General features: G+C 51.3%; 1 protein-coding gene across 1 annotated transcript; it reads left to right on the top strand.

Moving 5' to 3' along the window:
* The first annotated feature begins 51,655 nt into the window (after positions 1-51,655).
* Positions 51,656-143,202, top strand: PSMA6 (proteasome 20S subunit alpha 6). The gene is made up of 7 exons (XM_078659365.1): positions 51,656-51,810; positions 86,607-86,701; positions 112,100-112,181; positions 114,577-114,732; positions 116,606-116,784; positions 139,017-139,111; positions 143,052-143,202. The coding sequence occupies exons 1-7, from the start codon at positions 51,735-51,737 to the stop codon at positions 143,107-143,109; spliced, it is 741 nt and encodes a 246-aa protein (XP_078515491.1). The 5' UTR covers positions 51,656-51,734; the 3' UTR covers positions 143,110-143,202.
* The last annotated feature ends 977 nt before the right edge of the window (positions 143,203-144,179 follow it).

The following is a 144,179-nucleotide window of genomic DNA, read 5'->3' as shown; positions in this document are numbered from 1 at the left end:
GTGAGCTCAATAGTTTCTAGGAAGTTCCACAGCATTTTTACCATCATGTTTCCTACGTTTCCATGTTTTCGTTCCTTACAACCTACTGTCCCTGCTGCTTTTTTTACTTGCATTTTTATTTCCCGCTTTGCATTTTTTCCTCCCTTCTTTCGCATTATCACTGTCGCTCACTCATTCTCGTTTTTAGGTCTCGCCTATTCTATCCCGTTAGCGATTGAATAGGCAAGATTATAGTAAGCGGTTCAAAAAATCTACCAAGTTGCGGATCGCTTACAGTTCATGTGAGGCAGGCGCGTGCACATCATCGCCAGCCACATCCCACACCATGCCTCGGCATCAGATTTCAAAGGAAGCCGCTCTCACACCACCATTTGTCTGAGCCTCGGCATCAGACTTCAAAGGAATCCGCTCCCAAGCCGCTCCCCCGCCCCCCATCAGACTTCAAAGGAATGCGCTCCCGCTCCCCCGCCCCAACCCCCGCCACAGCAATGCCGAGAGCTTGTTTTTTTTGCATCCATTTCGCGGGGAAGCCGTGTTTTGTTCGGTGTTCTCTGCACCTTTCTCATTTTTTTTCTGGACGAAAGTGTAAGCCTACCGTTCTTGTTTACAGTAGCCTTGTTCTATATATATACCACGGGCCGCCACACACGCACTTTTTATGTAGACGGGCGCCATGTTTTATTTCACTATGTTGAGTTGTGTATGCTTATTTTGTTATATGTGGCTCAATGACATGTAGCATTTTGGCGGCCGCACTTTTTACTTATAGCGCGGCTTGCCAAACCATTTCTTTATTGAAAATCAAATTTTCGAAAGCAGCAGTATGCCAGCTTGTTTCCTTTTGCCACGGCTAATTTTCTTTGCTTCCTGCTGCTTGTGTTCAGAGCTCTGCTCCAAACGCTACCCGTTGGTTCATGTTGCCTTTGCTCGGGCCCCCACCATGGTCTGAAACAGCTGTGGCAATAAACAGAGGATGGGCTTCTTTCTTTGTGTAAGGGAAACACGCATAGCAACCAGAGCAAAAGTGCCGGTCTCGAGCCCCATCCCTTCTTACCTTTCATTGCTCAAACCAAGAAGGGGCGCAATGTTAGTCTTCCACATCAGAATCAATAGTAATCATGTTCCTAGCCCGCCCCTTTATGTTCTGTGTGAACTTTGATCCCAGACCACTTGCTTTATGTCACAGTCCATAGCGCACTAACAAGATCGACTCTCTTCAACAGGGTGGAACTAAATCAAGTTGGATGGGTAAACTAATTTATTTATTTATGAAATGTGCATTGTATGTATTTGTTTTACAAGGCGTCTTTCTACATTTCCGTGTCACGTCGAAATATTACTTTTTACTGTTTTTTTAACTGTTTATTTTATGATATTTTTGGCATATTTACTAAGCGTTTGTAGATGTAGCTGTGGTACTGTAGGGGCTCTGTATGCGGAGGAGCTCGGCTTTAAAAGGCAGCGCTCCTGTGTCTACTGTATTTGCTCTTTAACCCAGGTTTCCAGGCGCTGAAGAATTTTTGAGAACAGTCTGGCTCACAGTTGGTTCCCTTTCCTTCAGCTTTTGAAACTCTGTGAGAAGAGATTATTTTAGCTTTCCGTACATTAGGTAGTTTCAGTTGATAAGCTTCTCGGGCCAACCAACCAGCTGACCAGGATGCTGTTTTGTACCTTATTTGCAGCCCGGGAAGAGCCTCAGAAGACCAGACCGCAATTACTGCTGACTTAAGCTTGCTTGTATCAATAAGGAAGCATATATTGTCATCCCCACATCCTGACTCTTCCTGAGAGAAGCAAGTGAAGGCTTACGTGTCTGACAGTGCACTTCTCTCTCCTTCACCACACACATACAACCCCACACACATACAACCCCACACACACACAACCCCCACACACAACCACACACACACAACCACACTCAACCACACACACAACCCCACACACACCCAAACCCCTCACACACACACACAAGCCACCACACACAACCCCACACACAACCCCACACACACAACCCCACACACACAACCCCACACACACTGCCCCCTCACACACTGCCCCCTCACACACTGCTCACTCACACACTGCCCACTCACACACTGCCCCTCACACAACCCCACAAACACAAAACCTCACACACACACAACCCCCCCACACAACCCCACACAGACACACACACAACCCCCCCACACACAACCCCACACACACACTAACCCACTCACACACACAACCCCACTCACACACTGCCCACTCACACACTGCCCACTCACACACTTCCTCCTCACACACTGCCCCCTCAAACCCCCCACACACACAACCTGCCCACACACAAACACACAACCCCGCACACACTACCCCGCACACAAACCGCACACACAACCCCATACACACACAACCACACACACAACCACACACACGCACATCCACACACACACCAGGATAGCAAAACATAGCATAGCAAAACAAAACATAGCATAGCATAACAACACATAGCATAGCATAACAAAACATAGTATAGCATAACAAAACACAAACAACATAGCATAGCACAACAAAACATAGCACAGCACAACAAAACATAGCATAACATAACACAACAAAACATAGCATAGCACCACAAAACATAGCATAGCATAACAAAGCAAAGCATAACAAAACATAGCATAACAAAGCATAGCATAGTGTAACAAAACATAGCATAGCAAAACAAAGCATAGCATAGCATAACCAAACACAACAAAACATAGCATAGCATAACAAAACAAAGCTTAGCATAGAATAGCATAATAAAACATAGCATAACAAAGCATAGCATAGCATAACAAAACATAGCATAGCACTACAAAGCATAGCATAACAAAACACAGAATAGCATAGCATAACAAATCAAAGCATAGGATAGCATAACAAAACATAGCATAGCATAACAAAACATAGCATAGCATCACAAAACATAGCATAGCATAACAAAGCAAAGCATAACAAAACATAGCATAGCATAACAAAACACAGCATAGCATAGCATAACAAATCAAAGCATAGGATAGCAAAACATAGCCTAGCATAACAAACCAAAACATAGGATAGCAAAACAAAACATAGCATAGCATACAGCGTCACTCAGCACCACCACAACATCACTCCGGGGCACCACAACTTCACTATGCGCTACCACAGCATCACTGAATGCCACAGCATCACTCGTTCGCCACCACATCACTCAGCAGCACCACAGCATCAATCTGTGCAACCATTCAACAACACCCGGTTCAAATACGTTCTCTCAATGTTTGAAGCTTTATTACAAATGTCACAAAAAGATGTTAATATTTCACTTCTGTTCTTGGATTTTCGTCAGAATAAAATACACTGAACATCATCTTCACAAAAGTTATTTACAAAAGTTTAAGCTATTGCCATTATAAATTACAATAACTTTTATTTAAGTATTAATTATTTAAAAAAATTAAAAGCCATTGTAATTTGTAATATCAATACATCTAAGTCACTTAAATACAACACATATTGCATTACAAATGCTATAGGTGTCACATTTGCGAAAGTTAAAACTATTGGCATTTTTATTAATTTCGCTATTTTGAAAACCAACACATACATAAAAAATGTGTCATTTACAATACCAATAGCTCAAACTTTCCTAATGCGAGACCTATTGCATTGCAAATGCCTGTTATTTTCTTTGAGCTTTCCATCGTTCCTCTTTCTCCCTGTAGCCATGTTTGGTTCCTTTGCGCGCCTTGGTCCCCTCTTCACAACTGTGTCTGTTCTCTCTTTTGTGTTCTGTATTCGCTTCTGTCTTGTGACCTCAGACTCGCAGCTCAATGCTAAGAAGGACATTACAAATCCAAGTGAATCTGTTCAGTTAACAGCCCCGCTGCCGATGAGAGAGGGGGTGCTTCCCTACTGCTCGATGGTGTACCTCCCTTGCCAGGGACCCGTCAATTGTGAGCTCAAATATTTCTTTGGAGTCTTGAGGTCTGTGCTGCAGACTGGCCCCATGGGTCAAGCAGTGTCCTGACCAGTCCGGCCTTAGGGTCTGCTCGCCGCCCACCAGGGAGTATCATGGACAGCATGAGGTGCGGTGTCATGTATGCTATATGACATTGTTGTTTACATTTTCCATCCAGAGGTGTTTAGTCCTTTTTAAGGTCATAATCGTGTTGGCCTCTCAATGTTGATTGGCATTTGATTTAATTACGGGCCTCTAGTGTTAGTCACAATAGACCCTTGGGACTATAATTATATTGATTCTCGACTGTGACCTTTGGATATTTAACAATATTAATATTTTTATAATATAGTATGAAAAAGGCTTTATTTCGATAAAAGTTATCTTAAAAGCATGAACATAAAATCAGCACATTGGGGTAACAACTCATTTCATCAATATTAGCACCCTAGTTACAGCTTTGTGTAGTTATTCTTAAAAAGATATACGTTTTCACAGCAAAATTGATCACATTAGAAAAGAATAAAATCTATTTGTTTGAGCTATTTACACAGATAAGTAAAATCTTGAATTAAATAATTTCTCTCAGCCTTTTGCATCTGATGGACCAAGCCCATCTCAAAAACGTTGCCAATCCGCAAACATACAACAATCGAGTATCGGATTTTAAAATGCGCAGCGCTACAGAGAGACCGCTCTTGGCAATATACCAATCCTAAATTTAAAATACAACGCTCTATCCGAGGATTTTTAGATCATACCAAGATAAGGCTCACCAACTGTTATATCCTTGATCCTCAAGAAATCGTTAGTTATTCTTCCTAATTTGGGATCAGAATTACGTTTATTGGATACCCAGCTCTAGTAAAGTTTCTTTAATACTGCTTTCGGTGGAGCTGATTTGATTTCCCATGCCTCGCAGAGGCCCAAATCACATAAGAGGGATTTAACATCTTTGAGCCACTTGATTTTATGCCATCCCAACATGGACATCACTTCCGACAGACCTTCAGTATACTTTGCTAACTCCGGCGCTCGCCATAACCGAGCCCATAATAAGAGTGGTCGAAGTTTAGCCAGGTCATTTATCGAGTGACAACCCAAATCCAATAGCAGGGGGACCATAGAGGTGCTCTGTGGGAGTGCCATTAAATCTTTTAAAAATCTATTTTCAGATTTAGACAGTTGTTCCATATTACCTGAACCCCAGAGTTCGGCTCCATATAGGGCCGAACTTACACCTCTAGCCTTGTACATTTCAATTGCTGGGCCAATGGGTCTAGTTGAGGAAGAGCGCTGCTCCTTAAGAATAGCCCCCACTACCCTTTTGTGGCCTAGGAGCATTTCCTGTATGTGGGGGTTCCACTTCATTGAGTCCGAAAGGCTCATTCCCAGATAGTCAAACACCATAATAATTTCTAGCAATACAGAGTTCAACACTGGGGGTCTACCACGTTTTTTTGGCGGGTTCAACATCAAATACTTGGTCTTATCTGTATTTATCACAAGCCCTCTCAGGGCCCCGGCCAGCAGGTGGCACTGTAAGAGCAGCACTCGTATACACCCCACCCTTCCCCTGGGAATGTTACCACAGCAGCACTTTATACGCTTGCCAGCAGGTGGCACTGTAAGAGCAGCACTTGTATACACCCCACCCTTCCCCGGGGAATGTTACCAAAGCAGCACTTTATACGCTCGCCAGCAGGTGGCACTGTAAGAGCAGCACTTGTTGCATCCACCCCACCCTTCCCCGGGGAATGTTACCAAAGCAGCACTTTATACGCTCGCCAGCAGGTGGCACTGTAGGAGCAGCACTTGTTGCATCCACCCCACCCTTCCCCGGGGAATGTTACCAAAGCAGCACTTTCTACCCTCACCAGCAGGTAGCACTGTAAGAGCAGCACTTGTCGCCTCCACCCCACCCTTCCCTGGGGAATGTTACCAAAGCAGCACTTTATACGCTCGCCAGCAGGTGGCACTGTAAGAGCAGCACTTGTCGCATCCATCCCACCCTTCCCCTGGGAATGTTACCAAACAGCACTTTCTACCCTCGCCAGCAGGTGGCACTCTAAGAGCAGCACTTGTCGCATCCATCCCACCCTTCCCCGGGGAATGTTACCAAAGCAGCACTTTCTACCCTCGCCATCAGTTGGCACTCTAAGAGCAGCACTTGTCGCATCCATCCCACCCTTCCCCGGGGAATGTTACCAAAGCAGCACTTTCTACCCTCGCCAGCAGTTGGCACTCTAAGAGCAGCACTTGTCTGCTCCACCCCACCCTTCCCTGGGGAGTGTTACCGAAGCCACACTTTCTACGCTCGCCAGCAGGTGGCACTGTAAGAGCAGCACTTGTCTCCTCCACCCCACTCTTCCCCCGGGGAATGTTACCAAAGCAGCACGTTCTACCCTCGCCAGCAGTTGTCTCTCTAATAGCAGCATTTGGCTCCCAATCTCTGGAGGCTTTCTTGCTCCACCACAGGTATGAGCTCTATTTATTTATTTACGCTGCGTTGTTTAATACTGAGCTACTCAAAGTGATGGGTGGAATGTTTGACTGAATCTCAGCCTCTGGTAATCACTCTGGGCCGCATTCCAGTCCATCGTTCTTTGGCTCTCCATGCCACCTCAAGACAGGAACCAGCCATATGCAAATCAATCTTTGCCATGCCCCAGTGGGAAGAGTCCTGCCCGAACTGCCTGGACGGGGCCTCCCTGGACCTGAACACAGCAAGCCAGGACCGGTTCCTCCCTGATTGGGGCTGTAGCAGGGGGTAGTTTGAGTCCTGTGGCTCCACTGGACCGACCACCGCTGCACCCACTTCACCGTCCGGAAACCCACCACACACCAACACACCCAACAGATGCCTCGCCGCAGCTGGAGCAAGGTCACCGAGGACCAGCTTACCACACCCTCGCCCAGAGCCCACCCACAGACCTGACCGACGCCTCAGCCCACAGCCTCAGACAGTGGATCGACGACTGCGCCAACACCCTCGCCCCGTTCAAGAAACCCCCCCCCAACACCCACACCAGCAAGAGAGCCAGCTGGTTCACCAAAGACCTCCAGGCCTCCAAGCGAACCAGCCGAAAACTAAAAAAGAACTGAACTCGTGAACAAACACCGGAAAGCTACACAGCTCACAAGAACGCCACCCGCAGACACCACCGCCTCATCAGACCCGCCACTAAGAACACACCTCCATGATGCTGGAATCCAAGAGAAGCCCTTGGACTGGACCTCCTCCTTCCTCTCCGGCAGAACTCAGAGCGTCCACCTCCCCCCCTTCCGCTCCAAAGCCACCGAGATCATCTGCGGCGTCCCCCAAGGCTCATCCCTCAGCCCACGCTGTTCAACATCTACATGGCACAGCTCGCCCACGTCGCCCGTCAGCACGACCTCAACATCTTCTCCTACGCCGATGACAACAAGCTGATCCTCTCCCTCACCAACGACCCCCACACCGCCAAAACCAACCTCCACAAAGAATTGCAGACCATCGCCGACTGGATGAGAAACAGCCGACTGAAGCTGGACTCGGACAAGACGGGTCCTCATCCTCGGACCCACCCCCTCGGCCTGGGATGACTCCTGGTGGCCGACCACACTAGGAGCACACCCTACACCCACCGACCATGCATGCAACCTAGGGGTCATCCTCGACTCCACCCTCTCCATGACCCTCCGCATGCTCCGCAGGATCTTCAAGTGGATCCCCACCGAAACGAGAAGGACGGTCACCCAGGCCCTCGTCAGCAGTAGACTGGACAACAGCAACGCACTCTTCTCAGGAGCCCCGGCCAAACTCCTGAAACGGCTCCAACGCATCCAGAATGCCTCGGCCCGCCTGATCCTCAACATCCCTCGGCGCAGCCACATCACACACCACCTAAGAGACCTGCACTGGCTCCCCGTCAACGAGAGGATCACCTTCAAGCTCCTCATTCACGCACACAAGGCACTCCACAACACCAGACCAGCGTACCTCAACAGCCGACTCAGCCTCTACATCCCCACCCGCCAGCTCTGCTCCGGAGACCACACCCTCACTATCGTCCCCCGCATGCGAAGAGTGATCATTCTCCCACCTCGCCGCCAAGACATGGAACACCCTCCCCATCCGCCTGCGGCAGACCGAAGACCTCCTAACCTTCAGGAGATTTCTCAAGACCTGGCTCTTCGAACAGTAGCACCACCCCCCTTCTCCCCCCCCCCCCACCCAGCGCCTTGAGACCCTCACGGGTATGTAGTGCGCTTTATAAATACTGTGATTGATTGATTGATTGTGAGGATGAGACCCATATCTGGTCATACTTGTCGCTCATGGGGCATCGGATTGAGGTGGACACAAAAGGGACGGGGTTTATATAGCGCCAACTATTCTTAGGCATGTTGGAGAGCGCTGCGCAACAAGTTGGGCAAATATAAATGATAAATAAATACAGTTAGTGAAGCAAAACAAAAAAAATAAGTTTGGATGGTATAAACCCGCAGGGGTCATTAAACAGAGCTCTGTCTCACACTTGGTTCCTCAGGGGGCAGGAGGAGGCACTTTTTAAAGCTGTGTTCTAAACACAACTCTTGATTAAACAAACTCTAAGAAGGGAACATATGTACAAAGGATGAAGACCGGACTCGTGCAAGGATTTATAGCGTTCAGGGCAGAATGGCATGTGGACTTTGGAGCGCTCCGTGCACTTTCTTTCTCCAGCATTGGCAAAGCCAGTGGGGCTGGCTTTTATGTGATAAAGCGCCGGGACACCTCCTAGTGAGGTAGCTGTTCGCGCTCTATAAAATGCCGTATTATTATTATTATTATTATAAACAACATTTGTGTGAGCAGCCGTGTGCACATCTATGACTGCCTGAGTTCACATGCTATGGCACATAAAAAACAGACTTGGTGGCTTTGCCAATGCTTGTTGTTTTATTTATTTGTAAATTCAATTAAAGACGTGCTATTTTCCTTTTCATTTGCTTTGGGCGCGGAGTTAGAAGGTGATTTATTTTCTGTCTCTGTTTAAGGCCTTAAAGTGTTTGTCACATTGCAGCTTCCTTCAGTTTGTGAATTTGAACATGTTGTGATGTCACATTGCATGTGTCTGCAGTTTGTGAATTGTGCCTGCAGTTTGTGAATTTGAACATGTTGTGATGTCACATGGTATGTATCTGCAGTTTGTGAATTTGAACATGTGATGTCTTATTGCATGTTCCTGCAGTTTGTGAATTTGAACACATTGTGATGTCACATTGCATGTGCCTGCAGTTTGTGAATTTGAACACATTGTGATGTCACATTGTATGTGGCTGCAGTTTGTGAATTTGAACATGTTGTGATGTCACATTGCATGTGCCTGCAGTTTGTGAATTTGAACATGTTGTGATGTCATATTGTATGTGCCTGCAGTTTGTGAATTTGAACATGTTGTGATGTCACATTGCATGTGCCTGCAGTTTGTGAATTTGAACATGTGATGTCTTATTGTATGTGCCTGCAGTTTGTGAATTTGAACACATTGTGATGTCACATTGTATGTGGCTGCAGTTTGTGAATTTGAACATGTTGTGATGTCACATTGCATGTGCCTGCAGTTTTTGAATTTGAACATGTTGTGATGTCTTATTGTATGTGCAGTTTGTGAATTTGAACATGTTGTGATGTCACATTGTATGTGCCTGCAGTTTGTGAATTTGAACATGTTGTGATGTCACATTGCATGTGCCTGCAGTTTGTGAATTTGAACGTGTTGTGATGTCACATTGCATGTGCTTGCAGTTTGTGAATTTGAAGATGTTGTGATGTCTTATTGTATGTGCCTGCAGTTTGTGAATTTGAACACATTGTGATGTCACATTGTATGTGGCTGCAGTTTGTGAATTTGAACATGTTGTGATGTCACATTGCATGTGCCTGCAGTTTTTGAATTTGAACATGTTGTGATGTCTTATTGTATGTGCAGTTTGTGAATTTGAACATGTTGTGATGTCACATTGTATGTGCCTGCAGTTTGTGAATTTGAACATGTTGTGATGTCACATTGCATGTGCCTGCAGTTTGTGAATTTGAACGTGTTGTGATGTCACATTGCATGTGCTTGCAGTTTGTGAATTTGAAGATGTTGTGATGTCACATTGTATGTGCCTGCAGTTTGTGAATTTGATCATGTTGTGATGTCACATTGTATGTGCCTGCAGTTTGTGAATTTGAACGTGTTGTGATGTCACATTGCATGTGCTTGCAGTTTGTGAATTTGAAGATGTTGTGATGTCACATTGTATGTCCCTGCAGTTTGTGAATTTGAACATGTTGTGATGTCACATTGTATGTGCCTGCAGTTTGTGAATTTGAACATGTTGTGATGTCTTATTGTATGTGCCTGCAGTTTGTGAATTTGAACATGTTGTGATGTCACATTGTATGTGTCTGTAGTTTGTGAATTGGAACATGTTGTGATGTCACATTACATCAGTCTGCAGTTTGAGAATTTGAATATGTTGTGAAGTCACATTGCATCATCTGCGGTTTGAGAATTTGAATATGTTGTGATGTCACATTGTATCGTCTGCGGTTTGAGAATTTGAACATGTTGTGATGTCACATTGCATCAGTCTGCAGTTTGAGAATTTGAATATGTTGTGTTGTCACATTGTATCATCTGCAGTTTGTGAATTTGAACATGTTGTGATGTCACATTGCATGTCCTTGCAGTTTGTGAATTTGAACATGTTGTATTGTCACATTGTATGTATCTGCAGTTTGTGAATTTGAACATGTTGTGATGTCACATTGTATGTCCTTGCAGTTTGTGAATTTGAACATGTTTTGTTGTCACATTGTATGTATCTGCAGTTTGTGAATTTGAACATGTTGTGATGTCACATTGTATGTCCTTGCAGTTTGTGAATTTGAACATGTTGTGTTGTCACATTGTATGTATCTGCAGTTTGAGAATTTGAACATGTTGTGATGTCACATTGTATGTCCTTGCAGTTTGTGAATTTGAACATGTTGTGTTGTCACACTGTATGTATCTGCAGTTTGTGAATTTGAACATGTTGTGATGTCACATTGTATGTCCCTGCAGTTTGTGAATTTGAACATGTTGTGATGTCACATTGTATGTGTCTGTAGTTTGTGAATGTGAACATGTTGTGATGTGACATTGTATGTGCCTGCAGTTTGTGAATTTGAACATGTTGTGATGTCACATTGTATGTATCTGCAGTTTGAGAATTTGAACATGTTGTGATGTCACAGTGTATGTCCTTGCAGTTTGTGAATTTGAACATGTTGTTAGGTCACATTGTATGTGTCTGTAGTTTGTGAATTTGAACATGTTGTATGTCACATTGTATGTCCTTGCAGTTTGAGAATTTGAATATGTTGTGTTGTCACATTGTATCATCTGCAGTTTGTGAATTTGAACATGTTGTGATGCCACATTGCATCAGTCTGCAGTTGGAGAATTTGAATATGTTGTGTTGTCACATTGTATCATCTGCAGTTTGTGAATTTGAACATGTTGTGATGTCACATTGTATGTATCTGCAGTTTGAGAATTTAAACATGTTGTGATGTCACATTGTATGTATCTGCAGTTTGTGAATTTGAACATGTTGTGATGTCACATTGTATGTCCTTCAGTTTGAGAATTTGAATATGTTGTGTTGTCACATTGTATCATCTGCAGTTTGTGAATTTGAACATGTTGTGATGTCACATTGTATGTCCTTGCAGTTTGTGAATTTGAACATGTTGTGTTGTCACATTGTATGTATCTGCAGTTTGTGAATTTGAACATGTTGTGATGTCACATTGTATGTCCTTGCAGTTTGTGAATTTGAACATGTTGTGTTGTCACATTGTATGTATCTGCAGTTTGTGAATTTGAACATGTTGTGATGTCACATTGTATGTCCTTGCAGTTTGTGAATTTGAACATGTTGTGATGTCACATTGTATGTCCCTGCAGTTTGTGAATTTGAACATGTTGTGATGTCACATTGTATGTGTCTGTAGTTTGTGAATGTGAACATGTTGTGATGTCACATTGCATCAGTCTGCAGTTTGAGAATTTGAATATGTTGTGATGTCACATTGTATTATCTGCAGTTTGAGAATTTGAATATGTTGTGATGTCACATTGTAGGTGCCTGCAGTTTGAGAAGCTGTGTATGTTGTGATTTATTCTTGCCTCCTTCATATCGAACAATAGCGCGCATCGCACAAACAAATCAAAGGCTTCTATTAAACACTAGTAAAATGTCTTCCTCAGTGAATGTTTTTCATACTTTAAAATGTTAAAGCTAGCATGTGTCAGCCCTGCTTATGCCTTTTTGTCTCCTAGTGCCACATGTTTGTAAGGCAGAAAAATTATTCACAACTGTGCAGCTTGCCAAGGTCAGATGTAGTGGCTTTGCCAATGCTTGTTGTATCGCCTGTGCTCAGTGATTGACAGGTATCAGAAAGGCGATGCGCTTCCTGCCCCTGCATGACCTGTCCCCTGAGAGCTATGCGCCCTCGGGTCCCCTGACCCCAGCGTGGCGTGTACACTGAGGCCATGTGTCCACAGCCCCCCGACCACACATGACCGGCCCCCACAGGCCAGATACGCAGACTCAACCCCCCCACCCCCGCCCCCACATGTGTGCTTACAGCCCCCGGATACCAGTATGCTCTCCCACAACCAAGTCCACGTGCTCACAGCCCCCCTAACTCCCCGCATGTCCTGTTTCACAAGGGCCCCTTGGTCCCCTCCTCCAAGGCTCCCCCTCATGACGTCCCACACAGACCCCATGCACTGTGCCCCCCTGCCCACCCCGTGACTCGGCCCCAGCCCACCTGACACTTCACGCCCCCACACATGCTTCTGCTCTGAGTGGCCTGACCCGCCCCACAGCTCTATTCTCAGAAGCCGTGGATGTGGGACCCACCACAAGGAAAGCCCCCACCACAGGCTTCCGCCAGGGAGCACTGCTGCAAGCCCTGCAGGGGGCGGGGGGCACAGGAGCAGAAACAAGTCATCCTGTGCACTCGAACCCACAACCACAAGGCCCCAAGGGCGCCCCCACACCCAGCAGCCTCCCACCGAAGCAGAGCAGGCTGGGCACTGGAGCCGTGTGTGGGGGTAGTGGTGCAGAGTGGTGTGTGCAGGAGTCCTGCACTAGGCTGGTGTGTTGGGGTATCATTCCCCAGGGAAGGGTGGGGTGGAGGCGACAAGTGCTGCTATTAGACTGCCACCTGCTGGCGAGTGTATAAAGTGCTGCTTTAGTAACATTCCCCAGGGAAGGGTGGGGTGGAGACGACAAGTGCTGCTATTAGAGTGCCACCTGCTGGCGAGTGTATAAAGTGCTGCTTTAGTAACATTCCCCGGGGAAGGGTAGGTTGGAGGCGACAAGTGCTGATTAGGCTGTTATATAAGAGCACTGGTGCAGAGCGGTCTGTGCAGGAACCTTGCACAAGATACTGTGTTGGGGTAACATTCCCCGGGGAAGGGTGGGGTGGAGGCGACAAGTGCTGCTATTAGAGTGCCACCTGCTGGTGAGGGCAGAAAGTGCTGCTTTGGTAACATTTCCCGGGGTAGGGTGGGGTGGAAAAGACAAGTGCTGCTCAGGGTGGTATCTGAGATCAATGGTGCAAAGCGGTCTGTGCAGGAGCCTTGCACAGGCTGGTGTGTGGGGGCAGCGGAGCAGAGCGGTCTGTGCAGGAGCCTTGCACAGGCTGGTGTGTGGGGGCAGTGGTGCAGAGCGGTGTGTTCAGGAGCCTTGCACAGGCTGGTGTGTGGGAGCAGTGGTGCAGAGCGGTCTGTGCAGGAGCCTTGCACAGGCTGGTGTGTGGGGGCAGCGGTGCAGAGCGGTCTGTGCAGGAGCCTTGCACAGGCTGGTGTGTGGTGGCAGTGGCGCAGAGTGGTCTGTGCAGGAGCCTTGTATAGGCTGGTGTGTGGGGGCAGTGGTGCAGAGCACTCTGTGCAGGAGCCTAGCACAGGCTGGTGTGTGGTGGCAGTGGTGCAGAGCGGTCTGTGCAGGAGCCTAGCACAGGCTGGTGTGTGGGGGCAGTGGTGCAGAGCGGTCTGTGCAGGAGCCTTGCACAGGCTGGTGTGTGGGGGCAGTGGTGCAGAGCGGTGTGTTCAGGAGCCTTGCACAGACTGGTGTGTGGGAGCAGCGGAGCAGAGTGGTGTGTGCAGGAGCCTTGCACAGGCTGGTGTGTGGGGGCAGCAGTGCAGAGCGGTCTGTGCAGGAGCCTTGCACAGGCTGGTGTGTGGGGGACGCGGAGCAGAGTGGTCTGTGCAGGAGCCTTGCACAGGCTGGTGTGTGGGGGCAGTGGTGCAGAGCCCCCTGTGCAGGAGCCTAGCACAGGCTGGTGTGTGGTGGCAGTGGTGCAGAGCGGTCTGTGCAGGAGCCTTGCACAGGCTGGTGTGTGGGGGCAGCGGTGCAGAGTGGTGTGTGCAGGAGCCTTGCACAGACTGGTGTGTGGGGGCAGTGATGCAGAGCAGTCAGTACAGGAGCCTTGCAAAGGCTGGTGTTTGGTGGCAGTGGTGCAGAGCGGTCTGTGCAGGAGCCTTGCACAGGCTGGTGTGTGGGGGCAGTGGTGCAGAGCGGTCTGTGCAGGACCCTAGCACAGGCTGGTGTGTGGGGGCAGTGGTGCAGAGTGGTCTGTGCAGGAGCCTTGCACAGACTGGTGTGTGGGGGCAGTGGTGCAGAGCGGTCTGTGCAGGAGCCTTGCACAGGCTGGTGTGTGGGGGCAGCGGAGCAAAGCGGTCTGTGCAGGAGCCTTGCACAGGCTGGTGTGTGGGCGCAGTGATGCAGAGCAGTCAGTGCAGGAGCCTTGCACAGGCTGGTGTGTGGTGGCAGTGGTGCAGAGCGGTCTGTGCAGGAGCATTGCAGTGCAGTGGTGAGTGCAGGCACATTGCTGCGTGCAGTTGTGTACAGGAGTATTGCAGCTGTGTTAGTTTGCAGGTTGCAGCAAAGGGACCAGTGCATGCAGTGGAGCACAGGGCATGCCTTTGTGCAGAGTGTCTCTTATGCAGCATCTCTTTATTGGCTCGAAGGCAGAAGTGCTGCATTGATCCGTGTATAAGGGGTCAGCTGTGTGTACCCGCAGCCGGGGACCCCTGCAGTGTATCAAACGGGGTTCAACCTGCCCAGTCCTGCCTGTTGGGTGGAGGTGTGGTAGCAAGCCTCAGCCAGGCCTACTAGTGCAAGGGGTTGTTTGGCATAATTGCTGCAATAAAGAATTTAACAATTTGGACTAAAGAGGATTCTATCTTATATTTGAATGAGTGTACCTTCCATTATCTGAAGAAATCTGTTGACCTTTTTTGTGCCTTGTGGCGACAGGCACGGGAAGTGTGCTGCACCAGACTTATACTCATTGTATTTAGGTTATGGTTGTGCTGAACCTTGGTCAGGTCGTCTTTTCCGTAATTTTTACAAGGGGTTCACCCTTCTCTGCTTAGAGTCCTTAGACCAATAACAAGAAGTTGGCACAGAGACTGGAATAGAAAAGACAGAGTTTATTAAACCTCATGAGGTGGAACTACATTCACACAACACCCTTCGGTAAAGTATGAGGTAGCACACTGACTAGAAGGAGCTTGGTCCTTTTATACCCACACAGGGGCTCAAACGAAGGCGGTACAAGGCACAGAGTGTTGGTTTCAAATACATATAAGGTCATACAGAGAGTGTGCTAGCAACAAGTGGGAAGGGCTGTCAGTTAGCTAATTCTGGCTGACACATCTTGACAGTTACAAGTTGGGGACAGCTGTAAGCTGAACTGGGCATGTGCAAAGCAGAAGAGAATAAATATATCTTGTCTCTAGGCAGATTTCAAGAGCAGTTAACAGGAAGATAGGACAGAGCACATAGGAAACAAAATGGCCGACAGAAATACAAAATGGATTCCGTAAAACGGCCAAGATAGTCTCTAAATGCAGATGTCTTCTGCTAATGCTTAACCTAATCATTGCTAAATTACCACAGACGACCCTTTCAGCATTTGCTGAAGACATTCGTCTATCTGAGGTAATCAAAATCTGCATCCTGTACATTGATGTTCATCATGTCAGTAACTTCATAATTTACCATTTGTTGTTCTTTTGCAACATTTCTTTTGGCAGGTGTACAAGCAGTGATGCACATGGAGCAAATCATGGGACCACATTGTATAGAAGTACAGCATGTAAATAGTATCACCAGTAGTATACATAGAATAGTCAGTAGTTTCCAGCCCCATGTAGCAAAAAGTGTCCATATCCAGTTTGAAAATGTCCATGTACCAATCTCTGGGTGAATGTCTGCAGCAATCTTATGCAGCTTAGAGATTGCGTCATAAACTGAAGGTGAGTGGTCAGCTATAAAGACGCAGCAACTACTACCGATGCACCACCTCAAACAGCCAAAATTACATCGAGCACCATCCGATTCTGGAGTGCTACAATTCTCGCAATTTGCAGTTCTTCTGTAATGTTCCCAAGTTCCATAGCTGTATGATTGGTGACAGCTTCCACTACACGAGTCAATCGTCTAATTTTTCTGCTATTCAATGCAGCACCCACAAAGAAGAACAAACCCAAATTGAAATCGACATATTGTTGTAGAGCGGTGTCTGTCTGATCAATGTCATCAGTACTTGCTGTCCGTTTATATCTATTCTTAGAAATATCATTGCACAATTTCAAGTCAAGATGATATGATGCAGGTGCCAAAAACACAGGGGGCAATACAAATGATATGTAGCATACCCCTGACCACCCAACAGGTAATTGGTAATATCCTTTATTACCACATACGAAATATGTATTGTGCAATGAGGTGAAACTGCTGTTATCCATAACATATTCAGTACAGTAATACATTCACTTCGTCCTACGGGGATTCTCCCAACGCTATCAATACATAAATCTGCTTTTGCTCTTGTTAGAGATATCACAAAAAGTCAATTATTTTTAATCGTTCTCACATTTGTAAAGACATATGGTGTCGAAATATTGTCCGGAGGATAACCATTTTCATCCTGGTAATATTCTTTATTCAATTGGAAAATTATTCCACCTACTGAAGGCTTTCCATAAGCAAACAAAAGGGCATACCAAGCTTGACAAGAACCATTGTGGGAAAACGGTAGAGGAATAAAAGGCGTTCCTCCTTTCTTCTGGTGTGCAGGTATCATCCCACACACCCAACAATTAGTAGTATTTGTAGCGTTATGGGTATGATGCAACATCTGAATGAATGTGTTATTCAAATAAGACTGTCGATGTTTCTGCTCATGATAAGGAAGAGTGTAGTAGTAGTGCTCCAGTGGAGCTGGAGTAGTTGCAACAAAAAGCTGTCGAGCAGGAACTGCTTTCTCAATTAACCAAGTGGTTATTGCCAAAACCACCAAGGCAACAACAAGCCCTACAGCACAAATAATTCTCTTGTTATTCATTTCTATGGCAACGATGATCGATCTTTCAAAGAATCTTATTAAAAAAACAATCGTTAGAGCTCTTCTCCCTTGGGTAGCCGCTGATTTCTTCACCACGGACCAAGACTGGTGTCACTACACTAATGCAGGGCTGATCCCCCCTCCCCTTGCCTCATTGGCTCTCCGTTTCACGTTTCACAAACCCAGGGCGGAAGCTCAACCAGTCTTGTTCAAAACTGCAGATTCTTTCCTCGGTCCCAAATTGTATCGCGTAGTTCCAGGAATCGTGTGGTCCGGGAAGACTCCCGTAGACTCGTCAGATGAGATGGCTTAGCCTTTCTCCGTCTCCAGAAGTTCTCGATGGTCGGTCAGTGCAGCAGGTTCCACCAAGGCGGGCGATACACGCTTACAGTGCATGGTATGCAGCCAGTTCTTTTTGTTCGTCACTCGAACGGCTGTCCTTGTAGCCAACAGCATCTGCTGCGGACCTCGCCACCTCGGCTCCAAGCTGTTCGATCTGTCAAAGACTTTTACCTTCACGTGATCACTGGGACGGAGATCATGGGCCTCACCTGTAGATCTATCAGGAAGACCTTCTCGAACCTGTTGATGAATAGAGGTCAAACTGTCGGTTAACTGTGCCAAATAATCATTTAACAGAACACAAGGTACATAGTGTATGGGGCGTGGTTTAGGAACTCCCCAAATGTTCATCGGTCTTCCAAATACCACCTCATACGGTGTAAGACCTGATCGTGAGTGTGGCACTGATCTTATGGATAACAATGCCAAAGGCAGGGCATCTGGCCACTTTAGGGACGTGGAAGCCACTATTTTTGCCAGCTTAAATTTTAAGGTAGCATTATACCTTTCCACGAACCCTGCTGAGCACGCAGTACTGGACAATCAGAAATCCAATGTCCATATTGCTTTCAATACGCACACTGATCAGCAGACAAATTTGCACGAGGATAGGGAGGAAAGGATGAACCATAAGATCCACGCTTACCTCTATTATTACCTCTAACAGGCGGACCATAAGCTTGAACCATCATAACTTTAGTTTTCAATTCTTTGGATTTCTTATCCTCCTTACTTTTTGCTTCTAATTCTTGTCGTTCATGACACTGAGCCATAGTCAAGAGAGAAAGCGGAGAAGAGGTAGTCCGTGAACTTTCACTAGCCTTTAGGTGACTTGCTATTTCTGGCCGAAGGTTTGTGACATATTTATCGACAAACAGATGCGTACCCGTGTCATCTGTCATCTGTCAATGACTGGCCACTAAAATCGTGCAATGCTTCTTCAAAGCGCGTGAAGAAATCTGAAACTGATTCATCTACCTTTTGCTTGCAAGACGCTAACATAGTCCAATCTATCTTTTTGGGAGGTATAATCGTCTTTAATTTAACCAAGATAGCTGCTGGAAGATCTAAATTTTGCTGACATGGTTTCTGTGCGGGTTCTCTATCTTAATCTAATTGTTCTATATCTGTCCACAATGCCCCAAATACTGCACGATCATCAACTTTACGCACAGTTCTCCACATATCAGGCGGTAATATTAATCCAAAAAACAAATCATATCAGACAAAGTCATAGTACAAGAGCTAATGGCACCCTCAATTTCTTCATAAAAAGCTGTCGGATTCTTTTGCGGTTCAATCCAAAAAATTCCCTGTACCCAGGACTCAAGTTAGCAATTATCTAACGGGCATGAGAACATTCTCCACTAGAATTTTCTATTGTAAAATTCGGGATATACCTCTACTGAACTCTATGTTTAGGTATATATTGTCTCTAATGCCCCACTGTTCCAACCAAACACTTTGTTTGTGAATACTAAAAAGGGGGGTTTTGGGGGGTCACTATACATTCAACTCGGCGCAACCTATGATGTCAGCCCTAGATAAGGCCATACATACACCCACACATACACAATTGAAACAGAAAAAATGTGTGGCGGAGAGGAAGGCACCTCACGGACGAACACCCTCGGGGAAATTTGGTCAGATGTTTACCAAATACTCAGCCCCTTTCTCATCATAGGTGACCATTCCTTTTCCAGAATTTGTGAAAAAATGAAGAGAAAGTTTAAAGAAAAGGTGCAAGACAAGGATCTTAGAGCATATCTCCTATACGTGACAAAACAATACAGAGTGCAAGTAAAAGCAACAGGCAGACCTACTAAACTACTTTATTACTGAATGAGGTATGCACTGCTGAGTTAAAAAGGCTGGTAGCTTATTGTCGCATACCACTACCTGCAACCGACATGTTTCACTGCCCAATATAGATTACGGCAGATTCATCAGGGTTAACACTCTGTTGCTGCACCCACTTCAGACATCTTTAACACAGGAAGCCTAGATCAGCTATGCTCACTCGTACCAGCCGATCAGATAATTATCCGCCTTACTGTCGATTGTAGTATCAACCGTACAGCCTTTTGTCAAGGGACCATAAATCATTCCAGGAACCGGCTCAGGATCAGGATCAGGCAATGCATTTTTAAGAGCCATAACATCTGCTCTATTCCAAGGAGTGTAAACCCAATTATTGGATTAGGCCTCATTGTAGGTACTTGAGTGTCAGAAGTTGTATTGATGCTGAAAGCATCCTAAAAACTGATACCTCATGAATAATTGTCTTTTGTGTGAGCAGGTTTTTATTTAATGTACTTTGACAAGACAGAAAGCTGGGTTAAAGCTTTAGAACCAAATAATCTACTTGCCTTACATCCGAATATTAAGCTGAAGAGAATACGCACTAGCACTTTTCAACAGGGTTAAATCCCCATGATACTCTCTCATCTCCTTCTGTGTTCTTTTTTTTATATAATGTAGAGATTTTAAAAATGTAATTATGGCTAGCTTTTAAAAGTCTTTTTAATGTGTATTTAAGAATTTTGATAGGTTTTATGGCGTATAGTAACCGATCTTAAAATTGAATAGCAATATCTGCCACTTTCCTTTTTGGTACCACAACTTCTGGATTAATTGTAAACTGAAAAATGAACATTTGTAAATTGTAAATGGATTGTTGTTTTTAAAAGTGTCTTTATGGTTGTAATTGACCGAAATAAAGATTAAATGAATTATAAATAAAATACCCTTTTGCGTCAATAGAAGTCTTATCATCACTTGTGGCTGTTCCTTTAGGAGGAACATATAAAGGTGAGGCTTCCCGCATAGGTTTCACATTTACAACATTCTTATCTGTTTCGAGCATCAGAGCTCGTGCCATGTTGATTCGGGACGTTTGTGAAGTTGCGTCTGCTGTCTTTTTCGGGAAACAACCTTTACAACGCAACTTTTACAACGCACTACCATTACAACGAAACTTTTACAACGCAAAAACTTTTACAACGCATACCATTACAACGCATGTTTTTACAACGCAAGTACCTTTACAACGCATACCATTACAACGTAAGTATTGGTAAGTATATAATTATATTTAAAATTTTATATGTTTGGGTTTTTTTAAGGGGTATTTTTAGTTTTTAGTTTTTAGGTAAAGGGGTATTTTTAGGGTTCAGGGTCAGTTTTCAGTTTTTGGGTAAAGGGGTATTTTTAGGGTTCAGGGTCAGTTTTCAGTTTTTGGGTAAAGGGGTATTTTTAGGGTTCAGGGTCAGTTTTCAGTTTTTGGGGTACAGGGGTATTTTTAGGGTTCAGGGACAGTTTTGGGTTTTTGGGGTACAGGGGTATTTTTAGGGTTCAGGGTCATTTTGGGGTTTTTGGAGTACAGGGTAAAATAAAATTAAATTATTTAATAAAATTAAATTTGGGGTACAGGGGTACAGGGTAAAAATAAAATGAAATTAACTTAAATTAAATTAAATTATATTAATTTCAATTAATTTAAAATAAAAAAAATAATATATACTTACCAATACTTACGTTGTAATGGTATGCGTTGTAAAGGTACTTGCGTTGTAAAAACATGCGTTGTAATGGTATGCGTTGTAAAAGTTTTTGCGTTGTAAAAAATTTGTTGTAATGGTATGCGTTGTAAAAGTATGCGTTGTAACGTCATACATCCGTCTTTTTCTCCTCTCGCAAATGAACCGCTTCATCACATAGGTTAAACAAGCGTCTGATCGTGTCAGTCACCTGGGAGAAGACAAAAGTACCTTCACGTAATTGTTTACAATCAGCTGCTATATCACTTGGCTCTAGTTTTTCCGAATGTTTCCGAAATCAGTCAAGAACTTCTGCAGCAAATGTCTCGGTAAAATATTTTTTGTTCCTTTTCTGACCAATTCTGAATACTATCTAGAATTTCAGAAGCAGTATTAGTACTACAATCGGCTTTACGTGCCGCAGATCTAACCTGAGAGGAACGTTTGGTACTTAACATTGAGCGAGTTTCTCGAATTTTATCCTGCTCTGTAGGAGAGTCCTCATCTGACTCATTAGGAGCAGAGGGAAAAGTATACGGAGGTGGACATTGTTCTATTAAGAGAGAATCATCTTGGGGTTTATTAAGAATCGATTAAAGAGGCCTACGAATAGCGTATTGGCCATTTACCTGTAACTGACGCTCCCTATCTTCTCTTTCCTTACTTTCTCTAATCTCCTTATTTTTCATTTCTAATACTTTTATATGCAAACTTTTACGCTGTTCTTTTTCAATCATGGCCTGTTCAAGTTTCATTCGCTCACGCACTTCCTTTTCCCACATTCGTACACACTCAAACATATCTTGCCTAGCTTTTCGTCTAAACAGTTGTTGCTCCACATACTGAATCTTTCGCAAATCAAGAAGTGTGGAGAAGTGTGGCTCAGGGGTTAGAGGCAGCAGACCCGGAAGCTGAGATCGGCCCTGGACCAGGGTTCAATTCCCCGCCTCGGCGGGTCTTGGGCTAAAAATTCCACGGACTTGATAATTCTCACCCCGGTGCCTCCTCGACTCACGGGTTCACACTCTGCGACTCTGGGCAATAACTTGCTTAATCTCCACAACGGCCCCTCGCTGCGGGATGCCTGACTTTCACCTTGTGGATACCCTGATATCTCACAGGGGAATACCAGGACGGGTTCCCTAAGCAAGCGCTGGGAAACCCACTGCGGGTAGCTGTGCGCTATATAAGCTCAACTACATTTACATTTACATCAAATGACCCATGCATAGGCCAACGCAACTCAGGATCCTTACGGGTGTATTTTTTCCACAATGTGCTGTACATTATGGACGAAATACCATACTTAATATACATGTCCCTATTAGGCGTCCCCTCCGGGGGGGGGCGGTTGTGCTTCATCGATTCTCAACCTGGTACCACTACAAAAGCAACACATCTTTCGAAGTGCGCTGAAAACAGGCATGCCAAAAATATTGCAAAATATGCAAAATTATTATCAAAAGTAGCGCTTAAGGAACTTTTACATACTTTGCACCGTTAAATTAATCTCAAATGTAGAGAAAATTCTCATTACCTGCCTATATGTGTTGCAGCACATATATATATACATACATAGAACAAGAATCCTTATTAGGCCAATTCCATAAATAAATGCCACAGTAAGTGTTACTAAACTACCTTACCAGTCAAAGGCGTCAAACCCTACCGCAGGTGCCGCAAAACAGCTCTTACCAATCAAATGGTGTCCAGGTTCCTACTGCCAAGTTCTCAAATCGACCAAATGGTCACTGCACGGCGAATCAACAGAAGCGATTTCAGTCGAGGACAGGCGCCACCTGGATGGTCAGATCAGAAAGAAAGGGAAAACGCCATAGATGCCAAGACTTGGGTCTCCTCCGGCAGTGATCATGTCCAAAGCGAGTTTACAATCCTTCGTCTCGACCAGTCCTTCCGGCATCTGAGTCGCCGATGAGCCCCACGTTCGATGCGCCAATTTGTGGTAGCAAGCCTCAGCCAGGCCTACTAGTGGAAGGGATTCGCCCTTTACTGCTTAGAGTCCTTAGACCAATAGTAAGAAGTTGGCACAGAAACTGGAATAGAAAAGACAGAGGTCATTAAACCTCATGAGATGGAACTACATTCACACAGCACCCTTTGGTAAAGTATGAGGTAGCACACTGACTAGAAAGAGCTCGGTCCTTTTTTTTTTACCCACACAGGGGCTCAAACGAAGGCGGTACAAGGCACAGAGTGTTGGTTTCAAATACATATAAGGTCATAAAGAGAGTGTGCTAGCAACAAGTGGGAAGGGCTGTCAGTTAGCTAATTCTGGCTGACACATCTTGACAGTTACAAGTTGGGGACAGCTGTAAGCTGAACTGGGCATGTGCAAAGCAGAAGAGAATAAATATATCTGGTCTCTAGGCAGATTTCAAGAGCAGTTAACAGGAAGGTAGGACAGAGCACATGGCAAACAAAATGGCCGACAGAAATACAAAATGGATTCCGTAAAACGGGCAAGATAGTCTCTAAATGCAGATGTCTTCTGCTAATGCTTAACCTAATCATTGCTAAATTACCACAGAGGAATTGAAACCGTCTTGCGTCAGTTCTATGAAAGACGCCACAACGACTCGTGCAGGACGCTACCAGCTGACCTAATGCATGCTATGGGCCATGCGATAGACACACGTGTTCTTCTCCAGGTCATGGGGCACACAGACACGGCTCCATGCCATGGGACACATCTGCACTTCTCCATGCCATGGTCCACACATGTTCTTCTCCATGGCATGGGCCACACATGTTCTTCTCCATGACATGCGCCACAGATGCACTCCTCCATGCCATGGGGTTCACATTTTCTTCTCCATGCCATGGGCCACGCATGCATTTCTCCATGCCATGGGCCACATCTGCACTTCTCCATGCCATGGGCCACACATGTTCTTCTCCATGCCATGGATCACAAATGCACTTCTCCATGCCATGGGTAACACATGCACTTCTCCATGCCATGGGTCATGCATTCACTTCTCCATGCCATGGGCCACATGATCTTCTCCATGCCATGGCCCATACATGTTCTTGTTGCCATGGGCCACATCTACACTTCTCCATGCCATGGTCCACACATGTTCTTCTCCATGCCATAGGCCACATTTGCACTTCTCCATGCCATGGGCCACACATGTTCTTCTCCATGGCATGGGCCACACATGCTCCTCTCCAGGCCATGGATCACACATGCACTTCTCCATGCCATGGGCCACACATGGCACTTCTCCATGCCATGGGGCACACATGTTCTCCTCCAGGCCATGGGCCACATGTGCACTTCTCAATGCCATGGGTCATAAGTGCACTTCTCCATGGCATGGGTCACACATGCACTTCTCCATGCCATGGGGCACACATGCACTTCTCCATGCCTAGGGGCACAGATGTTCTTCTCGGTGCCATGGGCCACATCTGCACTCCTCCATGCTATGGATCACACATGCACTTCCCCATGCCATGGGCCCCACATGCACTTCTCCATGCCATGGGCCACATCTGTTCTATAACTCCATATATTCCAGACAAAATGGAGAGTGAAATCGAGGGATCTGAGGAGCTAGCCCCTAATTTATCTTGAGTTCTTAAAGCTTACCCGCTATTAAATCTGGCTATTGTGGGCTATTGTGGGCGGGGAGTGGCTTGGACGGCAGGAGGAATGGCCGCCTAAACCGAGTGCTCCGCGGAAAGGGAGAGCGAGCTCTGTGTTACCACTGCTCCCAGCGGCGCGATTCGGCCCAGATCCAAGGTACCTGCACCGGGACCCTCGCTGCTGGTCTTCGGGCGGCCGCGCGACCCTTGCTCCGGGCTTTGCCCAAAATGGCGGCGCCCGGTTGCGACTGCAGCGCCTGACCCCCGCGAGCGCTGATGGTGCTCCTGAAGACATCGGACGACCTCTGCCGGCGGTAAAGGCTACACAGCCTCTGAAAATTCTCCTTAAGCGATCAAATGCCGTTGGAGGGTGGTAGGTGATCGGCTGTGCAGGACTCACCCGGCTCCACGCGCCTGACCCTAAAATGGCGGCGGCGACGACAGCGATCTCCACGAAGACTACACGCACCGACTCACGGTGAGCTTCTGGGCCCATCACTAACCCATCCACTGCCATCCACTGCCATCCAGTGCCTTATTCTCCTTCCAAGTGAAGGTATGTGCAGCCCTACCTGCCTCGCCACTTCTGACTGTGAATGCCTATGGCTGTGTCATTAAGCCCACGTGGTGATTCTTAACCGGCCTCAATGCCTCATGGTTGCATTAACACCCTAAGAGGAGATTCTCACCCATGTTCTAAATGAGCAGCGCACCTCATCTACTATGCAATGATCGGTCTCTGCGCCTACATGTTCCTCAGTGTGCTCCCTGCTCTTCCGTAAGCCTGTAACCAGTGTCATACATCCATTGGAGCCTGGTCCTATCCACTCAGGTGTTCCCAGGCGCTTAAGTAGTCCTGCAGCCGACTTTCTTTTCGCGTGGGTGCCTAGTCTCGACAGCCAGCAGTGTCCTCCTACAGTAGCTAAGGTCTGGCTAGTTCCCAGCAATCGCGAACATTTTCCAGACGCATTAGCAGTTCCGCGGCCGACTCCTTGCGCAAAGGTGCCCAGCCTCGTCATCCAGCGGTGCCCTCCTACAGAGTTTAGGGTCGAGCAGGCTCCCAACGAATGCGAACATATACCAGGCAACAATGGCGAATAGAGAGGACAGGAATAATCCTAAAAAGGCGAAACCAGACTCACTTTTGGACTCACCCATCAAAAGTAAAGCCGACATGGCAGCCAATATGGAAATGATTCTCAGGAAGTTGGCAGATCTACATGAACTTTCTAAATCCACCAAATCCAATACCGACTCTATGCAACTTGAGCTCACTGCGATCAGAGCTGATATAAATGTAATTAACACGGGCCTGGGCGCGGCTGAACAACGAATAAGCGACGTGGAGGACATCTCAAAACAATCAGTCTCCAAAATCAAATGTCTAGAAAAGACCACGGAAGAGTTGAAACGCCACAATGCGGAGTTGGAAGACAGGAACAGAAGAGGTAACATCAAGATCTTTGGCGTTCCGGAGAATTCCGAAAAAGATGCGGATTCCTGCGTGGCATTCCTCGAATCATGGATTCCCATGATCACCAAATTGGTCTTCCCACATGGCCTTGAATTGGATAGGGCGCACAGGATCCCCACCTTCGCTACCAAGAGCTCCAATGGCCCCAGACCACTGATCTGCAAACCGCTCAGATTTCAGCACGTAGAGATGATCCTCCAATTCGCAAGAAGAAACCACTCCATCTCATGGGAAGGCCATAGAATCATCTTCACACAAGACTATTCAAGAGATACGGTAGCAATCCGCAAAGGTTTCCTGGAGCTCAGAGACAGGCTAAGATCCAAAAGCATTCCTTTTTCCTTTGCTGGTCCAGCGAAATTCAGGGTTGTAATCAACGGCCACCCGAGATACTTCACAGACCCCAAAATCCTTGCTGATCTTCTGGAAGACCGTCGCGAACAAGAAATGGACCTAGCGTTAGGCCTCTCGAACAAGAGGAAGACATGATTTCACTCGCAATCTGGCTCACTCTCAAGTGTTAATGTCATGCTAGCCTCAATTCTACTTTTCTTATCCTAATTCCATGATTGAGGCCCTGCGCTTCAATGTTCGCCCTCCTACGTAATATGCCCAGTTGTTCTTAGTTGTTTGCCATTGTTTCCTTTGCTAGATACTTCCTTGCGGCTGCAGGTACACACATCTGTACTGCGAGTAGGCCTTGAGCCCCAATATATTGATGTACTTTCGTATTCTAGTTACGCATGATGTATGCTCCACCTATAGTCTATGTTTCTTTCCTTAAAATTTACCTATCTGCGGTGGGTGTGGCTGCAGCTTTAATGCAAATAGGTCTGTGCCCGGATAGAGCGTTGTAATTTTGTTGTAATATTGTTGATCTTTATTGCTCTGTATTGCTCTTTATTGCTCGCCGACACAGACAGTTATATGTGCTATAGTTATATCCATTTCGCCCTATTGCGTAATGCCTTTGCTCTCTAATCACCGCCCATGCTCACTGTTATATTTCATGGGTCTCTCCGTTCTCCGTTACGGCAGTTTGTACTAGTTAAAATATGTAATCTTACCGAGATTAATACTACCATTGCATTATCTTAATCTAGGGAAGCTACTAGCTACCATCTATGTATCCCTAACTTCCGCCTTGCACGGGACTGCCGTCGCACTCCCGATGTACGTATTTGGGGGGGGGGGGGGGGACAGGGGGAGGGGGTTGGGGGAGGGGGGGGGGCAGGGGGGGGAGAAAATGGAGCTGAAAGAGTCCAAAGAGCCTTAATCTTTTTAGTCTTTTTTTATGTTCTGTGCTGTTTTGTTCTTATGTTTACCTATTCCACATATGTCAAATGTATTTCGTTGCAGTCCACTATACCTTCACACAATGGCCCTCACGTTGTCCGCGCTGTGCAGCTTGGGGAGCTACCCATTGCCTACCTTAGATCACAATGCACTCTCTCAGCGATGCTCCTCAACCCCAATGGCTAGGACAAATTCACTAGCCAATGATCTCACGATAGTCTCTCTTAATGTTAAGGGCCTCAACCATCCGGTAAAAAGGAGGAAAGTTCTTGAGTATATTACCAAATCCAAGGGGGACATTATTTTACTGCAAGAAACCAAACTGTCCGAGGATGATCTACGCTTCCTGAACGTCCATTGGGCGTCACACATCCTGTCTTCACCAGCATCTCACAAAAAAGGAGGGGTTATCACCCTCTTAGCGAAAAAAGCGAACCTTACTCTAGTCTCACACTCCCACGACGAAGTAGGCAGACTTTCCATTACTAATCTTCTTAGGGAAGACGACCCCATTCATGTACTAAACATCTACGGCCCAAACACAGATGACCCGGAATTCTGGGACTCTGTCTCCCGCTCATTAGAACCTATCCCTACGGATGACCTGTTGATAGTGGGAGGTGACTTTAATCTACCCCTTGACCCAATCCTCGATAGGCAATCCAAGTGTGCCTTCCACCCCTCCCGCTCGCATGACGCCCTCCTTCGCCTCTGTGACAGATACCACCTGAAAGACTCATGGCGCCTACAAAACCCAGACGGTAGGGATTATACATTTTACTCTGCACCACACAATTCCTATTCACGTATCGACTTCATTTTGGTCTCAAGCCCCTTCACACATCTTATAGAGGAGACAGAGATAGCCCCCAAATTAGTCTCTGATCACGCCTGTATCCGCACCAAACTGGCTGGTTCCAGATCGATTCTCCCACCTAAGAGATGGCGCTTTAATGATGAGACACTTTCAGACCCCACTAACAAATTAATAATATCGAACGCCATTGAGGAATATCTTTCCATAAATGACACCCCCGACACTACGCCTAATACCCTGTGGGATGCTCTGAAAGCCACAATTCGCGGGGTCATCATCACCATTAGGGCAAGGATAAACAAGGCGCTTAATAAAGAACTAGAGTCTCTGGAAAACCAGATTGGCACACTGGAAGCCCAACACAAATCCAACCCGCTTGATTCTACAGTTTTAGATAAGTTAACCAAGAAAAAATACGAATACAACACCATCACCAGCAAACGGGCGGGGGTATGGATTAATCGCTTCAAGGCCCTAAAACTATGCGAGGGCAACAGAGCAGGGAAACTGTTGGCCTCCTACCTCAAACATAAACAGAAACTGACTTCCATATCGTCCATTAAAGATTCCAGCAACGTCACACACACTAAACAGTCTAACATCCTTGATACTTTCAAAACATTCTACGAAGATCTTTACAAAAATGACAAAATATTAGACGAATCAGCCTGCGCGGACTACCTCACTTCACTCCACCTTCCAAAACTTTCTGAATCTGACAGATCTCATCTGGGCACCCCAATCTCTGGTTCAGAAATCAAAGCAGCAATTAACACCCTGAAGAATAATAAGGTCCCCGGTCCAGACGGCTTCACTGCACCCTTCTATAAGGCCTTTGCAGACCAAATTAGCCCCCCACTCCTTAAGCTTTATAACTCTACTGCAACCAATGGCGGTGTTTCCCCTTCAATGAGTTAGGCCACGATTATAGTACTACCCAAAGAAGGGAAGGACCCCCTACTCACTAAAAATTACCGTCCCATATCCTTGATAAATCTTGATTGCAAGATATATACTAAAATCTTAGCGACCAGACTAAATTCCATCCTCCACAAATTAATTAGCCCCTCGCAGGTTGGCTTCCTAAAAAACCAGATGTCCAACGACAACACGAGACTATTATGTCATATTCTAGAAAAGGCAAAGTCCTCTCCCGTGCCAATGGTAGCGATAACCTTGGACGCGGAAAAGGCCTTTGACAAGGTCTCGTGGTCCTTTCTACGTCAGTGTATGTACTCTTTCAACCTTGGTGACCCCTTTACCAGGATGGTGATGGCCCTCTACTCTGCCCCTTCTGCCAGGATAGCTATAAACGGCACCGTCTCGGACCCTTTCCGCCTATACCAAGGAACCAGACAGGGTTGCCCTCTCTCACCAGCTCTCTTTCTACTAGCCCTTGAGCCCCTCCTTACATATATCAAAAATAACGGGGACATTGCAGGTATTTCTTTTGGGGACACGCGAGTCAAACTAGCAGCATATGCAGACGATATCTTGATCGCGACGGAAAACCCGACTATCTCCATTTCTGCTCTAATGACCTCAATAGACAAATTCTCCTCCCTTTCCGGCTACAAATTAAATAGAGATAAATCCGAAGTAAAACCACTTAATGTCCACACTTCGAGAGAAGTGCTGGGTGATTCCGGCCTAATCTGGCAAACAGGAGTGATTAAATATTTGGGGATTGAGTTCACAGATGAGATATTGAGCACCCTTAAACATAACGGAAACAAAACCCTGGACAAAATCAAAAGTTTGTTGGACGGATGGTCACCCCGTTTTATCACCTGGTGGGGCCGTATTGAAACCATAAAAATGATGATATCCCCCCTGGTTAACTACCTCGTCACGATGCTCCCACTAATCCTCTCCAAAGAATTCCATACCAAATTGGATAAAAACATCTCGGCATTTCTTTGGCAGGGCAAAAAAGCCAGAATCAGTTTAAAAAAACTTCGATTGGATAAAAAGCTAGGAGGAGTCAACCTGGCGGATTACAAAATTTACCAAATCGCCTTTTAGCAAAACAGGGGTCACACTGGATATCCTCCCAGCCTGATTATAGCCCAGTATGGCTCTCTGTGGAAAAGTCAATACTGAAGGGTCTCAACCCCTGCGCCCTACTCACCGTCAAACCCCGTCCCAACCTAGGTCCGGGCCCTATCTTCAAGAACTCTAAAATGGCTCTTTTAAAAGTCAGTAACTACCTGCCACAACAATTCCGACACTCGTATTGGGAGTCATTATGGCACAATACCGCCATTACATACAAAGGGAAACCTCTAAATTACCCCTCCTGGATAGACAGTGGTATCATATTCCCTCACCAACTCATCGAAAACGCGCTCCCACTAACCTTTAAAGACATTCAGGATAAGTTCCGACTCCATAATGTTGAATTCTATAACTTCTTACACATTAAAGTAGCACTAGCGAAGGCTAACCTGAGGGCTGACACTCCCTCCCTCCCAGGCTTAATCACCTCCCTTAACAAATTGGGGCACCAAGTCTCTAGACTGTATAAATTAATGCGACCACAATCGTCCTCCCTAAATGCACCCCTCCAACGCTACTGGGTTTCATTCTCCTCCACACCTAACTCAGAAGCAATCTGGGCCAGTACTTGGGTGTCCACCACTCGCCACAAAATATGCCCTACACTATCACAGACCAAGTTCTGGCTCCTACATAAGGCCTTCTGGACACCTAGGAGGTTGTTTCTGCATAAAATCAAGTCCGACGACACGTGTTGGAATTGTACAGGTGAGGGAGGAGATCTGGAACACCTAATCTTCAAATGCCCCTGTGTTACCTCCTATTGGGACAGAATCTTTGGTTTTATAAATAAAGTCCTCCATATCACCCTACCAAGAGAATTTTCAACGCTTGTTCTAGGTTTTGCCAAAGCCGTCACACTCAATGATGATGACAAAGCCCTACTGGACCTGTTGCTGACGGCTGCGGTTAAAATCATACTAAATAACTGGAAAAGCACTAACAAAGCTTCTTTTCCCCACTGGTTGAACTGGGTCTCTCACTTGAGAGGTGCTGACAATATATCCTTAACCTCTACCCCATGGAAACCGCCACTCAGGAAAATCTGGTCCTCACTAGACGATCACTTTGACGCATACAAACCTCCTTGAAGCTTGGTTACTTGGCACTCAGAGCGTTTCATACCGTAGGGTTCACTGCCTATGCCTCTGTACGACTGTCACTCTAAGCTTTGTACATTCATCGTCACAGTTTGATAATTCCATCTTCCCTATGTACTATAGGTTTTACTCATGATGCTTCTGCTCTTGTGTGGTGGTGCCAATTTCTTTCCAGGTCATGTTATACAAGCCATCGTGTAACCTTGGACGCAACTCTCCTCTATCTGCCTGCTGGACACTATATGTGGATCCTTGTTTGTTTTACTGGACTCGATTTGTTTTGCTAGTACCAAATTTTTATATTCATAATCTTATGATTTTTCTTTTACTGTACTGTAATTAATCTTATTGAAATTGACTATTTCTTGTACTGATGTATCTCTTTGTAGCTCCTAATAAAAATCATTGAACACAAAAAAAAAAATCTGGCTATTGTGGAAAGTCTCCTTAACAACCTAAAATCGGGCTCCCCTCTGGATGCTGCACCTCCGGCGGTTCTTAAACAGGTATCGGGGACGGTATGCCCGGCGATAATGCAGGTCATTAACGCGTCTCTGGCCTCAGGAGTAGTGCCCCCCAACTGGAAAAAGGCAAAGGTCAGGGCCCTGCTAAAAAAAACTAGTTTGGACCCTGAAGACCTGGCGAACTATAGGCCTATTTCATTGCTACCGGGTCTCAGCAAAATAGCTGAAAAACACGTGAATCAGGCCCTCTCTTCTTTTGTTGAGTCTACAGGTTCATTACATTCTGCCCAGACTGGGTTTAGATCCAAGCAAGGAACAGAGACGGCTTTGGTGGCGGTGGTGGAGGCAGTCAGAGGCATTGTGGATGCGGGAGGCTGCGCTGCGGTGGTCCTGCTGGACCTCAGCGCAGCCTTCGACACTGTGAACCACTCTCTCCTGCTGCACCGGCTACGTCTTGCAGGGGTTTCTGGATTGGCCCTTAAATGGCTCCATTCCTTTCTATCGGATAGATGCTTCTCCGTTTCTGAGGAAGAGGTGTCATCGAGCCAACTGCAATTGAATCACGGCATTCCCCAGGGATTATCACTCAGCCCCACCTTGTTCAACATTTACATGAGACCTTTGGCTAAGGTGGTGCTCCCCTGGGGAATTCAACTTGTCACCTACGCCGATGACACGCAGCTGGTTGTTTCTTTGGCGAGGGACGATGCTTTAGATGAGGGGATCAACAATCTGACCCCGTGTCTCACCAAAGTCCTGGAATGGATGACTTCCTCTTTTTTAAAGCTAAATGGGGCCAAAACGGACATTATGCTTTTGGGCTACACAGCCCCAATCAACTTGGACCCATGGTGGCCGCATTGTCTGGGACCCCCTCCGGTGCCTAAGACCCAACTAAAAAGCTTGGGGGTCTGGCTGGACTCCTCCTTAGGATTCCAATACCAGGCCAAGAAGGTGGCCGCGACCTGCTATGGATTGATGCGAGTGCTTAAAAAAGTCCTAGATCTTCTTCCATTTGAGGCCAGACGCGAACTGGTCCAGTCGTTGATTCTTTCGTGATTGGACTATGCTAATGCCATCTATATGGGGGCCCCAGCAGGTACCATAAAAACTCTGCAATCTGTGCAGAACTGTGCAGCTCGCCTGCTCATGAAAGTCCCTAAACGATGCTCGGTTAGGGCCTCAATTCGGTTGCTTCACTGGCTACCAATTCAGGAAAGGATTGTGTTCAAGACCTTGTGTTTAGCGCACAAGTCCATCCATAATGCTGGCACTTCTATTCTTGATCCCCTGTTTCGCCGCCATCAATCGGTGAGATCTCTTAGATCTAACCAGCAAAATCTGCTGGTAGTACCCAGGGTGAAGCTGGCCCGGATGGGCGGACGCCTGCTTTCTGTCCAAGCTGCCAAAGGATGGAATAAACTCCCAGACAACATCAGGCATGAATTGAACCACCTGGCTTTCAGGAAGCGATTAAAGACATTCTTGTTTCAATAATGTCCTCCTTAACGTCCTCCGGTCTTACAGCGCTGGGATGCTCTAGGGTAGCCATGCGCTCTACAAGAAAGTATTCATTCATTCATTCATTCTCCATGCCATGGGCCACATGTGTACTTCTCCATGCCATGGGGCACACATGTTCTTCTCCACTCCATAGGCCACATGTGCACTTCTCCGGGCCATGGGTCACACGTGTTCTCCACGCCATGAGCTACATCTGCACTTCTCCATGCCATGAGTCACACATGCACTTTTCCATGCCATGGGGCACACATGTTCTTCTCCAGGCCATGGGCCACATCTGCACTTCCCCATGCCATGGGGCACATGTGTTATTCTCCACGCCATGGGCCACATCTGCACTCCTCCATGCCATGGGTCACACGTGTTCTTCATGCCATGGGTCACACATGCACTTCTTCATGCCATGGGCCACACATGCACTTCGCCATGCCATGGGCCATGCATTCACTTCTCCATGCTATGGGCCACATGATCTTCTCCATGCCATGGCCCATACATGTTCTTGTTGCCATGGGCTACATCTGCATGCCATGCCATGGGTCACACGTGTTCCTCTCCAGGCCATGGATCACACATGCACTTCTCCATGCCATGGGCCACACGTGGCACTTCTCCATGCCATGGGGCACACATGTTCTCCTCCATGCCATGGGTCATATGTGCACTTCTCCATGGCAAGGGTCACACATGCACTTCTCCATGCCTAGGGGCACAGATGTTCTTCTCGGTGCCATGGGCCACATCTGCACTCCTCCATGCTATGGGTCACACATGTTCTTCTCCATGCCATGGGCCACACATGCACTTCTCCATGCCATGGGCCACATCTGTTCTTCTCCATGCCATGGGCCACATGTGTACTTCTCCATGCCATGGGGCACAAATGTTCTTCTTCCTGCCATAGGCCATATGTGCACTCCTCCGGGCCATGGGTCACACGTGTTCTTCTCCACGCCATGAGCTACATCTGCACTTCTCCATGCCATGAGTCACACATGCACTTTTCCATGCCATGGGGCACACATGTTCTTCTCCAGGCCATGGGCCACATCTGCACTTCTCCATGCCATGGGCCACATCTGCACTTCCCCATGCCATGGGTCACACATGTTCTTCTCCACGCCATGGGGCACAGATGTTTTTCTTGGTGCCATGGGTCACACATGCACTTCTCCATACCATGGGTCACACATGTTCTTCTCCATGCTATGGATCACACATGCACTTCTTCATGCCATGGGCCATGCATGCACTTCTTCATGCCATGGGCCATGCATGCACTTCTTCATGCCATGGGTCACACATGCACTTCGCCATGCCATGGGCCACATCTGTACTTCTCCATGCCATGGGTCATGTGTTCTTTTCCATGCCATGGGTCACACGTGTTCTTCTCCACGCCATGAGCTACATCTTCACTTCTCCATGCCATGGGTCACACATGCACTTCTCCATGCCATGGGTCCCACATGCACATTTCCATGCCATGGGTCACACATGCACATCTCCATGCCATGGGCCACATCTGCACTTCTCCATGCCATGGGCCACATCTGGACTTCTCCATGCCATGGGGCATACATGTTCTTCTCCCCGCCATCGGCCACATCTGCACTTCTCCATGCCATGGGTCACACGTGTTCTTCTCCATGCCATGGGTTACACATGCACTTCTCCATGCCATGGGGCACACGTGTTCTTCTCCTCGCCATGGGCCATCTGCACTTCTCCATGCCATGGATCACACATGCACTTCTCCATGCCATGGGTCACACGTGTTCTTCTCCATGCCATGGGTCAACCAGGGCAAAATGTTGAAGTCTCTCAATAAAAAACATACATACTACAAGTGTTAGTACAGGGAACTTATGTTCCGACATATGAGAAAGACAACCTGAACCAGGACTGCGTGGTAAGGGTCATCGGTAGTGGCTTCATGCGCACAGTGATTGTCCAGGAGCCCTCACAGGCCTATCTAGGAAGTGTCGCTCAGCAATGCGGATTGCAAGACTCACCAACTAGTCAGACCCAAAGGACAGATGTTCCTTCACAAACTGAGACCGCAGGACAGATGTGTCTTCACAAACTCAAGACCGCAGGAAAGATGTGTCCTCACAAACTCAAGGCAGCAGGACAGATGTGTCTTCACAAACTCTCGGCCGCAGGACAGATGTGTCTTCACAAACTCAAGTCCGCAGGACAGATGTGTTTTCACAAACTCAAGGCTCCAGGACAGATGTCTTCACAAACTCACGCCGCAGGACAGATGTGTCTTCACAAACTCAAGACCGCAGGACAGATGTGTCTTCACAAACTCAAGGCCGCAGGACAGATGTGTCTTCACCAACTCAAGGCCGCAGGACAGATGTGTCTTTACAAACTCAAGGCCGCAGGATGGATGTGTCTTCACAAACTCAAGGCCGCAGGACAGATGTGTCTTCACAAACTCTAGGCCGCGGGACAGATGTGTCTTCACAAACTCAAGACCGCAGGACAGATGTGTCTTCACAAACTCAAAGCCGCAGGACAGATGTGTCTTCACCAACTCAAGGCCGCAGGACAGATGTGTCTTCACAAAGTGAAGGCCGCAGGACAGATGTGTCGTCACAAACTCAAGACCGCAGGACAGATGTGTCTTCATAAACTCAAGGCCGCAGGACAGATGTGTCTTTACAAACTCAAGGCCGCAGGACGGATGTATCTTCACAAACTCAAGGCCGCAGGACAGATGTGTCTTCACAAACTCAAGGCCGCAGGACAGATGTGTCTTCACAAACTCAAGGCCGCGGGACAGATGTGTCTTCACAAACTCAAGGCCGCAGGACAGATGTGTCTTCACAAACTCAAGGCCGCAGGACAGATGTGTCTTCACAAACTCAAGGCCGCAGGACAGATGTATCTTCACAAACTCAAGGCCGCGGGACAGATGTGTCTTCACAAACTCAAGGCCGCGGGACAGATGTGTCTTCACAAACTCAAGGCCGCAGGACAGGTGTGTCTTTACAAACTCAAGGCCGCAGGATGGATGTGTCTTCACAAACTCAAGGCCGCAGGACAGATGTGCCTTCACAAACTCTAGGCCGCGGGACAGATGTGTCTTCACAAACTCAAGACCGCAGGACAGATGTGTCTTCACAAACTCAAAGCCGCAGGACAGATGTGTCTTCACCAACTCAAGGCCGCAGGACAGATGTGTCTTCACAAAGTGACGGCCGCAGGACAGATGTGTCGTCACAAACTCAAGACCGCAGGACAGATGTGTCTTCATAAACTCAAGGCCACAGGACAGATGTGTCTTTACAAACTCAAGGCCGCAGGACGGATGTGTCTTCACAAACTCAAGGCCGCAGGACAGATGTGTCTTCACAAACTCAAGGCCGCAGGACAGATGTGTCTTCACAAACTCAAGGCCGCAGGACAGATGTGTCTTTACAAACTCAAGGCTCCAGGACAGATGTGTCTTCACAAACTCAAGGCCGCAGGACAGATGTGTCTTCACAAACTCAAAGCCGCGGGACAGATGTGTCTTCACAAACTCAAAGCCGCGGGACAGATGTGTCTTCACAAACTCAAAGCCGCAGGACAGATGTGTCTTCACAAACTCAAGGCCGCAGGACAGATGTGTCTTTACAAACTCACGGCCGCAGGACGGATGTGTCTTTACAAACTCAAGGCTCCAGGACAGATGTGTCTTCACAAACTCAAGGCCGCAGGACAGATGTGTCTTCACAAACTCAAGGCCGCGGGACAGATGTATCTTCACAAACTCAAGGCCGCAGGACGGATGTGTCTTCACAAACTCAAGGCCGCAGGACAGATGTGTCTTCACAAACTCAAGGCCGCAGGACAGATGTGTCTTCACAAACTCAAGGCCGCAGGACAGAAGTGTCTTCACAAACTCAAGGCCGCAGGACAGATGTGTCTTCACAAACTCAAGGTTGCAGGACAGATGTGTCTTCACAAACTCAAGGCCGCGGGACAGATGTGTCTTCACAAACTCAAGGCCGCAGGACAGATGTGTCTTCACAAACTCAAGGCTGCAGGATAGATGTGTTTTCACAAACTCAAGGCCACGGGACAGATGTGTCTTCACAAACTCAAGGCCGCAGGACAGATGTGTCTTCACAAACTCAAGGCCGCGGGACAGATGCTGGGCTCTGACTGTTCCTCAGAGTTCAGTAAGGCCGGATTTCTATACTGACTCCAACCACAATCCCCTTGATGTTTGGTGAAGGATACGCTCTTCTGAAAATGAATGTATACTTTCCTTTCACCAGCCCAGGGGGCATGATCCTGCATTGATTGCTTCCTGCTCCGTGGGCCCTCACTCGAGCGGACAACCTTGTGGGAATATTAACCACCACTCGGGTGATTGCTAGAACTCTTACTGGGTCAGGCTCCACCTCTTGAGGGATTCTGACTCTTCCAAGTCTAGCCAATCAGAAGATCAAGACCTCTCGAGTGCACCCTTGCAAGGCTATGAAGACAACATCCATTCAGTCTCAAATCCTATGATGAGTGAGCGGGAGAAACCACCTACCGAATGCCGTTGAAAGGCCCAAGCTTCCTGTTTGGAAGCCAAGATTGACAAGGCCGCTCACTCCCAGAGGAATTATTCCCAATGGTTAAATCCCTAACTGCATCAAAGTCTGGCCGTAACTGCCCAGAACTCACGGTCGCACCTTGCAATGATCTGGCAAAGTTTTTTTTTTTTAATTCTCCGACATCTGCTGTTCTGTTCAAAGTACAGAGTGCAGCGAACCCCATCCCAGAGATGGACATTGGGCGCACCCAGAGAATGCCTTACAAACACCCCAAGCTTACTAGGGAACTCCCAACACTTTTGAGTAAAGTGAGATCTGGCTCCCCTCTAGCCTCCTCCCCCACACTCCTTCCAGGAGCAGAATGTATTTTTCCAGCTCTCCTGGGTCTTCTTAACATTTCACTAACTACTGGCATTGTCCCCCCTGCGTGGAAACATGCAGTGGCAAAACCATTTAAAAAACAATCTGGACCCTCGTCCAGGGAACTAGAGGCCTAAATCCCTGCTTCTGGCAGTGGGTCACATATTAGAAAAGTAAGTAAGCCAAAATCCTTCCCTATTCATGGAGGAAGATTTCCGTCCTCACCCTACACAGACAGGGTTCTGCCCACAACACACCACTAAGACCCACTCTTGGCGGTCACGGAAGAGCTTAAGATGCCCCTGGACCGGGGACGGTTTGCAGCAGCACGTCTGCCCATCTCCCCTTCACGAGTGGGCATATGTGCCAGTGGCTGAAGCATGGGGGGCAACATTGGGCTTCTTTCCTTCGGGTCTACAGGGCAATCTTTCCTTGAAAAAATACTCCTGCCCTGCTCTTTTTCAAGTCCTATGAGTGGTTTCTAAGGTTAAACACTGGGTGTTCCTCATGAAAAAGAAATGTCCTCTAAACTCCAAATCAGTAAGATTAAAAGCTGTACTGTTTAGTTTCAACAGTGACACCACTTCATGCCAACCTTTAATTGCGAAAATACGGATCTCTGCTCTGTGCGGCCCCAGTAATCTCCCGCTTGGAGTCCTGTGATGAACTGGACTCTCTGGTGTGATCCTTTCTATGCACCCAGGGATAAAATGACTGAGCCAAGTGATCTGTGGCTTTAAAAGCTGAGATCTTTTCTCTCGGGCAGAAAACCCTTGAACCCATTGCCAATCGAGGACCTAATGTTTTTTAAGATCTCGTGCATTTGAGGAGGCACCTCATTGATTTTGAGTATTAGCTGTTTTGATTTTTATAAAATGTATAATATTGTTGTACTTTTATGGAATTCTTACTGAATAAAGTTTACAATGAAGCTGATGATGGTAGGGCTCCATCTCATCCAAAGAAAACCTTCCTTTTTTGTCAACTCGAGGGGTGCTTTCGGTTATTATGTGGTCCGTCTTTTAAGCAGAATTCGCAGGGAGGTGGAACTTCCCTGTCCAGTCCACCAATGTTTGCAATGCGCCTCCTTGTGAGTTACCAGACATTTCTTCCTTTTTCACGTTTAAACAGCAGCTGACCGTGTTCTAAGCTGACCGTGTTCTAGTCACGTGTGTTATGGACTGCACCCTGTGTGAACCAGGACCTTGGAGCTTTGTTGAGGGTTTCATACTCTGTGGCATATAAAGCAGGATAGAAATACCATCAGTGGAGCTAGTGACTGTAGAAGGAAAGATATACAGGAGACTTATTTATTTATTTTTTATTTGTTTACATTTGTAATGCGCACAGCTACCCAACAAAGGGTTTCCCGGCGCGGCAGATCCCAATAGCAATGCGGTTACAGAAAACTAGATGTTAAAGAGCCATGTTTTTAGGGCTTTTCTGAATTTGATGTAATTTGACTCAGACCGCAGTGTATGTGGCATTGAGTTCCAGAGAGAAGGTCCTAGGAATGAGAAGGACTTGCCACCCATGCGTGACAGCCTGGTCCTTGGAATTTCAAAATGATTTGCCGTGGAAGACCGAAGAGATCTGGAAGGACGATAGGGGCGCACCAGGTTTTGCAAATATTTAGGAGCGGTGTTGGTGGAAATCCTGTGCATAAAACATAGAGATTTGAATTTAACTCGGTTTTCAATTTTTAGCCAGTGTAACTTCCTGATGTATTTAGTGGTTGGAGTAGAGATGGGAATTTTACAGAGTAGTCTGGCTGCTGCATTTTGCACTGATTGCAACCTGCGGACAGTAGCTTTGTTCGCCCCCAGGTACAAAACGTTGCCATAATCTAGCCTAGATGTTATTAGGGCATTGACAACTGTTTTCTTGGTGTTTTCAGGCAGCATCCAACAGATCTTTTTTAGCCATTTTAATATGGCAAAGCAGGTGGCTGAAGTCTTTACCGCTTGCTGATGTAAACTGAGTGAGTCGTCAATAGTGACGCCCAGGTTGCGAGCGTGAGTAACCGGGGTAGGGGGGGTGCCCATTTCAGTTGGCCAATGTTGGGGTCCCCAAAGTTCTTTATTTTTGCCCAACACGATTAACTCGGTTTTTTCGCCGTTAAGTTTTAGAAAGTTTTTTTGCATCCAGTCGGCGATTTTACAGAGTCCGAGTTGTAGGGTGGAGGAATTGTCAGAATCTGCAGCTGATAAAGAAAAAAGCAGCTGGGAATCATCAGCGTAAGAAAACATTAAAAGCCCTGTTTCCTCCACTATTTTGGCCAGGGGGCTCATATACACGTTGAAAAGCAACGGGCTAAGGATAGAGCCCTGTGGAACTCCGTGTTTGAATGTCATGGTATCGGAGCAGGCAGTTTGTGAGAAGACCTGGAACGTGCGGTTTTCCAATAATGATCTAATCCAGTTGAGAGCTGCCCCACGGATGCCCAGGGAGTGGAGTGTTTGGGCGAGGACCGCATGCGACACGGTGTCGAATGCCGCGCTGAGGTCGAGCAGCACAAGTGCTACTGTTTCGCCCTTGTCCACCATGCGGCGGATATTTTCGGTTACCCCCAGCAAGGTAGTTTCTGTGGAAAAGCCTGCACGAAATCCCGACTGGTGGGTTGGTAATAGGTCATGAGTGGTGATGAAATCAGTGAGGCAACGATGTACATGTTTCTCCAATATTTTTGCAAAGGTGGGCAGCAAGGATATTGGGCGGAAGTTAGCTGGCAAATTGGGGTCTGCACCAGCTTTCTTCAGGAGCGGATGAATCATTGCGTGCTTCCATTCACTGGGTACAAATTGTTCCAGTAACGAGACTTAGACCTCATGCAACTGTCTGGAGAACATTGACAATGACAAGAAATGTTGGTTGTACAGAATCATGATCCCTGGGGAGGTATTTAAATTTCTCATGTACAGATGAAAAGAATGAGAGTGTGGGTGCTCTGCGTGGAAGTGTCAAAGATTTGCAGAGCTTGGTTACATGGATGGAGATGATCCTGCAAGGTTGATGAATTTGTCAGCCCTTTACCGGTTCTCCTCTTGTGCACTCGTGCCGCCTTCAGCTTTACCCGTGCATCCACTGAATAGGCTCAGTTCCCTTTGACCATGCAGGTTTACCAAGCTGTGGCTGAGCTTCCTTGGAATACTCTTGCGTTGACGGTTGACCCTTTCTATGTGGTTCCTTTGACTGTACCTCCTTTTCCCATGCTCCATTTGATCATATATGTTCTGAGCGTGTTCTGGTTTACTGTGCTCTCTCAAACTACGCTTCACCAGCCTTCGTTTGATGTAGATTGGCTTCCAGCGCCTACCAGTGTAACACGCCTATCCCTTCGTTGCAGCTCCTGGATGTGGTATCTTCTCTAGCCCAGCAGAATGCGAGGATCCTGGTGCTCGGGAGAAAGCACATGCTTAGCCCTTCGCGCAACTGGGACCGCCGCCACATGGCCATGGTGCAGCAGCGGGCCGCGTGCTTCTTCACTGACAACTTGTGAGTACTGGCTGCGTCTTCCTACAGTCCATGGCGCAAGGCCACCAACTCTGTGAGATATTTGCTTACCACCAAGAGAAGCTCCTTCATGCTACTTGTGTGTGGGGCAGAGTTTGTCTCCAGACACTGCATTCCATAAACTCACTTTGCTCATTCTCTTCTTTCACACACAAAAAGTAAAACGAGCAAACCTTTCTGCATCGCAATCATTTGTAGAGATAAACATGATAATGTTATTAGAGTTCAAAAAGACCTCAGGTTGTCCAGATTTGAGCAGAACTTTACAGTCCATGTTTCTACGTTCAGTAGTTATGTCATGACATTAGTAAAGCGTATAGCGGCCCCAGCGATGGGTCATCCCAGCGCCAGTCCAGTGCATGAAACGGACTGCAGCAAGCGACTTAGGACAGGAAGGAGAGCAAGGGGCTATAACTAGAGGAGAACCAGGTCTACAGGGTTTAACTGAACTAAAAATGATTCTGAATGCTCCTGGTGGAAAGGGGAGAGAGTCCCAGAGTCTTTGCACGAAAAAAAGCAGCCTGCCGCCCTTACTCCCTTAACACGTATTGTATTGTATTGTAATTGCATTTATATAGCACTTACTACCCCGGACGAGGCGTCGATGCGCTTTTTCAGCGAGTAGCATGCTACTCCAGGACCCATAAAGGATTAGTATAGTGAAACATGCAAGTACATTTTAAGTGGTGGATAGGTTAGTCAATTATTTGGATTCGGATTCGGAAAGATAGCAGAATCTTGAAGCACACTACTCTGGAAACCCATAAAGGATTAGTGGTGAATTAGTATGGTGAAATATGAAAGTAATCTCAGTGGTGGATATTAGTCAGTTATTTGGAGTGAGAAGGATAGCGGAGGGATAAAAGGGGAAGAAAGGTTTGCATTCACCTGTTACCCTCAACGGATGTTGAAGCGCTTTTCTGGCGAGTAGGACGCTACTCTGGAACCCATAAAGGGTAATGGGTTAATGGGCAGATTAAGATCCATCGAGCTCAGAGGACGTGAGGGTCGATCAGAGATATCCGGTTCAACAAGATAGGAGCCCCCTGGGAAGGCAGACTCTTATGGGCAGAACACAAGGTCTCAAAGTGCACACGGCAGTCCACAGGGAGCCAATGCAATTTGTAAATGAAGGGAAAACAGTAGCCTGGCCACGGCGTTTTGTGCCAGCTGGAGTCTTCTATTTAGAGACTTATTGGCTCCCAAGTACAGAATGTTGCAGTAATCCAACAGAGATAAGATAACGGCCCCAATAATGGTTTATCAAAAACCAGGATCAAAAAGTCCAAGCCTGGGTTTAAGCCCTCTCAAGAGCCTGAGCAAGTGCCTGCTACTGATGTGGTCTGCACTTTGAAAGTTAGAGTGCTGTCCACCCATACGCCTAGATTTGTAATAGAGGTCTTGAGCAGTGGGAGGGGGCGGGGCGTAGGAGGGAGGCCACCAATGGTTGCCCCAAGAGCCTGTATCTATTCCCAGTAGGAGAATTTCTGTTTTGCTATTGTGCAAATACAACCAATTGGCATTCATCCACTCTGCGACAGCAAGGGTTCCATTTCAGAATGTTCCCGGTCTACCAGATCTCCTATCATTCCCCCAGTCTACCTGATCTCCTATCATTCCCCCTGTAGGACTGATCTCCTAAAATCCCACATCTGCCAGATCTCCTATATATCCCCCTGTCTGTCAAATCTCCTGTTTATTCCCTTTTCTTCCCTGTGAGCTCCTGTTTGTTGCTTGCCCTTCTCTTATCTTACATTGGTTTTATTTTAATTTTATTTATTTATAAAGTTTTGTAAAGCGCGAACATGACCAAAAGTTTGGTGTCCGAGCGCTGTACAACCTAATAAATAGCTTCAAATATATCAGGAGCAAAATATAGAATATACAGAATAAAAAGATAATACAAAGAGACATGGTGAAAACACCAGCAAAGAAATCAAATTGGCATGGATAGTCGCCTCAGATAGGAAGGAGATTATTCAGCAGTCTCACTTTTACTTTGTTTTTTTAAAAGAACGAATGAAGGAATGGTCCTCATCTCTGGGGAAAGAAAGTTCCAAATTCTTGTGGCAATTCCAGAGAAAGATCTCTTATAGGTTTTCTCTTTTTGTGAAAGTTTGGGGGTTTCAGCAGTAGGGAGCATGTACTACGAGAAGCTCTATTCCTTCCGGATAGCACCAGTTTCGGGGCCAAGTAGCGAGGAGTGTTGTGGTGGATGGCTTTGTGTGTCATGCATGCTATTTGTAGGTGGATCCTAGATTCATAAGGTAGCCAGCTCAGAGAGTGGAGGGCTGGAGTGATGGTCACATCACCCCCACATTGTGCCTGTGATGAGCCGTGCTGCCGCGTGGAGGGTAGCCCTCAGCTGTGCTAGTTTTATTTTCGGTAGGGCAACAAGGGTAGCATTCCCATAGTCAATTTTGGAGCTCACGAGGGCCTGAACCGTCATCTTGAGATCTGCATTGTGCAGGAAAGGCTTTAGTTTTCTTAAGACGTGGGGGTGGAAATTGGCCCCTCTGGTTGTGGAGTTGAAGTGGTTCAGCAGGGAGAGGTTGTTGTCTAGTGATATTCCTAGGAGTTTTGCTGAATCTCAACAATACGTGGGGTACAGTTAGAGTAGGTGAGTAGTGGGAGTCAGTCTTTGATGTTAGAGGTGGGGTTGGGAGGCGAGATTAATAGGAGTTCGGTTTTGAGGGAGTTAAGTTTGAGGTGGTTAAGTGTTAACTGTTGGACTTGGCCCTTCTGGCAGGTTCACCCCTAAACTGTTTTTGCTTATGAATGTGACTTGGTGGTAGTGATTTTTGGTTTCTGCGCACCTTACCAGTGTGTCCCAGGGTAAAGTGCGTGCGTGTGGTGAGGTTGGCCTGCCCTCCCATAGGAATGCATGGGGAATGTATGTGTCCCTGGTAGTTCCTGAGGCGTGGGGAGTGCAGGGTTGAGTTTGGTATGTGCGGACTCGTGTGAGTGAATGCTGCGCGATGATGTGTGCGGCATGATTGTGTCTAGTGTGGAAGTGCCACTTCTAGAAGTGGGCATATTTGTGTAAATTATGTGAATTGGCTGTCTGGCTTCTGATTGGCTGGAGCTGGCTGGTGTGCCAGGCTCCAGGAGTCAGGATGGGTCTGCCCTGGTGGTGAATGGGAGATCTGCATGTGTGATGTGAGGGAGGGGTGCACCTGGGACCTGAATAGGGCTGGGCTTTCCCCACACAATGCTGGCTCCGCCCCCTGTGGTGCGACTGATGACCCTAGCCTGACTGATGAATGGAAAGGGTGGCTGAGCACCACAAAGTGCTCCAAAACCAGTTGCATCTGGTTCTCTCCCCACCCTGCCCCTAAAGACAAAGGGATTTACTGTATAAAAAGGGGCTGTGTCCCCTTGTATTGGGTTCTCTGTTTCTGACCTGAGTGGGGCCTGCTGCTGCTGGGCACCAGGAGGATACTGCCACTGGGGACTGCCTACCTGCCTGGAGGGCCCTGTGAGATGGATCCTGGGCCCAGCCTTGCCCCCCCTACCTTCCTAAAGAACTTTGCTGGATCTTGGCTGGGACTCTGCCTCTAAAAAGCGCCAGGGAAGCGCTATTTCCTGAGTGCTGGGAGCACTACTACTCATCCGCAGCCCAGCGCTGCAATCCCTAATTCGAGGGATTCCCCGGCGTGGGGATCCCCCTTTCTTTTGCCATTCCAGAGCAGGTGCCCACCCTGCATTCGACCCGCGATTTTGCTGAATTTATTATCCCCCGTGTGCAGGTGCCCACCCTGCGTCTTTGTGCACTTTTGATACTTAAGAACAGGTGCCCACCCTGTTTTATTTATTTATTTGACGGGACCCCACCCCGTATTGAGGAGAAAAATCACTGCTGCCGGCCCGGGGATTCTCTGTGAGGCGATGTTCCCGCCTCCACACCCCAGGGCCGCGCTGCCATTGGCCTGCCGCAGCCGCGACCCGGAAGTGCTCTTGGCTGAACCGGAAGTCGACGGGAGCCCACCCCGTGCTCCCGTGGAGGGAGAAGAGCCGGCGAGACCAGGAGGACTGAGCCCGGCCGCCCGAGTGGTGCTGCTGCCCGGGAGGCTCCGTCGAGGAGGTGAGCCCTGGAGTGCAGCTGTGGGAAGCAGAGAAAAGCCCCGCCCAGCCAAACCCCGATGAGAGCACCAGCAAGGACTGCAGACAGCCGGTGAGTGCCGCTGAGTCCGGGAGGGAAGCTCCCTGTGTACTGGGGTGCCTGTGGGAGGCACCGGGGTATTTCAAGCCCACGAGTGCTCCGGAGGCATTGGTTCCTTTTTCAGAGTTCCCCGAGCGGGACTCCAACGACGGGGGCAGTTCTGCAGAGCCCACGAGAGGCTCAGGGCCAATTCGGTGATCTCGAGTCCCCCGAGAGAGACTTCAACGTCTGGGCAGCATTATTGTTTAGAGCCCACGAGGCTCAGGGGGCATTTTGTAATTTGGAGCCCCGAGGCTCCCAGGGGCCATTGTCTTCTTGAGTCCCCAGAGAGGGACTCCAACGAGCTTGGGGGCATTTTGGAGGGTAGAGCGGCCCCGGTTGGCAGCGGGCCGCTCCCCCCAGTAGGTGGCATTTGTTCTTAGACCCTGCAAGGCTCCCACATCGTTTTTGGCCCCAACTCTTCTCTAGAGCCCAGAGGAGATCCCCAGCTGCCCAGCACTTAGTGGGCAGCTGCCCAGTTTAGGCCCCCTGACATTTTGGGACACAGGGCGTTTCAGCCCCAGAGAGGCCAGTTGGCCTGGGGACAGTCACAGGTTGTGGCCTATGTGATTTCAGCGCAATTGTTCTTTGCTGCACCTCTGAATGTGTTTTTATGCGTCATGTGCTTTTCCCTACACCGATGAATGTATGTTTATGCATCATGTTTTTTTCCCTACACCTCTGAATGTTGTGATGCTTAATGTGTAATGTTCTTATGCCTATACCCCTAAACGTATAGTGATACTTGGGTGATTGTTCTTCCTAGTACAGGTGTAGCTAGTGAGGTCCTGGTTCCCTGCGTGACATTCACCTAAGGTGGTTAGGGTTGCGTAGGTGGTACTTACCTCTCACCAGTGGTTACTGGTGGTGTGCTCTATTTTCTATCTTGTGTTACAGTTATTATTGTTCTATGTCCTAAGTGCTAATTCCTACAAGTATTCTAGTACTAAAAGTGCTTATTCCTGGCAGTGGTCCATGTGGCCCTGTCCTGTACATATATCCCCTGTAAATTCTGCCCGTGCCTGTTGGCGCATTGTAAAGTGTGTGTTTTTATCTAATGTGTTTGGTATAATACAAAGGCTATTTTTATACATAACCTTGTGTGGAGTTTCCTTTGTGGTGGGCCTTGGGTGTTGTTGGTGAGTGCGCGCGCAAACACTTAACTTACCTAGCCTCCGGGATAGGCCTTACTGCTCGTGCCACGTTGCCTAGAGGGTGAGCAGGGGTTATCTTTGGCGTGTAACTCCCTTGCCCTGACTAGAGTGGTGGTTTCTGCCTGGCTTTGACGCAAGCCTCAGCCAACTGGAAATCCCATTTCTAACATTGGTAGGCAGCGGAAGGGATCCGGATTTGTGTTTGCGCTGTACCGCAGCGGCAACTGGCCGCACCACAAAACTCTGCATTTTTAGATAAATCACATTTTGGGGATTATTGTTTCCAAATTGTTCTAAAAGTCATTTCTTGGGAAATGTGTTTCTTGTGTACTGTGAGTTAGGTGTCACTAGCTCTGGGTGGTTTCTATCCCCTAAGTGCAGTTTGAATTTTCTGGATTCACCAGAGGGTGGGATCCAGGGGTAGCAGCTAATAGTGTCCAGTACCTTTGTTCCCCGCCCTGCTCCCAGAGTTTGCTCAGGTCTCGACGGCCCGGAGTACCGACGGTCAGAGCGGTGCTCCACCTACCTGAGCGGCAGCCAGGTGAGGCGTAGTACTTTCCTCCTACCAAAAAGGAGGATTGTTGTACACCTAGAACGTTTAGGTGATATCATTTTGTTTTTTACCCTTTATCACTGGCAGTAGTAATCTATGGTCCTGACGAAAGCAGCGGACACCTTTATGGGTCCTAAGACTGCAGAAACATGTTGTCCAATGTATATAGTAGCTATTTGTTGAAACTACTATGTACCTGCACTGGTTTTTTAGGTCTCGCCTGTCGATGCGCATGCGCATCGAGCTTGCGAGACTATGGGGGCTTATCCACTCTTTATCCAACTTGCAAGGAATCGTGGCGATTCCTTGCAGTGCCCGTGACTTTTAAGCTCAATGCGCATGTGCATTGAGCTTAAAAGCGCGTGCACAGCCGCCCGCATTCCTCCGACACCTTTGAAGTGAAGCTTAGCTTCACTTCAAAGGCCCGGCTTCTTCACACCCACATGCCGCTCTGCCCCGCTCCGCCCCCTCCCCTGAGTCATCCTGCCTGCCCAGACTTCTCCTCCCCCCTACTTACATCCCGCTTTCACTTGTTAACTTTACCGCTGTCCGGGTGGTTCCATGTTATTTCTTTAACTACCTGCTCGTGACTGCCCGTCCTCGTGCTGGCACTGTGCTTTCCTCTGTGAACTTTAGGACTTCTCCATATAACTGTGGCATTCCAGAAATTCGTCATTGGAACGCAACGTGCAACGCATTGACCCGACGTTGCTCTTTGATTGCGCACCTAGAAACCTTGACGCGCAAACCAGCTTCATTCTCCTTGGCTGACACACCCAGCAGCCTTTACAGACGGACAACAGCGTGTACAACAGCTTTGTGCCAATACTAACGTGCACACCAGCTTTGTGTCCATTTTATGTACACAGCAGCTCCATGCTCTATCGCTCACGCGCACAGCGACGCTGTGTGCACTTTAATGCTCATTCGCTGGCACGCACAGCACATTTGTGCAAGTATTTGCATGTCTACCCTGCAATCCTTTCGCTGATACGCACAGCTTGATTTTAAAATTGTGTGTATAAGTTACAGTTCACTCGCTGATGCACACAGCAACTCCGCGGCGCTGACGCGCACAGTTGGATTTTAAATTGCGTGCCTACTTTACAGTTTACTCACTGATGCGCACAGCAGCTCCATGCTTTCTTGCAGACTCGCACAGCAGTGCCCAGTGCAGACTTTTACGTTCTTTCGCTGACACGCAGAGCACTTTTGTACAAGTATTTGGTCGTCTACCCTGCAATCTTTTCGCTGATACGCACATCTTGATTTTAAAACTGCGTGTCTAGTTTACAGTTCACTCGCTGATGCGCACAGCAACTCTGCTGACGCGTTTAGCTGGATTTTAAATTGCGTGCCTACAGTACAATCGCACAACACTTTAGTACAAGTATTGCGTGTCTACTCTGCAATCTTTTCGCTGATGCGCACAGCAACTCTGAGTGCAGTCTCTTTCAATCGCTGACACACACAGCACGTTCCCATCTAATTGTGTGTATACAGTACAACATATTATATCCTATGTCTTCATTAACAATATAGTGTATCTGTACTGAATATATATCCAGCATTTCAGACTGCATTTCAGAGCTTTTAGAAATGTTTATGGCTTTTTTTTTTTGAAATTCTTTAGCATTGGCTACAGGAAACAAAAATGCTAAAGATTTACAAAAAAAAACCATAAACAATTCTAAAAGCACTAACTCTAATGCTGCGAGACCTATTGCATTTCCAATGCTTGTATATGTTGGAAGTTTGAGAGGTACTTAATAAATTCATTTTTTCCTCCCAGCTCTCCAATTTTAGCTCCCTTCACAATTTTTCACTCTCATACACTAACGCACTGCCTTTTCAGTTATCAAGTACACGCTCAATACACTACCTTTTCTTTGGGGCTTCCACCTCCGCATGGTCGTAGATGACTGTGGGATTTACTTTTCCTTTGGTGAGGAGTCCCATATGATGACAAGGGCGGTACCGGACAATAACTGATGGGTATTTTTCACACTTTGAAAGTATCCTGTTGTGTTTGGACTTAATTATATTCCCAGACGGTTAGAAACTTTTAGGAGGTCTTGGTCGGATAGAGTTTAACTATAAGAGTGGTTAGACCCACAGTTACCCTGTTTGTGCTTATAAACAGCCTGATGGCCAAATTTCTAGGGGGATGGGAGGGGGGGCAGGTTTAGGCAGCATCAGGCAGACCCTGATTAACTTGCGGCAGCCGCACTATTACAATGCAGATGGGGTGTACCTATCGGACACTGGAACAGATGTGGAATATGCTAGCCGCATTGAATGCAAGGGGCTGTTGGTAGTTCTCAAGAATGGGGCCGCAGGTATGGCATGGGGGGGGATCACTGGCAGCGATAGCTCCCAGCGAGGCATGGCGGAACTTACAAAGCGATCCAAGAGGAATACAAAGACAGGATGCAAAGTGGGCATTGACCGCAGACAGGGCAGTCAGGACCCAGGGGGCACTGGCAAGCTCCCCAAGGCCCTTTGTTCAGGTGAACCGGAAGTAAACAATTAATTACACAACTGAGGGCAGAGCCTTTGGCATGAAGGAAGTTGGGTACCGGTTACCGGGTCACCTTTGCAGTGATGGGTGGGGGAACAGTCAACCAGGTTTGGCGGGCGGGAAGTACATCGGCTTGCCCAGGTAAGAAACAGGGTACACACCGGAAGTGAAGAGGCACCTGGTTGGGGTGGGAACAAACGCTTACCCGGAAGGAAATGTGTGGACACTGGACGTGAAAGGTCACCCGGCCGGCTGGTTACCCGGGAGTGTGTGGACACCTGAAGTGAAAGGGTCATCCGGTTGGGTTGGAAACATTAGCTTACCCAAGGAGTGTGTGGCAAATGGAAGTAAAAGTTTACCCGGAGTGAAGGGGAAGGGTTGCGTCACCAGGGCAAAGAGAGATGCACTGATTGTAAGGCACAGTGCAGAGCTTATGGTGTAACTTGTTAGTTGGAAATGTCTAATAAACTGCGGCCTCAATTCTTCCATAAAACACTAATTTGTTGTGGTCCGAATTTATTGGGATTCAGGTGGGGCGACCATGCGGGGTGCCTCTGCTGAGCAGTTGGGATACTCGACCCCCATGCTGCAGGAGCTCTTGGGCTTTCTTGGGCCTCTCTTGGACATCAGTATTTAAGTTGTGTTGACTCAGGAGGATTCAGCAGTTTCTCCCTTCCTGATCCAAGATGGCCGCAGACTCGTGACATCACGGGCATCCTTCCGCTGTGCCTTTGCACCACAGCTCGCGCCTCCATTGTAAACAGAGCCGCGCGCTGAGGGATGGCCGCCATCTTGGAGAGCCGGCCGGTGCAGACGGCGAGCCTTGCAGTCGGCGGCCGCCGCCATCTTGAATTCTTCTTTATTGTGATCAGTCCATGTGGGCGATAGAATAGAACGGTATTTTAAATGTTACTAATAAAATCCTACTTTAGTTGGCACGGTACTTAGTCCGATGGACACCTCCATCGTGGTGCAATTATTCTATGTTACACTGCAATCACATGTTCGGCCTTGCCTCGCGTGTATCGCCCTCTACCAGCCCAGCTCCTCTGGTCTTATGTCCGGATTCCCCCCATCACCCCCCAGGTCGCGACGCCCCCCTCGGGCTGCGTGCAGTGGTCAGGCGCCCTCAACGACCCTCCAAGATGGCGGCGGCGCCGGCGCTGGTCCGTCTCTTGTGTCGATGGCTCCCCTCAGCCCCGGAAGTGCCTTGTTGTGCTTCCGGCTGTCTTCTTCAGCAGTCCCTGTTCCTGTAATCGCTGCATCATGTCCCGCGGCTCCAGCGCCGGCTTTGACCGGCACATCACCATCTTCAGCCCGGAGGGCCGGCTCTACCAAGTGGGTGAGTGCGGGGGACACCGAGGGGCGAGAGAGGGTGAGCAGAGAGGGGCTCCTGGGGGAGTGGGGGCTTGTGTTGTGTCTGCCAAGTGAGAGAGCCTGGGAGATGCCACGGGGTGAGCAGAGAGGGACCCCATGGGAGGGGCTGAGCAGAGAGGGGCCCTGGGAGTGAGGAGAGGTGTCCCTGGGCTGTGGGTGAGGAGAGGGTCCCCTGGGGAGGGAGGGGGTGAGCAGTGAGGGTCCCCTGTAGAGGGAGGGGGTGAGCAGAGAGGGGCCCCTGGAGAGCGAGGGGGTGAGCAGTGAGGGGCCCCTGAGCTGTGGGTGAGGAGAGGGGCCACTGGGCTGTGGGTGAGGAGAGGGGCCCCTGGGGAGGGAGGAGGTGAGCAGTGAGGGGCCCCTGGGCTGTGGGTGAGGAGAGGGACCCCTGGGCTGTAGGTGAGGAGAGGGGCCCCTGGGGAGGGAGGGGGTGAGCAGAGAGGGGCCCTGGGCTGTGTCTGAGGAGAGGGTCCCCTGGGCTGTAGGTGAGGAGAGGGGCCCCTGGGGAGGGAGGGGGTGAGCAGAGAGGGGCCCCTGGGTTGTGGGCGAGGAGAGGGGCCCCTGGGGAGGGAGGGGGTGAGCAGAGAGAGGCCCCTGGGCTGTGGGCGAGGAGAGGGGCCCCTGGGGAGGGATGGGGTGAGCAGAGAGGGCCCCCGGGCTGTGTCTGAGGAGAGGGGCCCCTGGGGAGGGTGGGGGTGAGCAAAGAGGGGCTGTGGGTGAGGAGAGGGTCCCCTGGGCTGTGGGTGAGGAGAGGGTCCCCTGGGCTGTGGGTGAGGAGAGGGTCCCCTGGGCTGTAGGTGAGGAGAGGGTCCCCTGGGCTGTAGGTGAGGAGAGGGACCCCTGGGCTGTAGGTGAGGAAAGGGGCCCCTGGGGAGGGAGGGGGTGAACAGAGAGGGGACCCCTGGCTGTGGGTGAGGAGAGGGTCCCCTGGGCTGTAGGTGACGAGAGGGGCCCCTGGGGAGGGAGAGGGTGAGCAGAGAGAGGCCCCTGGGCTGTGGGTGAGGAGAGGGGCCCCTGGGCTGGGGGTGCTTGTGTTGTGTCTGAGCTCTATCGGAACCGTCAGCCAACGTCAACTAACCTAGTCTTCTTTATCCATGTTGTCTCCTCTCTCTCTGGACACTCAAGAAGTGTGGGTGACCAAACCATGTCACTCTCGTCTTTCCTTTTATTGCTCTCTCCCCCTCCGCTGCACTGCATATTTACTTCCCATGCTGTATTTTTTTCCTGTGGTTTGCCTACTATGTAATGTATTATTCTTCTGCTGTTTACTATGTGTATGTAAGGCGCTCTGATACTTACGGGTCAAGCTAGCGCTATATAAAACTTTAAATAAACACCAAGAGGGAGAGTCCGGGGGGCCATGGGGCCCCTCACATGTGTCTGAGCCTCCCAAGTGTATCCTCCCCAGGACCTGAGCTGTGAAACAAGGATGGGGTGGTAGGAATGATAGACCCCCCCCCTGGACAGACAGGGGGTCTGTACCAAGAGGGAGAGCCCAGGGGGACCATGGGCGCCAGAGGGGGTGTAGGAGGTGAGCATGGGGCCCCTCGCCTGTGTCTGAGCCTCGCCAGGGCATCCTCTCCAGGACCTGAGCTGTGAAACAAGGGAGTGCTTGTGTAAGGAGTGATAGACCCCCTAGGCAGACAGGGGGCGGAGAGCCCGTGAGAGCAGGGGTTAAGCAGCCAGAGTCCCTGGAGAGGGCAGGACATCGGTGGCCCAGCAAGTCTGCCTATTGCTGCCTTGAACCTCCAGGGCTAGCCCTTTCTAAAAGGTGGGCCTTAATTTTTTAAAAAATTTTTTTGTAAGTTTTATATAGCGCTAGCTTAACCCGTAGATATCGGAGCTCTTTACAAACACACAGTAAACAGCAGAAGGACATTACATTACATCGTAGGCCGGCAGTGAAGAAGCAAACCAAAAAAAAAAAAATACAGCATGGGGAATAAATATGCTATGCAGCGGAGGGGGAGAGAGCAATAAAAAGAAACGGGTGAGAATGACATAGTCCGGTCACCCACTATCCTTGAATGTCCAGGGAGAGAGGAGACAACTCGGATATTGTAGTCTAGGTAAGTTGACGTTGGTCCTGATAGGAGTGGGGGGGAGTGAGGAGACCAGGGTGACCCAGAGCGGCTACACTGAGGCCATAGATCAGTCTGGTGGGCCTGAGCCCTTGTCACACCATCAGCATTGAAAGTCTCTTTCCAATGAGCAAGTCTTTAAGAATAGAGTAATCGGCTGTTGGGGTTCAGATGAGGGGAATGGATGATTATGGAGTACTTGGGGGATAAGTGCAGACCACTCTAGTTAAACCCTCAAACCAGTAGGCACCATCAGCATTGAAAGTCTCTTTCCAAAGAGCAAGTCTTTAACCCCTTCCACGCTCATGACGAGCTGGGCTCGTCATGAAGTAGCCTGCTGCTACACTGACGAGCCCAGCTCGTCATGATCTATGGCATTTACGATTTCTCAGCACAGCAGGGGAATATGCTGAGCATCCATGGGGTTAAGAATAGAGTAATCGGCTGTTGGGGTTCAGATGAGGGGAATGGATGATTATGGAGTACTTGGGGGATAGGTTCAGACCACTCTAGTTAAACCCCCCCACCCCCCCTTCATTCTCACCAACACCTTAATCTGAGAAGCTCCTCGCACTTCATGTTGACGGTTTCCTTTTAGGTCCTTTTATTCGTCTGAGTTTTATCGTACCCATAGCAATGGGGACCAATGTGTTGCTTATGCGGTCTGTCATTCAGTCAGGTAGTTGTACCAAAGGCATTTTTTATATTCAGTTTTGAGGATCCACCCCCAGGGGGCGTGGGATTATGAGTGACAGGGGAGTCACTTTGCAGGACCATGACAGAGGCATACCACTATATTCAGTCTTGCTGCAACATTCTCGCCCAAGTGAATGATCCAGAAGGGAAATAAAGAATGAGTGATGTGAATAACTTGCCAGTGATCGGAGGTAGCAAAGAATCTTCCTTCCCTCGGGTGGGAAATCTGGTTTACGCAGCCCTAATTTGAAGGTGGAGGTCCAAGTTGGGTTCGCCACAATGTCAGTCGGAGGAGAGAACCTGAAATCAATCAATCAATCATTGACACTTATAGAGCGCGCTACCTACCGGTAGGGTCTCAAGGCGCTGGGGGGGGGGGGGGGGGGGTGCCGCTACTGCTCGAACAGCCAGGTCTTCAGCTTCTTCCTGAAGGAGAGGTGGTCTTGGGTCAGGCGCAGGTCGGTCGGGAGGGAGTTCCAGGTCTTGGCGGCCAGGTAGGAGAAGGACCTTCCTCCTGTAGTCGCTCTTCGGATGCGGGGGACGGCGGCGAGGGCGTGGTTGGCTGATCGGAGGTGGCGTTTGGGAGCGTAGAAGTTGACTCGGCTGTTGAGGTAGCTCGGGCCTTGGTCGTGTAGGGCTTTGTGTGCGTGGGTGAGGAGGCGGAAGGTGATTCTTTTGTTGACGGGGAGCCAGTGAAGGTCTCTCAGATGTCCGGAGATGTGGCTGGTTCGTGGGATGTCGAGGATGAGTCTGGCTGAGGCGTTCTGGATCCGCTGGAGTCTCTTCTGGAGCTTGGCGGTGGTCCCGGCGTAGAGGGCGTTGCCGTAGTCCAGTCGGCTGGTAACGAGGGCCTGGGTGACGGTCTTCCTGGTCTCGGTGGGGATCCACCAGAAGATCTTCCGTAGGATGTTGAAGCACGCCGAGGAGACGTTGTTGACTTGCCTGGTCATGGAGAGCGAGGAGTCCAGGATGAAGCCCAGGTTGCGTGCATGGTCTGTCGGTTTGGGTGCGGTGCCCAGGGCGGGGGGCCACCAGGAGTCGTCCCAGGCGGAGGGTGAGGAGCCCAGGATGAGGACCTCCGTCTTGTCTGAGTTCAGTTTCAGGCGGCTGGTCGTCATCCACTCGGCTACCTCTTTCATCCCTTCGTGCAGGTTGGCTCTGGCAGCGGCGGGGTCGTTCGTCAGGGAGAGGATCAGCTGGGTATCGTCGGCGTAGGAGATTATGCTGAGGTTGTGTTTGCGTACGATGGCCGCGAGGGGGCTCATGTAGACGTTGAAGAGGGTGGGGCTCAGAGATGATCCTTGAGGGACGCCGCAGAAGACTTCGGAGGCCTCTGACTTGTACGGTGGTAGGCGGACTCTCTGTGTTCTTCCGTCGAGGAAGGAGATGATCCATTCCAGTGCCTTCCCCTGGATTCCGGCGTTGTTGAGACGCTGCACTAGGGTGCGGTGGCAGACCGTGTCGAAAGCCGCGGAGAGGTCTAGGAGGATGAGGGCCGCTGTTTCTCCATTGTCCATCAGGGTTCGGATGTCATCGGTGGCGGCGATGAGGGCGGTCTCGGTGCTGTGATTGGCTCGGAAGCCGGACTGTGAGGGGTCGAGGGATCCGTTCGTCTCGAGGAAGGCGGCCATCTGCTTGTTGACGGTCTTCTCGATGACTTTGGCTGGAAACGGGAGGAGCGAGATGGGGCGGTAATTCTTGAGGTCTGTGGGGTCCGCTGTTGGTTTCTTGAGTAGAGCGCTGAGTTCGGCGTGCTTCCAGCTCTCCGGGAAGATGGTGGTGTCGAAGGATGTGTTGATGATGTCTCGCAGGTGGGGTGCGATGACAGCGTCGGCCTTGTTGAAGACGTGGTGAGGGCAGGGGTCGGTCGGTGATCCGGAGTGGATGGAGTTCATCGTGCGGATGGTGTCTTCGGCGCTGATCGGGGTCCAGGCGTGGAGGGTGGTGGTGGGGGGTGGTTGTTCGGTCCTGGTGTGCGTTGGTTGGTTGTTGAAGCTGTTGTGTATGTCCGCGATCTTGTTGTGGAAGTATGAAGCGAGGGAGTTGCAGAGGTCTTGCGATGGGGTGATGTCGTTGTTTCCTGCGCTGGGGTTGGAAAGCTCTTTCACGATGTTGAAGAGTTCCTTGCAGTTGTGTGCGTTGTTGTCCAACCGGTCCTTGAACGCTGTTTTCTTGGCGGCGCGGATCAGCTGGTGGTGTTTCCGGGTGGCAAGTTTGAGGGAGTTCCTGTTGTCTGGTGTCGGTTCCCTTCTCCAGACTTTCTCGAGGGCTCGGCAGTTCTTCTTGGAGCTCTTGAGTTCGTCGGTGAACCATGGGGCCTTCTTGCTGCCGGGTCTGCTAGGCGGGGTCCTCAGTGGGGCGAGTTCGTCCGCGCAGTTGCTGATCCACTTCGTGAGGGGTACATCTATAAAGCAAACGTATAGAGTTGCTATTTGTATGCTCTACGCCAGTGTTTCCCAAACTGGGGTACGCAGACCCCCAGGGGTCCGTGACACATTCCCAGGGGGTCCGTAGGAACCAGTTTTAAAAGCAAAGAAACGTTTCTTGTATAATTACCAGCTTTCAAGCAACAATAAAAGTGTCAAGATAATGCCAGTGATTGATGTACCTGCTGGAGAGGGATGAGTTTTGTTCAGTTGTAGCTTTGACTTAACTAATGTAGCACAGAGGGTTAATGTGCCTACTGCAAAGAACGTGTAACATGCATTTTAAAATACAGTATTTTATGTGCATAGGTTTGTGGTTACTGCTTTTGTCACCGAGATTCTTTTGTTACTGTGCACTTCATAAGTGACAATCGTAATCTAGCAGAGGGACCTGTAAACTGACATCAAAGAGCTGCTTGCAAACTGCATGGTACCAGTTAGTAACTTATGTTTAGGTCTCGTCCTTTTCCATTGCGAAGCAATGGTAAAGGGGGAGAATTCATGTGCTCCATCGGATAGTCAAACCACCACTTTTGTCCGTGGCGTTTTCTTCGAGTGCACGTACAGGCACGCGCATTTGGCCCATACACTTTCATGGCCATCTGTTCCTGTTCCTAATGGCCCTCCCCCAGCACAGAGCGCGCATCGCGGCCGCACAGCACATCAAAGGGCTTCGCCCAGCGTGTGCTGTGCGGCTTCTCCTCCCCTAATTATGTGGCCGGCCGTACTTGTGTTTCCTGGCCGCTTCCCGGCCGCTCTTGTATTTAATTAGCAGCTTCTTTTGTAAAGCGTCTACACTCCCACCCGTTCATCTCCCTCCTTCCCCTGTGGCCGGCCGGTGGCTGCTGGACACTGCGCTTCATGTTTGTTAGGGTATACTTTACAGATTACTTTACTTTACAGATGCCTCGCACACCACATCACCACATCAAATGCTTCTTCTCCCCCTCACTCACTCCTCATCCCCATATGCTCGCTCCTTCCCTCCCACTCTTTGAAATTGCTTTGCCGCCCCATGCCGTGCCTCTCACGCGCACAACACGCCATGCCTGCTTTCACTTTCTCCTCCCCCCCCCCCCCCCCCCGCTCTCCACAGCAATGCTAAGAGCTTGTTTTCATTGGGGCTCTTTTCTTAAAGTGCGAACAAAGAGACATTGTCGTGACAGTCCATACCGGTAGCTGCAGTGCGGCAAAAAGCATGTTTGTTTTCCTTTTAATATGAATGTTTTTATTGTTTGGGTCACTCGGTTCTCCCTCGTTCCCACTCCTAAAATCCCATGGCGAAATCTGTTGTCTGATCAACATTTGTATTTCTACAGTACTCGGTGACTAGTTGGACTCACACGTTTTGCGTGTAGAGAAGTCTGTTGTAAGTAATCTATGCATCAACTTTTAACACGTGTTCACAGAAGTTGCACTGTTTGTCAAGTGACTTAACAGCACTGCTGCCTTCTACACCAATATTTTTCATTCGTGAGATGGTAGCTTTGCTTCATTTGTTGAACATACTAGTGAATAACTTCATTGTGCGATTGCCTCTTCATTGATTCACTTAGGTCAAGGCCGTGCTGTTTATGGGCACACAGGCGCACTGTCCTTTCCAGCATAACATCACGTTTGAAAACATTTCCTCTTAGCAGACGGAATGCTGCATCTGTTAAACCGTAGGAGTACCGCCTATTACTTTTTACGTCACTGATGGTTACCAGAAGACCCATAGGAGGTGAACATGTCTCTTCCTGTAGGCACTGTTTAGTGTTCCTTAATAATTACTTGATATTTCCTGTTTTATTGATGAACATTCACAAATATTTCTATCCGAGAAGGCTGCAAAAAAATGCGAGAGGACTGCATCATTTGAGTTGACACCACTTTGGGTGGTGAAGATATTTGTAGATTGTGGATGGAGATGCATACAGCGAATGATATAACAAGCATTGGAAATGCAATAGGTCTCGCAATTACGCGAGTCTGAACTATTAGCATTGTAAATGATAATGCCCTTTATTTTTGCGTTCTGGTTTTTAGAACATAAATAAAAGGCTTTGTCATTTACAAGGCCTATAGCTTAAATTTGCGTTAAAACGAGACCTATTGCATTGCAAATGCTTGTTTTTCCCAGTCATTCATTATCCTGATGCTGCTAAAAAGATTTATTTGGGTGGAAATACATTTTTAAAGCCAAAGTCAGTGCTAGCCACTGTTATGTTCTGAATCCTGAGTTTGTGCGTTTCCATACCAAGCACTATTTAAAAATGCCTACCAGTATGAATGACATATGAATACTACACCTTGTAGTCCCCTGTACCTTATGTAACATTTTCTATACACTGATTTACATGTATGATTCATTGTCTCTATATGTGTGATGTTAAGTGCTCTGACATCCTACAATGGTATGAGAGATGCTATAAAACAAATGAAATACATGTGACAGAAGAGCTATTCCTTCAAAATAAAATACTACGGGCCAGATGTACGACCCGTTTTTATATGCGCAAACGGGTTCGCGAATCCGTTTGAGCATGCAAAAATCTATTGGGCCATGTACATAGCCTATTTAGAGTCGCAATTTTTTTGCGACTCGCTAAATAGGTTTTGCAACTTGCTATTTGTAAGGGGCATTCCCTTCGAAATAGTGAGTCTCAAAACCATGTACAATTTTTTTGCGACTGCAATTGCGGTCGCAAAACACTCTCATTCGACCCCCTTCCCCATTGCAAATGCAAGCAAAATTATGTTTTAAGAGCAGGCAGTGGTCCCAGGGACCACTGCCTGCAAAAAATGAAACTAAAACGTTTCATTTTCTATTTTTTTTAAATGCATGGAAAACGGGCTGCATTTTTAAAAAGAAAACTGCTTTATTTAAAAGCAGTCCCAGACATGGTGGTCTGCTGAGCCTAGCAGGACATCATCCCTGAGAGGGCTGGCATTCCCAATGGGCTGGCAAATTGCGAGAGGCTCATTAATATTAATGAGCCTTGCCATTTGCGACCCCATTAGGAATCCCAAATAGTGTTAAACACACTGTTGTACATTTCATTAAGCGACTCGTAATGTGTCGCCAATTGCGAGGCGCTAAATGAAATGGTCGTACATTTGCCCCCAAAATCCTTAGTACTTTGAGTATTTGGTTTGTGTGCACACGTGTTTTTTTCAAATTACTGTTTTAATATTTGAAATTTAACTCATACAAATTGCTTGGGGGTCCCCGGCTTTCAGTGGTGAGTCAAAAGTTTGGGAACCACTGCTCTACGCAGTCGCAGTTCAGATATCTCTTACAAGGCCAAGATGCAAGTGCAGTAGGTTGCACTTTAGGGGTCCTAAACTGTAAACCAACATTTTTCCTGCTCTTGCAAAGCACCATGTCTTTTGAGCCACAAGTTATAGAACCGTTAAGTCCTTTATTGGATTACAGGGCTGTCATTGTCCCCTGGATTTACGAGGGCTACCTCCAGAATCTTATGCTCCCGAGTCTAATTTGCTTCAAATGCTGTATTATCACAGCGAGGTATTTAAACTGTCAGTTACCTTTCATAGTTCTCAAATCTGTTCTAGAGTAGTTTTTCGAGTTGGAGAAAGGTTGTTTATGTGAAAATGTGGTAGAATTATCAATTTTACTTTTCACGGAAGCGCTAACTTCCAAAAACATACAAATGAAAAAAGTGTGTGCCCGGAATTTGTTTGTACTATCTAAAAAGTAATGTATGGATCAAACATAGCACAAAAGAGCCAATAAGTCAATCGCATCAAGGAAACGAAATCCACAAAAATGAGGATGTTCAGTTTATTTGGAATGACAAATCAAAAAGACTGAGCATCACACTGTAATCGACAATAGGTGCTCCAGGTGACTGCGCAGTAGAAGTGAAAATCAGCGAGTCATAAAAAATAGAGGACAGAAATATCGATTGAATTCCTGAATTAATCCATCACAAACCCAATGAAATGAGCATTTGGGTTTGGAAGCCCTTCAATTAAAAATATGGGTAGGCCCTTGAATTGTCAACGCTTCAACCCCCTATTACAGAGGCCTTCAAACTTTTTTACTCTGAGCCCCACCTCCCAAAATGTTTTGAAGTCGGGGGCCCCCTGCCAAACCTTTATGGAAAGACGGGAGACCAAGATAAGAGCAGAGTGGGTGGTGTGTATAAGATCATTTCATGGGCAGTTTTTCAGTATTTCATAAGCCACGCTAAATCTGAGACTTGTAAATGAGAAAAGACATAAATAGACAAAACTCACTACTCCCGTTATTTGGTATTTGTGAAATCCACCCATTCCTGGGCCCCAATGCAACTGCACTAATGATAGCTGCAGCCCTGAGTAGCAGGGTACCCCCTCTGCCTCTTGCACCCTTTCCCCACCAAAGCTGGACATCACTCTAGTTTTAGAACAGACTCTGTCCCTTTCAGAAAAAATGAGCTCCCATGCGTTTCTCGTCTCTTTGCAGCAAGGATGCCTTCAGCCCTAATGCTATTCAGCATGCCTCCATTCTCATGTAAGACTGTCTTACGGGGGTCCCGTGACACTCCCGAGCAGGTCACTACTTTACCCGCCTCACTAATAAGAGCCAATGCCTTCTGAAGCCGGAAGTCCCCTCTGCCACTTGTTAACCCACCAGCCTCCTTTCTGCTATCTCTCGGAGGCTTCAGTTAAGGTGTCTCCTCTGCTTCAATATTCTCCTTTCTGGTGCCATTGGTTCAATGCCAGCCACACTGGCACAAAAAGGAGCATGCAGCCCTAATATAAGAAAGGAATCATTGGAAAACAGCCATAATAGGCTTTACTTGGTACCTCACACCCATGGGACCCAGTGACACAGCACCTGCAGTAGCAATGAAACCTACTCCTCTGCCCAAACTACTGGGCCATTACTGTTCGGACTGAGGCCTAAAGCAGGCTGCCTGCTCCGTTCTGTCAAAAAACAGGAAATTCCCACATTTTGCCCCTTTGTTGCTTGGGACATGTTCCCTGTGCAGCAAGGGGGACTTGTAATAACCAGGAAAATGGCTCCCCTCTCACCCGCTTTTTTGCTAGTGGCATCCTTAATTGGAGTGTAATTACTCTTCACACCATTGCCAATGCATCTGCTACATTGCTGGCTGTTACGGCACTAAAAATAAAAAAATAAATTAATTTGCATTTCTCAAAACCTTCTTCAGAGCATCTCATTCAGAAAGTGGGACAGCTGTCTCGGTCCGTTTGTGAATGAAAAAATTAGACCCCACATAGCGCCATCTTTTCAGGGTCTTCTCTTTGACCCTATCCATGGATTTTGCTCTGTTCTGCTTTTTTCTGAGCCATTTTTCAGTGGCCCGAGAGGTCAGGATAAGTGATCTGAATATGATCCTTTTGACCTCCTTCCTCCCAACTCCTCTACTCACCTGAGAGGACATCTGCATGTAAACAGAGGTTGAAATTGGCTAGTTGTGTGGGGACCAAGGTGTTCTTAATTTTGCATAACAGTTCCCATATATTGTGCTAAAAACAAAAATCCCTGAATTGTTAATGGGGACCTGGAGTGCTTGGAGGGAGCTGGCGGTGGGAGGTCAGGGGAGAGGGCTCTAAAATGTTTTAATTTAAGTTTCAAGATGAAAATTATTTATAACTTTTTTTGAAAGATAATGTAAGGTTGCTGAGTTTTGAAACGTGCCCTTTAATGAACTTATAAAAATGTATACACTAGGTTAGATATAATGAATATGTGGAAAGTACTTGTTTTCATCATGCACCAAATTATTGTGTGGCAGCCTATCTTTTACTATTATAATTTTAAAATCATGACTAATATTTTCAATGCTTTCTGTTACTTGTTGGGACCTCAGACCACTATAAATACATGCCGGTATTCTGCTCTGCGCCAAGTTGAATTCAGTTCTGTGACTCTGGTCTAACAAAGACATCTGCAGTGACTGTATTAACCAATTAATGTTTTATAACTGGAAGAGTGCATTTCCCAACAATTTAATTTGCATTGCTTTTTTTTGAAAGGTGTCATTTAAGGTGTGTGCAGTATTTTATATGCATTTGCTGTTAACACCTTAGGAGCTTGTAAATATACCTCCCCAGTGCTGCGCTGTTCATTATCCAGTGCTGAATTGGACGTCCAACGGTCGCACGCAGCACTGGGGAGGTAGTGCCCGTGACGACCGTTGGCCGACGGCAGCACTTAAAGGGTTAATGTGAAAAGGTATCAAAATGTTGTTGTTTATTGCCGTGTTTTTTACTTTGCAACCACAGTACTCCGGAACACAGTTGCTGGCATGACCAAGTTAATGTTGATACAAATGTTAGAAAAATCACAGTAAGAGTAATTTCTTCCTGTTATTAACACATACTTTAAATAGAAAATAAAGACTTTAAAATGTTCTACTGGCGCCCTAATGACCTCTGGATGATAACTAAAGTACACAATGACAGAAAAGCCATGTTAAGAATAAATACAGATGCCTGGGCCTTTGCAGAATCTTAACACTTGAACAGATGGCAGGTATTTTTCACTGTGAAAGGTGGCACTCGTAAACTCATTACCTTCATGTAAATGAAGACAGCTTGGAAACAGAAAAACAAAGAAAGTTGCGCTTTCAGGTCATCATTATTTACAAGTACTTCGTGAAACATTTGCTCCCCCCTGGGAATGCCTCCACGGACCCCAGGGGTGCGCGTCCCGCAGTTTGACGAACTCTGCTCTGTTAAGACAAATTATCCGGGGTCTTCATCAGGGCAAAGAACTAGTAGAGACCTACAGGGTGAAATACACGGATAGTCAGAACTCGTACGACAATTTTTGCGTGTTATGCATGTACCCCATGTATCCTTGGTCTGCCAGTTGGATGCTTGGACACATTGGCTAGACTTTCAGTGTATTTCTCTGTTTGATAGTCGTTTTTAGGTCTCGGCATAGCGTACACTGCGCAGCAGTGTTGCGCAGCTGAGATTTAATGTTTTTCCTAGAGTGGGGCTTCAACCCGCCCCTCTTCTCCATTGGCTGGCTTCCTAAATGGAGGCCAGCCATTGGAGGAGATAGGGTGTCACTCCGTTCAAGCCCCGTCTTTTTGGCATAGAGGGGTGTGTTTTTGCTGTTCTTTCTCTCCCTGGCGTCATCTGGAGAGAGCAGCCCCTCATCATGCTGCCTGCACGCCCAAGTCAGCTCTCTGATTGGTGTTCCTTATTAACCAATCAGAGGGCAGACTTGGGTGTGCAGGCAGCGTGATTAGACACATCGCCTCCTCTCCCCCCTCCCCCCCCCCCCCCCAATTCATTCCCTCGATCTTCTCCCCTGAAATTGTGCATTTGTGGGCAAGGGATACACTGCGCGGTGTTGGGGAGTTGCGAGAAAATTGTCCACTTTAACCTTCCCTGAGGGGGCAAAGTATTATGCATGTGAAGGGTTAATGGAAGGGTTTTGTAGCGCTACACATAGATTGAGTGGGCGTGCAGTCCGAGGCGCTGTGCCATTCACTCAGTAGTCGTGGTCCGCGTCCCAGCCCCCTCGCCCCTCACTGTGTGACTTATCGCCGACTGCTGTGTGCTCTGTTAAACATGCACTCACAATGTGCAGCACTAGGCCTACCCTGCTCCCCTCTGCCTCTGTCTGCCCCCTTCGGCACCCCCCAGTGCCTTGGTAACCATGACCAGAAGACAGACAGGTGCTGCGGTTCCCAGGCGGCCCGTGCGCTCCATTTTGACTCATCCAGCCTCCAGCGACCTGTTTTATTTTCTTCAGCGGCGCGTTTTTCTCCCCACGTCGTGTTTTGTTGTCTATAAAGCCACTGACTGCCCGTGGGAGGCAGGGGAAGACCAGGGCCTGAATGTCACGGCCGGTTACACTTCCAGGAAATGTAACCACAATAATTCGGCTGTCCCGCCCCCTCCCCGCCAGAGACACACAGAGAGCCCGAGCACTAGAGGGAGGATCCCGCCTTCTTCCTGCCACTGACAGCCCGCTATGCCAATGTGTGCACCCACCCTCCGCCTCTATCCACGGCGTGCACACCCACTGCACCAATGTATACACAACTTAAAGCTGCCACTGTTGGTACACCCTCAGCCTGTCCTGGCCCTCAGATACACTGCACACCCCCACCCGCCGCTTGACAGCACATTCACCCACCCTCAACCCACCAGTGTGCCAGTGAAGCCACCCACTTTCAGCCGGCCAGTTACCGCCACAAGCTTAGTGTACTCATCCGCCCTGTCTGCGAGTGGACCCCCCCCCCACCCAGAGCCTGCTAGTGCCCGACCCTCGACCTGCCAGTGCACCCACCCACCATGGCTTGTCAGTGCACACCCTCGCACTCCACCTCTCATTGCAGTCATCCGCCCTCTGTCTGTCTGTTTATACTTCGCGCTCACCTACCCCAAGCCTGCCACTGCACCCCACCTCTGTCTGCTAAAGCCTCTTCAGACTGTCAGCACTTACCCACACCTCCCCGCGTGCCACCCTCAGGCAGCCGGTGCACTTACCCATAGGACTAGGAGTGCACACCCCAACCCTAGGCTTGGCAACTTGCCCCCCACCCTCTGCCTGCCAGAGAGCCGCCCTCAGGCTGCCAGTGCGCTCCACTCACCCATCGGCCTGTGAGTGCACTCTACTCACCCATTGGCCTGTCAATGCACTCCACTCACCCATCCTGTGTCCGAGTGGGCGCCACCCCAGACTGAGAGTGCAAACACGCCCCTCAGCCTGCCAGTGCACCGCCAGCTCGAGCACTCCCCGTGGCACAGAGTAGCCTTATTTTGTCGTGTTTTATTTGACCGCGGGGCACCGTTTCACACTGCACCGCAGTGTTTTGTATTACCCTGAACTGGTCTTCACCAGCCTGCGAGTTCACTCACCCACCAAGATTCTCCCAGTATTCGTACCCACTCTTGCCCTGTCAAAGTGCCCCCGGCTTCTGCTTGCTACTGTGTGCACTCTGCCCTGAGCCTGCCACTGCATGCATTCACCTGACTGGCAGAGGCACTGGTGCAAGCAAGGAAATGGCTGCTGTTTGAACCATAACATATAACGATATTTCAGGTTCAGTGGGCCTCTGATGGCCTCTGGGCCCCGGAGCCACTGCACCTGCTGCACCAATGACAGCCACGGCTCTGACAGCGCGTTCGCCCGGCAGTTCACGCTCACCCCTCCGCTGGCAGGGCATTCATGCTTTTATAGGTGGTCTGGGAGCACAAGCACACATCTTAAGCCCGCAAATCCATTCTCACTGTGCACAGTGTGTGTGTGAAAATAGCCCTTTACTGTACACAGCTACTTTTAATGGAGCTCCCGGACGCTTGTTTTTATAAAGGCTAGTGTCTTGCATATGGCAGAACGGTATCATTTCCTGGTGGCATAATAAGCTTTACTCACTCACTCTGTCAGGACCATCATGGCGCATTGCCCTCTTCGCCCGTTGCCACAGCGAGCCCTGGGGCCATGCCAGTTTACTTGCAGTATTCCCAGAAAGGGCGAGAAAGACCCGCATTTAAAACACATCTTGACCTCATCAGTTCCATCCTGCAATGTGTTTGGCTTGATGAAGTCAGCTTGGCTTTTGAGATGTATTGTGACATCATCTACCATGAAACTCCATTCATACTTTCTTTACGTCACTGAGCAACGCCTTTGTTGAAATGTGCATCTGAGCACAGCTAAAACATGCTAAATCCGTTATTGGCCATGGTACAAATAATATTTTGCCTTTTTAGATCCTACTTTGAATTTTTTTCATGACTTGTTTAAATATCGTTTCTCTGCCACATATAAGAGTTGCAGTATGTCGCACGGTATGGTTATCTGGCATATGCGTTATGCATGTGAAAGGAAGACGGGCCACGCAAGGTTAAGTGGACTTCCTTTAATCAGGTCCAGACACCAGCTCTCCCGGCAGCAACTGCCGTCCCAGGAGTTCCACAGCTACCAGCACAGCATACATCACGAGCGCGCTCGTGCAACAGTATTAAAGAGACATTGTCAATGTAACATCCCAACACATCCCCCTTCCCTCAATTGATTGCAATAAACAAAAATGAATAATCACACAAACCCTCCCCCTCCCTAAAACAAATAAAATACATGTTTGATTGATATCTTTGCAGAAACAGCTACATGACAGAATTAAAGCGTAACACTAATGATTGTCTAGTAAGTGATAAAATCTCGAAACTTACCAGGAACTGCTTTGCACCTGGTAGAACATCTTTTAGCAATTGTGCCATCTGACTCAGTCTTAGAGTTAGAAACAGGCAAAACTCGAAGACTGGTACTAGGAGATGATAAACTTTAGTCAGAGATGGACAAATCACTGGGCTTTGAACCAAATTTGCTCTTAACAAACTCCACCTTGCTCTTAGGAACAATAGAAACACGAGATTTGTTCCAAATTTTACCATTCTCCAGAATTACTACATGGTCTTTAACTTCCTTGACACGGACAGGAGGGGAAAAACGAGCCAAACCTTTACGCAAAAGTACAGGTTTCCTGATCCTCACCCAGTCCCCCACTTGCACTGGAGATGACCTAAAACTACTCTGAGCATACTTAGCTTGAGTACATGCCCTAACATCCGCCACCCTGCCTAGTTTGACTACATCAATATCTCTCCTTGACATCCAATCCTGGTTCAATTCCGAACCTGCTACTCTACCTCTGAGTAAGGTAAAAGGTGAGACACCAGTGCTAGCATTAGGGGTAACTCTCAACGCCCACAACATGTCAGAAATGACTTTTCTCCAATTCAAACCATTGATGTTGGCTAATTGTAACTGATCTTTGATAACGTGGTTTAACCGTTCCACTAATCCATTACTTGAAGGATGATACAAAGAGGTGAGTATGTGCTTGATCCCATGGAACTTAAAGAAACTTTCCATTTCGCTCGACACCAATTGAGTGCCATTATCGGACACTAATTCCTCTGGCCAACCTTCCCGCAAAAAAATGTCTTTGAAGAAATTAATAACAGTAGCAGAATTCATGCACTCAACAAATTTAATCTCTGGCCACTTGGACATATAATCAATCAAAACTAGTGCATACTTCGGAGTTGCTCCTCGATTAAAGAATGGACCAGCCACATCAAACGCTAACTTATGCCAAGGTAATTCTTTAACTTGTATCGGAGTCACAGGAGAAGGACTGGTAACTTGGGACTTGTCACTAAGAACACAAGCACTACAATCACGAACACAATGCTCGATCGCTTTATCCACTCCAGGCCACCAAAAATCTTCACGAACCCTTCTTTTCATTGCACGAATGCCCAAATGGCCAACATGAGCCAAATCCAAAACTTTTTTACAAAGAGCATCCGGAACCACTAATAGACCACCCCTACGTAAAACACCATCAATTAAGGATAGTTCATCACAAACCCTCCTAAAAGGTACTAAATCTGAAGGCAAGGATTTATCATCAGGCCAACCATTGATTAAGTAGTCTATTACATGGCACAAATTCGTATCTTCAGATACCGCCAATTTCCAATCAGTTTCTGACAATGTAATACCAGCATCAGATATAGAACTCACCGCACACACCATTTCTAAATCCTCACCACTCTGCTCCAAATTATCATGAGGGAGAGGCAACCTGGACAAACAGTCAGCCACGTTGTTCCTTATCCCCGGGACATATTCTAATTGATAATCAAATTCACTAAGTCTGTATTGCCATTTAGCAATGCGAGGAGAAGCCCTCCCGCCACCTTTTGTAGTGAAAAGATCAACAAGAGGCTTGTGGTCAGTTTTGAGTATGATGTGATTTCCCCAAAGAAAATTTCTGAAATGTTGTACACCCCACCATAAGGCCAACGCCTCTTTTTCAATGGTTGAATAAGTGCTTTCTGCGCCACGCAGAGTTCTGGAAGCAAAAGCAATAACTTCTACATTACCATCCAACCTTTTCTGAGACAAAACCGCCCCAAGACCCACATTACTGGCATCGGTGATTACAATACATTGGTCATTAATATTGAATAATTTGAGAGGACGTGCTTGTACAATAGCATTTTTCAGTAACGAAAAATCATTAGCACATTCTTGTGACCAATCATACCTGACATTTTTCTTCAGCAAGTTTCTTAAAGACACAGTCCTGTCAGAAAAATTTCGAACAAACTTGGCGTAATATTCAACTAGTCCCAAAAAGGAACGCAACTGATCCTTGTTCGATGGTTCTGGTGCATTTTGAATGGCGTCTAACAGTTTCATTTTGGGTTCTACACCCTTAGCCGAGATGTGGTGACCCAAATAATCTACACTATCTTTGAGAAATTTGCACTTATCTTTTCTTAACGTTAAACCAAATTTTCTTAACATTTCTAAAACTGTTCTCACTCTGCTGTTATGTTCATCTATGGACTTTCCATAAATGAGAATGTCATCCTGAAAGAAGACGACTCCCGCAGTGTTCTTGAAAAGATTACCCATAAGGCGTTGAAAAACTGCGGAAGCCGATGCCAGTCCGAACGGCATTCTCAAATAACGAAATGCACCCTCTGGAGTCACAAAAGACGTAAGATGTCTCGAATCCTTGCTTAACACCACTTGGTGATATGCTGAAAATATGTCCAGGGTGGTAAAATACTTGGCACCTTCCAATGTGGATAGCATTTCATTTATGTTAGGTAATGGTTGCCTATCAACCCAAATACAAGCATTTAAGTCACGCAAATCCACACACATCCTAAGGGACTTGTCAGCCTTACGCGCTAAAACTACAGGAGATAACCATTCTGATGCCTCAATCGGTTCAATCACACCCAAAAGACACAATCTCTCGAGCTCGTTCTTTAATTCATTTCGCATGCTCAGTGGTACCTTGCGAACCTTGTGTGCCACTGCTTTAGCTCCCTCTTTCAAAATAATTTGATGCTGGAAACCCTTAAGTTTACCCAATTTGTCGCAAAAAACTTCCGGAAATTCTTGCACCCATTCGCCATTGCAGGAAACACTCAGGGAATGCACAAGGTCCATATCAGGTAAAGAAGCATAATATTGCTTAGCCTCGCGTCTAGACAAAACCATATCTTTATGGTTAGGATCAAGGATCATATTAAGTTCACCTTGTTCATGCCAGCCTAACAAATTGGTGCCGTCTTTGACAACATAAATAATGGAAGATGTAACGTCACCCTTAAACTCAAGTTCACCTCTAAATTTTCCTAGTACTTCCACCCTTTTTCCCCCATAAGCAAACATTTTGATGAAGGACTGAGTCAAAGAAATATTTCCTAACATGTCTAAATCTTTAACATTTACAATGGAAAAAGGAGAACCTGAATCCGCTAAAAATTTGATGCATATACCATTCACACTAATGGAACAATTCGGGGATTTTCTTCTTCGAGATTCATCAATAGATGCTATTTCAACAACTCCATTAGCATCTATGGGGGAAGAAGACAACATTAATAATTCATAACGCTCATCTTCATCATCAACATACAGACGTTCGTCTAAGCTTTTCACCACGTGTGAAGATCCTTTCTGCATACTCGTGGCCTTGCACAAACGTGCCAGATGACCCTTTTTGCCACACTTGAAACAAGATTGGTTAATTGCAAAGCAAAATTTAAAGTTTCCTAAGTGAGACCTACTACCACAGCGATAGCAGGACAATCCTTGTACATCATTTCTGGGCCTGGGCACAGGAGAACGAAAGGCATTGTAATTTGATGCCTTGCGTTCAGAAGTTTTCACCGCTGCTTTGGTGGTGATGACATTGACGTCAGAAAGTTCAGCTGGAGTCACAACAGATGACGCAGGGGTACTCATCTCTTTTAAGCAGAACTGAGAATGTTCAACGGATTTGGCTAAAGCCAACGCAGTCTCCAAATCAGGATCGCCAGAAGATAAAAGTTTTTCACGCACTTTCTTGTCATTAGTGCGTTCGATGAGTTGGTCTCTGATAATTTCGTCCCTAAACTCTCTATAGTTACAATTGACTGCCAAAATTCTCAAAGCAGCAACAAAATCATCGATGGACTCTCCAGGCATCTGCACACGTTGCAAAAATTTGTGGCGTTCCAAAACGGTATTGCGTTTGGGACTAAATCTTTTGTCGAGAGTTTTGACAAGAGACGCATATTCATCTAGAACCTGTGCATCACCATCATCGCTTGAAATCGATATCCTTACTTCCTCAAGGGGTAAGGTTTCCAGAATGGACCTTCCTTCAGGTCCCAAATTGTATACCAATAGCGCTTTCTTTTTTTTAGAAGTGAAAACATCGCCATCGATGGCCTCAATATAGGCGTCAAATGTAGATTTCCATTGCTTCCAGGGCATAGGAGGAGGCCCTGGAGACTGTAAAAAGGGAGGTGGCGAGGCTACCTTTTCCATTTGCGTGGGGAGTTGCTGCCACTAAATTCTTATTGCAGAAAAACAAAATTGCAGACCTTTAAGATTTCTTTGCTTAAAAAAATATATATATATTTTTTTTATAATGCGCCCTTGAAAATATTTACTTCTTCAATAGTTTCCTTTTATTTTATTTTCTTTTATATCCTTTGATACACTTCCTTAGCTGTGCTTAGCTGTACTTTATGAAGTCATAATGCCCACAATTCTGACTTTGTCCAGGATGGAGGTGAAGACGTCATAATGCATTCAGAAGTAATCAGCATGAGAATTCCAGTGACTGCGTGCGTGTGTGTTTTCAATGACAGCGCGCGTCAGAATGAATATGCAGCAGCGCGGGTGCCAACGCGCATTGGAACTGAAACGAGGTCGCGCGTTTAGCTCGAGGAAGGGCAGGCGCGTCTGCTTATTTTTAAAATATGCAGGGTTCAAAGTTCGCGCTAGAGATCATTCAGGGCAGCAAGAAGCAGGAAAAAGTCTATAAATCACTCACGATCCAAGGTCCTTGTTGCCGTGTGGAAGCCGCTCCTCTGTAGTTTCCTTTTCTTGCGAGGCTGAAAACGATTTGAGATGAAAACGTTGCGAGGCTTTTTTTTTTTTTTTTAAAACAATTTTTATTGTAGGCATACCTGTACAGGCCAATACACACATATAGGTAGCATCATAAGTTTTAGCAGATATACAATACATCTCGTCAACCAGTACACAGCCGTTCAGCCCACAACCCGGGGGCCGGGCGGCGTTGAAGCCTCTGCTCACCCATGCCTGACGTTCAATACAGAGGAGTGGTTAGTGTTCGGATGAAGTGTGACTACTTTTATGGCCCTACTAAACTACGCGCTGATCCCCAACTCCCCTTCCCTGCGCCAACCCAAAACTCCCCCACCCCATCCCGTACACCATCACCCGCCTAAGGCTACGCTGTTACCATCTCTGGGTTGCTGGCTTCAGTCTCCCTACATTCCTGCTGCTCCTAGGGCCTCACCTCGCCTCCTCCGTCCCCTCCCCCCCGGGAGTTTCCTCCTCTGCATCAGCTTCGCTATCCCTGAGTTCCTGCACCATCACTTCCCATGCGGTCGCAGTGTCAGCCGCTGCCTGGCTAGGGGTCCTGCGCGCAAGTTGGTATCTGTGTGTGCTGTCAGCCGTGGCCCATTTTAGAAACTCCTGCCGCCATCTCCGTGGAGTAGGCCCCATCCTCGCCTTCCAGTTCTTAGTGATCTCCCTCTTAGCCACCATCAGTCCCATGTCGATAAACTTACTCGTGAGCTTATTTTTGGGGGTATGGGGAAACCAGTGCAAAAGACATTCCGCCGGTCCGTACTCTATGGATCTTCCCGTCACCTCATTCAGCATCTCCCCCACTTCCTGCCAATCTCGTAGGGCCGGGCATGCCCACAGCATGTGCACTAACTCAGCCCCCTCCTCAAGGCACCGGGGGCAGGCTGCCGTGACATCGCCAAAATACCGCCTGATTCTACCTGGGGTCATGTACGCCCTATGCAGCACATAGTAGTGGATCAACTGGAACCTGGCGTTTCTCGTGCTGTTGCGAGCCCTACGGACAAGCTGTGCCCACGTCGTGTCCGGTATGTCCCTATTCAGATCCGCCTCCCATTTCGTTTTTAGGGATGCGAGAGGAGGGATATTCTCCCTAAGCATCCGACCATATAGGCATGTAACCGCCTTAATCGTGCCCGCCGCCATCATGGTGTACTGGCACGCCGCTGCCGTCCCGGGCTCCTCAAGTCCCGTGCCCCAGTGGGCGTGCATCGCCCTGGTGACTGCTGCATGCAGCAGAAATCCCCCTCTCGGGATACCGAAGCGGTCGATTAGCTCCTGGAACGGGAGCAGTGCGCCATTCTCAAAGAGGTCCCCAACTACCTGTATACCCGCTTCCTCCCACTCCTGTAGTTGCGACCAGTCGCCGCCATGCGGTAAGGCCGTTAACATGCCCAGTGGTATCTCAGACGCGTATGGGCGCTGGGTACCCGCTCTCTTCTGGGTCCGGTTCCAGCAGTGACGGTAGGTGCGCTGTTCCAGCGACAAATCCCGACTGTCCAGCCGTTGTTGGAGGGTTATATACGCCAGGACGTGTCTGGGCGTCCCCCGCGAGTTTTCGTCCTCTGGGCCCCGAAATACTCTCGCTACTTCCTGCGTGAAGACTTGCAATTGGGCTGCTAGGTAATATAGCTCAAAGTCTGGCACTGCCAAACCCCCCTCATCTTTCGGGCGAGAGAGCGTGGCCAGCGCTACTCTGCACCGTCCCGCTCCCCAAATGAACGATGTGATTTGAGATTTAAGGAGCTTAAAGAAGGTGCCAGGTATCCAGATTGGGAGCGTCCGGAAATAATACAGTAATCTCGGTAGGGCAACCATCTTCAGTAGGGAAATCCGGCCCGCTACTGACAGCGGTAATGTGGACCAGAAGGACATACAGCCCTTCAGTCCACGTACGCATCGTCCCAGGTTGCCCTCAAGCAAGTCCTCCGGCCTATGGTAAATATGGACCCCCAGGTATTTCATGCAGGTAGGGTTCCAGGTCGCCTCCGACTGGTGTTGTGGCTGGGCAGTGCCTCCTAGGAGTGGGAACAAACTCGTCTTGGGCCAGTTAACCCGCAGGCCCGACATCTCTCCGAAGCTTTCCAGTAGAGCTTCCGCTCTCCGTAAGTCCTCACCCCCGTCGCAGAGGAACAGTAGTAAATCATCGGCATACAGCGAGATGAAATGCTGTCCGTCACGGGCCCGCACTCCGCGGGTGTGCCGCCCCGTTCGGGCCGCAGCCGCCAGCGGCTCAATAGCCAGCGCAAAGAGAAGCGGTGATAGGGAGCAGCCCTGACGAGTGCCCCGCTCCACCGGGTATCTGAGGGATACCGCCGGTCCCACCCTCACCCTTGCGATCGCTTCCGCGTATAGGACCTTCGTCCAATGGATATAACCAGCCCCCAGACCAAAGCGCTCCATGACAGCATAGAGGTAGTCCCACTCGAGGCTGTCGAAGGCCTTTTCAATATCAACCGAGAGGACCAGTTCCGTCCCTGCCCCTTCGTTCAGCCCGTCCAGGAGACGGATGAGCCTTCTGATATTGATCGTGGTATTACGTTTCGGTATAAAACCGTTCTGGTCGTCGTGCACAAGCCCCGCCATGTGAGTCAGGAGCCTCGCCGCTAGTATGGAACTCAGGATTTTATAGTCTGCGGTGAGCATAGAGAGCGGTCTATAGGACGCAGGGTCATCACTCTCCCTGCCGGGCTTCAGCAGTGGGACCACTAATGCCTCCCTCATCGACTGCGGTAGCCGTCCCGACGCCTTGGCCTCCTTATAGACAGTCAGGAGTCGCGGTGCCAGTATGTCCAGATATTTGTTATAGAACTCTATGGGGAGTCCGTCTATCCCCGGCGATTTGTTCCTCGCCATGCGCCGCACCGCCGATCGTATCTCCCCCACGTCAATGTCCGACCCCAAGTCCTTCGCTTGTTCAGCCTCTATCCGGTGTAGGGGCAGATCAGTCAGGAAGGGTTCCACCAGTCCCGTCCTGTTTCCCGGGGCACTCTTGTACAGGCCCTCGTAATATTTCTGGAAGGCGTCGACTATGCCCAGCTGAGTTTGTTGAAGCACGCCCGTCATATCCCGCAGTTGGAGTATGGGAGCGCATCGTCTGGTGGGATTCGAGAGCCACGCTAGGAGGGTACCCGCCTTATCGCCGTCAACATGGGAGCGCAGCACATAGCGCTTGTAGTCAAAGGCTCGGAGCCTCTCCACTTCAACGGCCACGGACTCCCTGGCCAAACAGAGACTCCTGGAGGTCCGGGTGTCCGGGCCGCCTCCTCTCCGCCTCCCTCAGTCTAGCATCCGCCGTAGCCAAATCGCCCAGCAGTACCTTCCGCACTCCTACATAATCCCTGATACAGATACCCCTCACCACTACCTTGAAGGCGTCCCACTCCGTCGCCCTTGAGGTCGCCGTCCCTTCATTCTCCGTGAAATACGAGGTCACCCCTTCCGCTAGGGCCTCCCCGAAAAGGGGGTCCTCCAGAGTCTCAGGCCGCAGTTTCCAGAGCGGAACCCTGGGCTTCCTCGCTACCCACGCCAGCCGGATCAGGAGCGGATTATGGTCTGAGATTGTTCTAGACAGGTACTCAGAGTCAGTGACGTACGGCAGCACCTCCCGGGAGCAAAGTATGGTGTCCAAACGGACATGCAAGTCATGGAGCCCGGAGAAAAATGAATAATCCCGGTCAGTCGGGTGTTGCCCTCTCCAGACGTCAATAAGTTCCCAGCTCTCCTGCCAGTCCCTCCTACCTCTAGAGAGCCTGTAAACCGGGGAGTCACGAAGGGGGGGGTGAGACCTGTCCAGCAAGGGGTCGGCAATGGAGTTAAAGTCACCCCCCAGCAGGACCGGGCCTGCAAGGGAGTGGGCCAGCGTCCCTGACAGTGTCGCGAGGAAAGCCAGCTGGTCCGTGTTTGGGGCATAAATGCTAGCTAATACTATATCCCTACCTTCAAGTTTCCCCTCCACCACCACATACCTCCCTTCCTGGTCAACCCATTGGCGTGTGAGGTGGAAAGGCGTGCCTGCCCTAACCCATATGAGCACTCCTCGCGCATAGGCCGAATAGCTGGTGTGATAAACCTGCCCCCGCCATCTCCTTTGCAGCGCCTCCCCCTCCTGCCGTGTGAGATGCGTCTCCTGTAGCATTGCGATGTGCACTCCCCTCCGTACTAAATAGGCATGTATTTTGTGTCTGCGCTGCATAGTGTGTAGGCCCCGGACATTCCAGGTAATACAGGTCAACCCGTTTACATTAGCCATTACCCCAGTAATCCGGTCGAAACACTCTCTCCAGGTCCAGTCCGTCGGCGGTGATGGTGCCCCCTCTGAAAACAACAAAACTCCCCAACAGCCCTGCCCATGGTACACCCAGGGTCAACAACTTCAAAAAAAGCAAACAATCCCCAACTGTGGAACCCCCCCCCCTCCCCCAGAACAGGCCCCAATATCGAAATACCAGTCCACATCCAAACTCCCGTACCTGATGACCCAGGTCTCAACTACACAGCCGTAGCTGTGGGTGCCTTAAGGGCCTACGGAGCACGGCCTTGTCCAGAGGGAGGCCGCGACGCCCATCTCCACCCTCCCTCCCCAGTTCCTCATGGCCCCTCTGCCCTGAGCCCCGCCGCGTGCCCCGGCCCCCACTATGTGTATAGGCAATGGCCCCCCTCACAGCTCCCCAAACATTACCCACTCTGCATCGACAGTAGTTCAAATATTGAGGATCTCGTCCGCCGTCTGCGGCGTCACCAGCGGCCCCTCCTTGCGGTGAATCCCCGATAGGTCCGACTCCGAACCAGAGGCAGAGACATGAGTATCCGAGTCCGTGGCCCCCCTAGATCCGGGACCCTCTGCCCGACCAAGCTTCACCACCTCCAGCAGCGCCGCCTGCCGTTCCGCGTCAGTCTGAGAGGCCGATGGGCCTAGCTTCCCTCGCCCTCGTTTCCATAGTCTCCTCGATTTCCGCAGCCGTTTGGGCGAGCGTTCCCGCTCTTTTTCTCGTTCTTCTCTCATCCTTGCGCCGTCAGTCCCGGCCTTGTATGTCTCCCACCAGTCCCAGGCTTCCGCTGAAGTCGCAAAGAAGATCGCCTTGTCGTCCACTACCACTCGTAGCCTGGCTGGGAAGAGCAAGGAGTAGGCAATCCCTTCATTCCGCAGTTCCCTCTTGATCGTGAGGAAGGAGGCTCGTTGTTTCTGCGTTTCGAAAGTGAAGTCCGGAAAAAGTGTGACTCTACTGTTCGCAATCTGGAAGGGGCCGTCCTCACGAGCCTTCCGCAGGAGCAGATCTCTGTCCTTGTGGTGTAGCAACTTGGCAATGATCGGTCTGGGTGGGAGCCCGGGCTTGGGCGGTCCTGAGGGGACCCTGTGGGCCCGTTCCAGAGTGAAGAACGGCGAAAGCCCTTCCGGCGCCACCACCGATTTCAGCCATTCCTCCATGTAGGCAATCATGTCCCCCGTCCCCTCCGTCTCCGGCACACCTACGATCCGCACGTTGCTGCGGCGGCTCCTATTTTTCCGCATCCTCCGCTCGCCTTTCCAGGGTGCTTATGCGGTCCAGGGCCTCCGTCAGCTTACTCTCCATCGCCTTGTGAGCCGGCGCCATGACATCGAGCACCACTTCAGCCTCCTTGACCCTGTCTTTTAGTTTGTCGTGGTCCGCCCGGAGTAGGCCCAGCCCCGACGCCACCTGCGCTATGTCGTTGTGGAGCGCATCCCTGGTGGCCGTTATGGCGTCCAGTATCCGGTCCTGCAATCGCTGCAGGTCAGTCTGCTCAGCGGGGCCCCCTTCCACTACCTCCGACGTTGCTGCCTCCTCCACCCTGGCCCTCGGTTTCCCCATCGTGGCCGGCCTCGCCGCTTCCGCTGTCCTCGCCTGCCTGCTGTCCTCGGGCCTCGGCCACGTGGTCCACCCCTGTGCGCTACGGGGTCTCGCTGCTCGAGCACTGCGCCCCAGAGTAGGCGTCCGTCGTGCTGTTCGACCCCCCGGGTGCTGTGGGGTATCGTTCACTCCCCCCTGGGGCAGCGCGGGATGCTGGACGCCGCCAAAGTCCCTTCAATGTCCCTCGGGGTCCTTCCTCATGCCCCCATATGCTGCACGGGCCACTGCTGCGGGGGCGAGGGGGGGGGGGGGGGGCCAGGATGCACAGCTCCGCGCACCGTTTCCCACGGACCCCCTCTCAGGGCGGCCCCCGCTCACCTGCTGAATCGGCCGGTGCCTGGGGCTGGGTTGGAGCTCCGGTTCTCGGCCAGGAGTCCGCCAGGAAGCCTCGCCCGCAGGAGCGGACCCGGGCGGCCGTCCCCGCCTACTCCCGATGACACCGCGTACCGCAGCCGGGCCCTAAGGAGCAATCCTCGCCTTGGGGGGTCCGTCGCTGCCAGCGATCGCGCCTTCCCTATGTGCGCCGGCAGTGTGTTCCTCTGGCAGCCCTCCGCCTTTCAGGATTCCGCCGTGGCAGCCATCTTGCTCGGCGCCGTTCTCCCCTCCGCTCCAGGGGCCGCCGCGATCGGCGGTCGTTCTCGGCTCTGCGACGCCGCCGGCAGCCCAGATCTCGTCCGAGCAGTCACCGCCGGTTCGTCAATAGGCGCCGGGGCACACACGGGCTCTTCGGCCCTTCTGTCAGGAGTCTTGTGGGGAAGAGGCGCGGAGCTCCGGGCTCACGCCGCCATTTCCCTCGGCGCTCAAGCCACGCCCCCAACGTTGCGAGGCTTTAGATGAAAACGGCAGTGATCACACAGCAAGACTGGGAAGTAGCAAAGCGCTGGACATCGTCGCCAGTGAAAGGAAGACAGGCCACGCAAGGTTAAGTGGACTTCCTTTAATCAGGTCCAGACACCAGCTCTCCCGGCAGCAACTGCCGTCCCAGGAGTTCCACAGCTACCAGCACAGCATACATCACGAGCGCGCTCGTGCAACAGTATTAAAGAGACATTGTCAATGTAACATCCCAACAGCATGACACTGGGCTTCTTGGCGATATCTAAGTTAGTTGCTAATTGTTTAGACAAGCATTTGCAATGCAATAGGTCTCGCATTAGGAAATTTTGAGCTATTGGTATTGTAAATGACAATTTACTTATTTCTGTGTTGGTTTTGAAAGTAACTAAATTAATAGCTTTGTCATTTACAATGCCAATAGTTATAACTTTCGCAAATGTGATACCTATACCATTTGTAATGCAATGTGTGTTGTATTTACGTGACTTAAATTTATTGCTATTACAAATAACAATGGTTTTTATTTTTTTTAAAATAATTAATACTTAAATAAAAGTTATTGTAATTTATAATAGCAATAGCTTAAACTTTTGTAAATAACTTTTGTGAAGATTGTGTTAAGTGTATTTTTTGTGAAGAAAATCCAAAAACAGAAGTGAAATATTAACATCTTTTTGTGACATTTGTAATAGTTTGAGACATTGAGAGAACATATTTGAACCAGTTGTTGTTGAATGGTTGCACAGATTGATGCTGTGGTGGCGCTGAGTGGGTGCGGTGGATGGGATGGAGTGGGGGCGATGGATGGGATGGAGTGGGGGCGATGGATGGGATGGAGTGGGGGCGATGGATGGGATGGAGTGGGGGCGATGGATGGGATGGAGTGGGGGCGATGTAGATAGTGCCTATAAATAAACCCATCAAAAACAAACACCTAATAAACAAAAATGCCTGATTATTGAAAAGGAATAGACCAAGATATTAGATTTGTGCAAATACAATAAACAGAAGCAAGACAGTGAAGGGGCAGGAGAGAGTGAGGCGGAAACTGAGGAAGAGTGAAGAGGCCAAGACAGTGAAGGGGCAGGAGAGAGTGAGACAGAAATAGAGGAAGAGTGGAGAGGCCAAGACAGGGAAGGGGCAGGAGAGAGTGAGGCGGAAACTGAGGAAGAGTGAAGAGGCCAAGACAGTGAAGGGGCAGGAGAGAGTGAGACAGAAATAGAGGAAGAGTGGAGAGGCCAAGACATTGAGGGGGTAGGAGAGGGCGAGACAGAAACGAAAGGCACGTGGCGAATTGCGAACAAATGTGAACATTAAAAATGCAACAATACAACAAAGCAAGGCGAAGGGTGTGCATGGACCTACACTGCATACAGCTCTGCCACACCCAGGAATACCCTCGCCCAAAGAACAAACTGTAGGAAGAAGCTGCCTCAGCTATGTCTTGAGGATGTAAGAAGGCGTCTACAGAAGGCCATTCCGGGCCAGGCAGCCATTGTTCCAGTGTCGTCCCCTTTACATGGTCAGTAGGAGCAAGTGGGAGGAGGGAGTGGGAGAGGGGTGTGAGATAGCTCAAAGCCTTTACTGTGACCAGTGGCCGCATGGCGAGCGGCAGGGGAGTCTGGTGCGAGGCATGGGGGTCGGGGAGAGGGGGAGCAGGCATATCTGGTTTTTCGTTGGTTGTGCTTGCTGTCCTGCCCCCTCGTTGCTTGTGCTTGCTGTCCTGCCCCTCGTTCGTTGTGCTTGCTCTCCTGCCCTGCTATTGGCATTATAAATGACAATGCCATTTATTAATGTTTTAAAAACATAAATAAAAATGTCAAGAGCAATGCCAATAGCTCTAACTTTAAGAATGCCGAGACCATTGCATTGTAAATGCTTGTTTTATGCCTGCGATCTGGTGAGTCCAACCAAATTCTTGTTTGGGCTGTATGGCTATGGAGTCCAGTGTTCCTGCGTTTAGGCATGAACATCATGGTTATTTGTTCCTACATGTATACCATTGGTACAAGTTAAGCATGATTTCTCTGCATTGTATTGGCTGATGATTCTTTTGACAAATTGATATAAGAAAATAAATACGAATTGAGTAAATATCAAGACTTCTTGCTTGGAACAGGACTCTGAGAAACCTGAATTGACTGTATTACATTTGAGTGGTGCCCAAAAACTTGATGATGATCATTTTGGACTCGTGTTTCACGTGTGGTGCCCCTGGACAGAGGGCATCGGTTTTGCAAGTGGCACACTGAACTTATTTGTGGAATAATTATTATTGTTTGGTTGATACGAGATTGGTGCTATACCTTGGTGCGCATATCCACTGTCCACTTTTTGGTCTTATGATCCACACTATATACTGCATGGACACATTCTTCACCCAGTCACTTGCCCCTAGATTGCCTTCGCATGATCCGTTGCTTACCTTGCTCTGTGTGCATGTTTTCACATTTTGTTTGTCCCTCTCGGGTGCTTTACATTGACACTATCTACTACAGCATGCCTTGCCTTTGGACATAGCTCTGGGGAGTCATCCCCTTTAATTGTATGGGTCTTTCTTTCGCTCTTTCTTTTATCCAGTGAGTGACAACTTTTGCACTTGATTTACACATTGATCTGGTTAGGTGAGACGCATCCATTTGTCTTCTGCGCGCTCTCTCCTACTCATTAGTACGTGTTGCATGATTTCAGACTTGATGTGTATTTCGCGCTATAGGTCGCTACCAGTTTTGTCCTGATGTAGACTCTGGTTGATTTGTCTTAATAGGGGTTAAAATGTTGCCATGTCATGGGCCTACCCATTTCTTTAATTGAAGGGCTTCCAAACTCAAATGCTCATATCAGTGAGTTTGTGTTTGATTCATTCAGGCGTTCAATGGGTACTGGCCCTTATGGCCCCTTATACATATTGTAAGTACACTTTTTTTGTAATCCTTTTTATTTGGTATGGCTCACAGATGTTCACTTACACTGCACTCATCTCTTGGAGCTACCTATCGCTGATTACAGTGTGATAAGTCTTTGATTTTAGTATTTCGATTCAAAACTGAACATCCTCTTTTTTGTGGATTTCTTTCTTTGCTGAGATTCTTATTGCTTATTTTATTTTTAGTTGGACCCATTACTTGTTCAATTGTATCAACAAATTCCTGGCAGAAAATGTTTTCATTCATACTTTATTGACCTAACGCAAACCAGTATTGGCAAATCAGTCTGACCCTGTGCCTCATAGGAACAGTCCAGATCGAACTGCCATGCCGAAAACAAGCTTCCTAGGACCGGTTTCTGGAAAATGGTAAAACCATGATATGCTCTGGACAATAACATTCCATAATCCCAAGTTTAGAGGAAGTCTTGTGGAATGTGGCTCACTGCAGATGAAGCAGGCAACCTGTTAGCACTGCCAGGAGAGCTGTTGTATCCTTTTAAAAAACACAAAACGAAACAGAGCAAAAGTAAACGAATGAAAGGCAAACATTAAAAACTAACTGGCTTGCCAACTAGCCCTGATACTGGAGCTCACTCATTTTCAGGTAAATGTCCACACATGATCAGCAAATACTATCATTTACAGGGCAAAAGAGGCTTTGACTTGGGCAAATTGCAGTTCACGGTCTTGGATGGAAAGAGCGTAAATGACGTTCAGACAGACCAATGGTAAAACAGAGTGGAGCTAAAGGCCCTTCATGTGTCTATATGAATATATATAAGGATTTATGTATTTCCTGATTTTTTTTTTTCTTCATACATGATCCTGGAAAACATCTAAGAAAAAATTCTAGCAAGTATTAGTACAGTGCAGATCTTCTCCCCCTAGTGTTTGCCACAGGCAGAAACCAACACCAACATTAATTCCCTGCACATTCGACATTTTGTGAAACAAAATACCGATCCATGGGCTTTAACACAGAGAAATAACAATTCTCCCTTAAATGCCTGTGGATTTTTTAACAGATGGTTTCACAATTAATATGTCAAGCCTACTGCATTTATTGTAACTTTTCATTCTAAATCATCAAAGATATAACCTTTATCATTGACTTGTCACCATCAACTCGAGCCCAGTGTGCTGGTTTACAGGCCTCCCACAAGGTAACTCTTAAGTATGCTGAAACAAAGTTACAAATATGTACAGCATATATTGGCAAAACAATACAGAATCCCTACTAATGGAGCGGAATCCAGGATCCTAGCGCAAACAGTCTATTCCCACGGTTTGTTCAGGTGGGTCACCAACCCCAAAACCCCGGCAGTCTACAGTATTCTGCTAGTTTCCGAGTAACAAAAGGCCTGCCTACAGGGTTTAGCACCGTGTAAACACAAGCTGCTGGCCTTTAGCGCATACTTTTCACAATAACTATGGGTTGCATACTTTATCATAACTTTTCATTGTAAACAGATCACATCTAAGGAATCCACACGTGACGCTATACAACCCAGGCCTACTGAAGTGCGCAGACGCTGGCAACCATCGGGCACACATTTGAAAATTCAAAATATGTACAAAATTACAGTTGGCAACATTACAGCTCCTCTCAGAGCCTAACCAGAATTATCCCAGTGATATTCTACTCGCAGGATTTCAGTCTGTGATCAAAACCCTTGTCTACTATGGTAGTCTGTCAGATTACATGCACCCAAATACCTTTCTACAGCCTGTAACATAATGTGACAACAATCCACTGGCTCTAACGTATGCATTTCAAAATAACTAAGCCGAGCCTACTGCCTTATATTAAACAGGGCAGATATATGGTATTGGGTAAAGCATTTCCCTGCACACTAATCAAGCCAATAGCTTTTATCCTCGGCTTGTCTCCATAACCAGCTCAGACCTACTGTACTGAGCCTAAGCTCACCTGCAACCATCCGGCATACAGTGATACATTTGCAAATATAGACAATTATAGTTCACAAAGTAGTATATCTACTAACCAGGTTTAACCAAGATTCTTGTAGTGGAAATCTTCTACACTCTTGGTTTGTCAGCGGGGGTAACAAGCACCAAAACCCTTCCATGTAAGGTCATCTATGAGATTCCATGGGACAAAACCTATCTGAAGGCTTTAAGTCGGAGTAATAACACTCCCCTCTAAATGCCTATTGACTTCTTTAATATACGCTTTTCATAATCAATACAAGACTGTTATAAAAGTAAAAAATATATACAAAGGTTCAAAATACTATCTCTAAGAGTAGTTCCTAATAAGGCCCATTGAATTGCATATTGTCTCCCCCCCCCACCCCCGTCTGTTTAGGAGAGTCAACAACACCAAACCCTTCTTATAAAGTTGTTTGCGAAAGTCTGAGTAACTGCCTACAGGCTTTAGCACAGTGTAATGACCATCCTGTTGGGACTGTTACAGCCTAGTGGCACTGCTCTGTTTGCTTAGGAAACCTCACTGCTTTATTTAGCCTCTTCCTAAATTTTTTTTTTAATTTTTTTTTTTTAGATTTGGTATTTTACCTTTAAATACCCTCACTTCTAAATGGTGCACCGCGAACGGAGGCTGCAAAAGCTGTATTAACTCATCTGTAAACAATGAACATTGTTGTTTTTTTGATCTTGCACCAAACAAAGACAAATGGATTCGGCCTCTGTGTTTGAAGCTTGGTTGGTGAAGTTTTCCAAGTGCTCTTAGGGTCTTTCAGTCGAACACTAATAGGCGAGTTCTTTGCTTTGAGCAAGTACTTGTTCTCTGCGTGGATCCCAAGGAATGGACCTACACAACCTCCCTTGGAGATGCTTTTAGGAGCAGCTACATTTTTTGCTGCTGGACTTTGGACTTATCGTCTTTACATTTTGACTCCTTTAACACGCTTTTGCTTTAAACATGGCTCCTTAAGTTCTGTGTATTGCAGTTTCTCTGGTGTTAACTCACTACTTCAATGTACAAGTCTATCTGAAGATCCAGCCACTGTTTCTGTTATGGATCTGTTATTGTTGATGTATTGTCCATTAATGGGGAAACCGCATAATTATTGAACTATTATTTCTGTTCAAAGGGGGATTTTACACTTGATGGGTATTTGGAATAGCCTATGAGGAGATCCAGGACACACCTGCCAGGATATCACTGCACCCATCTACAAGACCTTTGACATTGGCCATCTGTTATGCAACCCTTGGATACCGATCAGTCTTGCTCTTTTCCAAATTAGCCTTTGCACTTTTGTTCTGAATTATTCCGTTTTTATATATATTTTTATATCGTGCACTTATGTTCAAAGTTAGGCAAAATAAACAACCCATCCATAAAAGCCTATTGTCTTAACCCCTTCGCTGCTGGGGTAATTATCCTGCTGTGCTGGGGGTGGGGGGGTGCACAGCGCCCCGGTGCTCATGCCACACCAGTTTTCGTGGGTCGTTCAGCACAGCAGGGGAATTATCCCTGCGTGTGAGCGTTCCACGGCCCATGACGACTGAGCTCGTCATGAGCACAGGAGCACCGTGCCTCATGACGAGTGCAAGTTAACTCCTGCTTTACACAATAAGTAGGTCTGGCGTCCTGACTTGGTCATAATGTTTCGTAACTGATCATATCGATGGATGCTGTTCCCAATGAATTGATGAAACCTTTACCCTTCAATATGAGCTTTACACTTTACCCAACACCAGCCTATTGGAGTGCACATGAACTGGCAACCACCGTGCACAAACATACAAATATGTAGATGCAGCTTTCAAAACATACAACCCCTCAACAGGGCCTAACGAGTCATCAGTGAAACCCGCCAGGCTTTGAGTGGGCAGCCAATGGTGAAAAGCCCTTGCCCAACACATTAATCTGAGAATCCATGCAACACAATTCCTATCTGTAGACTCTAATGTAGAGTAAAAACCATCCACATGTGAATGCATATCGACAGTAACATATGCTTTTCTCAATAACATGTCCTACAGCCATGATCATCGGCTCGCCTCCATAACAACTCAACCCTGCTGCATCGAGAATAAACTTTGCCAAAAAGGTTTTGAGTGGCCCAATCAAATCCTGTACTCGGGGGTATTAACATGTGGTTGGAGCCTAAGCTCTTCTCTCGACAGGACTCTGAAAGCTCTGTTTTTTTGGAGATCCTATAATGTCCTGTGTGTGCCCCTGAAAGTTCAAGCTGAGGCAGCTGGATACATAAACAAAAGGATCTCAGCTGGGTGGAGAGCAAGCACTGTTTTAGTGGAAGCAATTAACTTCTGTCCAATCAAAACGTGCTCCTGGCCCCCAGCATGTGGGCAGCGCCAAAGCCCCAATCCTGGTGATTCTCACATTGACAGCTGGGCTGCCAAGCCAGGCCATAAAAGACACCGGTCTGACCGTTTCAAGATTGTGCAATGGTTATTCATTTTAGTGTAAGCACATGCTACACAAATACAAAAGTAAATGCTGCCACCTGTGCCTGCCTGCGCCTCCAATGAAACTTATGATTACAACTATTTGTGATGCTTCTTAGAAGGCGGGTGGATTTGTAACCGGTGATGAAACCGCTTTTAGATTTAATGCACATCACAGGAAATAATTCTTATTGGTGCAAATAAAATGTGCTGTTGACTTGGATTTACTGTAATCTGAAGACCTAAACACAAGGCTAAGGGCCAGGGCGCATCACTAGAATCCGTGTGACACGGGGAGGCCAAATAAAACCAGTAGAGCAGGCCCTGAGGCTTGGGACGTACCCAGCCACACCTGGAGCTACACCAGGGAAAGTACAACTTACCCTGTGTGAGGGCAACACGCTAATGGCGCTCTGGACTCTTCCTGTTCGTGATCTCCAGGGCCCTTCGCACATTACAACCGCATCCTCTGTGGGCTTCCCTAAAGAAAGACAGCCCCACACCCCCCAGTGACCACCCTATCGGGAGAGAGTGTGCAGAGTGTTGTTCAATAGCAGCTAAACCTTGTGTTGTGTTTGTGTGCTGTCACTGACTGCTCTATCTTCTTTCTTTGCAGAGTATGCCTTCAAGGCCATCAACCAGGGCGGCCTGACGTCCGTGGCAGTGCGGGGCAAGGACTGTGCGGTGCTGGTCACACAGAAGAAGGTGCCGGTGAGTTCCAGCTTCAGGGCGCTTTTGGTTATTCATTAAATCGGCTGAACCGACATTTTCCTTGCAGCAAACGGATACAGAAACATGAGCTCCCACTAAGCTTCTCTGATAGCCCGTAAATCCCTGGCAGTGGCGGCTTGTGTGTTTAGTGTATGGTGAGACATTACTGCTACAGCTGTATACTTCTTTAGATACAGCATGGGTAAGAGCTGTGCGGCTTCCCTCATACATGGAGCAGCTTTTGAATGGTCATCATCATGCCAAGTTAATTCAAACATGTCCATCACATGCAACAGTAGGTCCAGCAACACGCCCCAAAAGTGTCAGGATGTGTCTGTCACACAGATGAGTACAGCATGGGCATGAGGCAGCAATCTTGCACCCTAACAAGGTGTAATGAGGCCGGAGTAGTACAATCCTTAGTAACGCACTGAATATGTATGCGCTTGTTCCAAGTTTGGTGATACTTGGCGTGTTTTTTTTTTTTTTTTTTTGTTTGAAAGCTTTATTGAAATAAAGAATTAGCAATACAATAAGGTGACAACAGCAGAATAAAATGAAAAAGGGCAATCATGGGAGACTAAAATTAAGTCAGCTGTTAGCACAAGAGGGAACAAAGCATTTTAAGATTTTTTAAGGGAGGGAAGGAGGGGAGGGGAGGGGAGGGGAAAAGGGAACAAAGCATAATACAGTAAATGTTACAATATGAAAGAAGCAACTGGGTGATTGCAAATAGAACAGTAAATGCACACGTGAAAAACATTATTAAAATATGAATAACAAAGGAAACAAGAAACTGCAATAGTGAAAAACTGAAGCATAAACTTACAAGCAGAAGTACAAACGTTCAAGGGGGTCTAAAATTGTCAGGGGACAATGAAGTATAAGTCTTTTTGGCAGAATGATCTAAGTATAAGGTGAGAGGTAACCAGTAAAGTTCAACATTTCGTGGGGGTTTGCAGGAGGACGCAAAGGCAACATCCAATCTATAAGAATGACATAATAAATTCCACCAGGAGATTATGGAGAGGTTGTTCAAGGACTTCCAATTGGAGGCAATATGTTGGAGTGCAAGTGCCAAAAAAAGGTCAAAAAGACCACATGAATGTGGGGGGAGATCTAAAGCTTCTGAGAGGCTACCTAAGAAAACCAAAGAGGTAGAAAAGGAAATAGAAAGATGAAAGATTTGAGAAATGCGGGACCATACTTGAACCCAAACACGACGGACAGAAGGACAGAGAAAGAAAAGATGATAAAGATCAGCATCGGGAGCATCACAGGTCCAACAGTTGCTAGTAGAAGAAGAAAGGAAACGAGAAAGGGAAAGAGAAGAGAGATAGTCTATGATAGAAGAAGAATAAGGATTGAGTGAGGGATGCAGTGCGAGAGGTCTTCATTGATTTCGCCCAAAGTTTGTTCCAAAGCGAGGGCGGCCACGAGCATTTGAAGTCCTTTTCCCAAGAGTTCTAATTTTGACTTGGGGCGGTCAGGGTCAGGAGCAGAGAAGTATCTATAAATAAGAGAAGCCTTAGGAATAGTAGAGAGAATGGTGAGTATGGAGGAAGGGGGGGTGGATGGTTCATCCGTGGATAAAGAGTAGTATCGCTCAAGAACAATGTCCATGAGGATGTAGTATTTCTTTGCAAACGATGTAGGACAATGAAACTGGGTTTGAAATTGGGGGAAGGAACGAGGAGACGAACCGTCAAAGAGATGATGAACCCAGATAATACCTTTTGATCTCCACGCCGTCCAGGCAATAGGTCTGTTCCGTATGAGAATATATGAGTTATACCAAATGGGTGACAATAAGAAGGATTCACGGGAGAGAGAGGCTGTGGACAGTAAGGGTCGCAAAAGAGAGGAGGTATGTTTGAATAATGGAGGGTTTAGACAAGGAGCCTTGGTAGTAAAGCGAAGTGCATCCTGAAAAGAATAAGGAAGGAGTAACTCACGTTCAACCGATAACCATAAGGGGGCAAAGGGGGACACTTCTTGCGCTAACCAACGTGAGGCTTGGCGAAGAGAGAAGGATTTATGATAAAGACGGAAGTTTGGGAAATTAATCCCCCCATCTGATTTAGGTTTACGAAGAGCTGAAATAGAAATACGAGCTTTCTTCTGTTTCCAAAGGAATTTGGATAAAAGAGAATCAATGCGACGGAAGTAGAGAACTGGAATATGTACAGGGAGCATAGAGAGTAAATAGATCAAAATCGGAGCAATCATCATTTTAATCGAGTCAAGACGACCCCACCAGGAAAGGTATAGAGGATTCCAGGAAGAGAGAAGTGAATCAATTCTAGAGATGACTGCACTCATGTTAAGCCGGATAGAAGAAGGGATAGAGTTAGAGAAGAGGACGCCAAGATATTTTATTTTCGTACTGTTCCAGGCAAAACCGGTGGAAGTGAATAAATGTGGAAGGCAGAATTTAGTAATAGGAAGGATCTCCGTCTTATCCGAATTAATTTTATATCCTGAAACCCGGGAAAATCTACCAAATTCATGCATTAGGGCGGGGACAGAATTCTGTGGATCGGAAATGAATAGAAGGATATCATCCGCATAAGCCGATAACTTAAGTTGACTTTCACCATAGGGGAAACCAGAAATGGAAGGGTTGTTACGAATAGAAGAAATGAAGGGTTCAAGAGCTAAAATAAAAAGAAGAGGGGAAAGAGGACAGCCCTGACGTACACCACGTTGAAGGATAAAAGGGGTGGTAAGTTGACCATTAACAAGGACCGAAGCTTTGGGCATAGAATATATCAGAGAAACATAGGAGATAAATTTCGGGCCAAAGCCATGCCATTTCAGGGAAGTCATAAGAAAGGACCAGTCAACTCGATCAAAGGCTTTTTCGGCATCAACCGAGATAGCTGCAAGGGGGATAGAGAGAGAGGAAGCTTTGTTGAGAACATTGAGAAGGAGTCTGGAGTTGTCTGAGGTGAGGCGGTCCTTAACAAAACCACATTGTTCCTTCCCAATAAGATGAGGCATAAAGAGATCAAGACGAAGGGCTAATAGTTTTGCATATAATTTATAGTCCACATTGACTAGGGATATCGGCCGATAATTCTTACAGTATTTTGGGTCACGCCCTTCCTTAGGTATGAGGCAGATGGTAGCATCCTGAAAGGAGCCTTGAGCCAAACCTGTGGAACAAAAAGATTGAAAAAGAAAAAGAAGTTTAGGTAAGAGAAGATCAGAGAAGTGTAAGTAAAATTCAACGGGAAAGCCATCAGGCCCCGGGGTCTTACCCTTGGTTAGAGAAGAGAGCGCTGTAGATAATTCAGAGAGGGTAAAATCCGCCTCAATGTCTGAGAAGTTAAGTGTAGAAGTATCTGGTTTAGGCAACCCCTCAAAATATGATTGTAGAAGATCTGGGGTAGGGGGGTTCTCAGGAGAATATAAAGACTCATAGAAGGATTGGAACTGTTGTAAAATATCTTTCTGTATGCAAGAGGACGTTAGAATGGGAGTAGATAGAGTCGATGAAAGTTCTTTCTTTACGAGATTTCAGATAATTAGCAAGCAATTTGCCCGATTTGTTCCGTCCCCCGTAATATCGAGCACTACCTCGAAGGAGAAAGGAAGAGGCCGAATCTGTAGTAAGTTTGTTAAATGCAATTTTAGCTTGAAGCAGTTCAGAAGGTATTTGAGTAGGAGAGGAGGTATAAAATTGGTGTTCAAGCGATTTGATATGTGCAAGAGTAACTTTGCGCTTTTGGAGAAATTTCTTCTTTTTTTTGGAAACAAAATCAATAATAAAACCGCGGGCTGTGGCCTTGAAAGAGTCCCAAAGGACATGGGGAGAGGTAGTAGGAGTAGAGTTAAGCTGGAAGAATTCAGACGTAAAGGAGCGAAAAGAGGAAGAGAAAAGAGGGTCCGTAAGTAGGGAAGAATTAAAACGCCAACGAGAAGATTTAGGAGCTGGAGGAGAAAGATCAAAATCAGTGATAATAGGGGAGTGATCAGAAATGACAATAGGTTCAATAGATGAGGAGATAAGAGTTTGAGATAAGGAAGAGGAAAGAAAAATATAATCTAAACGGGAAAAAGAGGCATGTGGTGGGGAGAAAAAAGAAAAATCAATAGTGTCTGGGTGTGTGAGCCTCCAGGAATCTACAAGGTGAACCTGTGCGATAGTATCGAGAAACTGTTTATGAGGTTTGTGTGGAGTGAATCGTACAGAGGATTTGCGGTCCAAAAAGGGGTCGATGATTTGATTACAATCCCCGCCCATAAGGAAGGAAGCATCTTTATGTTGAATACATTTTGCAGTAATTACGGGCCAAAAAGAGGAATCAAAACCTGTAGGACCATAAACATTGAGCAAAGTAAGAGGGATATTATTAATAAGCAGCTTAACAAGAATCCAACGCCCCTCATCATCTTTGTCTTCGAGAAGGACTTTACATTTGTGACGTTTGTGAATTAAAATAGCAACACCGTTCTTCTTATGGGAAGCTGGAGAAAACAAAAAATTGCCAACCCACAATCTTTTAAGTTTTAAGGATTCAACATCTGAAAGATGGGTTTCTTGAATGAGAACAATATCGGGATTATAAGAGGAGAGGTGGGAGAGTACTTTCTGCCGTTTGATAGGATGGTTAAATCCTTTCACATTCCATGAAATAACTTTGAAATTTACAACATAATAAATTGTTCAAAACTGAAAGGTGCAAGAACATACTGTACAAGTAATAAAACAAGCAATAGCATAATAAAATTACGATAACCAGTAGAGAATTAGAAGAAAGAATAAGGAAAAATAGAAGAAAGGGGGAATAAAAGAGAAGGGATAGGAAAGGATGGAAGAAGGAGAGCGGAGAAAAAGGAAAAGGGGCTGAGAAAGGAGAGGAGGAAAGAAAAGAGAGAATGCATAGAAGACAGTACAAATCCAGAAGGACGACTGCAAGAAACATACCTGAAAGGGGGGGGTACACAATGGAGGTGGGGAAGTGGTGACGCGGGGCAAGACTGGTAAACCAGGATCAGAAGCACAACCGTACCGAAGTCTCACAGGGGTACAAAGGATGACACATCGTGAAGGGGAAACCGAGACATATCTGCATGGGGAAGGAAAGAAAGAACAACAGTTAACTCAGGAACATAATAAATATATACTAAGCAGTATGAGATAAGACAGAAGTGATGCAGAGAGAGAGAGAAAAACCGGAGGAAACAATGGAGAGAAGTAACACGGAGTTAGAAAGATTAAGAACAAATTAGAACTAAGTATAATGGGAGGACAACAGGAATAGGAAGAAACAGCGAAAGACCAATCATAGCGAAAGACAGGAAACAGTCAGCAAAAGATATAACAACATTAATCAGCCACTATTTGAAGGCTAAGATTCCATGCTATCATTGGTATGCAGAAGAAGAAAATTACGGAGTTCGTCAGGATCTTGAAAAGACCAAGACTTGTTCTGATGGGTGACTCTGAAGGTACATGGGTGGAACAAGCCATATCGGGCTCCAAGAGAGCGCAGAGAGGGACGAAGAGCCAGGAATTCCTTTCGTCGTGCAGCAGTGGCAGAAGAGACATCCTGGGAGATATAAACACGTTGACCTTGCCAAGATAGTTGTTTCTTGGATCTGGCTGCAGACATAATGGACAACAGGTCTGTGAATCTCCGAAAAAGGATGATGACACCACGAGGTTTGGTAGAGGTTGACGAGCGTGCTCCAAGTCTATGTGCTCTTTGAATGCTGAGGAATGTGGAAGGTGGCATGTCCAATAATTTCGGAAGGAAGGATGAGAAGAAAGTGACAGGGTCATCCCCCTCAAGAGTTTCCGGCAAACCATAAATACGGAGGTTGTTACGTCTATTACGGTTTTCCAAATCCTCTGTGTGGCGCTGTAAAGAGAGGACAGTCTTTTCTAACGATTCAATGTGTCGTGAGTTGGACTGAACTTCAGGAAGTTGCTGTTCCACGGAGGAGATACGAGTATCCATGACCTCCCATTTGTCCTTTAAGAGTTGCATGTCTTTACTTGTTTCCTCAATGAATGGACGTAACGCACGAATTTCTTCTAGAATTAAGTCAATGGAGTGCGAAGGAGGAGAATCTGGTGTAGGGGAGTTTTGCTTAAGTCTCTTGGAGGACGATGCAGAAGGTGATGACTTGTTCGCTGGCGGTTGGCCTGAAGATGCACGTTGAGAAGAGGACGTCGCCATCACGACTGACCGTGAGGGGGTATCCAAGGTAGAAGAATGTACAGGAGTAACTGCAGAGGCTTTGAATACAAATTTGGGATTGCTCAAATTCACCATAGGGGAGAATAAGTCAGAAAAGTACTGCCGGAGATAGTATATGTGAAGAGATCTGGATGGAAAAGTAGAAGGCTGAGCCACTGAGAGCAAGAGTGGGCTGGTGGTGCTGAGTTCCCCGCTTAGGCTGATCTGCACAATACTTTGAGGATTGATTAGAAAAGAATCGCCATTCTAGCTGTCAACTGGAGGGCTTAATCCACAGTGATGTGAGCAGCGTAATCCGTGGAGCCTGCCAAGAGGGAGCCAACGTTCCTGAAGAATCTGATAGGAGATGTCTCTAGTATGAGATGAGAGCCTTAATAGTAGACATTAGCATCAGGAGTGAGACCCATTCGATGGTGACAACTGAGCCCTCAAACTGTTAAGCTGTGCCTATCAGCGATGAAATTACTGCAGGTCAACAATGAAAGGTAACAGCAGCTGTGCCTGTTAGCGATATGATGAACTGACAGGCCGACATTCATAAAAATGCCTAGGGTGAATGGTCTATTCCACAATGGCAGTCTTATGAGTAAAAGAAGGTAGTCCCGACTGTTCGTTCAAACAGATAATGCCTCCTAAGACGATTCTCAAACCAGTAGCATTCAGTTTTAGAAGCAGGGCAGAGACTCTGGTAAAGATCGTGAAATATTAAAGTAGCACATGCAGCTGTAATTCCAAAATCCAGTAGGTGGCAGTAAAGGCAAAGACCATGATGAAAGTAATTCTTCACCTGCGCTGGGCTTCCCTGACTGAAACGTGCCGGTGGAAATGTACAGCAGATGAAGAACAGCTGAGTCTGACACTTCAACTCTCTCGTTCTGTGGTATACACGAATTCAGTTAAAATGTACAGCAAATGACCAACAGCTGAGGCTGGGAGCACCTGATACTTCAAAACCCTTGCGCTGAGGTTAACACGGATTGTAGCGCGGGAAGGAACGCTCTACTAATGCCTCAGAAGCGCTGCTTCTCCGACAAGCGCTGCATATGAAAGGGCGTTTATTCAGACTTTAAGGGGCCTCCCACAACACTTATCATTAGTGACAGAAGTAGGCACAATTAGGCGTTTCTGCGACAGGCGCTCCGTAGCAAGTGTGTTCAGTCAGCTAGTATGTTGGGGTCGGTGGGTTAGGAAACATGCCGGCCGTAGAGATCAGAGGAGGGTATGAGGTGGCAAATAGCAGAGGAACATCGTAGACGGCAGCAAAGTATGAGGAGCGGGGCAGAAACCGCGGCTCGCAATCAGCCGCGATTAGTGGAAAATGGCGGACACATGGAGAAAGTTAGAGCGACCTGAGGTGGAAGAGGGGCATAGATAAGCAGAATGCGCCCAAAAGCTCACCTCTAGAGTCCAGGTTTCAAGAATAGCCGATGGTGTGAGGCCGGTAGCTGCTGGAAGCTGAAGGAGAGCAATTCCGCAAGGAAACCGCCGGTACTGAGGCGGATTACAAAATGGCGGGTCCCGGCATCTCAAAATTCAAAGTCGTGGAAAAGTCATGAAGGCTGGTGAATAAAATTTGGGAAGACACACCTCATGCTGACGGCATGCTCCGGTCTCAAATTCCGGTGTTTTAGAAGAAGTCCGGTCTCCGTCACATCAGGAAAAGTAGAAGGAGATGGTCCGGCGCGGAGGAGCTCCTCACCTAGCCGACCATCCCGCGCGGCGTCCAAACCACGCCCCCGATACTTGGCGTGTTTAGCTCTTGCGGGGAATGCCTCTGGTTAACTCATGTACCAGGGGAAATCAATTAAATAAATTCCAGCTTTTGTCACAGTTCAAATTTGTAAGTGGGAAATTAGGTTAGGGGCCAATATTTACCGTAGGTGTAGGAAGCTGCCATTTCATGTAGTGTACCAATGTCCGTATCCTAAACGGTAAATTGGCACAGAAGCAACACTTTACACAACTCAGTTGTTGGAAAGGTTGGGAAAAAATGATTGGCTTTCAGACATCTGCTAATACATACATTTTCATCTCGAGTACATTCTATTCTGTTAAAAGCTGTTAATGCAGTGCGCTGGGTTGCGCACCGGAGAGCTCCTTGCAGGCGGCTGAAGCGTTACCTGTGGCTCATCTGTGACGCAAAAGGTAATAGATTATAGTCCATTAGATTCCCCATGTTAGACTAATGTTATGATTTGTTACCTTTGCCTCAAATTGTAAAGCGCTCTCATATCCTTCGGGATCAAGTTCGCGCTATACAAAACTTTATAAATAAATAAAAATAAATGGTTTCCTGTGACTAGACTTACTAAGTTCAGAGCAAAGTACTTTGTGCATTCTGCCTTTGCTGGCTTCTCTCCCCTCCGTCAAACGTGGTCTCTACCACCGTTAACAACTCTGCGATGTGGCCTGGCTCCGTCCCTATGTGTCCCCTCACTCTACTCTTTATAGTCCGGCTCCGTCCATACTTGTCCCCCTCACGCTACTGTTTATAGTCCGGCTCCGTCCATACTTGTCCCCTCACGCTACTCTTTATAGTCCGGCTCCGTCCATACTTGTCCCCTCACGCTACTCTTTATAGTCCGGCCCCGTCCATACTTGTCCCCTCATGCTACTCTTTATAGTCCGGCTCCGTCCATACTTGTCCCCTCACGCTACTCTTTATAGTCCGGCTCCGTCCATACTTGTCCCCTCACGCTACTCTTTATAGTCCGGCTCCGTCCATACTTGTCCCCTCACGCTACTCTTTATAGTCCGGCTCCGTCCATACTTGTCCCCTCATGCTACTCTTTATAGTCCGGCTCCGTCCATACTTGTCCCTTCACGCTACTCTTTATAGTCCGGCTCCGTCCATACTTGTCCCCTCACGCTACTCTTTATAGTCCGGCTCCGTCCATACTTGTCCCCTCACGCTACTCTTTATAGTCCGGCTCTGTCCATACTTGTCCCCTCACACTACTCTTTATAGTCCGGCTCCGTCCATACTTGTCCCCTCACGCTACTCTTTATAGTCCGGCTCCGTCCATACTTGTCCCCTCACGCTACTCTTTATAGTCCGGCTCCGTCCATACTTGTCCCCTCACGCTACTCTTTATAGTGAAGCTTGTGTGGCCTGTAATAAAGAAATCCTTCCCTCCAAAAACAAACCTAATGTGACCACCATTTTGCATTCTGGCAATTTCTTAAAACTTAAAAGCACAGTGTCACATTCACCCCTTTTAAAAAAGTATGTATACCCCAATTCACAATATTATGTTGTACACTTTGTGGTTACGTACACCAATATCATCTCTCCTATTCTGTGTAAGACTTTAACCTAACACATCCCACCTAACGCCTCCATACCGGAGAATGTGCCTCAAGCAGCCTTTTCAGTCCAAAGAGCTCCCGGGAACCTGGTGGGAATGTGAGTGCTGTGGGACCCTGTGCAGGGCATGAGGCGGTGCATACATGTTTCCAGGCTTCTTATTCGCTAGCTTGTGTGGGCTTTCCTTACTCTTCTTGACCCCCCCCCCCTCACCCTACAGTGTATGGAGAGCAGACAGGCTAGTGAGGCTTCTCAAGTTGGTGCCAGCACAGAGATGGGTGGGCTGTGGAAGGCAGATGCCTTTAGGATTGCACCCCACACCTGTAAATTCGGTCTACGATCAGAGGCTCAGGGGGCAGACAGCCGAGCTCTCGCTACTAACGGGGCAGTGGGATCTAGAGTACCATCTGGGCAGCTCGGAAACTAGCGAAGTCTGAAAGCTCGTAGTCTCCAGTAGGATAGCTCTGATGGGTGCGACTGGAGCAGACGTGTGCCTTTTAGCCAGATTCCATTATTTTTAGAGTCGCTCTGAGACGTGTATACAAAGAGCCTGGATCCGGTCTGTTGCTTACCATTTGTGGGTTTGGTGGCTCTCTGCAGGCCTAAGATGTCCGTTCCCCTCTGTGGAGCAGAGACCAAGCACCGACTGATTCAACTTAATCCGAGCCGGTCTGTTGCTCCTGATCTGATTAATATTTTGCTCGGTCTAACTTTTAGTGCCCTGCACCCAGAGGCAAATGACTGGTAAAATGTGTCCAAACACAATTTCTGAGATTTACTTTCTATAGTTTCTTTTATTTTGACAAGTCATCTTTTCTCACTTTGCACTCGTGTGTTCTTTTGTTTTTGCTCGTGGGCGCGTTTCTCAAAGATGAGGATTGTCTTATTGCAAAGCGACCTTGTTCCATTCTTGTGGGTAATTTCTGAAATGATGCTTTTTAACACATAATCGTGCAGTACACCCCAATCTGCCCCGCTGGATCCAATCTGCCCCGCACTGACTCCAATCTGCCCCGCACTGACTCCAATCTGCCCCGCACTGACTCCAATCTGCCCCGCACTGACTCCAATCTGCCCCGCACTGACTCCAATCTGCCCCGCACTGACTCCAATCTGCCCCGCACTGACTCCAATCTGCCCCGCACTGACTCCAATCTGCCCCACACTGACTCCAGTCTGCCCCTCTGGATCCAGTCTGCCCCGCTGGATCCAGTCTGCCCCACTTAAATGTTCCAACTCCAGTCCACCCAACTCTACCCCAGCCCACCCTGCTCAGTTCAAAGCAGCCCACCCCACTGCAGTTCAATCCCGTCCAATCCACCCATCTCCTAGCCACCCTCCCTAAATCCAATCTACCCCCACCCAATCTAATCTGACACTCCAATCCACCTCCGACCCTCACCATATTTGAATCCACTCCACTGAATCTAATCCACTCCAATGTCCTTCAATCCACCCCAGCCGACACTACCTCAATCTACTGACCCCCACACGCCAGTCTGCCACTAAACCACTGAACTCCACTCCCCTCTACCCCCCCACCCACACACTCCACACCACTAACTTTCAGCCGTGCTGACCAGCAGCCACACCGGTGTATAGAAACCACATTGTCAATAGCTCTTGTGTAGGCGGCCTATTGGCTTTGCCGATGCTTGTTTTTTCTTGCATGAATGGAAATAGAGCTGCTTCTGTAATTGAACCTAGAGGAAGTCCCCCCCCCCCCCAGGCTCGTGGATTGAGCCCGGCGGGGGCGTTTCTTCACACCCCGCACCCATGGGGGTGCACTCGCGGTTACAGGTCCGAGTACACTGATGGGGGGGGGCACCGTGACTGGGAGGGGGTCCACCGTGATCGGTGGGGGGGGGGTCCACCGTGACTGGGAGGGGGGGCACCGTGACTGGGAGGGGGGGCACCGTGATCGGGGGGGGGGGGTCCACCGTGATCGGGGGGGGGGGGGTCCACCGTGACTGGGAGGGGGGGCACCGTGACTGGGAGGGGGGGCTTTCCGAGGATGTGGGGCGAGGCTGGAGGAAGTTCAGCTCTTCGAAAATTCCCTGGAAAGCCTCGTGCTCTGGGGCGTGTGAGCATTGAAGGGGGGGGGGGGGAGCTTCCGCCCCCCCTCCCTCCCCACAGCGCTTCCTCCTCGGCCCAGGCGCTGGAAAGTCCCCGCCGGGCCCAGCGCTGTCTGTCTGTCCTTTGTCTCCGCTCCGACCTGTTTGTGGCAGCTCTGGGTTCAGTGATGGGCCCCTGAGGGCCACCGCAGTGCGGGCCCCTGAGAGGGACAGGCTGAGCTGAACCCTGACTGTAGGCCCCCCCACCCCGTGCATCTCTGGGGCCCTGGCTGTAGGCCCCCCACCCCGTGCATCTCTGGGGCCCTGGCTGTAGGCCCCCCCACCCTGTACATCTCTGGGGCCCTGGCTGTAGGCCCCCCACCCTGTGCATCTCTGGGGCCCTGGCTGTAGCCCCCCCACCCTGTACATCTCTGGGGCCCTGGCTGCAGCTCCCCCCCCCCCCATGCATCTCTGGGGCCCTGGCTGTAGGCCCCCCACCCCGTGCATCACTGAGGCCCTGGCTGTAGGCCCCCACCCCGTGCATCTCTGGGGCCCTGGCTGTAGGCCCCCCACCCCGTGCATCTCCGTGGCCCTGGCTGTAGGCCCCCCACCCCGTGCATCACTGAGGCCCTGGCTGTAGGCCCCCCCACCCCGTGCATCTCTGGGGCCCTGGCTGTAGGCCCCCCACCCCGTGCATCTCTGGGGCCCTGGCTTTAGGCCCCCCACCCCGTGCATCTCTGGGGCCCTGGCTGTAGCCCCCCCACCCTGTACATCTCTGGGGCCCTGGCTGTAGGCCCCCCATCCTGTGCATCTCTGGGGCCCTGGCTGTAGCCCCCCCACCCTGTACATCTCTGGGGCCCTGGCTGCAGCTCCCCCCCCCCCCCATGCATCTCTGGGGCCCTGGCTGTAGGCCCCCCACCCCGTGCATCACTGAGGCCCTGGCTGTAGGCCCCCCCACCCCGTGCATCTCTGGGGCCCTGGCTGTAGGCCCCCCACCCCGTGCATCTCCGTGGCCCTGGCTGTAGGCCCCCCACCCCGTGCATCACTGAGGCCCTGGCTGTAGGCCCCCCCACCCCGTGCATCTCTGAGGCCCTGGCTGTAGGCCCCCCCACCCCGTGCATCTCTGGGGCCCTGGCTGCAGCTCCCCCCCCCCCCATGCATCTCTGGAGCCCTGGCTGTAGGCCCCCCCACCCCGTGCATCTCTGGGGCCCTGGCTGTAGGCCCCCCCCACCCCGTGCATCTCTCTGGGGCCCTGGCTGTAGGCCCCCCCACCCCGTGCATCTCTGGGGCCCTGGCTGTAGGCCCCCCACCCCGTGCATCACGGAGGCCCTGGCTGTAGGCCCCCACCCCGTGCATCTCTCTGGGGCCCTGGCTGCAGCTCCCCCCACCCCGTACATCTCTCTGGGGCCCTGGCTGCATCTCCCCCCACCCCGTGCATCTCTCTGGGGCCCCGGCTGTAGGCCCCCCACTCCGTGCATCTCGGAGGCCCTGGCTGCAGCTCCTTCCTCCACCCTGTGCATCTCTGGGGCCCTGGCTGTAGGCCCCCCACCCTGTGCATCTCTGGGGCCCTGGCTTTAGGCCCCCCACCCCGTGCATCTCTGGGGCCCTGGCTGTAGGCCCCCCATCCCGTGCATCTCTGGGGCCCTGGCTGTAGGCCCCCACCCGTGCATTTCTCTGGGGCCCTGGCTGCAGCTCCTTCCTCCACCCAGTGCATCTCGGGGGCCCTGGCTGTAGGCCCCCCCCCACCCCGTGCATCTCTCTGGGGCCCTGGCTGTAGGCCCCCCACCCCATGCATATCTCTGGGGCCCTGGCTGTAGGCCCCCCACCCTTTGCATCTCTCTGGGGCCCTGGCTGTAGGCCCCCCACCCCGTGCATCTCTCTGGGGCCCTGGCTGTAGGCCCCCCACCCCGTGCATATCTCTGGGGCCCTGGCTGTTGCCCCCCCCCCCACCCGTGCATATCTCTGGGGCCCTGTCTGTTGCCCCCCCCCACCCGTGCATATCTCTGGGGCCCTGGCTGTTGGGCCCCCCCACCCGTGCATATCTCTGGGGCCCTGGCTGTAGGCCCCTCCCAACCCGTGCATCTCTGGGGCCCTGGCTGTAGGCCCCCCCACCCCGTGCATCTCTCTGGGGCCCTGGCTGTAGGCCCCCCCACCCCGTGCATCTCTGGGGCCCTGGCTGTAGGCCCCCCCACCCCGTGCATCTCTCTGGGGCCCTGGCTGTAGGCCCCCCCAACCTGTGCATCTCTCTGGGGCCCTGGCTGTAGGCCCCCCCACCCCGTGCATCTCTCTGGGGCCCTGGCTGTAGGCCCCCCCACCCCGTGCATCTCTCTGGGGCCCTGGCTGTAGGCCCCCCCACCCCGTGCATCTCTCTGTGGCCCTGGCTGTAGGCCCCCCACCCCGTGCATCTCTGTGGCCCTGGCTGTAGGCCCCCCACCCCGTGCATCACTGGGGCCCTGGCTGTAGGCCCCCACCCCGTGCATCTCTCTGGGGCCCTGGCTGTAGGCCCCCCCACCCGTGCATCTTTGGGGCCCTGGCTGTAGGCCCCCACTCCGTGCATCACTGGGGCCCTGGCTGTAGGCCCCCCCCACCCCGTGCATCTCTCGGGCCCTGGCTGTTGGCCCCCACCCGTGCATCTCTCTGGGGCCCTGGCTGCAGCTCCTTCCTCCATCCCGTGCACCTCTGAGGCCCTGGCTGTAGGCCCCCCCCCCACCCGTGCATCTCTGGGGCCCTGGCTGTGGGCCCCCCCCACCCCGTGCATATCTCTGGGGCCCTGGCTGTAGGCCCCCACCCCGTGCATCACTGGGGCCCTGGCTGTAGGCCCCCACCCCGTGCATCTCTCTGGGGCCCTGGCTGTAGGCCCCCCCCCACCCCGTGCATCTTTGGGGCCCTGGCTGTAGGCCCCCACCCCGTGCATCACTGGGGCCCTGGCTGTAGGCCCCCACCCCGTGCATCACTGGGGCCCTGGCTGTAGGCCCCCACCCCGTGCATCTCTCTGGGGCCCTGGCTGTAGGCCCCCCCACCCCGTGCATCTTTGGGGCCCTGGCTGTAGGCCCTCCCACCCCGTGCATCTCTCGGGCCCTGGCTGTAGGCCCCCACCCGTGCATCTCTCTGGGGCCCTGGCTGTAGGCCCCCCCACCCCGTGCATCTTTGGGGCCCTGGCTGTAGGCCCCCCCACCCCGTGCATCTCTCTGGGGCCCTGGCTGTAGGCCCTCCCACCCCGTGCATCTCTCGGGCCCTGGCTGTAGGCCCCCACCCGTGCATCTCTCTGGGGCCCTGGCTGTAGGCCCCCCCACCCCGTGCATCTTTGGGGCCCTGGCTGTAGGCCCTCCCACCCCGTGCATCTCTCGGGCCCTGGCTGTAGGCCCCCACCCGTGCATCTCTCTGGGGCCCTGGCTGTAGGCCCCCCCACCCCGTGCATCTTTGGGGCCCTGGCTGTAGGCCCCCCCACCCCGTGCATCTCTCTGGGGCCCTGGCTGTAGCCCCCCCACCCCGTGCATCTTTGGGGCCCTGGCTGTAGGCCCCCCCACCCCGTGCATCTTTGGGGCCCTGGCTGTAGGCCCCCCCACCCCGTGCATCTCTCTGGGGCCCTGGCTGTAGGCCCCCACCCTGTGCATCTCTGGGGCCCTGGCTGTAGGCCCCCACCCCGTGCATCTCTCTGGGGCCCTGGCTGTAGGCCCCCCACCCCATGCATATCTCTGGGGCCCTGGCTGTAGGCCCCCCACCCTTTGCATCTCTCTGGGGCCCTGGCTGTAGGCCCCCCACCCCGTGCATCTCTCTGGGGCCCTGGCTGTAGGCCCCCCACCCCGTGCATATCTCTGGGGCCCTGGCTGTTGCCCCCCCCCCACCCGTGCATATCTCTGGGGCCCTGTCTGTTGCCCCCCCCCACCCGTGCATATCTCTGGGGCCCTGGCTGTTGGGCCCCCCCACCCGTGCATATCTCTGGGGCCCTGGCTGTAGGCCCCTCCCAACCCGTGCATCTCTGGGGCCCTGGCTGTAGGCCCCCCCCACCCCGTGCATCTCTCTGGGGCCCTGGCTGTAGGCCCCCCCACCCCGTGCATCTCTGGGGCCCTGGCTGTAGGCCCCTCCCAACCCGTGCATCTCTGGGGCCCTGGCTGTAGGCCCGTGCATCTCTCTGGGGCCCTGGCTGTAGGCCCCCCACCCCGTGCATCTCTGGGGCCCTGGCTGTAGGCCCCCCCACCCCGTGCATCTCTCTGGGGCCCTGGCTGTAGGCCCCCCCAACCTGTGCATCTCTCTGGGGCCCTGGCTGTAGGCCCCCCCACCCCGTGCATCTCTCTGGGGCCCTGGCTGTAGGCCCCCCCACCCCGTGCATCTCTCTGTGGCCCTGGCTGTAGGCCCCCCACCCCGTGCATCTCTGTGGCCCTGGCTGTAGGCCCCCCACCCCGTGCATCACTGGGGCCCTGGCTGTAGGCCCCCACCCCGTGCATCTCTGGGGCCCTGGCTGTAGGCCCCCCCGTGCATCTCTCTGGGGCCCTGGCTGTAGGCCCCCCCACCCGTGCATCTTTGGGGCCCTGGGTGTAGGCCCCCACTCCGTGCATCACTGGGGCCCTGGCTGTAGGCCCCCCCACCCCGTGCATCTCTCGGGCCCTGGCTGTTGGCCCCCACCCGTGCATCTCTCTGGGGCCCTGGCTGCAGCTCCTTCCTCCATCCCGTGCACCTCTGAGGCCCTGGCTGTAGGCCCCCCCCCCCCCCACCCGTGCATCTCTGGGGCCCTGGCTGTGGGCCCCCCCCACCCCGTGCATATCTCTGGGGCCCTGGCTGTAGGCCCCCACCCCGTGCATCACTGGGGCCCTGGCTGTAGGCCCCCACCCCGAGCATCTCTCTGGGGCCCTGGCTGTAGGCCCCCCCACCCCGTGCATCTTTGGGGCCCTGGCTGTAGGCCCCCCCACCCCGTGCATCTTTGGGGCCCTGGCTGTAGGCCCCCACCCCGTGCATCACTGGGGCCCTGGCTGTAGGCCCCCACCCCGTGCATCTCTCTGGGGCCCTGGCTGTAGGCCCCCCCACCCCGTGCATCTTTGGGGCCCTGGCTGTAGGCCCTCCCACCCCGTGCATCTCTCGGGCCCTGGCTGTAGGCCCCCACCCGTGCATCTCTCTGGGGCCCTGGCTGTAGGCCCCCCCACCCCGTGCATCTTTGGGGCCCTGGCTGTAGGCCCCCCCACCCCGTGCATCTCTCTGGGGCCCTGGCTGTAGGCCCTCCCACCCCGTGCATCTCTCGGGCCCTGGCTGTAGGCCCCCACCCGTGCATCTCTCTGGGGCCCTGGCCGTAGGCCCCCCCACCCCGTGCATCTTTGGGGCCCTGGCTGTAGGCCCTCCCACCCCGTGCATCTCTCGGGCCCTGGCTGTAGGCCCCCACCCGTGCATCTCTCTGGGGCCCTGGCTGTAGGCCCCCCCACCCCGTGCATCTTTGGGGCCCTGGCTGTAGGCCCCCCCACCCCGTGCATCTCTCTGGGGGCTGGCTGTAGCCCCCCCACCCCGTGCATCTTTGGGGCCCTGGCTGTAGGCCCCCCCACCCCGTGCATCTCTCTGGGGCCCTGGCTGTAGGCCCCCCACTCCCTCTCCCCCCCCTCTCTGTGGGCTCCGTGGGGCCCCTCTCCCCCTCTCTCTGTGGGCTCCGTGGGGCCCCTCGCCCCCCTCTCTCTGTGGCCCCTCGCCCCCCCCCCTCTCTCTGTGGGCTCCGCGGGGCCCCTCGCCCCCCCCTCGTCCCTGAGCTGCTGGTGTTTGTTTTCCTGGTGATGGAAACTCCCAGGCGGGGATTTCCGGCTTCTTGCAGATGGAGCGTGTCTGTGCCCTGGGGCTGTGTGCGTGACTACTCCACCCCTACACCCGGTGTAAGGTGCACACTGTGCGTGTTTACTGTTTCCCTCGCTCCTTCCCTCCTTCCTTCTTGCATCTAGTGGTTCGTGCTGTGCCTGTTTCCTGCCTCCCCCCCCCCCCCCCACGCCTGCACCCAGTGTAGGTGCACACTGTGCCGTGTTTGCTGTCTCCCCCCCCCCTGCACCCATTGTAGGTGCACACTGCCTGTATCCTGCCCCCCCCCGCGTGCACCCAGTTTGGGTACACACTGTGCCTGTTTCCTGCCTCCCCCCCGCCTGCACCCAGTGTAGGTGCACACTGTGCCTGTTTCCTGCCTCCCCCCCCCGCCTGCACCCAGTGTAGGTGCACACTGTACCGGTTTCCTGCCTCCCCCCGCCTGCTCCCAGTATAGGTGCACACTGTGCCTGTTTCCTGCCTCCCCCCCCACCCCCGCCTGCACCCAGTGTAGGTGCACACTGTGCCTGTTTCTTGCCTTCCCTCCCCCCCCGCCTGCACCCAGTTTTTGTTGCACACTGTGCCTGTTTCCTGCCTCCCCCCACCCGCCTGCACCCAGTGTAGGTGCACACTGTGCCTGTTTCCTGCCCCCCGCCTGCACCCAGTGTAGGTGCACACTGTGCCTGTTTCCTGCCCCCCCCGGGCCTGCACCCAGTGTAGGTGCACACTGTGCCCGTTTCCTGCCCCCCCCCCCCCCGCCTGCACCCAGTGTAGGTGCACACTGTGCCTGTTGCCTGCACCCAGTGTAGGTGCACACTGTGCCGTGTTTGCTGTCCCCCCCCCCCCCCCCCCCCCCTGCACCCAGTGTAGGTGCACTGTTGGACTTGGCCCGCAGGGCAGGTTCACCCCTAAACTTTTTGCTTTTATGTGTGACCCTGTGTCAGTGATTTTTTTGGGTCTCTGCGCACTTTTCCCTGGGTCCCAGAGTGAAAGTGCGTGCGTGTAGCATGGCTGGCCTGCCCTCCCATAGGAATGCATGGGGAATGTGTGTGTCCCTGGTAGTTCCTGATGCATGGGGAGTGCAGGCTCGAGTTTAGTATGTGTGAACTCGTGAGAGTGAATGCTGCGAGATGGTGTATGCGGCATGTATGTGTCTAGAAGGGAAGTGCTACTTCTGGACATTGAGATATGTGTGCAGTGAGGGTGCTGGAGCGTGATTGGCTGGAGCTGGCTGGCATGCCAGGCTCCAGGAAGTCTGGATGGGTCTGCCCGGTGGTGAGTGTGAGATTAGCATGAGTGGTGTGTGGGAGGAGTGTACCTGTGTCCTGGATGGGCTGGGTTTTCCCCACACAATGCTCGCTCCGCCCCCCCTGTGGTGTGTCTAACGACCCTAGCCTCCCCAGTGAATGAAAGGGGTGGTTGGGCCATCAAGGGTACTCCCAAACCAGCTGCGACTGGTTTCTCCCCCACCCTGCACCTCCAAACAAAGGATTTAGCTGTATAAAAATGGGGCTGTGTCCCCATGAATGTGTTCTGCTTTTGGATCCTGCCAGAGGGGGCTGTTGCTGCTGCTGGGGCCAGGAGGACCGCCACTTGGGGTGTCTCCCTGCCTGGAGACCCAGTGTGCTGGCTCTGGCCCAGCCTTGCCCCCCCTGCCTGCCTCCAGCCCCTGCTGGAGCTTGTGCTGTGCCTACAGCACTGAGAGTGCTGCTCTCTGCCCTTCAGCGCTGGGGAGCGCTGAAATCTCCTGCCTAGCGCTTGAGAGCGCTTTATTTTGCCCCCAGCGCTGTGAGCGCTGTATTTTCGTCCTGTGGCGCTTGGGAGCGCCCTTTCCTTCGTGTTAGCGCTGCTAGCGCTTTGTGTGCCCAGCCGGTGCCCACCCGGCATCTGCCCGAAATTGCGGCGCATAGCGAGTGCCTACCTCGCTTCATCTTTTGAATTTATCACGAGGGAGCCCACTCCTCGGATAATGGGACCCCACCTGCCTGCCTAAAGCGAGCCGGAAGTGGTTGGCCGGCCAATCAGGTAGCGGGCCGACCGGAAGTCCCGCCTCGCAGCCGGCGTCCCGCCCCCGGGGCTCCCGAGGGCGAGGGAGAGCCCCGGAGCCCAGCGAGGAGCAGGAAAACAAAGGAGAAGTGTGGAGAGAGCCCCCGAGGAGCGGGAGCTCTCGTGCAGAGCCGCCACCCAGGAGAGACTCGGCTGGGACCCAGCGCGAAGCCGGTGAGTGTGGCAGTGCTGGAGGGAGGGGCGCCGGGACACATTGTCGGTGTCCGCCCCCCCCCCTTTTCCGGTAGCGCGAGATAGCGCTAAATTGCAGAGTGAAGCCACGAGGGCTTCAAGAGAGCATTTCTTTGTGTAGAGCCGGTTGAGGCTCTTGGGGCTGTTAACCCCTGCTCTGAGTCCCCCGCGAGGGACTCCAACCAAGCCCCCACCAGTGTTGAGGAGCCCCGAGGCTCCTGGGGGCAATTCGTTGTGCGTGAGCCTGCGAGGCTCTTGGGGACGTCTGTCCTTGTCCTGAGTCCCCCGAGAGGGACTCCAACGACGCCCCATTGTTCTTTGAGCCCCGAGTGGCTCTCCAGTTGTTCTGGGGTCCCCCGAGAGGGGCCCCCCTGCCCAAAGTCGTGACTAGCCCTGAGAGGCTGAGGGCATTTCCGGTTATTTTGAGCCCAGAGAGGCTCTTGTGCCCACAGTCGTTTTGAGAGCCCTGAGAGGCTCTGGGGCACAGTGGTTCTGGAGAGCAGAGCCTGCGAGGCTCTGAGGGTGCCATTTCCTCGTTCTTGAGCCCAAAGAGGCTCCAACGTTGCCCTAACTTTCCCTGCACCAGTTGCCCAGCACTTTGTGGGCAACTGCCACGTTTAGGCCCTGACATTGGGACACAGGGACTGTCACAGGTGGTGATTTATCCGAGTTTTGCGCAACTATGTTTTATGGTGACACCTCTGAATGAATGTTATGCATTGCATCATGTGTTATGTTCTTACACCCCTACAGGTATTGTGATATGTAGGTGGTTGTTTTCTCCCTAGTACAGGTGGTGCTAGTGCGGTCCTGGTTACCAGTGATTACTGGTTGTGTGCTCTATTTTTATATTGTGTGCTACAGTGATTTTACTTTCTAAAAGTGCTAAGTTCTAAAAGTGCATACCCCTGACAGTGGTCCAGGTGGCCCTGTCCTGTACAATATCCCTTGTAAATTCCGCCCGTGCCTGTTGGCACAGTGTAACAATATGTGTGTTTTATCTGATGTATATTTATTATAATACAAAGGCTATTTTTATATAACCTTGTGTGGAGTTTCCTTTGTGGTGGGCCTTTGGTTGTTGCTGGGGTGCGTGCGCAAATACTTAACTTACATCGCCTCCAAGTTTAACCTTGCTGCTCGCGCCACGTTGCCTAGAGGGTGAGCAGGGGTTATCTTGGCGTGTAACTCCCTTGCCCTGACTTGGGAGTGGTGGTCTCTGAGACTTTGGCGAAAGCCCTGGCCAGCCAGGGATCCAATTTCCAACATTGGTGGCAGCGGTGGGATAAGGATTTGTGTTTGCGTTGTACCACAGTAGTAGCTGGCCGCACTTCAAAGCTCTACATTTTTAGATAACCACATTTTGGGGATTATTGTTTTTGGTGAAATTCCATTATTGCTTCTCCTGAAGAATGTCATTTTGTAATTGTGTTCAGTACATTTGTCCCCCGCCCTGCTTCCAGAGTTTGGTACCTGTGTCGCTTTGGTCAGGTTGAGAAGTCAGGGGTGGTAGAAACTGCCTTACCGATCCGAGGAGAGGGTGTGTGTGGATGAATGGTGTGTTTTCCTGGACGCATGAGTATGAGTTCTCTTTGATAAGGAGATTGTTGAAATCTTGGAATTGTGTACTCTAAGTTCAGACTGCTAAGGTCCCTTATGTTGCACGTGTCTGTGAGCATCCTGTCAAGATGGAATCTCCTTTTAACCTCTGTGGCCTGTTTAAGTATAGTGTGCATGAGTTGGTACGGTTTTGTGAGGAGAGAGACATCCCAGTGAGTGAGTCAGACACCCAGTCCAAGCTTAGGGATAACATGATCCTATGGCAGAAGGATGACTGGGAGCGTGAGCACAGTGAGAGAGAGAGAGGGCCCGGGCCGCACGCCATGAGGGCGGTGGGTCTGAGGGGAGCCCTGAAGAGTCTGAAGTGGAGAGTGAGTTTGACAGTGGATGGGCGCCAGCAGAGAGCGAGTACCCCCTAGATAGGGAGTCCCTTGCTGGGTCCAGTGTCAGATGGAAGCACCCCATCCCTTTCCCTGTCCCCTGAGGAGTGGGTGGATAGGAGAGAAGATAGGGAGCACCAGTTGGCCATGGAGAAACTCAGGTTAGGGTATGCCAGAGAGATGGCGCAGCTGGGTGTGAATGAGCGGATTGCAGAGGCTGAGAGGGCCTTGGCCAGGGAGAAGATAGCCCTAGAGTGTAGGTTATCCCCTGACCGCAGTCTTAATTTTCTGGATCCCCCAGGGAGGGCTGAGTCCAGTGGTGGCAGCTATTTTAATTTCATTGTATGGAGTTCCCCCTACAGTTCTCAGTCTGGTACCTGTCTCTGAAGAAGAGTAGTATAGGTTGAAATTCAGGGGCAGTAGGAAACTGTCTCACCAGTCTTGGGTAGATTTTGAGGATGAATGTTGTGATGCACTGTGGGCTTGGGTGCAAGTTCACACGAAAGATGATTTTGATGTCTTGTTTGAGCTGATTGTCAAAGAGCACCTGCTAAGTTGTTGTTCACCAGGGTTGCGCCAACACCTGTTGGGGTGTGGATTGTCTGAGGCATGTGAGCTTGCAGATGAAGCAGACCGCTGGGAGAGTGCTAGAGGTTCTCTAGAGTCATTGGTGAGTGACTCCGAAAGTAGTGGGTCAGGGATCTTCCAGCCCAGCGTGGTGGAAGAGGCTCAGTGTAGCCTAGCTAGGTCCCAGGATAGCGAGGAGGGTGTAGGGGCTTACTGCCTGGCTCAGTGGAGCAGGAGTAAGTGGGTGACCGAGGGTCCCCAGGTGCCCGATGCCCTGCCTCAGGACTTGGATGGTTTCTTTAGGGAACACCAGGTTGGGGACCTAGGCTGTCCTGTTAGTCCATTTGAGGAAGATCTCCCAGTGAGTAGAGGACCTGGACCGTCTGTAACCAGAGCTCCTGTGGTTCTAGAGTCTGGCAATACCGCTCCGGTAGGGAGGGTACAGGAGTCCAGCGTGAGGAGTGATTGGGGGATGAGTTTCCCAGTGGATGCACCAGTGGACCAGAGACTAGCCAGTTGGGCTAGATCTTCTTGGAGGGACCCGGGTGGTGCCACTTCTGGTCTGGGGGATCGTCACGCACTGTCAGGTGGACAGGGGACGGGAGATCTGCGCCAGACAGACAGTCACACAACAGATGTGTCATTTGTTAGCCTCAGGGGGATTGTGTGTGAATCCCCAGAAGTCTTGGAGTGCCAGGCAATTGTTCCACCAAAGGTTTTAGACCAGAGGTTGGAAGGCCAGGTTCAGGATCAGCCTGACCTGAAGGGAAGGACGACTGTAACCAGTGTCCTGACCGGTTCTTCCAGAGGAACGTCTCCAGTTGGGAGAGGGCAGACCTCTGGAAGGGGGTGCAGAGGGTGGGAGAGCCCACCTCTGACCCCGGTGCAACCTGAGGGGTTAAACCCTGGGTTGGAGTGGCGTTGTAAGTGTACCCCTCGCAGAGGGAGGAGGAACCCTAGAAGAAGAGGTAGGGGGAGGAGAGCCTTCCCTGAGACTCCTGGTCCGCCGTGAGGTTGTAGACCCTAGGCTGGAGAACCAGTGGCAGTCTAGTCCTGTCTTGCAGACAGGAAGAGTGGAGAGTGGCTACTATGGGCCTGGGGTTACTACCCCCCACTTCGTGAGTAGGCAGGAACCAGTGGCACCTGGGTGGCCTAGGGCCTGGTCCTGGCCGCGGACAGCTGAGGAGTACCAGTGGGGTAGCCCAGCTGGTCCTTACAGTAGCTTTAGAAGGAACCCTAGGGGTTCACCGTGGCATAGAACAGGAGGGTGTCCCGGCAGTGGCGGGCCTGCGTCCGTGTTCTATCGCCCCAAGCAGGGAAGTCCATCACGGTGGTGATTGTTCTCCCCTGCGTTTTGGCTAGTAGGGGGTTGTGTTGGACTTGGCCCTCAGGGCAGGTTCACCCCTAAACTTTTTGCTTTTATGTGTGACCCTGTGTCAGTGATTTTTTGGGTTTCTGCGCACTTTTCCCTGGGTCCCAGAGTGAAAGTGCGTGCGTGTAGCATGGCTGGCCTGCCCTCCCATAGGAATGCATGGGGAATGTGTGTGTCCCTGGTAGTTCCTGATGCGTGGGGAGTGCAGGCTCGAGTTTAGTATGTGTGAACTCGTGAGAGTGAATGCTGCGAGATGGTGTATGCGGCATGTATGTGTCTAGAAGGGAAGTGAAACTTCTGGACATTGAGATGTGTGCAGTGAGGGTGCTGGAGCGTGATTGGCTGGAGCGGCTGGCATGCCAGGCTCCAGGAAATCTGGATGGGTCTGCCCGGTGGTGAGTGTGAGATTAGCATGAGTGATGTGTGGGAGGAGTGTACCTGTGTCCTGGATGGGCTGGGTTTTCCCCACAAAATGCTGGCTCCGCCCCCCTGTGGTGTGTCTAACGACCCTAGCCTCCCCAGTGAATGAAAGGGGTGGTTGGGCCATCAAGGGTATTCCCAAACCAGCTGCGACTGGTTTCTCCCCCACCCTGCACCTCCAAACAAAGGATTTAGCTGTATAAAAATGGGGCTGTGTCCCCATGAATGTGTTCTGCTTTTGGATCCTGCCAGAGGGGGCTGTTGCTGCTGCTGGGGCCAGGAGGACCGCCACTTGGGGTGTCTCCCTGCCTGGAGACCCAGTGTGCTGGCTCTGGCCCAGCCTTGCCCCCCCTGCCTGCCTCCAGCCCCTGCTGGAGCTTGTGCTGTGCCTACAGCACTGAGAGCGCTGCTCTCTGCCCTTCAGCGCTGGGGAGCGCTGAAATCTCCTGCCTAGCGCTTGAGAGCGCTGGATCCCATTTCCAACATGCACACTGTGCCGGTTTGCTGCCCCCCCCTGCACCCAGTGTAGGTGCACACTGTCCCGTGTTTGCTGTCCCCCTCCCTGCACCCAGTGTAGGTGCACACTGGGCCGTGTTTGCTGTCCCCCCCCTGCACCCAGTGTAGGTGCACACTGGGCCGTGTTTGCTGTCCCCCCCCTGCACCCAGTGTAGGTGCACACTGTACCTGTTTGCTGTCTCTCCCCCCCACCCCCCTGCACCCAGTGTAGGTGCACACTGTGCCTGTTTCCTGCCTCCCCCCCCCCCCCGCCTGCCCCCAGTGTAGGTGCACACTGTGCCTGTTTCCTGCCTCCCCCCCCGCCTGCACCCAGTGTAGGTGCACACTGTGCCTGTTTGATGTCCCCCCCCCCCCGCACCCAGTGTAGGTGCACACTGTGCCTGTTTGATGTCCCCCCCCGCACCCAGTGTAGGTGCACACTGTGCCTGTTTCCTGCCTCTTCCCCCCCCCCCCCCCCGCTTGCACCCAGTGTAGGTGCACACTGTGCCTGTTTCCTGCCTCCCCCCCCCCCCCTGCACCCAGTGTAGGTGCACACTGTACCTGTTTCCTGCAACCCCCCCCGCCTGCACCCAGTGTAGGTGCACACTGTACCGTGTTTGCTGTCTCCCCCCCCCCCCTGCACCCAGTGTAGGTGCACACTGTGCCTGTTTCCTGCCTCCCCCTCCCCCCCCCCCCCCCCCCGGCTGCACCCAGTGTAGGTGCACACTGTACCTGTTTCCTGCCACCCCCCCGCCTGCACCCAGTGTAGGTGCACACTGTACCTGTTTGCTGCCCCCCCCTGCACCCAGTGTAGGTGCACACTGTACCAGTTTGCTGCCCCCCTTGCACCCAGTGTAGGTGCACACTGTACCCGTTTGCTGCCCCCCCCCTTGCACCCAGTGCTTCGTGCTGGATGGTGTCGTGTTTACCGCCCCCCCTTGCACTAATTGTAAAGTGCACACAATGTTCAGAGTTCACCCCCTGCCCCCAGTGAAGGTCACTTAATGTGTTTTTCTTGTCTCTTTAGGACAAGCTGCTGGATTACAGCACGGTCACCCACCTCTTCCGCATCACCGAGAACATTGGCTGTGTGATGACGGGGATGACAGGTATGGTAATAAGGGCCCCCGGGGGTGTGGGGGCTTGTCAGAGTGGAGGTGCGGGTATGGTTAGAAGGTGCCCTCGGTGTGGGAGCTCTCCAGAGTGGGGGTAGAGGTACTATTGGGTGTCGCATCAGGGTGTGGGAGCTCTCTAGAGTGGGGGTACAGATGCGGTTAGTAGGTGTCCTCGGTGTGGGAGCTCTCCAGTCTCATCTCCAGCCTTCCAACACAATCCTATCTGGGAGCCACCGTAGACACTGAGCTCTCGTCCCTCCCAATACAGCTGCGATTCTCAGTATTCAGTCCCTTCTTACTCCGTTTCAGCCCAAGCAAACAAGAGTATTTATGCAACTGCTAGGAATGATGGCGTCTTGCATTCCCTACGCAAAACTTCACGTGTCCCCTTCAAGGATGCTTGGCTGGTCAGTGGAACCAGTCGCAGGGTCAATTGGCCGATCTAGTGTTGGTAGATGGCCGCACCCATTGCTCTCTGCAGTGGTGGAATCCACAAAATGTGTCCAAAGGGCGGCCTTTCATCGACCCTGTTCCACAGACCGTGCTAACAGCAGACGCATTGCTTACTAGTTGGGGTGCTCACCTACACAGTCACAATCCAAGGGTTGTGGAGTCTAAAGTACAAGGGTCTCCATATAAATCACCTGCAGCTACTCGCAGTGTTTCTTTCGCTCCGAGCTTTTAAAATTCCCCTCCTATGCAAAGCTGTCCTAGTCCGCACAGACATGACGGCTATGTACTATATACAGAAACAGGAAGGGACACACTCTATCTGTCACGCCTAGCACAAGCCATTTGGAAATGGGCTATACACCACAAGATTTATCTCCTGGCAGAACACCTTCCAGGAGTGAACAATCCGATTGCAGACTTTCTCAGCAGACAGACTGCAAATCCATGAGTGGGAACTTCACGCTCATTCTCCTCGCCTACTTTCAGGGGTGGGGTTTTCCTCACATAGACCTGTTCGCCACAGCTCAAAATGCCCAAGCTTCGCTGCCAGGTTACCATACCGTCTCCAATGGATGGACTGGTCCAGGATATTTGCCTACTCTTTTCCTCCTCTCCCACTCATTCCACTGGTAGTTTGGAATCTCAGGCAAGCATCCATCACTCTAATTCTCATAGCTCCAACATGGGCACGTCAACCCTGGTTCACCACCTTGCTGCAGCTCTCAGTGGTTCCACACCAAAAGCTGTATCTCCTCTCCAGTCTCCTCACTCTGAGCCATGGAGTAATCGGGCATGAGAATCCCAAAGAACTTAACCTGGCGATCTGCCTCCTGAAGTCATAGTTTGGTTCTTTACAATTACCACCAGACTATATGAATATCCTAAAAGAGGCAAGAAAGCCTACTACTAGGGCACGTTCTACAGCAAAATGGAAGTGATTTGTTATCTATTGTAACAATAGCAATCCTCTTGATGCTTCTGTGCAATATCCGTTACATTTACAGCAATCTGGATTAACGTACACATCCACTCGCTTCAATCTAGCAGCAGGAGCTGTGAACTTACAAAACAGAACACTTATCTCTCTTCTGAGTACGAGTGATTGAAGCCTTTATGGAAGGATTAAAAGTGATGCCACCAAAAGTCCCATCTGTACCAGCGTGGAACATTGTCCTCACAAGGCCCATGGGTTCACCATTTGAAATAATGCACAGGTGTCAATTACAATTCCTCTCATGGAAAGTTGCTTTCCTCGTAGCAATAAATTCACTAAGGAGACTTGGTGAACTCCAGAAATTAACTATACCAGAGCCCTTCTTTGAGCTTTACAAAGACAGAGTAGGTCTTCGAACCTATCCTACATTTCTCCCTAAAGTAGTTTCTGCTTTTCATATCAATCAGTTGAGTTACCTGTGTTTTTTCCTCAACCTGATTCTGTAGCAGAACGAGCTCTAAACACACTTGATGTTAGAGCTCTACAATATTGCGTGGAAAGAACAAAAGAAGTTCACAAAACAAAGCAGCTCTTTGTTGCTGTCTCTCCACCACCCAAAAGCAATCCCAATATCTAAATCGGGTATTGCAAGAGGAATTGTGAAATGTATACAGACATGTTATGTGTAAGCAAAAAGAACTTTGCTAATACCCCCTAGAGCGTGTTCCACTCAAAGTAGGGGCAACTATGGCCTTCTTAGTGAATATTTCCCTAGATAACATCAGTAAGGTAGCAACATGGTCTACACTGCACACATTCACGTAGGTTGATGCTGTGATACTCCTGTGATACCCAGTCTGGGGAGGTCTGGGGGGTAGATGCAGGTCATGTGCTTGGGCACGGATTGTCTCGAGGCTGACCTTTCGAGAGCTTGGTTTGGGAGTTGAGGTATTGCGAGGTCACGGAGTCCATAGCCCTTACCTTACATCTCTTTCCTCCCAGCCGACAGTCGCTCCCAGGTGCAGCGAGCGCGATACGAAGCCGCCAACTGGAAGTACAAATACGGCTACGAGATCCCCGTGGACATGCTGTGCAAGAGGATGGCCGACATCTCGCAGGTGTACACGCAGAACGCAGAGATGAGGCCTCTCGGCTGCTGTGAGTACTTGCGTGGCTCCGCCGGGGTGGAGGTTGAAGGGATGGGAAGAGGGGTGGGACGGGAGGAGGAAGGATAGACCTCTTTGGAAGGAGTGTGGGTTGGAGAGGGCTACTCGCCTTTACCAGGTGAAGGACGGGAGGAGGAAGGGCAGGTCTCTTGGGATGAAGTGTGGGTTGAGTGGTTAATAGAGGGCTACTAACCCGTACCATGTGAAGGACGGGAGGAGGAAGGGCAGGTCTCATGGGAAGAAGTGTGGGTTGAGTGGTTAGGAGAGGGCTACTAACCCGTACCGGGTGAAGGACGGGAGGAGGGAGGGCAGGTCTCATGGGAAGAAGTGTGGGTTGAGTGGTTAGGAGAGGGCTACTAACCCGTACCAGGTGAAGGACGGGAGGAGGAAGGGCAGGTCTCTTGGGAAGAAGTGTGGGTTGAGTGGTTAATAGAGGGCTACTAACCCGTACCATGTGAAGGACGGGAGGAGGAAGGGCAGGTCTCATGGGAAGAAGTGTGGGTTGAGTGGTTAGGAGAGGGCTACTAACCCGTACCGGGTGAAGGACGGGAGGAGGGAGGGCAGGTCTCATGGGAAGAAGTGTGGGTTGAGTGGTTAGGAGAGGGCTACTAACCCGTACCAGGTGAAGGACGGGAGGAGGAAGGGCAGGTCTCTTGGGAAGAAGTGTGGGTTGAGTGGTTAGGAGAGGGCTACTAACCCGTACCGGGTGAAGGACGGGAGGAGGGAGGGCAGGTCTCTTGGGAAGAAGTATGGGTTGAGTGATTAGGAGAGGGCTACTAACCTTTACCAGGTGAAGGACGGGAGGAGGAAGGGCAGGTCTCTTGGGAAGAAGTGTGGGTTGAGTGGTTAGGAGAGGGCTACTAACCGTTACCAGGTGAAGGACGGGAGGAGGAAGGGCAGGTCTCTTTGGAAGAAGTGTGGGTTGAGTGGTTAGGAGAGGGCTACTAACCCATACCAGGTGAAGGACACGAGAAGGAAGGGCAGGTCTCTTGGGAAGAAGTGTTGGTTGAGTGGTTAGGAGAGGGCTACTAACTCCTACCAGGTGTAGGACGCGAGGAGGAAGGGCAGGTCTCTTGGGAAGAAGTATGGGTTGAGTGATTAGGAGAGGGCTACTAACCTTTACCAGGTGATGGAAGGGCAGGTCTCTTGGGAAGGAGTACGGGTTAGGAGACGGCTACTAACCCGTACCAGGTGAAGGACAGGAGGAGGAAAGGCAGGTCTCTTGGGAAGGAGTGGGGGTTGAGTGGTCAGGAGAGGGCTACTATCCTGTACCAGGTGAAGGAAGGGCAGGTCTCATGGGAAGGAGTGCGGGTTAGGAGAGGGCTACTAACCTGTACCAGGTGCAGGATGGGAGGAGTAAAGATGGACCTCTTGGGAAGGAGTGTGGGTTGATTGATTTAGAGAGGACTACTAACCTGTACCAAGCGAAGGATAGGAGTAGGTTTTCATCCCAGGTAATGCTATCCTCGCTACTAGTTGCGTGACTTGTACGCCTTCACACTCAGTTTTGGGTCTGGCTGATTGTCGTTGGTCTGGCGTCTGTGTTCACGACTGCCGAACCCTGGTTCCATGAAGCATTGGCGTGAGCTGATGGTGACACTTTATCAGGCAGGAGGACCACGGTGTGTTTGTGAACACTGGGTGTAGGACGTGACTTGGAGGATGCCACCAGGTGCAGCCGGGTCATCGGACCAGGAGGTTGGAAGGGATGGTGGCGGAGCTTTGGATGCGGCTATGAAGCCGAGGTGTCTCGGGAGTTGTTTGGCAAGAAGTTTGTGTCGCAAGACGGGAGTAGAGCTGATTGCTTCATTGCAGGGGGTCTGTGTGACTTGAGAGGTGTTCATCTTTTTCTTGTCTCTCTGCAGGTATGATTCTCATAGGAGTGGACGAGGAGCACGGAGCCCAGGTCTACAAGTGTGACCCCGCCGGCTACTACTGTGGTTTCAAAGCCACTGCCGCCGGCGTAAAACAAACCGAGGCCACCAGCTTCTTGGAGAAGAAAGTGAAGAAGAAATACGACTGGAGCTTCGAGCAGACCGTGGAGGTGAGAGCAGGAGCAAGGCTAAAGTGTGGACCCGGGCCTTCGACAAGTGTGCTCCACCTCCCTTGTCCTCCCCCGCCCCCACCTCCCCAGCTGGCGGCAAGTGTGTGCCCCCCCTTGCAAGTGTGCCTCCCCAGATCCTCCCCCTGGGCTCCCTGGCTGGCAGCCAGCAAGTGTGTGCCCCCCCTTGCAAGTGTGCCTCCCCTACTCCCCCCGGGCTCCCTGGCTGGCAGCAAGTGTGTGCCTTCCTACCCCCAAACCCCCACACACACGGCTTGCGGCAAGTGCGTGGTCCGGCGTCGGCAAGTATATCCCTCTTCGGGGATGGGGGTGCAGCTAGTGGCTGGGGGCATGACTCGCGGGGTAACACAATAAAAGAGAAAAATTACAACACTTACCTTGCCTCTGCTCCTTGATCCTGCTCTCCTCGTGGGACAGGAAGCCAGGCTTAAATGACCAATAACTCTGCAATGCAGCATTGTGATTGGTAAGCACCAGGCTCCCCCGACCAATAACAACGATGCAATGCAGCGTTGTGATTGGTAAGCACCGGGCTCCCCCGACCAATAACAACGATGCAATGCAGCATTGTGATTGGTAAGCACCAGGCTCCCCCGACCAATAACAACGATGCAATGCAGCATTGTGATTGGTAAGCACCAGGCTCCCCCGACCAATAACAACGATGCAATGCAGCGTTGTGATTGGTAAGCACCGGGCTCCCCCGACCAATAACAACGATGCAATGCAGCATTGTGATTGGTAAGCACCAGGCTCCCCCGACCAATAACAACGATGCAATGCAGCATTGTGATTGGTAAGCACCAGGCTCCCCCGACCAATAACAACGATGCAATGCAGCGTTGTGATTGGTAAGCACCGGGCTCCCCCGACCAATAACAACGATGCAATGCAGCATTGTGATTGGTAAGCACCAGGCTCCCCCGACCAATAACAACGATGCAATGCAGCATTGTGATTGGTAAGCACCAGGCTCCCCCGACCAATAATAACGGTGCAGTGCAGCGTTGTGATTGGTTTTGAACGTCCCACCATAACGCTCAAAACCCATTGGGGAATGGGGATTACTCTTAAGGTGACCGCAAGATGACTGGCCACTAGTCGATCTCCCCCATACTGTTGTACTAACTGCGCTCGGCAATGTTGGGGTTTCGGTACTTTGCTATTGGTAGTTAATGATATATTGTAAAAGCCAAAAGTTAATATTGACTAGTTCCATCACACAATGAACTCTCTGCTGAATTGCTGAGCCTATGCGCCAAGGATGAAGGGTAATGGTATGGACTATATCCTGTGCTATAAATTGCTCCTGCCTGAAATTTATACTATCTGTAAACTGGTGCATTTGTGTCCGTGAAATGATGGGTTTTTCTTGGTACTGTATTTTCCTATTAAATAAATCGATAAATACAATTTACATTAATTAGTTTTTTTTAAATCAGGGATTGGGGGCGTGGGTTTGTTCTCAACGCAGGCTGTAATGCGGCCTGCAAGGTGAACGGAGAAAATGTGCATGACTGGTTTGGGTTGCCTGAGAGGGCCGACTCAGCAGTCATTGCGCACTTAAAAGTGGGTAAACCCCTCCTCCCCGGCCCTGCTCCATGAGCAGAACAGCCTGCCCGCAAAGGAAACATGAAGTGATAACTCATTATTATCATTTTATATTTCCTTTCCTCTGCTCAAAAGCAGTGAGGCAACACTCCTCTGCGGAGGAGCCGCCACTGGGTGCAGCTTCCTTTCTTCATGGGGCCTTTAGGGGGAATTGGAATTGTAGACATTTTCTGTCCTGGGCAGGTGAAGCGGGGAGTCTGGTCCGTTCGTGGCGAGGTGGCAGCACCCTCTGCCTTTAGTGAGCACGACTGCCCCCGTCTCTGTGTGCAGACTGCCCCCCCATCTCTGTGCGCAGACTGCCCCCCCCATCTCTGTGCGCAGACTGCCCCCCCCATCTCTGTGCGCAGACTGCCCCCCCATCTCTGTGCGCAGACTGCCCCCCCATCTCTGTGCGCAGACTGCCCCCCCATCTCTGTGCGCAGACTGCCCCCCCATCTCTGTGCGCAGACTGCCCCCCCATCTCTGTGCGCAGACTGCCCCCCCATCTCTGTGCGCAGACTGCCCCCCCCATCTCTGTGCGCAGACTGCCCCCCCCATCTCTGTGCGCAGACTGCCCCCCCCCATCTCTGTGCGCAGACTGCCCCCCCCCATCTCTGTGCGCAGACTGCCCCCCCCCATCTCTGTGCGCAGACTGCCCCCCCCCCATCTCTGTGCGCAGACTGCCCCCCCCCCATCTCTGTGCGCAGACTGCCCCCCCCCCATCTCTGTGCGCAGACTGCCCCCCCCCATCTCTGTGCGCAGACTGCCCCCCCCCATCTCTGTGCGCAGACTGCCCCCCCATCTCTGTGCGCAGACTGCCCCCCCCCATCTCTGTGCGCAGACTGCCCCCCCCCATCTCTGTGCGCAGACTGCCCCCCCCCATCTCTGTGCGCAGACTGCCCCCCCCCATCTCTGTGCGCAGACTGCCCCCCCCCATCTCTGTGCGCAGACTGCCCCCCCCCATCTCTGTGCGCAGACTGCCCCCCCCCATCTCTGTGCGCAGACTGCCCCCCCCCATCTCTGTGCGCAGACTGCCCCCCCATCTCTGTGCGCAGACTGCCCCCTCTGCTTGCCCCGCCCCCCTGTGAGGCTCCTCCTCTTCTCGCAGGGGGGGGGGGTGCACGCACTGCTGTACTGTACACTTTGTTCCTTCTGTGTTTTCGCTTCCTCCTCTTCACACGTCCATGCAGTGGAAGTCCCCAGGAAGTGCACAAGTGCAGTGGTGACGTCAGCAGCCTGCCTGACTGCATTCTGCCTGTGGGGTGAGCACAGTGCATGCCCTGCTGCTGTGCCTGGTAAAGCTCCTAGCAAGAACGACAGTTGATGGACAGATGCAGAACAATGTCATACATTCAAACATTCACCCCAGTACAGAGATCTGGGCCTAAATCCATCGTTTTGTTGCTCACCATGCCATTCCAGTTTGGACCCAGCCGTATGCAAATCAGTCTTGACCCTGTGACTCATGAGAACAGTCCAGCCCGAACTGCCAGCTACTCAGAAGTGGGTCATGTGCTCTCCATGCCACTGGAGTCAAGCTATCCAGGCTGATGAGGGCAGAAAGCCCGAAACCGGTCCCAGGGTGCTTGTTTGCAGTCCAGGGAGGACCTGGCCTGGCAGTTCGGGCTGGACTGTTCCCATGAGGCACAGGGTCAAGGCTGATTTGCATATGGCTGGGTTCAAACTGGAATGGCATGGTACAGATACACACCGACCCCAAACCGACCCTCAGAGGCACCCTCATCTACAGACCCCCGGGACCACGCACACAATTCAGTGAAGACATCGCAGACTTCATCAGCCCGCACGCCCTAACCTCCTCAGACTACATCCTCCTAGGGGACCTCAACTTCCACCTGGAGAACAACAACGACAGAAACACCACCACCCTGCTGGACAACCTCGCCAACCTCGGACTCAAGCAACTTGTGAACACCCCCACCCACTACGCCGGCCACACGCTTGACCCAGTCTTCTCCGCCAGCAAGCATATCTCCTCCAGCCACTCCACCGGACTTCACTGGACCGATCACAGCTGCGTCCACTTCAGCTTCAGAAGAAACACGACCCTCCACCACCCACAACAGGCGCCTCGCTGGAGCTGGAGCAAGATCACCGCCGAGCAGCTCACCACCTCCCTCAGCCAGAACCCGCCCGCCAGCACAACAGACCCCAACGAAGCAGCCAGCAACCTCACACAGTCGCTGACCGCCTGCGCCGACGACCTCGCACCACTAAAGAACCCTCCCAACAGACCCGGCAGCAAGAAAACCCCCTGGTTCACGGACAAACTCAAGGACTCCAAGAAGAATTGCCGCACCCTCGAAAGCCTGGCACCACGACCAGACCACAGACAGCATGACCGCCCTCAAGCACGCCACCCGCAAGCACCACCAGCTGATCCGCACCACCAAGAAGACAGCATTCAAAGAACGACTGGACAACAACGCACACGACAGCAAGGAACTCTTCAGCATCATCAAAGAGCTCTCCAACCCCAGCGCCGGAAACAACGACATCACTCCGTCGCAAGACCTCTGCAACTCTCGCCTCGTTCTTCCACCGCAAGATCGCGACATACACAACAGCTTCGGCGCACCAACCACGCACCCAACCATCGAACCAACGCCCCCCACCACCACCCTCTGCAACTGGACCCCGGTCAGCACCGAAGACACCACCTGCACGATGAACACCATCCTCTCCGGATCACCTACCGACCCTTGCCCCCACCACGTCTTCAACAAGGCCGACTCCATCATCGCACCCCATCTACGGGACATCAACACCTCCTTCCACACCGCCACCTTCCCGGAGAGCTGGAAGCACGCCGAGCTCAGCGCCCTCCTGAAGAAACCAACAGCGGACCCCACCGACCTCAAGAACTTCCGCCCCATCTCGCTCCTCCCTTTTCCTGCCAAAGTCATCGAGAAGCCCGTCAACAGACAGCTCGCCGCCTTCCTCGAGACGAATGGATCCCTCGACCCCTCGCATTCCGGTTTCCGAGCCAACCAAAGCACCGAGACCGCCCTGATCGCAGCCACCGATGACATCAGATCCCTGCTCGACAACGGAGAAACAGCAGCCCTCATCCTCCTGTACCTCTCCGCAGCGTTCGATACTGTCTGCCACCGCACCCTAGTACAGCGCATCAGCAACATCGGAATCCAAGAGAAGGCACTGGAGTGGATCATCTCGTTCCTCGCCGGAAGAACCCATAGAGTCCGCCTCCCCCCGTTCAGATTCGAGGCCACCAAAGTCATTTGCGGCGTACCACACGGATCATCACTCCGCCCAACCCTCTTCAACGTCTACATGAGCCCCCTCGCAGCCATCGCACGACAACACAACCTCAACATCATCTCCTACGCCGACGACACGCAGCTGATCCTCTCCCTCACCAACAACCCCGCCACCGCCAGAACCAGCCTATACGAAGGGATGAAAGACGTCGCCGAGTGGATGAAGAACAGCCGCCTGAAACTGAACTCGGACAAGACGGAAGTCCTCATCCTGGGATCATCGCCCTCCGCTTGGGACGATTCCTGGTGGCCCCCTGCCCTGGGCTCCACTCCCAAGCCAATGGACCACGCACGCAACCTGGGCTTCATTCTGGACTCCTCCCTCTCGATGACCAGACAAGTCAACGCCGTCTCCTCGTCGTGCTTCAGCACCCTGCGCATGCTCCCTAAGATCTTCCGCTGGATCCCCACCGAGACCAGGAAGACGGTCACCCAGGCACTCGTCACCAGCCAACTGGACTACGGGAACACCCTCTACGCCGGAACCACAGCCAAACTGCAGAAAAGACTCCAACGCATCCAGAACGCCTCCGCACGACTCATCCTGGACATCCCCCGACACAACCACATCTCCGGACACCTGAGAGACCTGCACTGGCTCCCCGTCAGCAAGAGGATCACGTTCAGACTCCTCACCCACGCACACAAGACTCTCCACAACATGGGCCCCAGGTACCTCAACGACCGCCTGACCTTCTATACGCCCACCTGCCAGCTACGATCGACCAGCCTCGCCCTCGCCGCCGTTCCACACATCTGAAGAGCCACCATGGGAGGAAGATCCTTCTACCACCTGGCAGCCAAAACTTGGAACTCCCTCCCCATCCACCTCCGCCTGACCCAAGACCCCCTCTGCTTCAGGAAGCAACTCAAGACATGGCTGTTCGTGCAGTAACGTATCCCCGTCACCCCCCCGCGCCTTGAGATCCTTCGGGTGAGTAGCGCGCTATACAAATGTCATGATTGATTGATTAAATGACATGGTGAGCAACAAAACAATGGATTTAAGCCCAGATCTCTGTACTGGGGTGAATGTATGACATTGTTCTGCATTCTGTCCATCTTTGCATTTGGTAAAGCTCCTAGCGGCAGCATATAGTGCCACATAAGGTCTTCTGGCTGACGTCGGATGTCATAGCGCTTGTCTGAGGCGCTGTCCTGGTTTATAGCGCCATGAACCTCGCGGTTTCTTTTAGTGTCTCTTTTGTACAGCTCACAGCTGCTTTCCTTGGCGCACGGCCCGGGCTGTGCGTCTGGGCGCTAGGAGGCCCAATCTTCTTCCCTGGTTGGAAGCCGCGCCCGTGCGTGTCCGAGGTGGCACCGTCCCCCGTGCAGGCCTCGTCACCGGGGCAGCCCCCTCCACCCTCCTGCGGCAGGGAGGGTGCCCTGCAGGTGAGGCCACGGGGTTCACTCAGGTGTGAGTTCACAGGCGTCTCACGCTGCCCCGGGGCCTCAGGGCGGACAGTGTGTCCGAGGTGGCAGCCCCGTCCACCCTCCTGCGGCGGCGGGCGGCAGGGAGGGTGCGGGGGTTGACTCGGGTGCCTCCCGCTGCCAGGTCCAGGTGCCCATGTGGCCCCCGGGCGCACCGTGCCCGGACCCACAGCCGGGGCGCTTGTAGGGCTGGCGGTCAAGAGTCATGTCTGCCACCACTCTAAGCACGTTTGCCCCTCCTGTCTGCTGGGCACACCCACCCTGGGGAGGGCCCCCAGTGCCTCACCCGGCTCCTGAGCCGGGCACACACGCGCCCTGCGGGGTGGGTGTAAGCCTGTTCACACAGCTGCCCTGGGGGTAACTGGAGTTAACCCAGCGGAAGACGAATGATGCCGCGAGGAGCAGATATCATGAGGTGGCTCCGGGCGCCTGATGCCGCTCTCGAGTACTTTGCTTCTTTTGTAGCGGGCACGGCTGCCCGAGGGTGCCCCGCGCTGGTGAGTGCTGAGCAGCAGTGCCCACCAGTGCACTGGAGGGGGGCGGCACGGCCTCCAAGGGGGGGGGGTCATCTTGCAGTGCTTGGGGGGCCGGCGGAGCTCGTCCCGCAGCCTCGGTACCAAGTGTGAGACCTTTTACTAGAGTAATCCAGCGTCTGTGAATAGACTGTCCGATGAGAGCCTGGGTGTGCACACTCCCGCAGTGAAAGGTGCACCTTTGGTCACCCCATACCCCAGAGTGTGTGAATAGGCGGTGTGTGCTGAGCCCGGGTGTGCACACTCCCGTAGTGAAAGGTGCACCTTTGTTCCCCACACCCCAGAGTGTGTGAATAGACAGTGTGCTAAGAGCCTGGGTGTGCACATTCCCGTAGTGAAAGGTGCACCTTTGTTCCCCCCCACACCCTAGAGTGTGTGAATAACCTGGGTGTGCACACTTCTGTAGTGAAAGGTGCGCCTTTGTTCCTCACACCCCAGAGTGTGTGAATAGACGGTGTGTGCTGAGCCCGGGTGTGCACACTCCCGTAGTGAAAGGTGCACCCAGAGTGTGTGAATAGACCGTGTGTGCTAAGAGCCTGGGTGTGCACACTCCTGTAGTGAAAGGTGCACCTTTGTTCCCCCCCCCCCCCCACACCCCAGAGTGTGTGAATAACCTGGGTGTGCACACTCCCGTAGTGAAATGTGCACCTTTGTACCAGAAACATCCCAGTGTGTGTGAAGACTGTGTGTGCTGAGCCCGGGTGTGCACACTCCTGTAGTGAAAGGTGCGCCTTTGTTCCTCACATCCCAGAGTGTGTGAATAGACGGTGTTAGACGGGGACCTGGAGGGTCGGCCGAGCACAAGGGGAGAGGCCTCCGGTGAGGGCCGTCTCCAGCGATCGTACAGACAAGTAACTTCCCCCCCCCACAGATGGACACCACACGAAGATCAGATTAACACCTTTTATGGGCAGTTCTTGAAGTAAGGTAGTACGATACAAGGAGGTCAGGACACGATGATCCTCTCAATTCTAGTCTCTAGTAGGGAAAAGGGGGTAGCGGGACAGTCTTGGTACCTACGGGTACTGGGGTGGAACGGCGGTAGCTCACAATCCTCGAGCTCGGCGTTTGGACGGATCGGACCGCGGCAGCGCCAGCAGGTCCCGAAGAGATCGTAGGTGGCAACGGGCCGCGGCAGCGCCAGCAGGTCCCAGCGAGGATGACGGTTACAACGGGCCGCGGCAGCGCCAGCAGGTCCCACGAGGATGAAGGTTACAACGGGCCGCGGCAGCGCCAGCAGGTCCCACGAGGATGAAGGTTGCAGAGGGCCGCGGCAGCGCCAGCAGGCAGGACAATAGTTCACAAGGCAGGGCTGCGGCAGCGCCAGCAGTCCGTCAAGGATGAGTTTGTCTCGGTGTCTCTCGACTCCAGGATACAACTGCCTTCCTGTTCTGGGGCTGCCTCAGTTATAGGTCTGGCGCTCTTTGATGTCCGGACCCTCGCTCTTGGAGGTCGGGAGGTCCGGGATGAGGGAGTCCAGACACCCAGCAGGGGGGTGGAGCCAGCGCCCGGGGAGGCTGGTGGCGATCGGCACCTGGCGGGAGAGAGCCATCGACACTTCTTACTCCCATTGACCCGCCAAGTGGTCCGTTCACCTCCTGGGTGGATGGTGGTGCCGGGATGTCGGGACCTGGCCAGGCCCGGGGTTGGGGTTGAGCTGAGGCCACGCGGCCTCGTGGCGCAGTGTCCAAGATGGCGGCTGGCCCGGGCAAGGGTGCTGACGGTGGCCCAGGCCAGGGACACAGGGATTCCCGGGAGCAGACGTCCCATGGGGGACGGGTTGCGGGTTGCTTCTGCGGGTAGTACCTGGAGGGCCGGTACCCGGGCCCTGTTATGTGGGGAGGGAGCGAGCCCTTTATGGGGCCTGTCCAACATGCGTCCCCCCCCCAGCTGAAGGCGGGGAGAGTCACCCATCCTCTTGGGGACTTTCCTCGTCGAGGCGGAAAAAGCGGGACAGGCCGTCCGCGTTGGCGTGGTCTTGACCAGGGCGATGCTCTACAGTGAAGTCCATCCCCTGCAGGGAGATGGACCACCGCAATAGTTTGGGATTCTCCCCCCGCATTTGCATTAGCCATTGCAGGGGGCGATCTGTTTGTACCCGGAAGTGGGTTCCGAAGAGGTAAGGCCGGAGCTTCTTGAGGGCCCACACTACAGCGAAGGCCTCCTGCTCAATAGTGCTCCAGCGCTGTTCTCGGGGCAGTAGGCGTCTGCTGATGAAGGCCACTGGTTGGTCGACTCCCTCGGGGTTCAGTTGGGAGAGGACGGCCCCAATACCATGGTCGGAGGCATCGGTCTGAACGATGAACTCGCGGCTGTAGTCGGGGGCCTGGAGCACAGGAGCGGTGCACATGGCGGCCTTCAGCTTCTCGAAGGCCGCTTGACAGTCGGAAGTCCAGTTGACTCTTTTTGGGTGGTTCTTCGACGTGAGTTCCGTGAGGGGCCCCACAATGCTGCCATAGTCCTTCACGAACCGCCGCTAGTATCCTGTGAGCCCCAGAAAGGCTCGTACCTCGGTTTGTGTTTCGGGGGGTTGCCAGGACTGAATGGCAGCTACCTTGAGTTGAAGGGGGGCCACCAGACCGCTCCCCACTTGGTGTCCGAGGTAGGTCACGGACCCCTGGCCGATTTGGCACTTGCTGGCCTTGATTGTGAGGCCGGCCTGTTGGAGGGCCTGCAGGACCTCTCGGAGGTGGTCTGTCCAGTGGCGGCTGTATACCGCGATGTCGTCCAGGTAGGCGGCGCTGAATTCTTCGAGGCCCGCCAATACCTGGTTCACCAGTCTTTGAAAAGTGGCTGGAGCGTTTTTCATGCCGAATGGCATCACTCTGAAATGGTAGTGCCCATCCGGGGTGGAGAAAGCGGAACGTTCTTGGGCCCGGGGGGTGAGGCCGATCTGCCAGTAGCCCGCTGTCAGGTCGAAGATGCTTAGGTAGCGGGCTGCCCCCATGCGGTCGACTAGTTCATCTGCTCGGGGGATAGGGTGAGCGTCGGTTCGGATGACCGCGTTCAGACCCTGATAGTCGATGCAGAATCGGAGCTCAGGTGGGGTGCCCGGGGCCACGGCCTTGGGGACCAGGACGACCGGGCTGGCCCAGGGACTGTCCGAAGGTTCAATGACTCCGAGGGCGAGCATCTTGGAGACTTCTTCTTGGATGCAGGTACGTACCCGATCCGGTACTCGGTACGCCCGGTGTCGGACAGGAGGACTGTCCCCAGTGTCCACGTCGTGCAGGCACCAGGAGGTGACTCCGGGTGTGAGAGAAAACAGGTCTGCGACCGGCAGCAGGAGGGCCCGACAATCTTGACGCTGCTCCGGGGTCAGGGCCTCGGAGAGTCGGACCCCGTCCACCGAACCATCTCTTTCACGGGTCCTCAGTAGGTCAGGGAGGGGCTCGGAGTCTCCCTCTGCGCCACTGTCGGTAGCCATCAGCAGGCTGAGTTCTGAGCGCGCGAAGTGTGGTTTGAGTCTGTTGGCGTGGAGAACCCGGAGGGGGTTCCTGGGGGACTCCAGGTCGATGAGATAGGTGACGGGGCTCTTGCGCTCGATCACCTTGAAGGGCCCCGTCCATTTGTCCTGCAAGGCACACGGTTCGATGGGGGACATCACCCATACCTGCTGACCCGGTTCAAACTCGATGGAGGAGGCATGTTGATCGTACCACTTCTTCATGTCCTCTTGACTGGCCTCAAGATTGGCTTTGGTGATCTCCCTGAATCGCCGGGTCTGATTGCGGAGGGTCAGGAGGTACTTGTAGATGTCTGGAGGGGTTTTTAGGGGGGCCATTTCCCATTCCTCCTTCACTAGGCTGAGAGGCCCGCGAACGGGGTGTCCGTACAGGAGTTCGAAGGGGCTGAAGCCGAGGGACTTCTGGGGGACTTCTCGGTAGGTGAAGAGGAGGCACGGTAGTAGCACGTCCCACTGGCGGCGTAGGGGTTCTTCTAGCCCCATGATCATCCCCTTGAGAGTGCGGTTGAACCGCTCAACCAGTCCGTTTCCCTGGGGGTGATAGGGGGTGGTGAATCGGTAAGTGACCCCGCACTGCTGCCAGAGGGATTTCACATACTTTGAAATAAAGTTCGTACCCCTGTCGCTGACGACTTCCCGGGGGAAGCCCACTCGAGAAAAGATCCCCATTAAGGCTCGACCCACTACTGGGGCTGTTATAGTCCGAAGGGGGACCGCCTCAGGATAGCGGGTGGCGTGGTCCACCAGGACCAGGATGAAGCGATGCCCTTGTGCTGTTCGGGGGTCCAGGGGCCCCACAATGTCTATTCCCACCCTTTCGAACGGGGTGGTCACCACGGGGAATGGTTGTAGGGGTGCCTTGAGTTTGCGGCCGCTCTTCCCGCTGGCCTGGCAGGTCGGGCAGGACCGGCAGTGGTTGGAGACGTCATTTCTCATTTTTGGCCAAAAAAAGTGAGTCACCAGGCGGTGGTAGGTTTGGTCTTGCCCCAGGTGCCCAGCCAGGGGGACATCATGGGCCAAGTTCAACAGGAAGTCTCGGAAGTGGAGGGGCACCACCAGCACTCGACCGGCCCCCAGCTCTGCGATTCTTTGCTCGCTGTACAAGAGATCATTGTCCCAATAAACCCAGTGGGCCCCGGTGGTGTCTCCTTGGCCCTGGGCGAGCGCTTGCTGTCGCAGTCCCTCGAGGGAGGGACAGGTCTTTTGCTCCTGCCGGAATTGTTCTTGGGTGGGCCCCCCTTCTTGGCGCCACTGAGCCAGGTCGGGAAGTTCGGGGGGCTGTGCGGACCCCTCTGGGGTTGGTTCCGGGTGGTCGGTATGGATGGAGTCTTCTTCGGGAGCGATCGGGGGAGGAGGTACTGGCCATTCGGGTTCTTCCGGTCTAGGGATGGTGCGGGTGGTCATGGACCGGGTGGTCAGGCACGCCCAGTCCGGGAGACCCAACATCCCCAGGTGCTCTCTTCTTTCAACCGCTGCCCACGGGGAGCTCTCGAGATCGTTCCCCAGGAGGCAGTCCACAGGGGCATCGTCGCGGACAGTTACTTTTAGCATGCCGGACACTCCTCCCCATTCGAAGGGGACGCAGGCCATCCGACACAGGCTCTCCGAATTGTCTGCCGATCGGACGGGGCAAAGAACGTTTGGCAGGATTTGTTCTGGGGTCACCAGGTGACAACGGACGGCCGTCACACTGGCTCCGGTGTCACGCAGGGCTTCGGCCTTGCGCCCATTTATGCTCACCCATTGGCTGTACTTCCGAGTGTTGGCTGGCAGGGGAGTCCGCGGGACCATGTCTCTTCCCCCTAGGCAGGCCAGGGTCATGGCGGCAGGTTCCCACTCGAACTGCTCCGACTCGTATGCTTCAGGGTCTTCGGAGACTTGTTCTTCTCCTAGGGCGGCGGCCGCCACCTGGCGGGGCCCAGGAGCCTGGTTCTTCAGGCAGGTCGGGTCACTGGCATAGTGACCGACTCGCTGGCATCGGTGACACGTAATGTTGGCCCGGAACCCCGGGCGCATCGGGGGGTTTCCCCGGCCGGCTGGGGGCGGGGTGGTGTTAGCGGGAGTGACCGGGACAGCGTCTCTGCCCCGGCCCTGTCCTCCTCCTCCTCCTCGGGGACGATGGTGACCTTGGTTGGTTCTGTTCTGCTCATTCGGCCCCCTCCGGGCCACTCGGGTGCTCTCCCACCGGTCAGCCTCGGTGGCGAGCTGCCGTGGGTCAGTCAATTTACTGTCGAGGAGGTGCTGCCTGAGCTCGACGAAACAGTTGTTGGAGAGGTGCTCCCACACAATGAGATTGAAGAGTTGTTCGTAGGTGGTTACGTTGTTACCCTTGATCCACCCCTCGAAGGCTCGGCTGAAATAGTTTACGTATTCCAACCAAGTTGTACCTGGGATCCGGGTGCAGTTGCGGAACCTCTGGCGGTACATTTCGGGCGTAAGTCCATATCGACTGAGGAGGGCGGCCTTCATGTGGTCATAGGACGTCATTTGATGGTCCGGAAGCTGCAGCAGGGCATCACGGCCCTCATTGACGAATCTTCCCCATAGCCCGGCTCCCCAGTCACTTCGAGCGATCCGGTGGGCCGTCATTGCGATCTCGTAGGCCTTGAACCACTGCTGTATGTCGTCGTTCCGGTGGTATTCTCGGACCACATCCTTGGGGATGTGGACCTTCTGTTCGGTAGTACCCGGGGAGCGCGGTGGCTCGGGCACCCCTAGATTTTTGTTCAGTTTGCGTATTTCTATCTCTGCTAGTTTGCACTCGTGTTCGTATGCCAGTCTTTTTTCTTCGAGATCCCTCTGTCTCTGTTTTTCCTCTCGCTCTTCTCTGAGCCGTAAGTGTTCTAAGTTTATTTTTTGTTCCGCCAGCTTCAATTCTCCGTCTAATTTGAGCCGTGCCAAGTCTAACTCGTGTAGTCTATTTTTTTCCCGCTCCTGGATCTCTTCTCGGGAGGGACCTGTTCTCCGTTCTTCCGTCAGGGTGGTGTTGACTTCCGGGGCTTCGAGGTCCCGGGGTGTGGCGGTATTCGTCTCTGTCCAGGCCTCTAGGGCGTTTTTGAAGTCTTCTTTTGTGCTTAGCCCGGTGGTAGCAATGCCTAAGTCCATGCAAAATTGTTTTAGCTCTCGGTGGCTGTATTCCTCCAGCTTTTCCATCTGGAACTTCTCTGCAGATCCGCTCTCTTTGGTCGTCATTGTGGTTTAGTCCTAGGGTGAGTTACTATCTGTACGGTACGCGTTGGTTCGGATCGCGCCGCTGGACACCAATGTTAGAAGGGGACCTGGAGGGTCGGCCGAGCACAAGGGGAGAGTCCTCCGGTGAGGGCCGTCTCCAGCGATCGTACAGACAAGTAACTTCCCCCCCCCCCCCACAGATGGACACCACACGAAGATCAGATTAACACCTTTTTATAGGCAGTTCTTGAAGTAAGGTAGTACGATACAAGGAGGTCAGGACACGATGATCCTCTCAATTCTAGTCTCTAGTAGGGAAAAGGGGGTAGCGGGACAGTCTTGGTACCTACGGGTACTGGGGTGGAACGGCGGTAGCTCACAATCCTCGAGCTCGGCGTTCGGACGGATCGGACCGCGGCAGCGCCAGCAGGTCCCGAAGAGATCGTAGGTGGCAACGGGCCGCGGCAGCGCCAGCAGGTCCCAGCGAGGATGACGGTTACAACGGGCCGCGGCAGCGCCAGCAGGTCCCACGAGGATGAAGGTTACAACGGGCCGCGGCAGCGCCAGCAGGTCCCACGAGGATGAAGGTTGCAGAGGGCCGCGGCAGCTCCAGCAGGTCCCACGAGGATGAAGGTTACAACGGGCCGCGGCAGCGCCAGCAGGTCCCACGAGGATGAAGGTTGCAGAGGGCCGCGGCAGCGCCAGCAGGCAGGACAATAGTTCACAAGGCAGGGCTGCGGCAGCGCCAGCAGTCCGTCAAGGATGAGTTCGTCTCGGTGTCTCTCGACTCCAGGATACAACTGCCTTCCTGTTCTGGGGCTGCCTCAGTTATAGGTCTGGCGCTCTTTGATGTCCGGACCCTCGCTCTTGGAGGTCGGGAGGTCCGGGATGAGGGAGTCCAGACACCCAGCAGGGGGGTGGAGCCAGCGCCCGGGGAGGCTGGTGGCGATCGGCACCTGGCGGGAGAGAGCCATCGACACTTCTTACTCCCATTGACCCGCCAAGTGGTCCGTTCACCTCCTGGGTGGATGGTGGTGCCGGGATGTCGGGACCTGGCCAGGCCCGGGGTTGGGGTTGAGCTGAGGCCACGCGGCCTCGTGGCGCAGTGTCCAAGATGGCGGCTGGCCCGGGCAAGGGTGCTGACGGTGGCCCAGGCCAGGGACACAGGGATTCCCGGGAGCAGACGTCCCATGGGGGACGGGTTGCGGGTTGCTTCTGCGGGTAGTACCTGGAGGGCCGGTACCCGGGCCCTGTTATGCGGGGAGGGAGCGAGCCCTTTATGGGGCCTGTCCAACAGACGGTGTGTGTGTGCTGAGAGCCTGAGCTGGTCACCAGTTCCCTGGGGGGGGGGGGGGGATAGCCTGGCTCGATCAGGTAGGCACCCGAAAGCTTAGGTGTTAAGTGACCATACAGCACACGCATCCACTGAGACGATGAAACGCACACGATGACTGACACCACACCAGTAGGTTGATTAAAACCAACAAGCTTTTATCTAGACCAGAGTCAGGGTAACCAATAATTACAGTATCAATTTCATCAAAGCATTTCCTCAAAACAATTCAACGGAGCATTTCATCAAAGATAAGCATGTCGTTAAGTCACTTGAGGCAATTAATCAACATCCCCCTACACGAGAATAAAAAGCTTCTTTTGCAGTGCTAAACATTTCATTACAAATCTGGCATGACCGCTCATTAGGCAAGAATAAAACCTTTCATTAGATCAGGGTCAGCATTTCTGTAGGCACAAGCAAATCAATAATCACAGTAGCAATCCTCAGAACATTCCATTAGGGGAGCGAAGGGAACATGTCAATCATGTAAAACCAGCATTTCATTAGATCTGCATCAACATTTCATCAGGTAAAACTGGATCAATTCATTAGGCAAGAACTACCACCTTTTCAGGTAAACCAACGTTCCTTTAGGCCAGAATAAACATTTGAGGAATCACTTCCAGTAGGAATAAGCTTTTCATGGATCAGGACTACACATTTCATTAAATGGGAACACCCAACTCATTGAGCAGGAATGAACATCTCGTTTCCAACCCAGTGCAGGTCCTGGCCTGGAAGCACAGGATCCTATAATGGTACTGGCCCAGCTCAGGGGCCTGGCAGGCTTGTCCTGGCCCAGTTCAGGTTCCTGGTAGGGGGCTAATTGGAGCCCACGGGGACCAGTCGCAAGTCTTCCCAGGGGGGGGGGGGGGAGGGCGGTTTCGGGGCCTCCTTCTCGCTCCCGGGAGGCCCCGCTTCTACTCTAGTCCTCCGCCCTCCCCCGGGACTTTACCTGCAATCTTTGGCTCTCACGGAGCCCTTGCGGGGGTTCTCGGCTGCCGACGAAAGGGGGGGCCTCAGCTTCTTTGGTAGGCCTCCTGGGGGCTGCGTCGGCAGGTGGGGGCACTTGGGCTCCGGAGCGTCCGCGCTGGCTTTTCTCCTGGTCCCGGGCCTCCCGAGGCTTCCCTGGGCCCAGGACCAATCACTGGCTGCAGGGAGGAGGTGCGCCCGCAACGCCAATAGCAGTGCGGCCTGCGGTGGCGCGTCAACAACGGGCCAATGGGTGCGCGGCAGGGGCGGAGTCCAAGACGCACCCCCGTCACGTGATGAGATTCCCGGCTTCAGGCTTTGCGGCCTAGTGTGGCCTAGTTGAAGTCCGCGGCGGCCCTCCCAAGGCTCCGGGGGCCGGCGCGGGGACTCTGCACGATCAGGGCTGGGCTGCGGCAGTGATTCAGGCCCCTAGGCGCACTGGGTGACAGCGCCTCGTCGGATCGCTCTCTTGGGCCATGCGCGGCCCACAGCAACACTGCGGCGGCCCTCTCCTGACACCGGGGGACGCCGAGGGGGGGGGGGGGGGCGGGCAGATGACGGCCGGATAGGCGCTCCTCGGGGCACACAGCGCTCGGTCCTCGCAGCGCCTCGCGGGGAAGGGGAGCGCTTGGAAGTTCCTCACAGGTTCGTCAACATCAGCGCTTCACAGTAGCCGGCAGGTGAGCGCTCGAGGCAAAATTACAGCGCTTCTCAGGTGGCATACAAGAAAGCGCTTGAGGGGCAATTAGGCAGGACAGGCCACACGACAGTGGCAGATCATGGGTGCTAGCGCTAAGTAGGGAGCGCTTAGAAAGTAGCTCAGTTCAGTCAGAAACAGATCAAGGCCACACGGGGGGACACAGGTTGAGCAGGGGAGCGCAGTGTGGATACAGTGCCGGTACCTGGTTGATCCCCAGTAGTCCTGTGGGCAGTTTGGTTTCTTCTTGGTGGTTCTGGCACCCTTTTTGTGGAAGCAGATTCTTGGTTTCTTGAGAAGAGGGGGGGGGGGGGTTGAGTTGAAGGCTGCTGACAGGATTCCTCAGCAGGTCACTGCGGGTGGTCCCTGGGTTCCCCCCGCTGGGCCAGATCAGTGGGCTAGTTCAGTGTTCCTCACACAGCTTGGTGGGCAGCGCCTAAACCCTGTCACCCCCAGTGGTATAGGTTTCTGACTAGGCCCTACCGCCTAAGTCTCCTGCGTAGGGTCCCCCAGGTCAGGGATGCTCCAACTGACTGTACACTTTCCCTCCTTTTCTTATATATGCCCAGGTCAGGTGACCACTCTGAGGCGGCAAAAGCAGACCCCGCCCCTATTCTAGAAGGTTCCAGGAGCTTCCCTACTTTAACTATGGGCAGGCAAGGCAGGCTGGAATGGCAACAATGTTTAGGGGTTCCAGCCAGCTCCTGGCAACTAGGGTGCTACACAAAAAGACCACGCTGCAGTAGCAGGGGCCTATGGCAGCCATATTTGAAGTAGAGAGCACCTGCACCTTAGCATTGGATAGCAATGGGAAGGTGCGCGGAGACCTGAGGCCAACAAAAAAAGAAGGTGGGAATAATTAGGCAAGGGCGAAAAAAATAGGGAAAGACCACCCTAGGGCTGACAGGTCTAACAGACGGTGTGTGTGCTGAGAGCCTGAGTGTGAACACTCCTTTAGTGAAAGGTGCACCTTTGTCCCCCCCCCCCACACTCCCCAACATCCCAGTGTGTGAATAGACTGGGTGTGCTTACTCCTGTAGTGAAAGGTGCACCTTTGTGCCCCCCCCCCTCCCAATCCATCCCAGAGTGTGTGAATAGACTGTGTGCGTGTGTGCTGAGAGCCTGGGTGTGCACACTCCTGTAGTGGAAGGTGCAAATTTTTCCCTCACACCCAGTGGTGTTTGACCCGGGTCTTCAGGCCCCGTTGCTGCTCCTAACCGGAAGCCGCGCTGTAGAAATACTGGTGGCTTGCATATTTATCTTGCGAGGCCTCATTTTGCGGAAATTGAAGATCTTGTATCTTGCATCCCCGTGTAGGCACTTGCACGCTCAGTGCGGGCGCCTAACGAGCGGTGTGGCCGGCCCTGGAAGGCTCCATGCTGCAGCATCGGGGGCTGTGCGGCGTGGCCGGCCCTGGAAGGCTACATGCTGCAGCATCGGGGGCTGTGCGGCGTGGCCGCCCCTGGAAGGCTCCATGCTGCAGCATCGGGGGCTGTGCCGGGTGGCTGGCCCGGGTAGACTCCATGCTGCAGCATCGGGAGCTGTGGGACGCGGCCGGCCCTGGAAGGCTCCATGCTGCAGCATCGAGAGCTGTGCGGCGTGGCCGGCCCTGGATGGCTCAATGCTGCAGCATCGGGAGCTGTGCGGCGCGGCCGGCCGTGGAAGGCTCCATGCTGCAGCATCGGGAGCTGTGCGGCTTGGCAGACCCTGGATGGCTCAATGCTGCAGCATCGGGAGCTGTGCGGCGCGGCCGGCCCTGGAAGGCTCCGTGCTGCAGCATCGGGAGCTGTGCGGCGCGGCCAGCCCTGGAAGGCTCCATGCTGCAGCATCGGGAGCTGTGCGGCGCGGCCGGCCCTGGAAGGCTCCATCCTGCAGCATCGGGTGCTGCGCAGCCGGCCGTGGATGGCTCCATACTGCAGCATCTGTGGCTCTGCTGCATGGCCGGCCCTGGATGGCTCCATGCTGCAGCATCTTGGGCTGTGCGGCCGGCCCTGGATGGCTCCATGCTACAGCATCGGCGGCTGTGCGGCGTGGCCAGCCGTAGAAGGCTCCATGCTGCAGCATCGGGGGCTCTGCGGCGTGGCCGGCCCTGGATGGCTCCATGCTGCAGCATCGGGAGCTGTGCGGCGTGGCTGGCCCTGGAAGGCTCCATGCTGCAGCATCGGGAGCTGTGCGGCGTGGCCGGCCCTAGAAGGCTCCATGCTGCAGCATCGGGAGCTGTGCGGCGCGGCCGGCCCTGGAAGGCTTCATGCTGCAGCATCAGGAGATGTGCGGCGTGGCCGGCCCTGGATGCCTCAATGCTGCAGCATCGGGAGCTGTGCGGCACGGCCGTCCCTGGAAGGCTCCATGCTGCAGCATCGGGTGCTGCGCAGCCGGCCGTGGATGGCTCCATACTGCAGCATCTGGGGCTCTGCTGCATGGTCGGCCCTGGATGGCTCCATGCTGCAGCATCTTGGGCTGTGCGGCGCGGCCGGCCCTGGATGGCTCCATGCTACAGCATCGGCGGCTGTGCGGCGTGGCCAGCCGTAGAAGGCTCCATGCTGCAGCATCGGGGGCTCTGCGGCGTGACTGGCCCTGGATGGCTCCATGCTGCAGCATCGGGAGCTGTGCGGCGTGGCTGGCCCTGGAAGGCTCCATGCTGCAGCATTGGGAGCTGTGCGGCGTGGCCGGCCCTAGAAGGCTCCATGCTGCAGCATCGGGAGCTGTGCGGCGCGGCCGGACCTGGAAGGCTTCATGCTGCAGCTGCAGGAGATGTGCGGCGTGGCCGGCCCTGGATGGCTCAATGCTGCAGCATCGGGAGCTGTGCGGCGTGGCCGGCACTGGATGGCTCAATGCTGCAGCATCGGGAGCTGTGCGGCGTGGCCGGCCCTGGATGGCTCCATGCTACAGCATCGGCGGCTGTGTGGCGTGGCCAGCCGTGGAAGGCTCCATGCTGCAGCATCGGGAGCTGTGCGGCGCGGCCGGCCCTGGATGGCTCAATGCTGCAGCATCGGGAGCTGTGCGGCGTGGCCGGCACTGGATGGCTCAATGCTGCAGCATCGGGAGCTGTGCGGCCGGCCCTGGAAGACTCCATGCTGCAGCATCGGGTGCTGCGCAGCCGGCCGTGGATGGCTCCATACTGCAGCATCTGGGGCTCTGCTGCATGGCCGGCCCTGGATGGCTCCATGCCGCAGCATCTGGGACCGTGCGGCGTGGCCGGCCCTAGATGGCTCCATGCTACAGCATCGGCGGCTGTGTGGCGTGGCCAGCCGTGGAAGGCTCCATGCTGCAGCATCGGGTGCTGTGCGGCGTGGCCAGCCGTCGAAGGCTCCATGCTGCAGCATCAGGGCTCTGCGGCGTGGCCGGCCCTGGATGGCTCCATGCTGCAGCATCGGGGGCTGTGCGGCGCGACCGGCCCTGGAAGGCTCCATGCTGCAGCATCGGGGGCTGTGCGGTGTGGCCAGCCGGGTTCGCGGGACGAAAACCCACAAGTCCTCCTTAAATAGTGATCGCTCCTGCATGTGCAGGAGGGTGTGAATGGGTGTTTGTTGACCAGGTGAGGGGCAGTGAGTGAGTGCAGCAGATCCGATGTCCGGGATGTGGTGCAGTGAGTGCAGTAGATCCATTGTCCGGGTGAGGGGCAGTGAGTGAGTGCAGCCGATCCGTTGTCCGGGTGAGGGACAGTGAGTGAGTGCAGCCGATCCGTTGTCCAGGTGAGGGGCAGTGATCGAGTGCAGCCCATCCGTTGTCTGGGTGAGGGACAGTGAGTGAGTGGAGCTGATCCGTTTTCTGGGTGAGGGACAGTGAGTGAGTGGAGCCGATCCGTTGTCTGGGTGAGAGGCTGTGAGTGAGTGCAGCCGATCCGTTGTCTGGGTGAGGGGCAGTGAGTGAGTGCAGCCGATCCGTTGTCTGGGTGAAGTGAGTGAGTGCAGCCGATCCGTTGTCTGGGTGAAGTGAGTGAGTGCAGCCGATCCGTTGTCTGGGTGAAGGCAGAGAGTGAGTGCAGCCGATCCGTTGTCTGGGTGAAGGCAGAGTGAGTGCAGCCGATCCGTTGTCTGGGTGAGGGACAGTGAGTGAGTGGAGCCGATCCGTTGTCTGGGTGAGAGGCTGTGAGTGAGTGCAGCCGATCCGTTGTCTGGGTGAGGGGCAGTGAGTGAGTGCAGCCGATCCGTTGTCTGGGTGAAGGCAGAGAGTGAGTGCAGCCGATCCGTTGTCTGGGTGAAGGCAGAGTGAGTGCAGCCGATCCGTTGTCTGGGTGAAGGCAGAGAGTGAGTGCAGCCGATCCGTTGTCTGGGTGAAGGCAGAGTGAGTGCAGCCGATCCGTTGTTTGGGTGAAGGCAGTGAGTGAGTGCAGCGGATCCGTTGTCTGGGTGAAGGCAATGAGTGAGTGAGTGCAGCCGATCCGTTGTCTGGGTGAGGGGCAGTGAGTGAGTGCAGCCGATCCGTTGTCTGGGTGAAGGCAGAGTGAGTGCAGCCGATCCGTTGTTTGGGTGAAGGCAGTGAGTGAGTGCAGCCGATCCGTTTGGGTGAAGGCAGTGAGTGAGTGCAGCGGATCCGTTGTCTGGGTGAAGGCAGTGAGTGAGTGCAGCGGATCCGTAGTCTGGGTGAAGGCAGTGAGTGAGTGCAGCCGATCCGTTGTCTGGGTGAAGGCAGTGAGTGAGTGCAGCCGATCCGTTGTCTGGGTGAAGGCAGTGAGTGAGTGCAGCCGATCCGTTGTCTGGGTGAAGGCAGTGAGTGAGTGCAGCCGATCCGTTGTGTAGGTGAAGGCAGTGAGTGAGTGCAGCCGATCCGTTGTCTGGGTGAAGGCAGTGAGTGAGGGCAGCCGATCCGTTGTCCGGGTGAGGGGCAGTGAGTGAGTGCAGCCGATTTGTTGTCTGGGTGTGGAGCGGTAAGTGAGTGCAGCTGATCTGTTGTCCAGGTGAGGAGCAGTGAGTGAGTGCTCAGATCTGTCTCCCACCAGCGTTTTATATTTAGTTGAAGAAAGCTTTAACCCTTGTGTGTTCGAGCCTGCCAGACACACCACAGTAGCGTATGGTTTGTGTTTGGAAGACAGGAGTACCAATCCTGTTAAGGCGAACCCTGCATCTCCGTACGTAGTGATGTCACCCGATTTCTAGGGGGGTTTCGCTGTGTCCCTCCCTGGGATAGAGCTGGTTAGGAGGGGGTCTCTGTGGGAAGGAGTGGGGCTGCCTGGTTGAGTTCAGGGCCTAGCAGCTAGAACTACCCAGTGCTTATAAACAGTATTTTGAAGCGCTGGTAGCGCTGCAAGGCGGCATGAATGGAGATGGATGTGCTGTGAAAGGTGCAGCGAGTAAAGACTAGGGGTGGCCGGAATTTGCGTCGTCGCGCTACGCAAAGCTCTGTGAAATGGTGAATCTCCGAGCAAGCAAAAATTCTGCAAACACGCGGAATTGCTTGTTCTGCCTGTTCGCGATGCTTTTTTTCCTGTTCGCGAACGCTCTTTGCGTGCTCGGGGAGAAATATCTTGCGAACCCGCATTTTGAAAGCGCGAACAAGCAATAAATTCTGCAGATTGCGGAATTTTTGGCAATTCTGCGTTCTCCGCAGACCGCAAAATTACCCAAATTCCGCGAGCGGAACTGAATTTGCTGCCCAGGCCTAGTAAAGACCTGTTGCTCCCCCCAGCCAGTCCTTGAGACGCCTTAGCAGCCATGAGTTTGAATCGTTTAAAAGCAAATTCCCCCCTTTCCCTCACTTTTCTTTTTTTGGTTTTCAGACTGCAATCACCTGCTTGTCTACAGTGCTGTCCATCGACTTCAAGCCCTCAGAGCTGGAGGTGGGCGTAGTAACAGTGGAAAACCCCAAATTCAGGTGAGTCCAGTTTGCCAGGTTGTCTTTGTGTTTGTTCGGGACTGGACCAGGCGCTTCTCAGCAGTTGCTAATCTCTGGTACTTTGGCGGTTCCAGGGCGCGTCTGCAGTGCTTGCAATGACGGTCTCTGGTGGGCCCATTGGATCCGTGGCAGTCCACTCCGCATCATGTCTGCCTGTCAGTCACTGCTTTAAGATGCTCCTTTTTAGGTCGAGCTTACTAGACCCTGTAGAGACCGTACTGTTTGGTAACGAGACATACAAGCACGTTGAGCGCCTTGGAGTCCAGCTATTGGTGTGCCTTCCCTGTCACTCTCAATCGCCTGCTTCTTATTAGTTCCTAGTCTGTCAATCTTGTGTTTGTCCCTCCACTGACACAATCTCTTTACCATCTCTCTTGATTGACTGGCTTCTCTGCGTCCACTGCTTGTGTATTACTTTTTTCTTTTGGGTAATTCCGTGGTATGTGTTCTCCAGCTATCTCCCCTGTGTACTTCTCTCCCCCTGCGTTGCTGTTTGTTGCCAGTGTGCTTCTCCCTGCCCCCATCCATGTTGCGCTCATCCATGTGAATTTCCACCTCCCCCTTCCGATTACTTTCTTGCCCCCTCCTGCTCCATGTTGCTTTCTCACCCGTTGCTTCTCCCCCTCACTCCTGCCCTATGTGTTCCTTCATCCCACCTGCGCCTTACTTCTCGCTCACCTGTTGCTTCTCCTCCCAACGCTCCGTGTTGCTTCCTCCCCACCCTACCCTTGTTACCTCCACCCTGAAAAACACGCTTAAAAAAAAAATGCACGAGTTGAGGCAGTGTGAAATCCGTGGGCGAGTTGAGGCAGTGTGAAATCCGTGGGCGAGTTGAGGCAGTGTAAAATCCATGGGCGAGTTAAGGCAGTGTAAAATCTGTGGTCGAGGCAGTGTAAATCCGTGGGCATGCGCAAGCTGAGGCAGTGTAAAATCTGTGGTCGAGGCAATGTAAAATCTGTGGGCGAGTCGAGGCAGTGTAAAATCCGTGGGCGAGGCAGTGTGAAATCCGTGGGCGAGTTGAGGCAGTGTAAAATCCATGGGCGAGTTGAGGCAGTGTAAAATCCGTGGGCGAGTTGAGGCAGTGTAAAATCCATGGGCATGCGCAAGCTGAGGTAGTGTAAAATCTGTGGTCGAGGCAGTGTAAAATCCGTGGGCATGCGCAAGCTGAGGCAGTGTAAAATCTGTGGTCGGGGCAATGTAAAATCTGTGGGCGAGTTGAGGCAGTGTAAAATTCGTGGGCGAGTTGAGGCAGTGTAAAATCCATGGGGATGCGCAAGCTGAGGCAGTGTAAAATCTGTGGTCGAGGCAGTGTAAAATCCATGTGCACTACTTTGTCTTTTTTTTATATTTACTAATTCAAATCGGTGAATTGAAGAAGAAAAAATTGCTAATGTTTAGTTGGCCTACCAGGTGTGGTGCAGGCACCTACAAAATGCGGCCATTTTCACATTCCAACACCTGTTTGTTCCTTTTTTTTTTTTTAAAGGCTAAAACCCATTGGCAAAGCCAATAGGTCCCGAAGACAGGACATGTTGGCTTTACTAATGTTTGCTCTGCCATTTTCCCTGGGAGACCCTCCTTTCACCTCCAGTGCTAGCCTCTTGCCTTTGCCTGTAACAGTGGCATGACATTTCTCTGAGTACTCTGACCACCTGTACCCATGACTTTCACACGCACATGTCTCTGCTTGCAAATGTTGTTGCTTCTTTGCATGCAGCTGTTGCGCCTCTGTTTGCATGCATGAGTTTAATCCCTCCGATGCTCTCACATTCCCATTTGCAGGCAGCCCTGACCCATTCCCCTGGTATTACTGTGGCCGCCCCTTCTGTGTACAAATGTGTGATCCCGTAGTGTGGTACTCTTCTCCTCCACCCCTCCTTCCCCCACACGTGTGTGGTACTGTGCGCCCCATTGTGTGACTGCACTTCTCAACTTGCAATGGTTACCTCTGTGCAATAGCCCAGTATATCTTTACTTTTCTCCACTGCATCTTCCACTTTTGCGATTATGGAGACTCTTTTGGCGATGAAGCATATAGGCTTTACATCTCCCTGGTCATACGCAGGGTCTGTACCTTCCTTATAGGTGTCCTGGGATGTGAAACACCCCTGTGCATTAACCTATGGGATTCACGATTACCCGATATTAACCTTTTGTGGCATAGGCTGCATTTCGTTACCTATAAACCTGATGCGGTTCACTGAAGTCCGCTCTGGTTTCCGCAGTCCCATTTGAAGCTATCCAGGCGTGTGTGAGCTTAGGCGGTGTGAAATCCGCGGGCTTCCCAATGTACTATTTGCAGCTCTTCTAACCTGAGCAGCAAGAGTTGGTATTGAAAGTCTAACGAGATTCACCAAAGACCGCTTTAAAGATTCCCCTGGTTGTGCACCGCCAGGCTGTGTAAACCAGTCACCTTCAGGGTCTGTGTAAACTGCTGGGATTACCAGGCTCTGACTGGAAGCTGTAGTGGGCCCAGTGTGTTATGTGCGGATGGTGGATCTCTGTAAGCCTATAGGATTCTACAATGTCCTGTTACGGGGCTTTAGATACCCATAGGATTCAAAGAAGTTTGCTGTAAATTGTCCCGGGTTGCAAAGTGAGGGTCTCTATAAACATGAGATTTACAGTTTTACTTCTGCGGACTCCTACGTTGTGCAGCTTTGGTCCTATAAGCCTATAGGATTCGCAAATTTCCTCTTTGTAGATGCAGCTCTACATACCACAGAATTCACCAAGGTTTGCTGTAAATCTCTCCCATGTTGCGCTGTGCGAAGAGCTGTACACACATTTGATTCACCAATGTCCTTGTTGTACATGTCCGGAGTCTGAAGCGCGAGGATCTATAAACCGTATGTTTTCTTCGAGCTCTCCTGGGTTGCTCATCATGATGTCCAATAAACCCATGGGATTCACCAGTGTCCACGTTGTAGATGTCCTGAGCGGCGTAGCACGAAGCGCTATATATCCAAGGGATTCACTGGTTTGCTTTGAAGCTTGCACCGATTCAGCAGTGCGCAGGTTTGCTGTAAAGATCTCCCAGGTTGCGAAGTGGGAGGCTCTTTAAACATGAGATTCACAGGTTTGCAAGTAAGGGCTCCAGGTTGTGCAGTGTAGCGCCCTACAAATCAATAGTTTTTTTTTTCTAGATGCAACTCAGGACATCTATAAATCCATGGGGTTCACTTGTTTGCTTCAAAGCTCTCCCAGATTGCAGTGTTGCACTGCCGTGATGAACCTTTTGGATTTGCCAATTTCCTCTTTGAAGTTGTCCTGAGTTGCATGGGGAGAGGCTTTTCTTTATCCATAGGATTCAACAATGTTAATTTAAAACTCTCCAGGCAGCACATTTCAAGATCCTGTAAGTCCATGGGATTTCCCAATCTTTGCTTTGAAGCTCACTCTGGTTGGGCAGTGCAAGGTTCTCTATTCCCATAGAATTCACCAGTGTTTGCTTTGAAGCTCTCCCAGGTTGTGTAGTGCAAGGCTCTATAGACCTCAGAGCTTCACCTGTGTTTGCTTTGAAGCTCTCCTGGGTTGTTTATTTCAAGGCTCTTTATACCCAGAGGTTTCACCAATGTTTGCTTTGAAGCTCTCCCAGGTTGTTTATTTCAAGGCTCTCTATACCCATGGGTTTCACCAATGTTTGCTTTGAAGCGCTCCCAGGTTGTTTATTTCAAGGCTCTCTATACCCATAGGATTAACCAACGTTTGCTTTGAAGCGCTCCCAGGTTGCACAGCCTCAGACTCTAGAAACCTGTGGGTTTCCCTGATGTCCGGTTTGAACCTCTTCCTGATTGTGCAGTGCTAGGTTCTATAAATATATGGGTCCCCTGTGTCTTCTGCCCAGGTATTCCAAGTTGTGTTGCGCAAGGCTTTATAAATACCTTGGCTTTATCTATGTTCCGTTTGTTTCTTCCAGGATCCTCACAGAAGCAGAGATCGACGTGCACTTGGTAGCTCTCGCTGAGCGGGACTAGACTCCAGTTTCCTTTCCTTTTCTCTCTGGCCCTCACCTGCCGCCCCTTGCTGCATTTTGTTTTACGCTCTAGAAATAAACTGGTTTTGGAAAAGTTTGTTGTACCTGTAGTCCTTCATTGGCACATTGTGGCATGAGAGAATGAACGGATGGCACAGCTGGAGAGACGGATTGTGGAGGATCGGGTGGTACCCCTGCAGAGGCAGATTGAGTTGTGTGGAGTAACAGATGACACAGCTGGAGAGGTGGATTGTGGTGTATGGAAGAAGGGATAATACATCTGGAGAGGCAGATTGTGTTGTGTTGGGGAACAGATGGTCCACGGAAGAGGTGGATTGTAATGTGGAGTATTGATTGGCACCGCTAGAGAAGGAGATTGTGGTGTGTGGAGCATTGAATGGCACAGCTGGAAAGGCAGATTGTGTTGAATGGTACTGCTACTGAGGCGGATTGAGGTATGTGGTGGAATGTATGGTGTAGATGGAGAGGCAGATAATGGTGTGGAGGAACGGATGGTACCGCTGACTAGGCAGATGTATGAACGAACTAACGGATGGTGCAGATGGTGTATGAATGAATGCATGAACAGATGGTACCAATGGTGAAAGAGAGGCAGATTGTGGTGTGTAGTAAAGGATGGTATTGTTTGAGTGAGATAGCGGTGTGTGGAGGAACGGATGGTACAGCTGACGAGTCAGATGTATGAACGAACGGATGGTGAATGAATGAACAGATGGTACCAATGGTGAGGCAGATGGTGTGTGAATGAGAGAGGCAGACTGTGGTGTGTGTAGTAAAGGTTGGTATTGTTTGAGAGCGATATAGCGGTGTGTGGAGGAGCGGATGGTACAGCTGGAGAGAGTGGTATGTGTCGAGGAACAGATGGTACAGCTGAGGGTGCAGAGTGGACGTGGTGGGCTCTTCTCCTTTGAGCTGGATGACACCCCTAGGAGTCTGGACCCTGTACTTTGTGTTTGGGGACAGCCTGATCAGTTTAGGTGTGTCTTTCTTTTATGACCTGTTGATGCTGCAGCAGGAAGTTGTGAAGGAAAATCTAGTTGGGAAAAGTTT

This window comes from Lissotriton helveticus, chromosome 9 (genome assembly GCF_964261635.1).
Source record: "Lissotriton helveticus chromosome 9, aLisHel1.1, whole genome shotgun sequence".
Classification (NCBI taxonomy): domain Eukaryota; kingdom Metazoa; phylum Chordata; class Amphibia; order Caudata; family Salamandridae; genus Lissotriton; species Lissotriton helveticus.
The sequence above is the reverse complement of the archived record's forward strand: the minus strand, read 5'-3'. Positions and strand labels throughout refer to the sequence as shown.

Coding starts and splice junctions, on each gene's coding strand:
- PSMA6 (XM_078659365.1), top strand. CDS start 51,735: ATGTCCCGCGGCTCCAGCGCCGGCTTTGACCGGCACATCACCATCTTC. Junction 112,182..114,576: donor TGTGATGACGGGGATGACAG/GTATGGTAATAA, acceptor CTTTCCTCCCAG/CCGACAGTCGCTCCCAGGTG. Junction 139,112..143,051: donor GTGGAAAACCCCAAATTCAG/GTGAGTCCAGTT, acceptor TGTTTCTTCCAG/GATCCTCACAGAAGCAGAGA.